General features: G+C 38.7%; 1 protein-coding gene across 2 annotated transcripts; it reads right to left on the bottom strand.

The window, feature by feature from the left end:
• Positions 1-88,041: 88,041 nt before the first annotated feature.
• Positions 88,042-138,931, bottom strand: MOXD1 (monooxygenase DBH like 1). Of its 2 annotated transcripts, none has more exons than XM_027690826.1 (12): positions 138,139-138,459; positions 126,765-126,911; positions 125,196-125,360; positions 124,747-124,830; positions 106,531-106,710; positions 104,188-104,290; positions 100,982-101,148; positions 99,385-99,576; positions 96,647-96,706; positions 94,772-94,914; positions 91,210-91,378; positions 88,042-88,513 (listed from the first exon to the last, which is right to left on the bottom strand). In XM_027690826.1, the coding sequence occupies exons 1-12, from the start codon at positions 138,403-138,405 to the stop codon at positions 88,349-88,351; spliced, it is 1,842 nt and encodes a 613-aa protein (XP_027546627.1). In that variant the 5' UTR covers positions 138,406-138,459; the 3' UTR covers positions 88,042-88,348. The 2 variants fall into 2 exon arrangements, with proteins under 2 accessions (XP_027546627.1, XP_027546634.1); XM_027690833.1 differs by lacking the exon at positions 138,139-138,459 and adding an exon at positions 138,700-138,931 and having other exon boundaries at positions 88,218-88,513.
• Between the last annotated feature and the right edge of the window lie 5,248 nt (positions 138,932-144,179).

The following is a 144,179-nucleotide window of genomic DNA, read 5'->3' as shown; positions in this document are numbered from 1 at the left end:
GGCAAGAGTTAGTCTGAAATCTGAAAAACCCTGAAATGTGTGGGATTTTGGATGTCAGATCCTCAGAATCAATTAGTTAGCTCTACAAATTGTCTCCTCTTGATCTGCAATCCATGTTAATTCAGATGCATACATGCATTGCAACCCCCATACAGTCAAGTCCTCTGCATAGGATAATATGAAGCAGAGCAAAGGCAAAATAGAGTATCAAGTGGAATGAAATGAGGGTCTAGCATGCTTTTTTTTTCTTCTGCCTTTTGGGACAGAAAATTCAAGAATCAGTGAGCAGCTCATAATGTACTGGCAACATGTAAAGTAAATACAGTTACTATTTTTGCAATAAGCAATTAGTGCCATCTCACAGATCAGAGAAATAATGATGGTAATGCAGAACTAGTAACAGCCAAAGCTTCATGTTTAACTTTGATCTTGATAGTTCATGTATTTAATTGCTAAAGTACAAACTGATATTATATTTGCAGCCCAGTAAACTATGGAAAGCATTTTTTTTTGTAGTTTATACAACCTGGAGAAATGAAATCTGAAATTTCTCTAAAGAGGTATGCTATTAGAACAAGTTTTCACCTGGCTGGTTAAACGTTTATGACAGGGCCTGAGGTTTAAGACCTTCTTTTTTTTCTTTTTTTCCAGTATTTATATAATACAGAAAAACAGGAGAACCTTTCAGAGGCAAACAAACTTCATGCCCTGCAGACTTGTTTTTCAAGAGTTTTATGGCTAAACTGCATAGCACTTTTTCATCCCTGCACAACAAACACAAGTCTAAAGAAGATGAGCATGGAAGCAGAGCAATAGCTCAAAGAGAAATGCAGCTCATAGCACTGAATGATTTTTCAGTGTTTAAGCATTGTTCACAATTTAAACTAGTTGAGCATTTTTAGATAGTAAATTAATTCCTTTATCTATTTATTAAGATGCAAAGTAGAAATTAGATAACAGCTAATGCTGCCTAAACAGTGATGATATTTATAGCACTCTGTTTATGTTGATTTATGTTGATATTTGACATAAAATGATGGAGCAAACATACATGGGACAATCATGATCTGCAAAATTATTTGGTGATTGTTTTGAGTAACTTGTTGAAGACCATATTTTATCTGTAGGGGATTATCATACACTGTGTACAGGTAACCATCGCAGTTGGATAGGAGGGACATTAACATAAAATCATGAGCACTGTCAGAACCCCGGTCATCTGGGACTTACTAGAGCTTTTTTTCAGAAATAAAACTTCTTGTAGAAGGTCGCCCAGTTTATGCCTCTGTTTTTGGGGCAGGGTGGAGATGGATATTTTGTTTCATAATCTTTTAGTCTGGTTTCTTGCCTGAAACACTAAGGATTTGGAGATTGTATTGTGTGTGTCTCTGTCTGTCAGATATAACAGTAAAATTACGTTTGAACCCATCAGCTAATTTCAATCAAACTCAGTAGACCTGAAAAGAGAGATGATATACAGGTAGAAGACAGATGAGTGCTCACTGCGGGGAGGCTGCAGTGAGCTAAACACTAGGTAAACATCAAAAAAGGGAGATCTCATGAAAGCATCAGTAAGGTTTGTACCTAATTTTGTATCAGAAACTTTACCTCCTAGTCAAGGGTTCTTTTATGTGTGGGACTAGGACTGCAGAAAACTGAAGGCTGGAGCTTTAATAATGTGAATCACATAGTCCAGAAAAACTTCATTATAGGAGAAAAGCAATATCTCCTCTTGATTTTGTTTTGATATCCTTGGATAGAAAAGGTATACTTGAAAAGTAACATGAAACTTAGTTTGCATTTAATTTCAAGAAAGGTTAGATCCAAATTAAATTGTGGATTTTTCCTCTCAGGAAATGGGGATTTAAGAAAAAAACCCAAACAAACCAAATGAATTATTACAAATAAAATTGCAGTGAGCTACCATCCATCCCCTGACTCCCCTTGTTGTTGCCCAAGCCATTGAGAGCAAGTTTGATCACACAACACTTTCTCAGCTGAACAGCCCTGAGGAATCACACAGGCAGATATTCTACAGCAAAATCCATCAATCAGAGCCTAACATAGTTGCAGTTTCACCTTTTGACCTGTTCAATCCAACAATAAAAAAAAAAACCTATTTCTTTCATGAATCTTTGAAACACATTTTTTAAAGCTGATTCAAAGGGAGTTTTTTGCCTCCAAAACAAAGAAGCATTATGAAGTTAACAAAACTGTTTCCACATCAAGGACAGATCCTCTTGGCACAAAGTCAGCTCCAAAGAAAGTTACTAACCACTGAAACCTGGAGTTTCATATATCTTTTGTATTTTCACATGTGTACATATTACCAGAACTTTTCTGAACAACAAGAAAGCAAGCATATCTGACCTGAATCTTCAACAATTTTTATTTCCAAATACTTATTATGTGAATAATAATAATAATAATAATAATAATAATAATAGGAAATGTGCGAGGAAGAAAAGGAATTATAAGAAGGATTTGGAATTGCTATATAATGACAGCATTATTATTGCTATCATTATTACAATTGCTGTTGTAGTAAAATCTTTCTAAAGGTGACATAAAAAGAGAATTTTATGAACAATTTTACTTAAAAGTGAGCTATTAGATTGATCTCAAGACTAAAGGAGACACTTTCAAAATATAAGCAGAACAGAGCTATGTAAAATGATTAATTTAAATAAATAAAATTTTTTCCCTTTGCAGAGATGGACAAAATAATTTCTGTGTGTCTGTCTATTTACTTACAGATAGACTCTGAGGAGGGAAATCAAAAGAAGAATTGAAGATTGTCTGTTTGGTTTACAAGGAGAAGGGTGTTATAGATAGCCATAGAAAATGTGAGCAGAAAGGGTTTTGGAGGTAAGATAAAAAGGATAGCTTTTAGTTAGACTACACCTGAGTTGACCTTAAGCCATTCAGGATGCAAAGTTTGGGAAAAAATAAGAAAGAAGCTGGAGAAGTAAACAGGAGATTTTTTTAAGCAGACTGTTTACTCAGAGTTGATAAGTAAATTTGTACAAATGGTAACATACAACCAGTGAGCAACAGGGGAGAAGAGGCAAGTAACAAAAGCCTTGGAAGATGAGTATTCACAGATGACCATTGCATATGATGGACAGGCATTCCATTGAGATACAGAAATACCATATGACTGAAGCCAACCATTTAATTTAGGAAGAAGTTGAATTTAAGACCTAGGCTATCAGGCGGTGTGATGAAGCAAGTTCATGCAGTTCAGAGCAAAGGCAGAATATTCTCGATTAACTAATTTGAGAAAATGCAGATGGAATCACTAAAGTTCTTCAAAAAGAAGGAGAATTTAATGTACTTCTTGTTAAGAATATTGAGATTTAAGAGTAAGTAGCTATCCGTTTCAGAGGTATATTTGATAGCTTAATTCACACACCCTTAAAACATATTTGTAGATCATGAATTGAAAGATATTAAAGTAACGAAAAACTCTACTAGTTGTATGTGTAATTATTTTAATAAAGCAATAATTTTCTCTTAAAAAGGAAAAATAAGAACAGTATTAGCATTAAGCATACCTTAAAATTCCATTTTATTGAAGTACCTTTTAAAGTTGATTATTCCGGACTATACTCAAACAGCCTGAATTGTCCTTGAGGTCTCCATGTCTAAGAGAACTAAGCACGCTTTCAAGAATCATTCAAAGAGATTACATGTTAAGCAAAGTAGCAGTTAGAATTAGTTAATAGGAAAAAACAAATACAGATATTTAGCTAAAATACTACATGTATTTATACACTGTAATGAAGAGAAACTTGTTTGTGTGTTCATCTAAGTGCTTTCCTGAATCTAGACCTATGCACATAGTTAGGTATGAAATCAGTGATGAATAAGAACCATATTGCATCAACCACACTCTCCAAAGTACTACTTTAATTAGTGAATGGTCCTGTTTGACCTAACTGGGACTGCTTTGCTTGCATTTTTAAAGCAGTAGATGAGAAAAGCATTTAGGGAATGGCCAGTTTATTAGCACATTATTTATTGCCCATACTGCATCTGTCTTGGGGGGAATAAATTAATGTTTTTAAATCTCTTTTTTAAAAACTAGATTTGAATATCTTAACACTATTTATAAAGCTACACATTTTAGCACGCAGAGCAGTCAGAGGCATCTACTGGGACATGGGCTACTGCTTTGCCAACTTTCTGTGGGCAGTATTTTTTTTACTGCAATGAAGAGAATTCCTTTGAAAAGAACAGGCAAATATATGTGTGTAGTTTACATACTTTTGTAGTTCACATATTTTGTGGCTATAAATATCCAAAGTCCATATCCCACCTTCAGATTCAGATTTGGAAGCAGATCCATCTGCAGAGTACAGCTCTCGTGTGTGGTTGATTCTCTTGTGTGTGAAAATAATTTATTAAAAAATCCAAAACAAAAAAAAACCCACAGAAACCTTAAACCTTGGAATCTGACTTGGCATGACTATTCCTTTCATAATTTTATTTCAGGAGATGATTGGTCTACCTGTCTCTATATAAGGATAAACATGCAAATCTTAGATAGCAGCTGAAAAACTAAAATACGAAGACTTCCTAAAATATGATATTTGGACTGACCAAGCTGAGGGAAAATATATCACTTGGCTTTAAAGACTCCAACATCACAGCAACAGACTATCCTAGATTTCTGGCAGGTTCACTTGTTTGTTTGTACTCTCACAATGACTTTCTCTATATAAAACAAAACAAGCTACTTTTATAACTGAATTTAAGTAGGATGTTGATTATGCTCCTGCAGTACTTCTACAAATGCAGATGAGCTACATGAAGGGCAAGACCTCAGTTCTATTTTTGTATCTAGACAAGATGAGGAGAAAGGGAATTGCTTTTACAAATTAAGAAGTTCAAGATGGTAATTTTCAGCTGACAATGCTATATTGTTCCTTGTCACTTTAAGGCCTACAATTTCAAAGGAATGCTCACCATTTAAAGGGAGAAAGTTTATTCTGACCATTTTTCTTTAGAAAGAGTTAATTGATATCTAAAATGATGATCCAAAGAAAACCTAAGAAGACATGATTTATCTGGTATGGTGGATTGACCTTGGCTGGATGCCAGGTTCCCACCAAGCTGCTGGACAGGGGAGAGAAAATAAGTTGGAAAACAACTTGTATGTTGTATGAAAGGTTGTGCATGCACAAGCAATGGGAAAACCCCCAAAGATTTTATTCTCTACTTCCCATCAAGAAGCAATATCTGGCCACTTTCTGGGAAGTAGGGCTCCAGCACCTGTAGTAGTTGCTCCAGAAGGACAATGTTGTAAATAAAAAATGCCCCCCGTTCCTCTTTCTTTTTACCTTTTTTCTTTTACTGCTGTGGGAAAAATGAACTCCATCTCAGCTAGACCCATTACATCTAGACATTTGTGCAATGATGTGAACATAGGGACTTTTTGTTTGTTTTTCCTTCATTTAGAACAACTAGTTATCCTGCTTTCTGTGACACATCTCCCCCTCTACTCCAGACCAAAATGTATTTTGGTTGGGAAATAGGGATGTGGTCATTTAACGGATCTGGGTGCGGACTCTCTGTCGGTTTTCCCGGAGAGGAGCTCGGCCGCGCTGTCCCCCTCTGGCAGGCGGAGAAAAAGACCAAGCTTCCCCAGGCGTTCCGTGGCAGAAAGACCTTTAATCTAAAACTCCCGCGGTTTATATGGGTTCGGAGGGAGAGGAAGAAGGAGGGCTATGATTGGGTCAAGATACGGGGGGAGGGGAGTGGCTTGAGAGCCCACTGACCAATGGGAGGTACAGGAGGACCAGTAACCGAGACAGGGATTTGAGGAGAGGCAGGCACAACAAGAATCCACAATCGGGGAGGGGAGACCGCGTGGTTCCGAGTGGGGGGGCCGCATGGACCAGGGGAAGTACATAACTCAGGGAAACCCGTACAATAAAAACGCAAGCTGTTGTTTTTCTGCTTCGCTCGGTCCCGGGAAGCTGCCGCTGTAATGAACCTGTTTCTAAAGCTGTTCTTTCCAGGTTTCATAATCCTGCTGTTCACCCACAGTCATTTGTCCAGAGGGTCCCGGGGGTGTCCTGCTGCCAGACCAGACAACAGCAGTAGCTACCAATGGGTTGCTGTGTATCCAGACGTCTTGGACCTGTGCCTGGACTATTGGTGCAAGCTGACTCTACTGACTCCCTGGGCTCACTGTACAAACTCACAGGAGTTAATCTTTGCATCTAGTCTGATGCAACCAAAAATATTCCTGAATGCATATGTTAGCCACCTGCGCAGTGCATGAATACATATATTCTGGTCCAGGATTTCCAAGATGGAAAAGTGGGAGCACTTTCTGTAGCCACACTGAAGTAGTCATTGCTAGGCATGTCTTGAGTCCAAGTTTACCCTTTCCAGTACACAGATAGAACATCAAATTTGCTTTCATTCACGTGGATACATGCGCTCATCCAAACACAGAGCAAAACATTTCATAATTTCAATACTGCAATAACTTCCTATCTTCCTCACAGAAACTTACTGTCAGGAAATAAATTTCTTGATTCTGAGAAAATGATTTATGTAAAAAAAATCCCAACTTTTAAAAATCTGAAATATTGTTTAAGTTGTACTTAATTTTATTTTTGTATTGTTCACTCTCAAGAAGTACTTTTTTGACCCGACATTCAGTTTCCAGGGTACAACTTGCATCTGTTCATTTAATCATGGGAAATAGCTTTCCTTTCCTTTGACAGATAAGTAACATCAGCAGACTGTGTTTAACTGGTCACAGTTGCCACCAACAAATTCCAAACAAACTGTGAAAAAAGGAAATAAGGTGTTTCTTGTTCTCTTGAGATATCTTATACCCTGTTGTGGTATCCTTTTCTGTCATTCGTCTCTAGTTGGGAAAAATATGTATAGATTTCCCCTGAAAAATAGTCTCTGATGGATTAGAAAAATGAATCAGGATTATGTGTTTCACATCTACGGGTTACAGGGAGGTCCCAAATTCATTCCTGAAGTGCAAAATTTAATTAACCACCAAGATGCTGAAAGTATAGTAACACAGTTGCTCCTTACCCAGGAGGAACTGAGTTAAGGTGGAAGAGTAGGTCTGGTGAGAACATTATTAGGGAAAGGCTCAGCTATTTGAGGTATAGTCATGATATATAGTCATGAGGTACCATATGCCTGCTGTTAAACAATGCAGACCATATAAGCACCCATTCAATGATGAGGTTAAAAAAATCACACACCACAACAAAAGCACAGGAAGAGAACTCATTTTTTCCATCCCATGCCTCAAGGGGGGATCTGGTATGCCTAGGTCCAACCTGGCAAGTGTTTAAGTGTTTAAGACCTCCACTAATGGAGATTCCTAACACTTCTCAGATGATCTGTCTCAGTCCCTCATTGCTCTTTCTGTAAGAATATTCAGTGTATCTTCAATATGGACCATCTTGATGCTTTTGAAGTCACAGATTTTTTTTCAGTCTAGCAATGGCATGAAGAATGGAATATCCCTTTCCTCTCTGCAGTAACTTGTAAGTTGTTTGGAGATTTTATCATTTATCCTCTCTATCTTCTGTTCTAGAAGCTGAATGGTTATGAGTTTACATTTTTTTCACCTTCAGCGTTTTTAAAAGATCCTCTCACTGTGGACTTACCTCAGCTAGTCCCCTTGTTAAAGAGTAGGTCAGACTTCCTGACGAAGGTAGTACCGCAGGTTTATAAATTATATGCCACCAGCTAAATGTCCTGCCTCTAATCTTCCTTGCTGTCACTAATTCAGAAAGGTATTATGATACTTTCTTCTCTTCATCAGTTAGCTTAGGTTGGATTTATTGATGGGAAAGAGGCATAGAGCCTCTCTCACATGAATTTACAAGGAGAATAGTCTGGGAATGTCCATGTGCTTCAGCAGCACCTTCAGTGTAAGAAGACCTCTTTCTGCTTCCCAGCTAGATTTTCCCACTTCCCTGCCCAAAGAAGTAATTCAGCTTGTCTTGGAAATAGGCAATAAAGAGGAAAAAGCCCAAGGCTGTACTTGCAATCACAGATTTGATTATGGTTGGAATATGCTAGCAAAAGGGTTCCTTTCTCTCGTAACTATGTCTAGTGTATCATGGAAAACTTGAAGGAAGACCCTTAGGTAGATTGCAAGAGCCCTTAGCTGTGAATTTCAATGAAAACTTCATTCTGGACTTCAGATTATTTATATGTATAACATCCATTGCCTTTCCTAAGACCTGTTTTATCCTAAAGATATTATGTCTTTCAAAAAGGGAAATAAGTTATTTTGAAAGGAAAGCCTTTGGGAAGAGATAGACTCAGAGCTAACACACAACAAAGGCAGTCAAAGACTGCCTAGCCAAATCTGCCTACAGTGTCACTTGCTGCCCTTCAAAAAATATAAAGAAATCTAATGTCTGTTGAACAAAATTGAGCAGATCTGAAACAGAAACAAGATTAATACATAGGATTTGCACCAAGCTAACAAGGGATGGAAAGGGACTTCCGCAAACAGTGATTAGCAGACTCACCTTCTGAAAGAATATTTGTACCTTACACACACTGGAAGAGGAGGTAATTGAAATATAGCCACTACAGTTTCAGAACTCAGCTCAGAATCTACAGCTCAGCACCAGCCTAATCTCTTACTGCTGAAAATAGGTGCCTTTAGACTGAGACTCATGCATATCTGTCCGTAACAAACCCACAGCAGAGTGTACAAAACCAGCATAGACATACCCAGCATCACAAATGCAGTGAGCTGTTTTCAATGTTCATTCATCTTTGCCCCTTCTGTTTCAGCGTCAACTCTCCTTCTACAGCAGATGTATATCTCATTTATACTGAAGCCATTTATTTTGCTGATTCTAAGACCTATTGCCAACAGCAATGTTGTAAACTAAAGAAGTGTTCAAGCAACTTCTAAGGGTTGATTACCGTCATTTTCAATAAATGTTTGCATGTGTGTTTGGCTTCCTGGAGGCCTGAGCACACTGCTCCTCCAAGCACCTTGATGTACACCTAGACTAGCAGAGCAGCATATGCATTTATATAGTGAAACGCTGTTTAGTGAAGAATTGCTAATCCCAAGCAGTGCCATTTGTGCATACCTGTAAACTTTACTGCCAGAGGAGGCCATCAATTCAGTAACATTGTGGCAGCATTTATATCATGGAACTGTATTTACAGTAAATTCAGGAGATCGCTAATTCAAGCTGTGAGATTTTAATTTTATCCAGACCAGAACAGAAAAGGAAACCTTTCAAAACTCTGCCCCTGCTCTTCATTGCTTGGAATAATCAGAATCAGTGTGGCTAATATATAAATCCAATAAGCTCTGTATGTAAATTAGTTCAGTCACACAAAGGGCACTAAATAAAAAATATTTAACAAAGGATTGTCACAATTTATAGCTTAGCAGGCTTAAAGCTATGACAGCAGAATTTCTTGTTTTCTCTAGAATGGGACTGTAGAGTATTACCCAATGAGTACTGCACCCCATTGAGGAATGCTTGCCTGGAAATCTCAGGCAATAAAATGTCATATTTCTTGCCTGATCTATAACAGAAATGAACATTTTAGCTGAGGGTCAAGAGAATGACATGCCATTATTGCAAAAATTTTCTCCTATGGCTACTCTTTATTGTCCCGGTGGGATTCTTCCCAGGATAATGATGGAAAGCTGTTTGCACATGAACTGCTTCCCTTTGAGATCTAGCAGGCTGACAGGAATCATTCCTGCTCTAAAGACCCTGAAGTCAAGTGAGCTGAACTCTTTTGGAATGGGGCTCCAGTGCTCACAGCTTTTCTATTGAAAAATGGCTCTCTATAGGGTGAAAGAATGGAATTTTCATAAAATCTGTTCATCTTAGATAAAGCAAAACTGAACTAGAAAGCAATTCACAAACATGAGGAAAAACCCACAGGCACGAGGTACTCTGTTTTTAAAGGACTGTGAATGAGCAGCTTAATGATATTGGTATAATAGTGAACAGAAAATGCATGCATACGCTATGCAGATCAGAAATGGATGTACCACTTTCAAAAAGCAGTATGTGGACAGTCTAGCAACAATCATCACATGCATAATGTGTAGTGGCTGTAATGCAATTTTGGCCTGTATAAATTGAAATTCAGGATTGAAAAAATAATAATTTGTTGTAAAGAATTTATTAACAAACAAAATCAGGGAGCTTCTCTTCTGTCACAGAGGTATGCTGAAGAGAGGAGTGGTTCACAGACTCCTCGGTGGCTTCCCCCATGCAGAGGCATGCAGGAGGAATGATTGAAAGTTGCAGAGGAAGATGTTACATAGTTGTGTTTTTCTTGTAGAAAGTTTTTGCTACTGGGCTCTAGCGGAGAAGTGCGGAAGGAAGAAGGCTTCCTAAACCTCTTGCTGTGCACCAAACCTTTGCCAGTAAGATGTGCAGGCACCCCTCTCTACTTCAGGTGCCTTGTACTCCACCACCAATGCCTGCAGGACCACGCAGCTATTAGACACACCAGTTGAAAGAGAGGCTGTTGTTGTGCCAGTTCCTTATTCATCCTACTCTGTCCTATAAAAATACCTCTCAAGGCCTCAAAACCATCTGTCTCACTTCTCGACCCTACAGTAACAGCAGTTCCTCCTTTGTCCGTCCTGGCTACATCACTTCACCTAGCAAACACGCTGCACCCACCTTACATCAAGCTGTTGGCTGTTAACAGCCATACTCCCTGAGCTGATGTGTTCCTGATCTCACAACATGAACAAGAAGTCCAGAACTGAGACATCCTTGCTACACGCTCTGGCAGTGAGCAGCCGGGGAGCAGGCTGGCTACAGTGATTAGTAACAGATTTCAAAATGGAAAAACAGAGAAAGAAGTTCAATGATCTCAAATACAATAAAACATTGATATTTTTCTTCAGTGACAAAATCGGTACATCCACATAGAGAATTGCATATCTTGTTATTTCTAATATTTTATATCTCATTGTATCACTATTATCTATTGAATCTCTGATTATTATAAATGTGAAGAAGAATGTATCAGCCCTCTTCTTTAAAATATGTTCTACAGTACAGTGAAAAACACAGAAATTGCCAATGTACTCTATTACCTACAGACACCCTGAGCACTAATCCCCACTAAACCCAACTCTGATAACAGCTGCATGGTGATTTCAGCCTGGAGCGAAGAGGAGTGCTCTGGAAGGGGAGGGAAGCAGGACAGGGGGCTGTACAGCACCCAATGAGCAGTGTTTGGCACAATGGACAATTGTCTTCAGGTGTATCCATTTGTCTCTACCAAACAACATTCCACAGAGCACAAAAGCCTTCAGTGTGGGGACAGCTGAGCATAACAAATGACATACTAGACTTTTCTGAGGTCTTTGATGATTATAAGAGGTCTCTGTTCCACCGTTATTGATTTGGCTGTCTTTGTGCTATTCCTTTAAAATGGACTTAAGTGTGTTACATCATTTCAAGTTCTGGTGCAGGGCTTGTGCTGAAAGGTAGGGAAACAGGAGAAGGAAGAGGGACTGTGAAATAATCCTTAGACTGGTACTTTCTAAAATAGTCTGTTGGTTTGTTGTCTTGCTGGCTGCTGATTTTGTTGTCTCCACTTTTTTTTACAAGGCACACATTTTTACAGAGTGAACGATCTTCATGGTGCTCCAAATAACCACTTATTTTGGTAAAATTTATAACACCAGATTCTACTTTTAGCCAGGAAATGCAAACAAAGCTTGGAGACAGCTTGTTCCCTGACCCCAAATTCATTCCATGTTGCTATAGCATCACCCCCTGAGAAAATGGGACCAGCTCTTTTCCTCTCCTTAGACCTGCTCAATGGGCTTTTGTCAGCGGTTGAATTATAGCATTAAAATTCAAATACTAGGGATTTAATGGAGGATTATTATGACACCCTGGTGCATTCTTTGTGTTGCTCTTGGCAACAAATGCAAGGAATGAGTGAAAGAAATAAAAACGAAGAGCTGTCTTGTTAAAATCATGCTGCTGCTACGACATATTTAGGAGGGAGAAAAATGGTTCCTTAACCTTGACTATTATTATTGTACCAAATGGACTGAAAACTCTTTTCAGCTAGTAAGCACAACTTGCAGTTGAACTCTATTTCAGAGCTGTTATCATTTTCTGAAAACTGGTTTTCTTCTACCTTGTGCACAAAATAAATGGGATCAACAGTTAGAAGGGCATTGCATCCATTTACTACTTTCCCTTGCTCACCAGAAAATAGTAACACTTTGTAACATTCCAGCATCTCAAAAGTGCCAGAGGGGTTATTTTAAAGCAGAAAGTGTAATCTGCCTCTCTCAGAAGACATGCATGATATCTTATGTATACATACTGCATATGCATGACTGCCACATAAATGCTTAAGTTGCTTATGTTTTTTACTAATATCTTTAGATTTGAGGAATGTTTTTTGCAAAAAAGAATCACCTGTTTCATAGAAGACAATAGGATTCGGCATTAGGATTTAAATAGGAATCACATTCTGCACAATATAGCCAGACTGTGTAGTGAAACATCAAAGAATTCATAAAGGGAGCACACTCCTCACTGATCAACAGTTTTCTCTAGAGCAATTGCTCTCAAATTTACCTCTGGGATAATGGCTCTGAACTCTACATAGGTGTATTTCCACTCTTTTTCTTTGTTCTATTTGTATTAAATATGTATAAAAACCAGAAGTATCTGGAATTATGAATATTAGTTTTGAACAATCTAATACAACAGTAGCTTAGAACTTTGGAGAGCAACTTAACATGTCCTCGGCAAAAAATATGAGCACAATATACTTAACATGGTGAAATTCAGATCATGAGCTGAAGCAGAAATATGTAGCCAATTCCTGTTGGGTTGACTGATCAGGTCAGTTATCCTGAACTCCTTTTTTTGGGTAATGAGAACAGACCAGGGCAAGCATATTAAATCTGACCCTGCACACCTCTGATTTTGTTTGGCAGAGAAGACTCTGCTAACAGTAAGCATCTGACTAGTGAGCACAGTTGAGACAGAAATAAGTTGGATAGGGGTTATAGACAAAATGAAGTAAGCTAACTAATGACAACAGCAACAACAACAACAAAATAACCCGATCTCAGACATGTTCACCTTGGCATTTAAATATAAAAACCCCTTTGACTTAGGAAGAACGGGGGAAGGGCTGCTCCAGTATTTTGTTTTCATTAATAGAAACCTTTAAGCATTCCATTAAATTCTCTCTGTAGACTGCAGTGTACCACAAAAAAAACAAAACGTAAAACAAAACAAAAAACCACCAGCCAACCAAACAAAAAAACCCAAATCCACAACGTCATAAAGATAGCTGGATTTTGAGAACTGTACAGAAACAGGAGAAAACTGTTTTTTACACCCCAAAGAAATCACTGGCTGTGGTGATAAGTTCCCAGGGTTTTGTGTGAGCTTGCCTTGCACAGGAAACTGTCTACCTGTTTCAGGAGAGCTCCACTCACAGGGTTTGTCTAGTCCTAGGCTGAGGATCAGAGTAGTAGACATCTTCATGTGATTAAATAATGTGGTCTGTCCTCTTGAGGGCTTCAAATAGGGAACTGATTAAGCCCCAAGTGCTTCAGGAACCATTACAAGTTCAAATTCACTTGAGGCATGCCCATTATGTCTGCACAGCTGTCCAGTGAAATCAGTGGTAGGAATTGCGCCAAAAAATAAGTCAGCTGCTGTGAACTTCAGGAGAAAAGTTACCTTGCCTATTGGAAGGACAAAGAGAGAAGAAGGGCCTCCAAGGATGCTCAGGGCGGGGTAAAAACATCTGAGAGGGGACTTCAAGGAAGTTCAGAAAGTGTGAGGCAAAGTTTTGAACATGCTTTTCCCATGCACGGGATATCTTTTATTTTCACAGTAAAAACATGCCTTCCAAAGTACTTATCTTTATTGCTGTCTTCCAATGACTAGCTAAAAATATGTCAAACGTGTATTAGGTTGAAATGTGTGATAATGTGGCTCAAATAGCACCTGACCTAGCCACCCTGGAAAAATGTTGTAGTGTGTAATAAAAATTACGACTCTGTAGAACAAAAGTAATGACTAGTATAATGCGTGGAAGAAAATATATGCCCACCAGATTCAGCAACCTAAGGAGTGTGGCCTTGTTTTTGTAATTGATCTGTTTGCTCTGGGGGAGATGCCACCTCTTCTAGAGAAAATACCACATCTGAGAATGAGAATGTTTCTGATTTCTATTATGCCCATTTTAGCACCTGGGATCTTTCCTTTGTGTTTCTGTGGAGTACAGTAACCCTCTATTGTCTGCTTCTGGCTTTGCATACTGCAAAATGGGCATGTGCAGTGAAGAGACTTAAACTAAACAAACCACAAACCCCAGCAGTTATCCCATTATCTCATAAATACCTTCCTTGTGTTTCCAGACTGTCAGGAAAGATCTTTTCAGAGCACTGTGTGGCTGGAACACCTGAGAAATTATTTTACACATTCCCACTAAAAGGCTTTAAGATGAGACTGTAGCTTTTCTTACAAATGTTGCTGGTCACACAAACATCAAGAACAGAAAGTAGCTGGCAGGCTCTGGAAAACCATTCTCTTTCTATGCTACACATTATTAAGTTCTGATAAATTCATTGCTAGTATTTTGTTCCTTTTATTTGAACATGATTACTTACTGAATTTTTTAATACCTGTATTTTAAATATGCATTTATTTTATGGAGATGGTAAGTATTTAGAGCCTCTCTACCATCAAGATTACTAAACTAAGACTCTGTGCATCATTTTAGAAGTACCCTTTGCTCTTGAAAAAGTACTGTTGGCTCCTGTCATATCTCAGGTTACTGCACATGGCAAAACTACCACACTGCATTAAGAAACAATGAGGTGAGAATTCCAAATTGTACCAAATCCGTTTTTCTCTGTAATTTTTTTCCTAGCCTTTTATTTCTGGGATTATTCCAGATTTTCACTAGTTCAAACAAATTCTGATTGAGGGCACTAATTATATTACAATTTCCAAAGCAAGGAATATTCCTACCACAGAAGTTAACATTTCCTATCAACAGGAAACAGATCACAATACTGTGGGAAAAACAAAAAGTTCCACATACCTGGCTGACCTCAGAGAAAATCACCTACTGAGAGGGAAAAAATATTATTTTCTTTCAGTAGGAGTCCTTTTTTAATTTCCCATTTACTTTTTTTTTTCTGACAAGGAACCATGGCCACATTGAGTAGCACCAATGGAACAAATGAACAAGTCTATAATAAAAAGGCCTTTATTGATGACAGAACTTTGCTCTTTTTTTGATCTTTCATCTTCAAGAAATACAGTTAGAAGTACTAGTTGTGAACTTCCTTGTCTTTTCTGGACTGGCTTCAGAAAAACTTGGAAGAGAAGCCAAAATGACAAAGCAAATGGAATTATCCTTCAGACAAGTATTAGACTAGAAAAAAACTCTGAAAGTTTCCTGTGTATTAACACAAATATTTTCAATAGCTTTTGGCTATTTTCTGTTCTGTCACTGTCAATGAAGAGAAGAGTAGCCAGCTTCTTGCCTCTTGCTGTCCGGAAGCTCATTCTACTCTAAAAGCTACTTCTTCCCAGCTGCCTTGGTAAGTCCTGAAGACCTCCTTCTTCATGGCTAGGTGTCTAGTGTTATTCTTCTGCAATGCCAGTTGTGAGAAACACATCTGCTTTTCACAAATGAAAGTGTTTACACTGAATTCTTTACTAGTTGTTTTCTACATATTCCACAGGGATTTTAGAAATTTGTTATGAGGACAACTGCAATACAATGCTAGCCACTGGAAATATATTATTTCAATGCTTGTCACTGAACATCTAATATTTAGCATACCTAAATTAAATTAAACACATTAAAAGGTGGTTTTATCCCTCTTTATTGATTGGTGGTTTCAGATTGCACTTAATATTGGAGGGAGATTTTCTGTGACATGTCATAGAAATTCATAAGGATCAAATCCTGTCTCAGTCCACATAATCCATAATGAGAATGCAGACAAGAGGTGGCAGAGGAAGTAGTCACAGAGTGATGATTTGACTTACTGAACTTTGGGAACAGAGTAGTATTTTGGGAACATTTGTATTTGTGTGCTTAGCAGTTTTAAAGTTATCCCCGATTTCCTACTGCTTAAATGACCCATTTTACTTCCCTATAAGATTGTATGAAGTATTTGTCTACAGAGGTCCTGAAATTAGGTCCAAAATTATTTTGCAATTTTTTTCCAGGCAAAAATTATTTTTCCAAAATGAAAACTACCCTTTCAAGAAATAGTTTAATGTTCTAAAAATTACTAAAATTATTAAAGGAAAAATGTAAATAATGTTTAAAATGCCCTGAATTTTATGAAACAAAGAAATATAAAATGGATATGAAAACTAGTTTTCTTGAAAATGGCCTATTGTTGGTCTCTTTTCATTCCAAGTTGTGTAATCTATAGCCCATAATGTTCATCAGTAGAGCTCAGAAACTTGTCAATTCCTTTGATTTTTCTCATCTTTCTCAAAGACAATAGTACAATCTCTGTAGATCTTCATTTTAAAGAAGCCGAGAGTTTCATTTTTCTGTGAAAAATGGCTGAAAAATCGCTGAAAAAAATCTCTCTTTATTATATTAAAATGTAGCATAATTTGATTTTTGTTTCATCACTGCTTCTTTCTCTAAAGGAGCATCTCTTTCTCTAAAATGTTGAAATATATTTGTCAAAAGCAACTTTCTCGTTCTCATGCTTTATGACCATTTTGCGATGCTCTGAGTTTTTCAATGGTTCTAATAAGTTGCGTATTTTCATGTATTTTCCTTTTAATAATCACGTTTCCTTTTTATTTATTTATTTTCAATTTTCCAGCTCTTGCTCCAAGGTCATCTCCAAATTTGGTAGCAAAGTCAATGGGATTCTTCCTGGAAAATGTATTGCTTGCATTTTTGTTCTGTGATTGCATTCACTAAGCCATTAATATCCTGAGACCTTGGGGGTGCAATAAAAGCCTGTTTTCTGTTGCAATAATGTTTCTGTGCAACTCATTTCCTTCTGCTGAATTAAGAATGACTTTATCTGCAAAAGGTTCTCTACTATTTTTATAATTTGGGGCTGATGTAATGGTGGCGATTTAAATAGTTCTGGGCAATGTTTTTCCTTTGTGTAAGCATATGGTCTAATCTACAAACAACATGCACTGGTGATTATCAAAAGGGCTTCTTTTCTGTAGTCTTTTATGTTGTACTAGGCATTAATTTAGTTTGGAATAAAATTAATTCTTTAGCTTGTATCTGAAAGTACTTTCAGGAAGACAACTAGCACTGTTGCACTGGCTGTGCAACTACTCCATATCACTGTTTCTTTGACTTGGTGACAGTCACAATATTTCCATATTTCAAAGCCATTTGTTGTATAGGGTTTCTTTCCCTCCCAGTGTGTCTAATTTATTCCACCCCTTATTTTTTCTTCCTTTAAAAACTGTAAAAACATTCTTCTATTGTCACAGGTCAGGCACTTCTTTTCCTCTGCTCTTAGTTGGCTTTGTCATTTGACCTACAATATGTTAAATGATTTTTCACAAACATTTTTTTTCATTGTTATTACTGGAAGTTTTATTACACTGCTCCTTTGGCTATGAGATCATACCATTAAAAAGAAGATTTTTCCCTTCATCTTTTCTTGCTTTTCAGTTTAATACACTTTCATGTCTGCTAACATTTTCACAATTTATTGGGACTCTTCATATCACCCTGTCATTTCTACTGAACTATGTAATGATTTGCACTTATTAGGGGATATTTCATTGCAGTTTCATGTACTGTGGACATAAAAAATGAGTTTTTTATCAAATTAATGAGACTTTCTTGAGTCCAGTCTGTTCCTCAGTATTAGCTAAGTGTTTACTTGACAGAAAATCTGTTACTTGCTTTACAAAGAACTTACTCTTCTGCTTAGGTAAACCTGGGTTTCTACAGGCAGTATGCTTCTAAATTCCTCAGATGTATCCGTATGTTTTCAGTACATTATGGATTTGGCATTCAGCTTTGTCCTAGTCAAGTTATTCTGGTACGTAAATCCAGACATACTGCACAGAACTCACTTGTTGGTGATACATATCCTTCATTTCAGACCAATGCCAAATATTTCAGGTAAGTCAGCACCTTTGCTCCTCCTGCATCTGTTCTGGTATTGTTCAGTGCTACCTGCTTTGGACAGATCTATGCTATCCTTTACTTATACACAGTAAAGGTCCTTCTGAGGGAGCAAGAGGCTCCAATGGGAAGTTTTAGCAGTAAACAGGATCTCAAAGAAACATGTGCCTAATTTTAGGGTAGTGCCTACTCATTTTGAACTGGAAGCCCGGGTTAGAATGAGCACACTCCCCGTTGTTCCAATTTGCAGTGGGGTGTTACTTAGATTATAGGCAATAGTACTAGTTTTCATTTCCACTGATATGAGTTTTTAGATTAAGAAATACAGTTGTAGGGGTCATTTATTGTTTGTTGTATTCGTTAGGCCTGCACCAATGATCAGGACATTCAAAAGGAAAAATGCTGGTCAAAATCTTATCCTTATTTATATCCACTTCAAATCATTTTCTGGAAGGGATGGCATGGGCACAACTGGTTTTATAAAGTAGTCCCCTGAGAAAACAACAGCAGGGAAATTGGATTTTTCCTGGAATCATACTAAAGCTTTTCTGGAATCAGATTCAGTACTAAGAGTAACTCCAGTTTTTAAATTCTGTTCTTGCCCAGATTGTTTTCAGCCAGACTTCATTATTTTTGGTGAGCTCATTTGAATTTTTACTTTTTTCTTCAATCTGCAGACAGCTGGAACATTAAACATAGATTTCAGCTCTTGTTTTTCTTAAATATTTAGCAAATGTCTGTGCAGTTAGTGAGCTTGTTAATCTAGACTCACGTAAGGGGCAACAGAAGAATTCCTCCTCTACCTGATGTCCAACAACAGGAACATAAAGACTGCCCTAGGAAAACAGAATAAAATTTACAGCAGCAATTTCCAGTGAATGTTCAATAGCAAAGTGCTAAATGCAGTTGTTACAGATAGTTTGCCATTTTTATAATAATTTTTAAAGTGAGTTTTTAATCGTAATTGAAGGTCCCATTCTGCAATCATGACCTTGCTTTACTTATATTATGAGAAACTTCTTAACCAATTTGCTGTCAAATACTGAGTGAAACAGATGAACTTTCAGAATGGGGAATCCCTGGAGCTAGACATGAGGGTAGCTACCAGGGTTTTAACTTTTTTTCTTTCTTTTTTTTTTTGCCTGGGTTTAAGCTGTTCACCTCAGTGATGTCTAGTGTCATTGAGTTCCTCAAGTTAATCAGGATCTCTGAGAACATTTCCTTTTGTTTGACATCTCCTGCCCTTCAATTTCATCAGAACACCATCTTTCTCGTATTATGAAAAAGGCTAAATATAAGAGCTCACATGCTTTCTCTATAACTTCATGTTTTGGAAACAAGTGTCACATCTGCTCAGCACTCTTGCTTTCTTCACTGTTTCATACAAAAGATGCTGGCTCTAACAACTGCTGTCACCAGTTGTGGAATCCTTCCCACATTTTGGCTTCCCCAGAACCGATGAGGGACTTTGTGTGAGAAGGTACTGACAGGTCTCAAAAGGAACCATTTGCAATTTACAGGTCCTTTCCATGTGCTCTTGGCTCTCTCTTGAGCTGTTGATACACACACAGGTTTCTGTGGCTGACTTCAGAGGAATTCTTCTGATCGACAGGAAGGCTAGAATGTTTGTCTGATGACTCATCCTTATACCCGCTTTTCCTGCCCTTGCCTCTTATATTTGAGTGATATCAGATAACACTATTAAAAACAAAGCAAAAGAAAGGGCTCTCAAAACTTATGTCTCTTCATAATAATGGCTTTCTCTCTTAGAGTAATTCCTCGCTAAGAGGTGGATCAGGGCTATTCCATGCTGGCTTTACTACTCCTGCTTCTGTGCTGTGTCCACCTCCTAAAAGTCTTTGCTGTTCTGCTATTGCAAAATCAAAGATAAATCTGACATACAGTGCCTGAACACAAAATGTTTTAAGTCTACATGTTGTAAAATCAATTATGGAAAAAACTACGTGATTGTTTCACCAGGAGAGAAAAAGCAGTTATTCATATGAAGATCTTGATTTGGGGTTCTGAGAATTCCAAATGTCAAAGCACTAATGCCAAGGAAAATGGAAACAGCCTTACTGACAGCTCCACCAAGTAACAATATAAGGTTACAAGTAGTACTTGTGAGTTAATGAGTGATTAACAAGTCATTAGTTTTAATTACTTTTCCAAAAGGACTTCGAAGACTTCAGATGGAATTTCATCTGATTTTGGATAAGTATTGGCAAGTGCCAGTCTGTAAAATTAGTTGGGCAATGGACAGGCAGTTTGGTGAAATTTCTAGTTATTCCATCTGGTCACTTGGAAATCTCAGAACTAGGTTCTATCTTGGTCTTTTTCTGATATCTTAAATGCAGCCTAAATTCAAGGAATTGAACAGGTAATGAAAACCAAAAGGAAGGCAATTCAGAATGCCGCTGAATTTAGATTCTTAATCTTTAAAAAAGACTTTTTCTACACTTAAAAAAATAGATAATTTCAAAATTGTCCTAGATATTAAAGAAAACACTGTTGCTTTTTCTGTGGCTGAGCAAAGAAATAGAGTGCACCTGATTAAAGCCATGAAACAGGTGGAATATCCTCAGATCATTTTTGTTAACAATGTAGATTCAGGAACACAAGAAAATTTTTCATTCCCAAGACTGAAAGTCCAAAAATAGCACCAAAACTACCACCAAACTTGAATTTTGTTGTGAATAGTTCAATAACTGCAAACCATCAACATTTACTAATAAGTTAACAAGACTCTTGCTCTGATTTGTTTTCGGCAGTCAGCAGTTTGAATCCAGGAACACCGTTACAGATAAAGGTAGACCCAGTAGAGCACTGACTATATTCTCAATTTTGGAGCATGGATTAGGCTATGTAGAAAACAAAAATATTAAATGTAGTGTGCTTGATAAATATTGACTCTGTCAGGTTTTAAACCTATGGTGCTAAATAAAATATGCTATTTCTTAGTGACATTTGACTTTCTTAGTGGCACTTGATCCATGAAGTCAACTCCAATAATGTTATAATACATGGAAACAAGAACAAAAAAAACCAAATTAAATGTTCCCTAGTGCCAAATGATTACAATAGGTTTTGACTAATTTTCTTCATTTTACCTCCCCTTGCTATTTGCTACCTAGCAGTCCAAGTCTGTTTTATATGTTATGAATGCCTCTTTTGTTTTTCTTCCTGTAAATTTGGAAAATATTAGGTGTAAACATGCACAGCACTTAAATAATTACAGTAAGAAAGATCTGACTAATAAAACGTTTTCCAAAGGCATGGAAGGACATAATACAACACTATTACTGAAGTACATTTACATAATGTAATCCTTTACAGCGTTTTGGTTAAGATAATGGTTATAAATTTATTCAACTTATATAAACATTAAACATGAATAATCTGATTTTTGGATAACCCTCTGGCATCATATAATCTCCCCCTGCACAGTGCGATATTCAGTAGTCACATTTACAAAGCTAATTTTGTTTTTAGTAATTCTCAAAGACGAGATCTAAAACTGAATACAAAATTAGCCAATGCAGCTCAGCTGAAACATTGTACATACAATTCTAAACTCTATTTTACAAATGCTATCTTGGAAAAAGTACTGCTGAACCCAATGAGGCTGTCTGAGAACTGGGAGAAAAGCCTAACTTACTTCTTTGTGGTAGGCTGATGAATTTTTGCACTTCCATGTTTTACAAGTGTTTTCCTTGCATTTCCATAGATTAGCAAAAAAATGGGATTAATGAGGCATGTCCTTGGTCTTTATTTTCTATGTCTAGATTCGTGGCTATTTTGAGAAGAGTAGCATAAAGCATCCCTTAGCCTGTACCATGACAACACTTGATCTTCTGAAATGGTGCAATAGGGCTAGAGGTAGGTTGAAAATTTGGCTTCCAGTTCCCATAGTGTTACACTGTGATAAATCTGGTATCATGAGGTATGTGTTGTGTGACCACAAAATATTGCAGCCTTCTTTTGGGGATGAGCTGTTGAGCACATCACCCCATTGATTTCCCCTGTGACCATGCAGCTTTGCTCAGGACCACAGGCAAGGTGTAATCTGTCTGAATTAAGTAATTATCTCATATATCCAGTTATGTGATTTTAATCAAACAAATCTTCTGTTATGTGTTGCTTTACACAACATTGCCAAGTTCTGGGAAGTTCATGTTTTGACTATTGACTAGATGCCAACGATGTAAGTGATAAAGTAAAAAGTAGTTTATAAGAAGAGTGCATTATAAACAGAAATTCAGTTGCGACTCAAGTCTTTCCATGTACTTTAGAATTTTATGATTGAGTGGCACCATCTCTAGGTAGATGTCAATAAAAACTGAAAAATCTTGTTGCAAAGTAATGGCTAACACTGCTGACAAAATAATCTGAATGGAAAATACTCTGTAGAACAAGAAAGAAAAAAATTGGTCTTACGAAGCAAAATAATTTAGTTCTTCTTTCAAAAGTTCCACTATTAGGTATTGAGAGCCAGAACTAAAGTTTCGGATTAAATATAAATTAATGGAAAGTAAATTAAATGTATAATAAGCAGAGCAGTAGATGGACTGCAAAGGAAAAGGCTTTCAGTACAGTAATTGACTTAATGATATATGAAATATGAATTGCATTCATGTTAACACAAGAAAATACAAGTTTAAAACCATCAAGCTTATTTCACTTTTTTGAATTGTCTGGGTCTAAATTAATGGTAACAATAGTTAGAATTATATCATATTTTTATTGTTATCTAATTAATTTAAGCTTTCAGAGCGGAGAAATAATAATGTCTATGCCAAGCTTCAGCCTGCTGTGAGTTAAAGTGTCTGAGTTCTTAACTACCTGCAAAAAGAAGGTTTTTAATGGAAATAGCAAATGACCCCTGGCAGTCACAGTGTTAACAAATGCTGCTGTAAGATTAAGCTACATCTCTGGTCCCTGGGCACAGTTTTACAAGTTATATAACAACAACAAGCATGATTACTCAATCCCTTTACCTAACCCTAATTGCATGCTGGACTTGTGACTGCTGTAATAGTTCTCCCTTACCATGTTCAAGGAAGATGTCAGTGACACCACCAAACCCAGATCCCACTGCCTGCACAGACCAATAATGTTCTGCTTACTATTACCACCCACTCTAAGGGACATTATTTTGTTTTTCCTTCTCTCCTTTCCTAGTTGGCAACCAATTTCTGCCCCAAATGATCTACTGCCGGAAAAAATCTGCACAAATAATAGATGCATAAGCTACAGGTACAGTATGTACTGTAATTAATTTCTTGGCATTTGTGTGAGGCAACTATGCAGCTGGAGAAGGAAAGAATAAGACATATTAAAATGTGTGATACAAGAGTACATTTTTTTGTTTGTTTGTTTGTTTGGGTTTCCTGGAAATCATCTGCACAGTAGCAGTAGATCTTGAATGTTTTTGTATACAACATAGTCTTTAATATGCAGAACCTGACAATACCCAGGACAGCATTTTCAAACCTGTCTACCTGTAGTTAGGCAACCGAACATCTGTTTAAAATTGTGTCAATGCTGTGATTTTTCAGAAAGCAAATCATCTGCTAGATCCCTGTTAACATCTGCTTGGTACCACCTTTTGAAGACATCTTACCCTCCTGTCAAAGATACAGGGCAGCTGTATCTCACTGTTTCCATAGTTGGGAAATTATGTAACTACTGATTACTAGTAGTAGCCCTCCAAAGTCCTTGATCTGGCTCAGAGTCCTCTTTTACTAGCCTAATGGGCAAGCAAGTATCAAGAGACAGTTTTCTTCTGAAGAAAAGTAATTGTTTATGTACAGGGAAATCAGGCTCACCCCTTTTAACTCTTCCAGTTCATCTTGTAAAACTTTTCCCTGAGGGCAAAAAGCCACCTGCTACTGGACTGCTCAGTGTGAAGTCAGATCATCAACAGTGCAAAACCAAGAATTCAAGGAGGAACAGTCTCTCTGCCATCCTATGGGCCCATGTTCATCTAAAAGCCACTTCATTCAGTGGAAATGTGACTGCAGGAGAAATTCAGCCCACATAATTTCACATCTTGTCTGCAGAGTCATGTCACTGGCAAGTCAGACTGGATAAGAGATTTAGCTACTTCATGGCATTCAGTATGTCATACAACAGATAGAGATTTCTCAGAAATCTCACTAGCATGGTTTCAGAATGTGAAACATCTGCATGAAAGGCATTGTATACGTTAAGAAGTTAAAAGGTCTCCTAAGCGGTGCACTCTAACAGATTTAGAAAAAACAGTGTTTACTTGCTGTTCAAAAGCTTCTTATCCAAAAGCATTTTGCTTGAAAACACACTTCCTTTCCCTCTCTTCTCAATTTTCCTCCTTCTTAATGTTACCCCTAATTTTGCTATTTCACTCTACATAAATTTGACCACCTCTATTGTTTTCTTTCTCCCTCTTACCGTCTTCTGTATAACTTGCTGTACAAGTGGCAAGACCCCGAAGGAGCAGCTGATATATCTCATGGTGTTTAACTTGTGAGGCAATTCACTAATTTCATTTTTTTCTCTGGTTCTTCTTGCAGGAAAGGGCTTCTTGTTTCTACTCCATACAACAAGCAAGATGTCTCAATAGCACTGTGGTGATAGCTGTGCACTTCTACACTAACCAAAAGGTGACAAAAGAAACACAAAAAGTAGATCTCAGGAAGGTAGGGTTGATTGTAGGGGAGCAATGTGGTAGCTGGGAAAAGCTGGGTCCAAAAAGTATTCTCTGCTTTTTATTCCTAATATCAACATTAGCCCTTCTAATGAATGATCACAAATTTCATCAATGTTTTTTAAAAAAATGTCACAATGCAGAGCTACAAGATCTTCATAGGTGCAGTTGTATCAGTAACCTTACAGCTTGCTCTCAACACTTTCACTATCTTTATGGGATCACTGACATGGGCTGCAAACATTGTAGTCAACTGTGACCTGTGGATTTGCATCAGTAAGCATATTAAAAAGACAGCCTGTATTTGGAACAAGAGGGTCTATACTGTTTCTGCTTCCATGGTCTGCTGGTTGCACAAAGTATTCAGGATTATGCTTGTCTCAGGAGGAAGTTGGAACCAGAAGAACACACTCTGTTCTTGTTAAAGTCTAATAGTGACATAGTGGTATAATTGTATAATATTCTTCTAAAACAGTATAATAGTACTATGATTGTCTAATGACTAAGACAACTATAACCAGCTGAAAGCATAGTAGTGTCCACTTCTTGTGTCTCTAACAATTTTCTGCAGTGGCCGGGCACATTACTGATCTATTTGTTGCTAACACTATTGCCTGCTCACAAGTTGCTTAAGGCAGACTTCTATTTTATCAGCTAGCCCATTATTTAAATTACAAGATGCATTCATAAATTACACAATATATTTCCTTGAAATACATTGCTCTCAGCATTTGCTATTCATAAACCTCCTCCTGGTTAGCTAAATACTACTTCAGTTGCTGCACTGAATAACTTACTTTTAGAAACAAGATGGAACTGGAGTAAGACAGCTTTTGACAAACTCTAACACAAGCTTTTGCGTGGAACTATAGACGTGCCTTAGTTACAAGACTTTCATTCCCTATAACAAGTTACAGAATGCCATTCATGGAGTGGTGATAATTTCCATCAGGCAAAGGTTTATACCACTTGAACTACTCCAACACAAAGCAAAGGCACTAAGCTATTCAGTCAGTCACTGAAAAAAATGCACTCAGTGGAAACATGGAGAGTAACCACAAATTAATCTGTGCTGTATAAAGACTGGGGCCACATGCCTTGCTGCATCACAAGGTCTGGACCCAGCTGAGACCTTAAGGAGCTGCCAAAATACATGTTAGACCCAGAGAATACAGAGAAATCTGGCTTGGTACTAATCAGCGATGGTGAACAAGCCGTAAGTGATGTCTGCCTGGGGACTGCTGATGTAAGTTGGATGCTGCAAAAATCACTGCATCTGACACCAGAGCAACATGTTTGCTCTGCCACTGTCTGGAGGATGTCTTTGCATCACAGAGCTCAGTATGTTAACAAGAGCAGGGGCTAATGGGAAAAGCAGTTGAGTTGGAAGGGGAGAGGGGTTTTGAACCTAAGCTGTCTCCCACCACTGACATTACAATCACTCACAGGTGTCAGTAGTGACAGCCCTCAGATAAGTACAGCAAGATACTTGAATTCTTTGTTCTCATTCAGGCAAACTCCTCCTGGCTCTAAAGCAAGTTTGAGTGGAGACTGGAAAGGTGCCTGGTCTTTTGTTTAAAGCTGTTAGAGCTGGAAATAGCCTATCAGCTTCTTAGGGAACACCATAATATGTCTATGAAGGTTTATCAAAACTACACAGAAGCAAAGGAGCTACAAGAAGATACTTATCCTTTATGAAAGATTAATCATAATGAAATCTTCCAGAGCTTGCTTCTACTGTTGATTTCATGTCTGCTGTTTCTGACTGTGCTGCAAAAGGATTAGTAGACTCCTGTGAGACAGTACCAATCTCCATGTCTATATGCTTCTTCTCAGCAGCATTACTTCATAGCCTAGATATCTACTGTTGACCAGAAGCACTGGCCAGCCCATGACACAAACAGAGTAGTAAGTCAATAGCTGATTGCAGACATCTGCTGTTCTCAGGAGCAGCATTCAGCTCCAGTGTTTGTATTAAAAATCTTTTGTGGCTAGACAGCAGGACCGACTTGCTCAGAGCTTGATTATGGTAACAGTTCCCCAAGGCAATGACATACGACTTGAGAGAGGAAGCAGGTTCTCTGAATTACAAACCATGCTCCCCCTCTTCTCTGCCAAATAACTTGAGTGTCTAATTGCACCTTAAAAAGGGGGTGAGCTGTAACAAAAAACAAACCTACTTATGAATAAGTGCTGATTGTAGCTTACACTGCCTCTGAATTTTTTTTCTGTCCTACTTGCTCTTTTAACCACTGTCCCAGGTAGGAGACTCACCCCAGGACTGGTCCTAAAGGGCACTGGGATTCAGGAGACAGTGGTGTCCTTAGTCCTTCTCTGAAAATTAGAGTCTCATGCTGGCAGGATCCTTAAACAGGTACCACTGTGTCGACCTTGACACCACTGTGTGCCTGGCCCGTGGAGGGGCTGGCCTTTTGAAAGCTGGTATTTCCCTAACACTACATTCTTTCCTAAGCAGCAGCAATATCATACAAGGTTTCCTCAAGACTCCAACAGCTGGCCCAGGAAGTGGTCCAAATTTCTGCTGTAAGTCTAAGTCATGGAAATTTGAATATTTTCACCATTGGCTTATTTTGCTTTTGAAGTGCTGTAAAGAAATTTTACATCTGGTCTCTGTCTTTCTATGCTGGTGCAATTAAAGCTGACAAGCTGTGGCTCAGCACTTTTCTCCTGGTGTTTCTCTAAGGATTTGATATGGTAATATCAGAGAGTGCCATTTACACACAGTAAAACTGGCAGAGATAATCAGTTTTCAAAATATGAATTTACTTTGAAAACCCAAAGTAAAGTGGAAAAGGAAAGAATGGGGTTCTGAAATGTTATCTAAAAGCTCAGGAAAATATGGTTTGATGGCAGTCACCCTTTAAACTTCCATCATCAGTAACACTTTGCATTCTCAGACTGAGAAGTGCTAAAATGGGTCTGAATTATTGAAAATGGCAAAAACATAAGAAAAACTATCTGACATATTTAAACTTTTTCACCACAAGTTTGTTGCATCAAGCTTGGTTTCTGCATACCAAATGTTGGTAGCCTTGCTTGTGTTATTTAGATTTTCATGAATAATGATTTTACCTGCTCAGCATTTATTGTTCAGGGGTGGGATCAGTTCTCTGCATTTTTGTCTCTGACTGTACTGCTGAAAGTTTCTAAACAAATTAATTATTTGTGCTTAAGTACCCTTTTTCACTTACAGACACAGATAAAGAACTGACATTTTTTAAATAGTGACATTAAAAAAAAAAAGATTTGCTGTGTGAATATGGTGAAGGGAGAGAATTACAGACAAATTGAAGGCTGGAATGTGAACAAATATTCTCCAAGTCTGTGTTTGCAGCAATCAGGCATCTCTCCCTACAAGAAGGGCAGTCATTCCAGCATGTAGTAAAAGGCTCTCAGGCTTAATCTTTCAGTATTTCTGTGCCAAACAGGTTCACGTAGTTTGGACAGGTTTTGAATAAGCATCAGTCTTTTGAATACTTATCTAAGACAAACTTCAGTAAACTTTCAACTGCCTCTATTGGAAATAATTAATCCTCTGAGCTAAAGCCAGTGCAGCTGGGTTTACACAATTTTCAGGGAAGGGAGTTATTGCGTAAAAAAAAGTTGTATCAATATATTTTAAAGAAAGAATATAGAATGCCTTATTTAATAGAATAAGTCCCTGGTTTTGAAACTGTGGTCACAACAAACATTAAGTTGTATAGCACTAAATTAGACTAACAGATAACTGTCCACAAAGGAACCTGTCCATTCTGAAATCAGAAATGCAGGCCTCAACTCTTGCTGCACCTTATCTAAAATTATACAACACAGGCAAAATTAATGGTTTTCTGCTTTTTCTTAGAGCCTTTTCTCAGAAGAAATCTCATCTTTCTCAGTGGCTAAAGAGCCAAAGGGAGGCGAACATATCAGCTTTTTGAGAATGCCAGTGCTCCATTTACTTTTTTTCTACTGGTACTAATTGATGGTGAAGGATTTTACCTCAGTCTCTGATTTTACCTTTACTTCTACATTCAGTGCAGCTCTCTTATTTTGCTTCTTTGTCAGAGCAACCTACCTCACTATAGAAGTGGTAGAGAAGTAATTTACTGAGTGCATGAATGAAATTCAGAGCTTAGATGAAGGTGTTTGTGTGGACTGGAGTGCTCCCTCCAAAGAACAAATGTGTTTTCTTGAAGCTTTCCCTTGTTTTCTTTGCTTGTAAAGCCAAGGCAAGGCGTGAAAGCCAAGGAAAGGCATGAGTCAAAACCATGCAGAGCTGTTCAGAAGATATTATGTCTAATTATATAGCAGAAACTGCTTTTCATTCTGCAGTAGAAAGATAGCAAAATCTTCCCTGTATTTCTGATAAAACTGAGTTGTTTCTGTCTTTGATTTTCTTTGAACTGGACCTCAGTTTAGTTTTTCATCCTAAATGCTTTCAAGTCAGGCAAAGGATGGACTTTAACCCCAACGTATCTGGCTAATGCATCTTTTTCACCAGGCTGTGTTTTTCTTCCTTGGACTTGTTTCCATGAAACATACCGATTTAATTATGTGATTGGTTGCTCCCTATTGCATCATTCTATTCTTAGCTGGTGATCATTGTATCTACACTTGTTTGTGACATAAAGACAGACTTCCAAATCTTGTGGCTCAGATATACTTACATAAATGCATGCTCATGCCATTACCTTCCTCCTAAAAAAAATAAATAAAAAATTATCAAATAACATGTCTGGAAAAATGAATAATTTAGAAAAGAAAGCCTCAGCCTTGTGTCTTCTTCCCCTCTGTTGTATATCCTTTCTTCTCTGTCGTCATGAGGTACGTCACTGCCTATCACATTTCATTTTCTTCAGGAGAAATCCCTCTACTGTTTTAATTCACTTTGATTCAGGTAGAACTGAATTTTTAAATTTTTAAAATTTTAAATTTTTTTTCCTTGTTCGGGGCAAGTGAAGGCCCACCTTGATGAAAAGATTTCCTCAAAGTCACACTGTTGGTCAGGGCCAGAACAAAGATCAGAGTTGTCTCAAGTATGGACACACAGATCCTGTTGGGTGAGAAAGAGAGTATCAGCTGGCAGAGGACATCTACTCCCTTGACATCCTTGCCCAAAAATATATCTCCCTTTTTCTCATGTAGGTGTCCTAGGTACTTCCCAGTGACCTCAGGGTGAAGAATTGCGGGCAGAATTACTGAGTCACTCAAACTCACTCCTCTGGGGGCTCACCTCCCACAGTGTCGCTGTTCTCCCTTACCAGGCTCTGCTGCCTCCCATAGGCCAGCTCTTGTGCAATTCCAGACAAGACCATTATCTCTTTCACAGTTTTTTTTCCCAATGATTGAAATCAGAGGTGAGATTTAAAAAAAAAAACAACAACAAACCAAAAAGCATAGCCTTTGAGACTCTTTTGGAATCTGAATGTTCAGTGTTCTTTTAAGATTAGAAGTGCTTGGTTGTTTGGTTGTCAGTTTCTAGTAGTAAAGTTGTGGGGGTTTGTTTGTTTGGGGGGGTTGTTTTGTTTTGGTTTGTTTGCTTGTTTGCTCAAGTACTAACTATTGTATTCAAAACTAGATCTGAATTTCAAAACCAAATGATCGCGGATGTTCATCTGGAGTACAAGGACATTTCTAACACAGAATTATTAACGTGTCTCCATCTATTATGCCTTAGTTATATATGGATTTTTTTACCACAAGACTGCTGAACGCTTCAGTTAGGTGGATAGTTTGATACACTTTGAAAAAGCCCTAAACTTCTAGATATTTATCGTGCCCCAATTCCAAATCTTCCACTCACCTCCTCTTTTATATGGTTTGTTTCCAGTGCTTCAGTGAGTATCTATCTTCAGGATATATTATGAAAAAGGGAAGGTAGGTCACAAAAGTCAAATATAAATCTGGTTTTAGCAAAGACCTTTGATCAAAAGCATAGGCAACATAGAAGGAGATTAATGAAAGTTACCCTTTCCTTAGATTCACCCTTTTGAAACTGCATGGTTTATGCAATGTCCCATATACCCTCCATCTCTGCTATGAGCTAATACGACATTCACATGACAGCAAAGCTCAAATTTAGCCCTTAAAAAGCTACTTGCTGAGGTCTGAGATGACGTGGGGAGAGTAAAACCTCTCTAATGCCTAAATCCTCCTGCTGCTTCAGAACAGTCAGCACCTCATTAACCTCAGTTCTTTATTTGATAGGAAATGTCAGCTCGCCATAGGAAATCTTCTACACTCAGTGGCAGGAGCATCTGTCTCCATCTAGTGTTCATCCCTCTGCATTTGTAACTCAGCTGCCCCTCAGCAGAAATTGCCAAGGGATAAGGGGAAACACCTTGGTCACTGAAACATCATCCTCTCACCCATGAGAAGTCAGATTTACGTGCTTGCTGCAGTCAGAGGTAGCAGATGACATATAAACCTGCATGTGAGCTGCGTGTGAGCACTCACCTCTGCCTTGCCCTAAAAGAGTGGAAAGTGACAAAAAATGGTTGGAAAATCTTGTCTTTTTAACAGTACTCCTCTGCCCATGGCCAAAGTTACATTCAAGCTCTTTCTATTCATTAATGCTGAGGAAGTTTTTAGCATAAGAAATCAGATGTTTATTTAAGGAAAAATGTCATGGTAACATTTATAGGAATACTTTCCACTGTCATTCCCAAAGTACTGGATAAGAGTTACTCAATTCGCCTCACAACATGACTGTGAAGAAGAGAAATGTCACACCCTCTGTGGGTTGTGAAATCAAGATAATTTTCCCCCAAGACCTTCTGGGTAGTTTGAGAGCATTTGAAGTGAAACCAGGGACAGGCTACTACCAAGGCAACCCTTGGCTCCAGAGGCCCTGCTTTTTGATGTACATCTTGCCCAATCATTTATAAGAAGACAAACCTGTGTACAAAGTGCAAGATAACCATTTTGTGCTGGTAGAAACAGAACTTGAAGGGGGTGGTAGGCCACACAGACACTTTTGGGAAGAGAATGAGTCCTTTCAATTTAGAGTCATAGATAATCCTTCAGACTGTCTAGCTGGAATGGGACCCAGCCTGGTGCCACTGCTGAAGAGGTATCACTGAGGCTAAGCTGAACTGTCAGCCACAGAATCAACATCCTGAGAAATCCAGGATGGATACAAACACAAATTCTTAGTTTTAAAATCAGAGGTAGGAGACAGACTCCTCAAGCTCAATCTGTAGCGGAATATATTAAGAGCCTTTGTGGGAGCCATGGTCTTTATAGGTCTTTGTTAGTTCTATAATCACTAGCTGAAGGAAATTAGGCCCTAACTCCATTTCTTAACACTTCTGTATTTTCAGTAAGTGGAACCAATTCCAAAATCTCAGAGAATAATCTGAATGTCAGTGGGATTAACCCAAATGATTCCAGTGAAAGCCAAGAGAGGCAAGCAAGGAAGCCATGGAGTTATAACATGCAGTTAGTACTAGTATCAACTTCCAAATGTTTAGTATTGTCTCTAGGCAAAACAGATTTACAGCAACTGTTAAGATGTTCATGCATTTCCGTTTTTCTGTCTCACATCTGAAGGTCTGCCCAAAACATATTAAGACAGTCAGAGGATGCTGAGGGCTGTAAAACTGTGAGGGACCCACTGCCTTTCATGAACCAGAGAAGAAGGAAGCCCAGAGGACCTCAGCAGAGGAAGGAATTTAACATGAACAGACTGTCTGGTCTGTGGGAACCTATTAGACCTTCAGGAAGCTCCAGAAGTGCCAGGGTATAGGGAAGTGGCACACAGGATTCTCCTGGAAGAGGTGTAGGAGTACAAGAAACTTCAACTTCAGCTTAGAAGCAGCAACAGTGCAAGACTCCAGGAAATAACATTATATCACATTCCTTGTTTTGTTTGAGAACTTGGTCTCTTTTGTTCATACTCTCTTCTCTACTGCTCGCTTCTCCCTTATTCTGAGGAATTGTCTCGATTACAGTCTTCACCACTCAGTTCTTGCTGACCTCCAGTTAATAAGAACAAGACAAAGACCACCCATGATCTGATTCATGAAAATACTGCAAGCACTGCTGATGTTGGAAACATCAATAATTGAAAATACATTAAAACTGTCTGTAGAAAAAGAGGCACCAGCATAACAATATTCGGCATTTCATGTACATTTTATTTTCATATTTAACTTCTCCCATCTGCCTACCTTGCCATTCCTCAGGCTAAAAAAAAGGACTTTTCATTTAGATTTTGAAACAGTCTTTGCTGGATCACTTTCACCATGAACACTCCTAGTTAGCATTACATATGTCAGGAGGTATAGTTTCCCCTGGGTGTTAGGGGTAAAGAAGAGTGTAAACACAAGTTTTACAAAGTTCGAGGACTGAGTTTAAACTTTAAATTAAAATCAGACGAGTTTTTCATACTTCTGAATTTCACAATGACAGTTTCACATGGTATCAATCGTAAACGGGCATACTGCAAATGAAGTTGTTTTGGTTAAGCATCCAAAAGCTTAGATGCATTTACAAGCCTCCCTGGTTTGGAAATAGGGAAACATTTTCATCAGATCTGGATTTCCTGAACATATTCCAGGGATCTTTTGTATCAGCAGCTCAGAAATGGTACAAAAAGTGTCACTGGAGTGTCTCCATATTCATGTAAATCGTTGGCAACAGACAGATACAACATATGATGTATTCTATTCCTATCTAATACTAATATTGATAATACTAATCATTATTAGTATTACTACTGCAACTAGTATTGGTGGTGTGTTTATATATGTATTCCATTTTCAAAATGTTTGAGCTCTGGAGCAAGTCTTTTTACTTTTTTTTTTTTTGCTGAACCACGTTGCACCTTTGTAAGCAATGACAATAATTCTGTTGAGTAGATAAGTACATACCTGTGGGTATACATATAATTTAAAGTGAATGTAGTGCTTGGGAATAGGCATTCAGTTCTTCATATTATTCTTAGGATAGCAAAAGCACTTGCAGTGGCAACGCTTTCTCATACTACCAACATATCTTCAGTCTTCCCTTGTGGAAACATCCCTAGCTATGAGAAGGCAGTCCATTTTCTGTGGCAATTCAACTCTCAGCTTCTTTGCTGAAACTGCTAAGGAAGTTTTTCTGCAGTAAGAGATGACTGATATGGTTTTGGATGTGAACAATGATAACGGCAAAAATGGTAAAAATAGTAGAAGTTAACTTTGAGCAGTTTGGATATCTTACAATGCTTCTTCCTTCAATTGCATCTACATTCAGTGTACTAATTTGACACTGTGCCAATTTATATAGACAATCTTCGAACAGCTTCCATTTGGAATAAAACTAAGCTTGAGTAGCAGGAGTACCATATGACTGCCATGGGTTAACTAGGATTTTAGGACTTTACTAGGGAAATACTAAATTACAAACCTCTCCACAAATCCAACACTTTTCTTAATCAGCATTGATGCCACAAATCACTAATCTGTTTAGTACTTAAGAATGGCACTTATGGCTTTTACTAACTCTTCTGCCCTGTAATGGTAGGTATGAGCCTCTGAGTAAGTTTATGTGTGATATATGAAGGCAAACTGACTCAAGAGCAGCTCATGAAATAATGACTGGAAAAAACAATGATCTATGAGAATTCTGCCCATATCTATGAGAACTGTTAGGACCGCTTTTCCCAGACCACTGAGCCCTGGGCAGCAACAGTTTGAAATGTTGAAACCAAGAGCATTTTTGAGGCAGGTCATTTTAGAAGAATGTCTTGAAACTGCATTTTGTAATTGTGGAGAATAAAGTGGAGAGTTTTGTGGGTGGATTGAGACCGTTGGAATTAGGATGCATCTCACCTAACTTCAGATGTCTTCAAGGAACATATTTATCCTTAAATGGTCATTTATGTTTCCTCTGTCAGCAATGGAGAGAGACAAGTCTGTGTTTAGTCTGTATGAAAGACTTTTTGGTGACACCTATTTTAGGATATGATTCATTACCCTTGTAAATGTCAATCATTCCCCCCTCAATAGTACCTAGACAACTAGATTAGACAGGATAATTAACCTTTAAGCATCTTGACTAAAATTAGGAAAGACAAATTCTTCTTTTCCACCTTTCAGGAGAGGATACTAACTCCTACATCCTGTAGCCCTGAAGGTTGTAATATAGCAGTAATATAGCAGTACAGACTTGCTTCTTGCTAGTATTTGACCCTTGCCCTGGGTTGGTCTAAGGAGGTGAGATGGTAAATAGGCAGGCTGTATCTAACAAAATGATGCTGTGATCTCTTCTAGTCCCAGGAGATGTTACCTGCCTCCTTCTCATTAGAGACCACAGGTCTTAGTTAGCTGCACAATATCCCCATGGAATGAACCTCACAAAATATCAGTGCTTAACAGGGTTGAGACCCCCATCATTGACACTGTAGTTAATGGTATACAAATATTTTGTTCAATTTCATTGTCACTGTATAGTTCCCAAAGACCCATGTATTCTTCCATACTTTAAGTGCAGATCTTCCTATCAATTACAATTACCTGTGTTAACTGTCCGGGCCATACAAGGATTTAACCAAAATATCTGTATAACATGAACAAGGAAGATGAATCCTACAGTCTAGGCAGACATGGTTATGGCCAAAGCAACCACATTATTTTGATCATAGGTGGGGGAACAGCAAGAAATACATTAAAAATAGTGTCTTCTATCTTCACAAGTGTTTTGAGAGACTTGTATCTTCATTCTTTAGATGGACAGGCCATTCAGTCATGGCATTGATACCCTGTGGCACTAACCCAAATCATTGCCTTTTGAAAACTTTGGTATAATTTCAGACAGAGCAGACTACCTTAGGCAGCTTTGAAAGGTGATAAAGAAAAAAAGAAGATCTTTGTCCAAAGCCTCCTTTCTCTTAAGTATAAAGGAATTGCCTGAGATAGGAAAAAAAAAGGGATACATCTCAGTAGTTTTGTAGTCAGTACAGAGAAATAGCCATCCCCTAGAATCTTATCTTAAATGGGTATCTGGCACAAGAAAGATGACTCAAGTTTGGAGATGTCGGTTTGTGCCAGGATGATGAGCCTAAGTGGGATGAAATAACTTATATGAGATGATGTGCCTAGCAAAACTGGGAATCAAACTTGGACTGCCCAAACCCTGACCAAGTGGTGATATCACAAAGACATCCTTTTTGATGAATTAGTATTTGGCTTCAGAAGAGTTGCTGCTATCATCTATATCTAATTAGCTGTGTTTGTTTTAGCACTGAAGGCATGAAGCAGATTTTCTTTTTTATTATTTTCAATATGTCATGCATAATTGATTTTTCAGGCCATTGGAATTAAATATGAACAAACTCAATATTTTAAATAAAACCAAAATGACAAATACCAGTGTCAAATATTTGACAAATTAAAATGATAAATGAAGGTCATGTTAAGTCAAATTCAGTATTTCAAAAGTTTTGTAAAGAAAAAACCTACTCCATATTTAAGCATTTGAATACTTCTAAGCCTCATTTAAGTTCTTAACAAAATTAATTTAAAAAAAACCCCACGGTTTTGGAAGCCTTTTTTTTTCTTTCCTAGCAGGAATGAATTGGCAAAAGAAAGGTAACTGTGCAAAGCTGAGCTGCGGCATCAAATCAACAATTTTTTCAAAGAAGAGATATTCAATGAAGTCTAGCAAAATAGAGCTGGAGAAACTGAAAAATGGCTGTCCCTGAAAAATAGCTGTCCCTAAAAAATGAAATTAAAAATAGTCAACAAATTTTATTTATATTTTTCACTTCAGAATAGTTACTTTTTAGTGGCAAGAATCCACCAAAAATGATACCTACCACCTGTCTGGAGCTGTGCCTGAACCCTTGGGACACCACAAGGGTATGTTCCTACAACAACAAGATGTCACTGTTGTCATTTATTCACTTTCTCACCGTCAGATTTAGATCATAAATGCTCTCTTCTTCATTGTGCAAAAGTAGTACAAAAGCCTATCCCCAAAGGCTGAGTATCTTCTAACTACCTGTGTTAAATCTACATAAGATGAGTGGTATGGTGGCTTTCAAAACTATCTCTGATTCTTGGGACAGGCTCCACCTGTGAGCTGCAAAACAGTAGCTCTAAGGGTGACCAAGGTTGCCTTGTAACAATTCTGGATCTGCCTTATGACAATACACTTGGAAAACAACAGCATCAGTGGAGTCAGCAATTTTCCTGTATTTTTTTTTTCCTTTGAAATAACTTCGGTATCTTTGTGACTATGACAGCAAGTGTTAGTATGATCGCCTCTCCAGAAAAGTGCAAAGACCATATGAGTGAGTGTTTTGGCAGAACATAACTTACAAACTGGAAAAGAAGATTGCATATAATTATCCAGATGTCATCATCCTTAGGAAAACTCTTGGCATCTTTTCACTCAAAATGTTTGCTTCAGCCCAGCCTCCATCATTGATTAGAAAACATTTTGTGATGCCAACAGATTGTTTGTGGGAAGTTTGTAAAGCAAACTATAATTGATGTAAAAAGGGAAAAAAATCCCTTTTAATCAGTTCCTCATGCCAAAGATTAGCAGTGATGTTGACGTGTGCAACATAATCAGTCATAATCAAATCCTAGCTGGAATAGTACCTTAGATGTTGTTAATTGTACTCCTATTAGCCTAAATTTGGTTTACCCATTAAATGCTGATGGAGGAAGCAGAAACATATTCAAGAGATTGTATATTTACCACTAGCAGCCTAATCAAAAGGATGGAAATACATAGCAAGGAGCATACACAGTGGCAGCTTGGAAATGTCCATAGTGGTTTAATTTCTTACTGCATTGTCTGTCACGGAGAGTTTGGCTGATCCTCCCTACTTCTGAGCTTAAAGATTTGAAAATGTAGCTGAAAATAACATCATCTCTACCAGATATTAGAAGTATCCTTCTAGGATTTAATTGTAAATTATGGAAATCCCTACATCATTCTTGTAGTACTTCATTAAACTCTAAAGGCTTTTCCTTAAAAAAGTAGAGACACCCTGATATTTCTCTTGACTTTTCCATTGCCCTGAGATTTAGGTAGTCTGCCAGCAAGTGCAGTTCAGCATTGTTTCAAACTATAGGATTTAACATCTCTTTTGAAGTGAAAATCTGTCTTCCCTGGAACTTCCATCAAACATGAAAGGCCCTCTCTGAGACCTCCCACTGTGGCTAGGAAATATTTTTGCTGAAGTTCTCAGACAATTATTACTCTCCTCACCTCAGTTCACAACACTTCTTTCCCTGTTTTGTTCTATACTACATTTCCTATTTCTTCCCCGTTTTTACCTTCTCTGCGATGTTCTTTCAATGCTCCTTGTCCAAGACTGATGAAATAATATCAAGAGGAAAAAAAAAAGAAAGCTAGATATTTTTTTTAAAAGAAAGAAAAATTGGCAAAAACCCTTTTGAAAAGGTAGCATCTGCAGGGGAGTTGCAATCACTTCAAACGCACGTTTCAACATCTGAGGCTTACACAGTTTAATAGTGTAAGTTCATGATCATACAACTGTTCACCATATACGTTTGCTGTACCTGGGCTCACACTATTAAATCTCCCTCCTTTTTTTCCAGAGAACCCCACAAAAAAGGCCCACAGCTTTTCAAGGAAGGGCAGTCTCAGTGTTTGTGTTTCTCCTCCACAGGTTGGCTGTAGACCAGTGCACATGACTGAGACCTCTGCATGCTGCTGGAGCATAAATAGAATACAAATAATGATGAGACAATGCGTAATCTCAAAAAAATACTTTCACCAGGTGTGGGGTGATGGATGGAGTTAAACCTAGAGGGGTTCAGAATTTTAAGGTAAAATGCAGTTGCAACTCCCTGGATGGACTGAGGTTGACATTCTCCCCAGTACAATAATAAATATCTGCTCAGAGAAACAGAATGGAGTGTGGAATGAAGTGGAGACTACGTGCCCCCTCACCCCCCATTCTAATCCCAGCAGAATGAGAGAACACTGTGTTACTGAGACCATACAGTACCTGTCTGACAAGGGATAATCAAGATGTTCTGCTGCTGAAGCCAATAACCACGTCAAATGTCCTCCTTAGGTGCCAAACCATGACCACCCCCCTCCCCCATTAAATACACCAATCAGAAATAAAAGGTATTTATGACTAGAGCCACTCAAACTCCACCCAAACATAAAGAAAATAGCATAGAAGTAAGTTGGGGATAGGGAGAAAGTCAGAGAAGACCTCCACCGAAACTGCTGGGATCAGTCAACAGGCTGAGTCCATCTTCTCCCTGCCCAGAGGGACACCTTGGGTGAGAAGTATACTCTCTGCATGTCAAATGCTGCTTTTAGGACTAGAGCTTTTGCTTATGCTTACCCCATAGCATATTAGTAGATTGCTTCATATTAGAGCTTGTGCTTGCTTAATATATGTCAGGAGATTGCTTTAAAACATATTTTTGCAGTAAACGCTATCACCGACAACCTTCGAACCTTATTAATCTGTCACAATTTGTATTAATAAAAGTGTTATTTCTTAAACCGCTAAAGTGAGTCCTTGCAGCTGCTGGCAGTGGATAACACCAGTTGGAGGGTCTGCTGAGAGGTCTTGGCTCTATGGAGTTTCCTCTAACAATGGAGGCTGAGGTACACTTCGATCTTGTGAACCTGTTGGTGAAGGGTCTTCTTACGAGACGGTTGCAGACTGTCAGACACCAGGATCTGAACTTTCCTGGGGGGCCAACAAGTAAAATTCTAAACTCTCGCCTTTCACGTGACACTAGGTGTATGTGAACTTAATAATCACTTAGGGAAACATAACAGTAGCTGGTGTTCCTTGAAGGAGGAAAGTTTGCTACCAAAATCCTTTCTCTCACAGGTTAAAAATGCTCATAAACTAGATGAAGATTATATGATAACAAAGATGAAACTGTCACAATACGTAACGTTAAGCTTTGCTTCTACACACTGCCTTCTCATGTTTTAGCTCAAATCCAAAATATAGGGTGACTCTGCATGCCCCTTCTACTGTCAGGTGCTAGCAAGACATATCATCTGCTTCATAAGATTACTGCATAACTAGTATCTCATTTTGAACAAGCTTAGAAATGAAGAGATCATTTCACTGGCCAGATGTGAACACTTATTGTTAAGGAGGTATCATTTGACCATTTCTTCTGGCCTATCAACTGTATTTTGGCCCTGTTTTCCACAGCAGTGATACACATTTTGTATTTCTCCGAGGTTAGAAAACTAAAGCAGCAATGTTTTGCATCATGCCTCTTACTACTGTACTTCTTGCACCAGATCTAGGACAGAACATGTATGAATCAGAGTAAAGGTCCAAATAGCCACTGTCTTTCTTCAAGAGCTGTCAATGCAAATAATAAAGTACAAACATAGAGGAAGAAAATAGAGGTATTTTCCCAGAAAAATCTGCCTCCCTGTGACAGTTTGTGGTCAAGCACCTCTTGAATCAAAAATGATACCTTTTCATATAAATCATCCCTTGATGTGTTTTTCTCCCAGATTAATGCAGAAAACATCTGAGTTTAGAAGGGAAAAGTTCTGTTAAATTTAGTTCCCCACCCCTCTCAAAAATAGTTTGTGGAATTTTTACTTTGGTACTACTGCCTATAGTAGAAATTATACTGTGTATCATGACAAGTACCACTCTAAATAGTGGTTAACAAACTTGAGAACAATTTTTTCTCAGCTTGTTTTTGTGAATATGCTTTTTGGGATTTTTAGATTCAATTTTAAACATCATCTTGCATAAAGGAAGAGGAATCAGCAAGAAAATTATTTGTTAGTACATATCCTTTGTTTTCGAAGAAAAAAGCCTCTATACAGTCATCTTTTGGAAACATGATTGGTTTCAGTTTTGCTCTTGAAATATGGCTTGAGTCTGGTTGCCAAGACACTCTTTCCTGTCACACATTGTACTGGTTCTGCAGCCAGGTGAATGGCTTCTGAGTATTGCTTTCTGTTTACTGCTATTGTGGCAGTGTAAAACAACAAGGTCCAGAGAAGCATAGTTTAGCATAATTCATTCTGTCTCAGCTAGCAATCATTGGCACTTTGGTGCTTTACAACAGGAGTTACCTGCAAACTCTCAAGGCTCTCATGTTAAATCTCTTCCTTTTAGTTGCCAGTTTACAAGATCTTTAAGACTGGTGAAACCATAAATGGGCCAAGAGACTTCTGTGCAATCCAGAATGCTCAAAATTTTCTTGGATTATCTCAGTATTTAGGGATTTATTTATTTATTGTGCTGCATAAATTTAGTCATTTCTGGTAGAGAAATGGCAATGCACAGTAGAGAAACAATAATGTTAGTCTTAAATTTATACCATCCACACTAAGTTACATGTTTTCACTGCTACAGCATGTGATACTTTTTATCCACATAGATCAAAGAACTCCTCAGTTACATGCTCAGCCCTTCATCCCCAAACACACTGATCTGTAGCAAAACTCCAACATGGTTTTAAGATGTCCAGATCTTGGAAAAGAAAGTCCCTGCCTGTCTGCTTACATTTTTTCTTGGTGCAATCATTTTTACTTGCCACCAAAATGTTACTCATGCGCTGCAAGAAAGGGGCTGAATTACCACGTGAATTTCTGATCTGGCTAGCAAGCTGTCATTAGATATTTTGTAGTTCCTCTTTTGTAGTTCTTTCCTCTGCTACCAGCCTATCTATCGGAGATTTACCACAGCCACTGTTAGCCATGGGTCAGTTATTGGTCTATGGAACACTAGGCAGTGTGATCGTATATACAGGTACAAGTGGAAATAGAAAACAAACACAAGAATCCCACCATTTTACCGTGTGTACCGACACATAACTTTAGGAAAAGTCAGTACATACTGTTTTGTTCATCATGGAAAGCAGGATTCAGGAGTTCTTGAGTCATCCACCAAGGAAATGGGATATCATAATTATCTCAGTTACTTCATCTTTTTCTTCTGCTACCACATACTACCTCCTCTCCCGGTTTCACAGACTCACTCTGAGAATAGCAGCTGCTGTCCAAGATGTTAAGAAAGGCTTACTGTCTGTACTTTCTAACTTTATTTTTGTCTCCTGTTTGTTAGTATGGGGGACAGGATTTTGCAGACTTCATCTCTAAAGTGAATGTGACAAATGGGTTTCCCGTCAGTGTCCCAGAAGTGGCTTTTGTGCTATATTTTACACAAAAGCAAAATTTTGAAAGTTAGGATAGATATTTTCAGGAACACAAATAGAGGAGCGAAAATTAGGAGAAAAATTATTAATAAATCCTTTAAAAATCTTTCTTCTACAGAGATCAATGAAACTCAGACTGAAGGAAATAGATGGAAAATTCAATTGTCCTTTAATGAACTAAGATAAAATTTTCTAAAGGGTCTGGGGAAATTGAGCTGACAAGCTCATCCTCTTTATTCAGTTGCTGGAAAGAGACAGATGCATTTGCAGGCATTTAGAGGACTCACATAGATTGCTTTCAGTGTTCCCCCTATTCCCTGTTAAGGAAGTCAGTCTGTTTCCAAAGAGTATCTACCTCTTCCAAAAGAAAATGGAAGGTTACTTCTCACCACTCAACATCCAGCGGTCCAGCTGTACCTGCTCTAAGATAATGCAACACGGTCCCGGCTTTGATGCACTGAATCTCAATTCATTGGTTCTCAAAAGGCAACCAAGAGAGATTTCAAACATAACAAAACAGCTTAAGTGCTTAAGTATTTCTGAAAACCCAAGGAAAAGTTTGGTTACACAACACCTTCTGAAGTTGGTGTGCCAACGGTGGTGGTGGTGGCATGCAATCTTACATGAGATTTTTCTAGCAGTCCTCCAGGATCAGACACTTCCTACACTTTGTCAAATCTGGCTTTTAGGCATTCCTAAAATGCAGGGGGATCATGCAAAAATCTGTGCAATGAGGAACTTGTCATGTGGTGAAAGGAACTCAAATTAGGTCCCTCCCTGAACAAAAACAGATGCAAAAACACAGACAGACCACATCAGTGCTCCATGACCTACATCAAACCTCCCTCCAAAACATCTCCTAAACCAGTCAAGAACCACATCAGAATAAACTTCCTATTGCTGAGATCTGTCAGATCAACAGCTTACAAGCACTGGGGCATGACCCAAAAGTGGGTCACCAGAGGACACCCACTGGGTTTCATCCCAGCAATTGAAAGGGCAATAAATCCCTGTGGTTGCGAAAACCAAGCTGGAATTTTAAGCCCAGTGAGAAGGAGCAATTCTTTCCCTCACCCTGCTGTAGCTGCCCTTATCCTGGATTCCATCTTGTCTTGCCCACAGCAAAGTAGATGACCTGCTCTTCAGTCGCCCTCTCAACTTCCCATTGTTCCTGTTCAGCACTGACAAAATGCCCATATGATACCACAGTATCGTGTCAAACTAATGTTGCCCAAGTGCTGAGGATCAGAGAAATAGCCCTGTTCCATTCCTATGGTTTGTCAGGCAAGCAGCCTCCAGGGCTCCTCACCTTGCAAACTCAGGCATAGCAGTTTCTAGGGTCTCAGTTCATGCTTAAGACAACCAAGCCCACTCAGTCACATGATTATGTTTCCACACATTAATGGTCAACTGCTCCTAAAGTAGGACAATGCTTATATTTGGTATGACATTTATAATGCTTCTATTTTTGTTAAATAGAAGGAGGATGAGAGCAAATGCAGTCACACATATGTACCCAGAGCTTTCCAGGCATCCCTAAGAGCATATGAATTAACAATTTAATGGAAAAACCAGGAGAGTTGCTAAGCCACCAATCAAACTGAGAAGTACAGCATTAGAGGAGACTTTTAAGTTTTACCAATTAGAGCTGACATTTCTCTAATTGATAATGAACTATCATGGCAGTTACATAAGGGCTCTCTCCATGGAACAGATGGGAAATTTTTCTTCCAGACTTTTTGTATAGGAACAACACAAAATTCATCCATTTCTACTTTATAATAGCTATTTGAATAAGTACCAACAAGAAAAATGAAAAAGAATAAAAATAGTAAGAATATTTACTTGCCTGGAGCACTGTTCCCTGTGGCAAGTGCAATGCAAATAGAGAATGAAAAGAGTGTTCCTGCTCCTGTTTATATTCTAAGGAAATGGGCAGACAATAGCACATGAGGAAACAAGACACCAATAGCTGAAGCAGTGTTTCAACACACCAACTGTTATTACGCTTTTCCCTGAATATCATGTTAGAAATCCCAAGGCAAATCCTGCTGTATTACAACTGCTGGCACCCTACTAGATTCCAGTAGGACAGGGATGGTTAACGGTATTTGTGTTAGAAGCGCAGAAAACACTGTTAGTTCCCTAAAGTGAGAATTGTACCTAATTAATACTGCATTAATTTAAAAGAGCATTAATACTGCTCGTTTCTTTACTAAAGATCTTCAGACTCTAGTCTCAAGCACTTCTTAGGTTTTATGGTTTTAACTTACTGTGACATCCCTCAGCAGCTGTAGCACAGATAACACTATCTTAAAGATAACAAGCATGCATGTGCATAATTAATTTCTTTCCTAAATTATCTCTCAGTAGTAAATGTGCTTAAAAATTAATTATTCCTTCTTCTGTGCTTTGCTCAAAAAATCCATACTTTTCTTATCGGGAATCAATAAAAGCTTTTCCAAACATTAAGATAAATAAGTATGCTGGGGCAGTTTTAAAACCTTGCCTTAAAGGAATTTGTAAGTATATACTTTGCTATACTATACTAAGCTTCTCTGTTTCACTACTGAGCTCTGGATGTCTACACTGACACCATATAACTGTGGCTCAAAACCACCCTGCCCCTTGTCTGACATCTATTCTGCTGTGTACACATGCTTGATGTGGTTTTTATGGTGTTTACAAGATATTAATGAGGTCTTGATGTATTTTCTTGCATCAGTGATATAGTAAGCCTGAGATTTATATGAGTGTTTTCATTTGAATTTTTTTTAAGGGAGGGATCTGTTTTGAGTTCCTGTCAGTTGAATGCAAATATATTCATCATTGCTGGGAACAGCTTATGATTTCCTGGGATACTGAGAAAAGCCAGAAAAGCAAATCCAAAGTTTGAAAATATTCTGTCTTTGGAGAATAAATTGAACAAGCATATGATGCTTAGATTATTTTATCTGAAAGGCAATTGCTTTCTCAGAAGAGCTCTAGAGTAATTCACAAGCATAGTGACACATGCAACTCAATGCAATACAGGTCTCTATGGTACTGGCTCACAGAAGGTAGACAACTGTCTTGGTAATTTGCCAGGTGCACCAACTATCTTCCTGCCATGGGACGCACAAATGAAACAAAACAAATTCAGGGGAATCCATTTTCTCACTCTTTGGTAAACCGATTTCAGATCTCCTGTTTTAAGAAATCTGGCTTTTTGGGGTGGTGGTGGTGGTAAAAATAAAACCTCTGTTCCTCACCTTCTAACTCCCTAGAACAAGGAACAGGGGAAAAAAATCACATTCTTGTATTCTCTACACCATTTCATTAGGTACTAGAGAATATTCCTGCACTGTCTTTTAACTGCCTGATTAGACACTTTACATCTGCTCAATGTAGCCACTGCAGATTAATTGGAGCTGATTTAAATTAAAACTACTGTTACATTATGCTCAGTTGAGCAGATTCTAACCAAACTGTACTGACGTTATTTATTTATCTTCAATACCCAACTCTGGTTATATTTGACATGAAGTACTCATGAAGTAGGGTTTAAACTGTAGAAGATTTACTATCATGAATTTAAACCCTAGAGGATGGCAAAACTCTATATTGTACTGACCATGCGTTACCATGCTGTGTCATACTGTACTATCCTAATTCCTTCCACTCCCCAGGACAGGCATTGTACTCAGTAGTATCTCAGAGTTTGGATAAAATTGAGGGGTCCATTGTACCTCTTGGAAACTGCATATAGTTTAACCACATACACTGTTCTATTTTATACACAGGATCTGTCTCACCTTCCTTTAGTTTCAGTGTCAGCTTTCTTATCCCACCTCCCCTTGAATCTGTGCAGCATAACATGGAAGAAAGAACCATAGCCAGACACATGATATACAGTGTACTTTCACAACTATTTGGTGCAAAGCCAGCATGGAGTTGTTGAAATGCATGATAGAAGGCTGTTACTTACTTTATTCCAGTTGCTGTCATAAAAAAAAACAAACAAACATGCTGCTTTAAGTAAATGCTAGTAAAATATCACATTCCTTCCTTCAGTAATAAATTAAACAGTTTCTGTTTAATTTTACGGAATTTGCGAGGATTTGGTTTTTCATAAAGCAGCTGGACGTACAAGTTTTGCAGTTTACAACACCATCTTCACATCTTTTGAAGTAGTGTGTAGTGGTTAATACTTCGTTGGCTGTTTTTATCCTTGCCCACCTCTCGCCACAGAAGCCTACTGGATGGATAATCTCAAAAAGGAGAGAAACAGAAAGTATAGATGTAATACAGTTGATAGAAGTGGAAAGTACTAGGCAGGAGATCAGTGATCTAATGCATATTCACAGAAAGAGGCTCCCTCCATATATTTCAGATATATGCACTAGTTTCTGTGCTGATGCACTGCTGTGGTATTAACTATCCCAAATGCATGAAATCCTGTTTTGTTCTCTCTTTGAAGTTGTGATATGACTTCAAGGGGAAAAGAAAATGCTGGTAGAGCTTTTGTAAGGTTTACTGCAGGATCTGTAAAATTAGTCATTATTAATATTAATTAATAATTACATTTGCATGTACAAAAATATAAAAAAGGACAAGGATCTATTGCAGAAGAAATGCTCACTAGAATATTAGGTTAGATACAGCACTGGTCTTCTGTTATAGGTGTGGAGGTTAGGATAGAAAACAGATTAAGCAAAGATCTATTAATTCCGAGTCCATCGTCCTGAAAAACAAGAGATCAGGCCAAATTGAAATTGATGTCCAGTGACTTCAGTAATTAGATCATAGTCTCATGATGGGAGGCACATCACATAGTAATCTGAGTCTGGGTCAAGAATGAAGAACAGAGATCTCATTAACTGAGATTCTGCAAGTTCTAAATTTTACGAAATCATCTTAATATCACCTCTCACCACTAAGTAGCCAAAATAATACAGTGAAAGTAATCTGTGTTTGTAATACCAGACATGTCTAACATACTGCCTGTGAGCCCTCAGAGCTTATAAAAATACAAGCAAATATTTGTTAATCAGACCCAACTAATTTATTCTTAATCCTTTCCAAGATTTTTTCAATAATAATACTGGTGATTTCTCTGAAAATTTTTTATCACACACAGAACATAATTATTTATAAAGCTATGGGAATGTACATGCAAACATGCTTTGCAAATGTGCAGAAAGTATGGGCAAGGTCATAATTTAACAGGGACTAAATGGAACAAATTCCAATTTTGCAGAATACTAAAGATAATAAAGATAACTCACTGTTCTGTGTAACAAACACAATGCTTCAGTGAATGATATTTTAAGAATTTGTGAGCAACAGACTTAAGGAGTTCAAACATAACCATTCTAGAAAGTCAAAAAACCTTTTCACACTGCTTATCTCTATCTGCTGTCCACATTTGCTTTGCTGGTATGCTTCTAGTCTGATCCTTGTAAAAGTAGATCCACCAAGGAGAAATGTTGCCCAGAGTGGTAGAATCATTTTAACATGAAGGAGGAGTATGGAAACATTTTACAGGAAAAAGGAGTGTATCATACCAGTGCTAATGAGCAAAATGAGAGCAAATTTATGTAAATACAGTCCAAGTTACAAAATTGTATCATTTTTCTCTCTGGAAGCTGCATGAAGAATGAGCTGTAGACCGAATTATGATCTACCTCAGCATCAACCACTTGGTGTGATAGGGAAAGATGTTAGTTATGCAAATCTGTGTAAACTTCAGTCTGCTTTTTATCACAACACTTTATCAAGACATCTTTTACTTAAGGATAGTTTTCTGGCCTATCAGACAGTCTCATATACAAGAAGTTTTACTACGTTTCAGGGAGAAGTGACATCAACAATGACTGTGTGAGACTAAAACCCAGCAATAGCAACAACAAAAAATCAAACTCCACAAGCTGGAAGAGTACCTGTCCAAAGATTATCTGATTTCTTAGACCGGGAATAAGATCACACTAGACTTCCTGCAGAATGTCAATTTGTTTTAAGCATGTTGTTCACTCTTACATAGACTTTTTGTTTAGCAGGCCAGCAATGTCACATCCTCCATGGCAAAGGAAAAAGCAGAGTTCAACCACTGGTTCCTTCCTCTTAGGTGACAAAGGCCCTTGAAGCTAAAATTAAGCATTTCCTTCTTTATTTCCAGACAGCTGAACCTGAACTAAATGAAAGGTAGTCATCTATCTGGAAAAAACAGTAAATTTTAGTTTTGTCAGAATTTTCCTGCTAATGAACGGTATATTGAGCCACTGAGTAAGTATGGAACATTTACAGAAATCTGGAATATTTTTCAGCTCTTCTCCTTGAAACTGGCATCTCCTCAATAACTTCAGGAGGAGAGATGAATTCTCCTCAGGGCTGACTGCTAGAGGATAATATTTTTTCTCCAGTGTTTCAGGTGGTAAATGATCTGTGATAATCCAGGGAGCTTATTCCAGACCCCTCCTGGCACCATCACCCTCTGTAAAACTTCTGGTGGATCTTATGACCACAGTCATATTCTACAAACACTTCGAGCAACTTCAGACCAGCTCTGCCAGGAAATTTATGATGTACCTTATCGGAAATAAATCCTTTTATGTTTGGAGCAGTCTACTTTAGTTGTCAAAATCAGAAGAGTCTGGAAATCAAAAAGAAAAGCAGAACCACAAACAATTATCTTGCCTCTTTCACTAACTGAAACTGCTGAGTGAAGTAATAATTAGGGCTTTATCCTCGGTAGTCAAGTGAGCAGATTGTCAGGTATCCTGTGAAATGTATGCTCTTTTATGAAACCACACTCATGAGATGGGTAGCACTGCTTTTAACTGGTATGTTATGGGCACCTGTACGCCCCTCTGCATGTGGGGCATGGAGGACAGGCACACACTGACCAGCCAGGGCCATAAGTCAACAACAAATCCCTCCCTGGCACACTGAGACCAGTCTCCAGTTAAGCAGACTATCAGTGGGAGGTGAAAAGGTACCTGAGATGTTTAGCTCCCTTTGAAGCCACCCAGGTTCAGGGAAGTGCAAGGTGGATGTGAAAGAATACTCTCTCAATCTGTATCTCAGCATGTGTCAAACTAGAATCTGTTTTTCACCTGCCCATTCAAAATGCAGTGACTGTAAACAAGAAGGAAAGGCCACCTTTCCGTTTACAGCACAGCAGGTTCACATGCCAGGCCTGGCAGGAGAATTTCACCACAAAATGTCCACACTGTCAGCATGGTAGCATACATAAACAACAGATTTTTTGTAGTTTTGAGTTGCCTTTTTAAAAAATTTGTAATTAAATGACCTTTACGAAAGTAAATTTTGTATCATAGAAACTCAAATACAACCATAAATTTCAAACTTAAGTCCTTGAAATCAGCACAGCCACTGATAACAGCAAAAGAAAGAAAAATGTTCCTTCACTTGTGAGAAAAAAAGTCGCAATAAATGTATGTATTTTACATTTACATGAGTATTTTACATTTGAACATACTCACAACCCAGAAAAGTAGCAGTGATAATAATGCTACAGATCATTGCATCATATTCACAATAATGATGTTACTTGGAAACAATTCAATTTTTTGACAAAAGCATATGGCTTCTATGATGTCATTATTCATAAATTAATGTCAAACCTTTGATTCAGCATTGAAAGAGCCATATGTTCAAATATGTCTCTTACACATCCAATGATAATCAAAATGGACATTCACAGTAATAACACGAAGATTTAAATACAACAAATGTCATGAAAAACTGTAAAATCTGGATGTTATCCTATCTGTGTAACTAAACCATCTGAACTTGATGCATTTAAAAAGCTGGTCTGGAAATACCACAGGAACCAATATCCCCATAAAAGAAACAGATTGTGTTATTTATAAATTGTTTACTGCAAGATATCTTTCTCTTACTGCTCGTTCTCTGAACCATGTGCCAATGTTAAATTAACCTATCTTTAACCAATGTGTTCATTACTTCTAAGCAGAGTCACATAAAAATTAAAAGCAACCAATAAGAACAACAGAACAAAGAAATTCCCATAGCTATTACTCTAATATTCAAGATTTATTCTGTATAAAATTATGTTCCATCTTAATTAGAACCTGTTTCCATGATCTTGGACATATCTGACATTCCCATGTATAAAGTTTAGCACATATGTGTAGTGGTTGACCCTGGCTGGACACCAGGTACCTACCAAATCAACTGGAGAGAGGAGAGAAAATATAACGAAGGTTTCATGAGTTGAGATAAGGACCAGAAGAGATCACTTACAGATCACCATCACAGGCCAAACAGACTTGAAGTGGGAATATTAATTAAATTTATTACTAACAAAGTCAGAGCAAGATAATGAGAAGAAAATAAATCTTAAAAACACCTTTCCCCTGTCCCTCCCTCCTTCCCAGTGTCACAGAGAGATGGGGAATGGGGGTTATGATCAGTTCATCATAGGTTTTTCCTGCTACTGTTGAAGAGAGGGGTCCTTCCCCAGCTCCAGCATGGGGTACCTCCCATGGGAGACAGTTCTCTATTAACTTCTCCAATGTGAGTCCATTCCATGGGCAACAGTTCTCTGCAAACTGCTGCAGCATGGGTCACTTTCCATGGAGTGCAGTCTTTCAGGCATGGGCTGCTCCAGTGTGGGTCCCCCAGGGGACACGGATCCCCCAGAGGGCCATGGATCCCCCACAGGGCCATAAGTCCTACCAGCAAACCTGCTCCAGCGTGGGCTCCTCTCTTCATGGGTCAGCAGGTCCCTGCCAGGACCCAACTCCAACATGGGCCTCCCATGGGGTCACAGCTTCTTTCAGGCACCCAACTGGCCCATCATGGGTCTCCTCCATGGGCTGCAGGTGGATCTCTGCATCCATGTGGACCTCAATGGACTGCAGGGGAACCTCAGCTCTGGCTCCTGGAGCACCTCCTCTCCTTCCCTCTCCGCTGACCTTGGCATATGCAGAGTTGTTCACACATTCTCACTCTTCTCTGGCTGTGCAAGAACTGTTTCTCCTTCTTAAATATATTATCACAGAAGCATTACTATCATTCCTGATTGGCTCAGCCATGGCCAGCAACAGGTCTATCCTGGAGCTGCCTTGCATTGGCTCTATCAGACATTGGGGAAGCTTCTGGGAGCTTCTCACAGAAGCCACCCCTGTAATACCTCCACTACCAAGACTTGGCCATACAAACCCACTAAAATGTGTTTATTTTGTAAGTTGCTGTCGAGCTCCTTTTTTTTTTTTTTAGTTTGAAGGAACACCTAAGTTTATGCAAACAAGAAGGAATATCACCATGTGATTTACAGGTGTACTTGGAATTTTCCAATAAGAATTGTCAAATGAGGGGTTTAAAACAAATCCATAAAATAACAGTAAGTACGATATTGTAAACATTACTGAATATGTCCATTCCTGCCACTGGATCACAAAATTGATTAAACAATCCAGAAATTTTCTTTTAAAAAATCCCTAGGGAGTTTAGGTATCACATTGGAAGGGCTTTGCCTGTGTTTTGTATCCCCTGTAAGTCCTCATCTAATGTGGCAGTTTACCTCCAGCATACTCTTTGCCCAGCCATGTGCCTTCACCTGCCCCCCAAGGAAGTCAATCAGCTTCCAACCCCCACTTTGCAAATCAGAACTGTCAGTTATTTGTTGCTAATCAAACACACATTTTCTCATGACAGCAGTTGTTCTAAAAAAACTCAAAAGAGCTCAGGTTGTTCTCAGGCTACAGTTTGGATAGCACTGATGGGAAATTCCCCAAGGGCACGTAGATGTACAATCAGAGAGCAATTGACAGGATGCGTGTGCATTGTATCTGCAAGTATCCCATCAAATTACATGACCCAGACATCAGTATGTGTTAGGAACTTGACTCCATGTACAAACAGAGCAGTTAACTGTGAGACAGAGGATCATAAGCAAACTCACAGGTACCTGTTAGTCAACTTCAAGATCACCAGACATTTTGTGATAATGCTGTGCACCAAGTTAGACTATGCCCAATAAAAGTTCCTGCAGGTGAAACAATAATGGTCTGGGGGATTCAGGCTTACCAGTAAGTTACTGTATGACACACTTTCTTGTAGAAACGTTTTTCACCAAAAAAAAAATGGACCCAAATTCTGACCTCGTTTGATCTGAAAGGTCAGTTGGTCGTCATTTTGTCAGCAGGTCAGGAACCCTTCAGGACAGTTTGTTCTGTTTCTCCCTTGCTGAGCAGGTTGCCTATAGTGGCACATGGATGTTCGTGGGTTATCATACCCCAAACTGAGTCTCCTATCAAATTACAGCCTTTGGTTCACACAGTGAGTGTGCCAGTTCAGTTACATCTCAGTGTATTTTCCATGAAAAAGATGGTATTTAACTTTGGGTCCACCCTGAGAATCCTAACTGGACATAACTAGAAGGGTTGTGTCTTGCCCAGGGTCCTACCACCCTGGAATCATGGGCAGGCTGCAGCCTTCCTCAGGATAGAGTTTCCAGGAATCTCTTTGATGTGATTTACACTCACAGAGGCACATAGTATGAATGCAGAGGTTTAGACCATCTGCAATGTTTGTGCAAGTGGGCCCAAGGATGAAAACTCTCTTTGTTCCCTGCCCTGCTCTACTCCCACACTCAGCTTTCAAATGTGGGTGCTGGACTCTGATGGCACTTTTCAGCACCTACAGTGACATGACTGATGCACTTTAGGATCAAACTGTGTAGCCTGTTTGCCCAACTGAGATACTTCGTGCAGAGCTTCATGTTTAAAAATTCATTAGATGTGAAAAGTTCAAAGCAGTTTCAAATTATCTGCATCTCAAGAAGGAGTCTGCAAGCACATTATAGTTTAATTTCTTTCTATGTCCCATCATTGAAAGCTTCGTAGGTAAGTTTCCTTAGATAGAAAAAGGCAATAACAACTTGATCATTCACTGTATCAAATGTGACATGCACAGCATAATGGTGCTGAACAATCTGAAGACATTATTTTATCTTCACCCAAAGATCAGAACTTTAATTTTTTAATCTCAGTGTTACTAGCCTGAAGTGAGTGGTACTTTGTTTTTCTTCTACAGTAAGGTCAGAGTGCATAGCTGCTACATAAGGTTAAGAATTAACAGCTAAGGCATTTGATGCTCAAAGGAAACAATATTTTTGTGCAAAAATCACAAAGGTCATTGTTTTCACTCTCCAGCTTCCAAATATTTACTCTTAATAATGTCTTCATCACCATAATTTCAGAATTCATATTCTTAACCCTGTCTAAAAGACCTGACTGAAGGCAAAAAGACTGACATTGATTGTTCCCTTCCAGCCTTACCTGGAAACTCACCTATATTGTAGTAAAGCTCTTACTCAATGGCTCTTTCTCTAATTATCAAGTGTTAATTGGCTTTAAATTAACTAAATAAGCTATCATTTTTTCTCAGCATGTAGGGAGGGAGAATTTACACCTTTACTGTACCTTTTTTTTCATGACTGAACACATCTCCTTCTTCTCTCTGTGGCAATAACTTTAGGTACCACTCTGCACTAAGAACTTCCCATGAGGGGAGTGCTGCACCACACCCAGCAATAAGTACCGGGCACTGCACTGGACAAGGCAGAAGGACAGGTGAGCATAGGAAACTTGTGGTTCAAGTTGTCCTGGGTATGAACAGCCTGGAGAAAAGGGTACAAGTGTATATGTGTTCCTGGCGAGATCATGGATATTTGTCTTGAACATATTTGGCTTGAATGTTGATACCAGGTGCCATAGCTACCCCTAAATAAGGTTTGGGCTGTTATTCCTTAGATAGGATGAATCTTAAGACTTTATATCAGTAACTTTTTATTTCCATATGTTTCTCATTCAGTGTGATGTGCATTTTCCAGTTAAAATAAACTTGGCTTTGAGATAACAGTGAAAGATAATCAAGGCAGCTCACTATCCCACAACAAACTCTTCCCTTCCTCTGTGTTAAAATTCTCTGGCTTGGGTCTGATGCCACTCTAAGGTTCCTGCTGCTAAATACTGTTTTCTTCCAGTGTCTTACACTCCTCTTTCACTGATAATAAGGTTGTTTTACTTGTTCTCAAGTAAGGATATTATTGTTCTTCTATCTCTTCCACACATATGCAAAAAATGCCCTCTGCTGCAGGGAGAAAACAGAGAGGAAAAGGACCCTCTCAGGAGGGTCCTGAGAGGAAGTTCATGAATTGGCCCAAACACAGGCAGACCACCCCTCTTCATTTCCTTACACCTAAAGGAGCATGTACAACACTTCTCTTAGAGGGAGTCAACTTAGAAGATTGCAGTGCAGAAGGTCTAAATGGTCTCAGGTCCTAGTAGCAAGCTCTGGAGCATGGACAGGACCTTTGCATTGCACACCCTGACATTGCTGAGGTGTCCAAAGGCCATTGGTTTGCATGGTGGGGCTGTCCTTCTCCCAGAAGCCAGTTTTAACATATTTTTAACACATTTAGCAGAAGTCCTTTCACTTCAAAAGAAACTGATGCTGACCACACCAAAACATCAGTGATTACTGCCAGGCTGCAGAATAATCACAATAAAAACTCATTTGCAAGGTGAACAAGGGTCATGTAATACTCATGAAAAGGTCACCTTGTAAAGTGGCCAAGAATGAGGAATTCTGACCTCTAAGATTGAATGTAGCCCTCTAAACGCATTTGTTTTTGTTAATGCTGAACACAACATAAAATCCTAACAAATGGGTACTGGCTAAGGAAACAAAAAGGTCCCAGGAATGAGGCTGCTGCCTTTCTCCCAAAGAGCCTCCTGTTATCAAGAGAAGTAAGTGGTCTGGAAGAAAATTTGTTGATGTCTGCCTTCCCTGAAGGTACTTCAAACAGTAAACGAACACACAAAATCTCATGTTTATTTTCTTTTAAATATATTTTTGAAAATATTGTGTGATCCAAAATATGTGTTTTTCAATTTTTCATGGCCTGACCATGAGCGATGTACTTTATCCATATTCATAACAGTGTACAAACTTTCTATTCATAGCTCTCTCCACAGCATAAATTTGGGTGGGCATGCTGGAATTTCCTTTTGCGGCATATGGTAATCCTTTACCTGAGGGCTTGCTCCAAATAAATGTTTACATTCCTCTGACAGCTCATTGAAATGTAAAGGAATAAGGTATGTGAGTCTTCCATTAAATAACTGACTGCATTTACATGTTCAGGGGAAGAAGGCACATAGCGTTCCTGCACTGGACTGGCTGCAGGAATATCCAACCTTGTTTCCTCTCATAAATATTTCATAATAGAAAGGATCTTAAAAATATGCCAATTTAAACTGCGGATTGACCCTTCCAACTCCATGCACCATAGCTAGGAGGGACTGAAATAAACACCACAAGTAAGTGGTGCCTGCAGTGGGCAGTCATCTGTGGAAACCACAGCCTCCTCTTTGGTCCTGGGGACCATCGTTTCATTTGGAGGCTATTCCAGGGAGAACTGACTGAAAGGGAGGGTGGTGGGTTGCAAGGGTCACACATCAAAGGCGCAAAGAAAGGTGGAAATGATCTGGAGAAAAACTTCCTAGTCTGGGATCAAGTTTTATTTTATTTCACACCATTCAAGCAAATAATGTTTTTACTGACGTTCATGAAAGAATGTCTCAGCAGCTAGGGATAAGCATGCTGAAGCAGTAAATAGGAGAAATGTCTATACATGGTATATATCTCCAATTACTGAAGTAAACGTGCCACTGTTTGCTTATTAAAGTACCAGGTTTATTTGAGCTTCCGTGATTCCAGGTAGTCACGTGGGGTTTCTTTAACCTTTTAATCATTATTCACATCATCAGGGCTATTTGCTTGGCCACCCTCCTTCAAACTACTACCATACTGGGGCTGGTACGTTACCCAAACATCCCCAAGAGAAAGAACAGCACAGGAAGTCGGGAGTTTGTTATTCCACAGGAATCCAAACCCACAGATTTCTCTAGTCACTCCTGCCCACGTTCCTTGGCAATTTAGCTCTAATAAGATATTCTTCAGCTGTCTTTGATATCCTTTACTGAGGGAACATGCTGTTTAGCCCTGGGAGGAAGGTAAAACACAGAGGCTCTTTCTCCTCTGTTACTCGCGTTCCTGCACAGTGAAATATGTCACTTTTCCCAGTTATGAGTCCCGTGTTTCCCATAAGTGCTCATTGAGAGCATATTTTTTACTATTCCTCTCAATTGCTATCAAGATCACTGTCAGGCCTCTCTAAGTGGGCACGAGGAGATTGTGTTAACTGAGCAGAAATACAACTAGTACTGGAGGCTCACAGTAACCCTCAAAAGCTGAGAAGTGCCTGAGTGACACCTTGTCCAGGACACTCAGTGGCTGATATGTACCGAACAGCTTTGCTTTAAACGAAGGAAAGCTTCATGGATGTTACATCCCGCTCTCAGGAAAAAAATCTACACAGAAAGATTCTGCATTTAGCTGAAAAATTGTCACAGCACAATAGCACAAACATCTGGTTACAAAATCCTGATTCTTAAAAGTGAGCTGGGTCAACCCCCAGACACATAAGGGAAGCTAAGTATATTGTATGTCAAACAGTGACAAAACTAACCACAGATTACAAATTGCAAAGCAGCAAGTCAGATAGTCTCAGTGAGATTAAAGGTGGGCAAAATAAGAACTTTAAACAATCTATGCAAGCTTTAAAATCCTTTTGTGAAGTACTTGGTTTCTCCAAAGCAGCAGTGGTAGCTGTTTGTATCCACGTATTTAGTATAGGTTGGGGTTGACTGTTTAAAGTCTACAAAAAACAAGGAATTTTCTTTTCATTCTTCTTTACCAGAGTGGAAGGCTACTTCACAACTTTTAAATATTTGCAAATTCATCCATGTTTGAAAAAAAGCCCACCTAAAAGAGTGTGTGAGATGTATAAGACCTCAAATTCCTTTAGACTTGTTTATTTTCAGGTTAAGAAAACAAAGCATTTGATTACTATCAGAAAGAGGGCAATATGCTTTTGTGCTGGTTACATCAAATACGGTTCCCCATTGTCTGAAGAACAATTTTCTGTCAAGAAATCATTTTGACTGAGCTTTGGGTAGTAACGGGATTTTACCATTTATAAAGTTCTGTTTATCACCATCAACCCCATTGCAGATTGTGAACCACTTCCATTTGGTAAATCTGTTGGAATTTATAGCTTTCTGTGAAGTCAACAAACTCTCTCACTTTGTATCTCAGAAAAAAACCACAACGACATCTGCAAATCAAAAAGCAATTACTAGAGTAAATAGCCTAGAAACAACACTGATTTGGTATATTTTAGCTTTTATTATATACATTTGAAACCAAATTTTGCTTGCATTCAGGTACTTGGAAATTATTGACAGGAGCACATGACTACTTTGGTGTATAGTTTCACGTGATCCGCTGAGTCCCTTCTGGGAAAAGACAACAGAAGACTGAGTGTCTGGATGTCAGACTACTGGTTATGCATAGGCTGACACCTGTGCAGTATCATCTTTTCTGTAATAGTGTTGTTCATCCTTATCAATATCACTCCATTATCATTTGTGCTTTGTTCCTAGGCTCCTCAGTCAGATGCTATTGGCAAGTATTTAAAAAAAAAAGGGCAAGCAAGTTATATTTTTTATGCATTTTGATATTTTAAAACCTGCACAAGATACAGGTGTTTAGCTGATAAGCGTAATCTAAAAAACATTGAGCTATAAAAAATCCCCCACATTATTCATTCTGAATGAGATTTTGAGTGGTATTTTGGACCCTGAATGGAAGACATATCCACAGAAACAAAGCTGTACATTGAGGTAAGTACAACTTGTGAGATTTCAGTCAATGGGACCTTAAAACACTCAGTTCTTCAGAGATGTGGATGATATGTGTTACATTCATGATGGTATGTGTCACATTAGTATTAGAAGTCAATGAATTGCAGAAACAAGAAAAGAACAAGGTTTATAAGGGTATCCAATTAACTATTGCTGCTGTACACTTTGTTTTATAGAAAGCACATAAGGAAAATAAAGTTTCAAATAATCCATGTGTTTGGATAGAAGGTGACAACTTGCAACTGAATCTATTGAAGCAGTTGGTTCCTGGCTAGATTACAGCTAACCTTCACCAGCCTGTTAAGGGTTGGTGAATGTAGAAGTGGGGAGGTTGAGTTTAGGAAACACCCTTTTGTTGTCTTCTCTTTTCTGTGTCCTTCTGGAGTGTTGTGCCAAATCACAGTACACTGCATCAGTAGTGCTGGTATCAGCTCCCAGAGCATTACTGAATCTCCTCAGAGATGTCACACCTGTGTGCTAACTGACCAGCAAATGAAGAAGCATATTAATGAAAACAGCAACAGAAACTAATCTATATTGCAGTCTGCTTCAAACAATTTCTCATCATGCTTTGTCCTGCTGTTTGCAGACCCTCTTCATGTCTGCTGGATACAGGCAGCAACAGGCCCTCACTCTGCTAGTCAGCTTCCTTGAAGACATACTCACAGAATCACAGAATCACAGAATCACAGAATATGCTGAGTTGGAAGGGACCTCGAGGGTCCTTAGCCCTGCACAGGACCATCCCCAAGAGTCAAAACATGTGTCTGAGGGTATCATACAACTGCTTTTTGAACTCTGTCAGGCTTGGTGCTGTGACCACTTCCCTGGGAAACCTGTTCCAGTGCCCAACCACCCTCTGAGTGAAGAACCTTTTTCTAATAACTAACCTAATATCCAACCTAAACCTCCCCTGACACACCTTCAGGACATTCCCTAGGGTACTGTCACTGGTCGCCACAGAGAAGAGATCAGTGCCTGCCTCTCCTCTTTCACTTGTGAGGAAGTTGTAGACTGCAATGAGGTCTTTCCTCAGTCTCCTCCAGGCTGAACAGAGCAAGTGACCTCAGATGCTCCTCTTATGGCTTCCCCTCAAGGCCCTTCCCCATCTTCGTTGCCCTCCTTTGGACAATCTCTAATAGCTGAATATCTTTCTTATATTGTGGTACCCAAAACTGCACACAATATTCCAGGTGAGGTTGCACCGGTGCTGAGTAGAATGGGACAATCACCTCTCTTGACTGACTGGCAGCAGCAAAAGTTTTGTCAGTTAGACCTAAATACATTCATCCCTCTTTGAGCTGGAGGACTGAGGTCAGGGATAATTAAGACATCATCATATCTCCCATTATGCATTCTACTTTGTAGAAGCTTGTTGTGTGTGACACTTTGCACTCTGACATCAGCAAGTGAAAGAATAATTCATCCTTTGTCTCCTGTATTTATTTTTTACCTCACAGGAATGCAGAAGCTCTTTTCAGAAGACAGTGGGTCATCTGAAGAATCAAGCCCACAAAACTCCAGTAGACCACGTCCAAGAAGACGACCAAGAGCCATCCTCTTGAGATTCAGCCAATTCTCTTGTTCCACAGTCTGAATTACCTCTTCAATATGCTCACAGGGAGAAGAGTTAAATATCAGCCTTGAATGCTGTTTTTCAAAGACAACCTTGTCATTATTCATTTTAAAGTAAACAGCTCTTGCACTGCCCAGTAGGATGAGCTAGGTGTTTCTTGTGCTATCTATAAATTGGTGGGTTTGTCTGTGTTCTCTCATTTCTTTATTTCCTATGGATAAAGGTCAGTAAAAGAAGAAAAAACTTATTTATTGGTATATAGGTTTGTGGCAAAACCAGTTTCCAGCATTTAAATCAGAAAATGACCTTATCACTCACCTTTAGTTCAGCAATATTTGGACATGGTCAGGCCTCTGCTTAATACCTTGAAGACATGGTAAGGTAATGGCCAGTCTTCGCGAACGAAGATCTGGGGAAAGGTCTTTTACCTTTCCAGCCTGCGCAATGGATTTTTTTTTAGGTGAGACACAGCCTGCGCTGAACTGAGCCCACCCTTTAATCCTAAGGTTCATCTGCCGGGGCCAAGCAAGCTTGGACAATGGCAGTGAGGTCCTCAGGACGTAGGTTTGTTTAGAGTGACCTTCTCATAGATGGATGGCCTCACAGGGCTAACGGGTTCCATCTGCCCGGGAGACCGAGGAATCGAACCCGGGTCGCAGCAGTGAGAGTCCTGCATGCTAACCACTAGGCCACCAGGGGTCTCACCTTGAAGACATGATAAGATATAATCTGACAACAACTGTGTTCCACTGGACCTACCATTTTCTTCCTCTTCCCTTCTATTTCTATTTTATTTTTTTCCCATTATTCTTTCTTTTTTCTCTACTAGAAGTTCTGTCCTTGCCTCTCTCTTCAACCATTTTTTAGAAATTCTGCTTTCATGCACTATTCCTTAATCAAGATAGTTCAGCGGAGTAAATCTTTTATCAGGAAGCCAGGAAATGACAGTAACGGCACATTCCTAATAGCCAATTTAAACAGTTAGGAGTTTAAATGGATCATAGATCCTTTTCATAGTTCATCCAGATCCATTCTATGAGCTGGCAAAAAGAGGAACTTCTGCAGACATCATTACTGGTGGTATTAATGATCTCATCTCCTCTGACGTAGGAAACACAGCGGCTAGTGGTCAGGGTGGCTGGGACTAAGGAATGTACTGTATTTTTTAAGCAGAAGACGACCAAATGACAACACAGCCAACGCTGCTAGTTTAGAGGGGGAAAAAAGAAAAATTTTGCTTGTGTTTCTGCACCATCCTAGGAAAAGTACTATTACTATATATGTTATTTTTAAGAGAGCCAAAATATCCTTGTGCTTTGTGACACTTTTCACTGTAAATTCAAAGTGAGTGATAGGAACTATGTAGCAGTGGTTCATGGCCTGAAATATCTGTTTTATACCAAGGCAACCAGCTCTGTTCAAGCTGCTGCTATTCTAGAAACTGTTAGAAGAACCATCAGAGCACATACCCTGACTGCCTTCTTCGTGTAGGTCCATGCTTCTACCAGGACAAACTAGTGCCGTGTTTGATTCATGTCATGTGAAAGAGTGTAAGTGAGGGCAAATTTAAACATAGTATTATACTGAGTTACCATAATAATCTCAGGTCTCTGAATTTTAAGAAGCAATGCATGTCAGATGTGGATCATGGAAAAAAATACAGCGCTGATATAAGATGCAGGAAAAACAATTCTCCAGGTCCTGTTTTTTTCATGCAGAGATTCACTTCATGATGGCAAAGGAGTATTTCAGCTCATCAATTGACTGATTGTTGCAGTATTTGTCGTTGTGGCACTTACTTGTTTTGCTAAAGGAAATGCTTTAGCAGGGAGCGCACACACAGCCTGGTACAAACTGGAGTGTGCCCACATTCCTGACAATGATGGTTTACTTAGCTGTGCAGAGGGAGACTGTTTTCAGCTGGCTGGTTAGAGCGCCCATTTTTTCATGAAAAAGGAGAAACATAATAGTATGAAGAATCATGGACTTGACCTGCCTGATTTCACCATCAGATCTAAATTCTTCCAAAACAAAATACCTCAAAACTTCCAGTGGGCAACAAGATGTGCATATATGCACTGCTGTGGTAGGCTGTGGAGTGGTTTTTCATGGTGACTTTCAGCTATCTCAGTGTACAAACCAGGCACAGTAGCCTTAGGTACTGATGGGTCTCCTGGCTGTGACAGTGGCATAACTTTTTTCTCCATAAACTCTGTTTTATACTACATAAGAGTTTTGTACTTCATGCATTAAACCCCTAAGGGATTGGATGAGGATATTTGCAGGTCATTTTAGGGGATGAGATGGCTATGAGGTGCAGCAGGCTGGGACAGCTCACCTGGAGGGAGAGTGATGGTATAGGTAAGGTTTGTACAGTGAGGAAGAAAGTGGAGAAGGTGAGGGAGAGGGTGTTCACCCAAATACTCCACCAACAGAACAGGACTCAGTTTAAAACAGGTAAAAGTCACTTTACAGAGCAGTCAGTACACTTATAAAACATGCTGACACAGGAGTCATGGTGAGGAGTTAGACAAAACTTCCAGGTTCAAAACAGGATTAGACAAAATAAAGCAAATTAGGTCCAAAAAAGACACCATTGGGAATGGGAAGAGAGGGATGTGCCCTGGTGCATCCCCAGTCTAATAGATATTTTTGTGCATTTGTAGAAAAGTTAATCTCCTTAGGATGTCTTCTTCTGCAGAGCAAGTCGTGGAGGATTCTGTCTCTCCCCGGTGGCTCTTTGGAGAGCTCAAGGAGGCTGATGCATTTAGGTTAAGTTAGCTTCAGTTTACACCTTTCCCCAGATAAAGAAAATTTAAGCTAAGAGTCCAGGATGAAACTAAAAAAGTTATATGATAGAAAAAAAGAAACCAACACTATGACCTATTTTTAGAGCAAAATAAATGCTCAAACTCCAAAACACTCAGTGTCAAATTTTTCTCCCATATCAACCTGACACGAAGCCAAAGTTCAGCCAAAATGGCTCAGCTACATCTTTGTCCCCTTGTGGCAATAGGATTTGAGAAAATTGCATGACTGAGGCAATAATGGCCAGTATCTTGAGCCAGGTGCTGTATACTTTTCCCTGCTGGTGAACAAGAACTAAGGGGATCATAGTTTTTACATTGGTTTCAGGAATGAGATTATAGCCCTTGACTAGGAAATTACTTCCAATATTCATTTTGATCCATTTCTTTGTATTTATTAGGACTAACTGCTTATCTTTGCTCACAGTAACCACAAATTCCATGACGAATGGCAATCCATGTGTAAGCTCTCTGATAGATAACCTCTTACTGGAAACTGTACCATACATAATTATGACTCAATCTGAACAATAACAAAAATTGCTTTGGTGTTGTGATTTGTCAGCTCTACTGTGTAATGTTAACATGTCTTTATAATCCAGGGCAATAACGCAGACCACCTCATTTCGAGTTTTCTTTTCATCATTCTTTGCACCGCAACTGCTAAATTGATTGGCATCCCTCTGCTTCTAAACTGCTTTTTGAGAATTAACTGAACTGTAATTAGCATAATTTATCATCTAGAGAGGAATTGTGTTTCTAGGCTTAGATTATCCCTGGCTTCAAAGTGTGGAAAAGCTACATGTATATAAACATAATATATTAATACGTAATAATATGTATCCATAATATAATGCTGTATTACAGTGATCTATGACACTAACCTCCTTATTCCACCCCTTATCCACTCTGCATGGTTGCGGACTCCCCCCTGTTGATGGTTACTATTAGGTGGAAAAAAATGATAGAAACAGCTTTACTGATGGGACACTCCCTTGTCTGCTGGTCCCATGGGAGATCAAATCTTCACCCTCCCCCTCTGCATAATCTGGTGCTTTGGGCCTCCCCTCCTTCCTAGGAAAGATATTTCATGTGGAAGGATGTTTTCCATATTTATTTTTGTCTTATTCTTACCGAGCTGTGGTGTTCAGAGTAGCCTGTTGACTTTCTGCTTCATACCTTGCTGTGAATCCCAGATTAACACTGGTTGCTTGCTAGTGCTGCGATTTATTGGTACAAGGAATTTCACCAAGTTTACAATTCCGAGAAGTCTGTCTCACATGCTAACAGGGAGTGAAGGAAGAAACTGAGCATGAAATGAAAAACATTCTCTTGACTACCCTAGGTACAAACTGAATTTTCGTTGAAACTCATCACAAAAAAGTCATCCGGGAAGGAACCAGAAGTAAAATTACCCATAGGCCTGGTAAAGCTGTATGTACTAAGTCCTCTTCATATTTTCCAACAATGTACATGGTTTAAAATAATAGTCACCAGAAACCAAGAGAAATATGACTGATGCTGACTTGGTACAAGTGTAAATGAAACAGCACAAAAATTTTAAAATACCTCAAAGATAAACACATCTGTTAGTCTGGTAACCACCTCTCGCTTTACAGTAAAGCTTTGTTTTTCTGTTCCTGTTTTGTTCAGCTTCACCATTCCTAATGGAATCCCAGCTTCCTTTAATTTAATTTTATTTTCTTCAATATAAAACATTTATTTAATGGTTTTCTTTTAATTAATTTTTAGAAATCTAAATGGACCAGTATTGGCATATTCATCAGTCTGCATTCATTTTGCCTGCAGGAATTCCTTGGCCTTAAACACATTTTTTTTTCAGACAGTTTGTTCCCAGAACATAGGAATTCCCAACAACAGCGGACTCAATTAGCAATTACACACAGGCTGTGGACAGGCACCATCTTGGGCTGTAGCTGAACCAGCTGAAGAGGTTGCTGAAGAGGTTACTGAAGCAACACCTCATCCCCATGCACTCATCACCTCCTGTCAGTGGTCTCTATCCAACATCCATCAAAAAGACAATTTTAAGAATTTAAAGAAGACCTCACTGTTACAGCAGCTTACTTTGACTGAAACAAGTTATGGGAAGTCACATGCAGAGTCTGACCAGCAGATCAGAGGGGATGGTAACTTCCAGTACCAGATGGGGAGGAGGCTAGGGCAGTCATCTTTTTTTTGGCACATCTGCAAATGGAAAAGAACATGCATCCATAGACTTGAGCAAACACCAGCCTCAAGAGAGGAGATGAGAAGAACTGCCAGAAGAAATGCCATATGGGCATGTCAATCTGCATGCAGTTTCTGGCAAAACATCTTGGGCTTACAGTGAACTTACTCCACTCAAGGCAACAGGAGCTTTGCCAGTTACATCCGTGGCAGAAATAATTCTGAATTCTGAGGAAAACTTGAAATGTATTAAGTGAAAGGACAGTTTATCACACATTATGAGTGTCAGCTTGCTAAACCACATAGTTAGATCATGTGTCAGAGCCCTGAATTCTTACTTATGCATCTAAAGAAATAGATTGAATTTCATAAGCACTGGGAATCCAGGCATCTCCTGTTGACTTAGTCATTCCAAAGGCAACCATAAGGTACCCAAATTTTGGGAAAATAAAACCATTTATATGGCCAAGGAAGCTACTTATAAGTGCGTTCGTGTTAATCTTTCAGTCTGTACAACTGAATGCAAGGAAATAAAGCCCATTTGGAAGGGCAAATTTTAAATATTGCCTCTCTTATTTAAAAATACTACAAAAGCTGTAAGAATATTCAGATAGACTAGAATCTTAGAGCAGCACAATTATAGTGTTTTGGATGACCGTGGCAAGATCTTAGTATAGTGATGGTTAAAATTCTTCTTGGTACATAATTACTTTTCTACAGAACAGAAACCTGTTATTCCCATCAAATGCAAATTAGTCTCTGATTTCCAAATCTAAAAGGCGTGTCAATCACTCCAGCAGCTGTTATCTTTCAGACACATGTAAGTAGATCTTACAGCTTTTATGTTTAGTCATAAAAGAAATTACTTAAATAACCAACAGCAATCTCTGAATAATACAATGACATTTTGCCTCTTCATTAATTTTACTGTATCTTTCACAGTGTCTTTAGAGGTGAAACTGCCCCACTGTCAGGGACGGAAAATTTTATGATGGTTTTGTGCTCTACGCTCAGAAGTTTCAAGAGAGTGAGGCTGAGAAATTACCCTACAACTTCATGGTTTCTAGATTTGAATGTGCTTGGCAATGGAGACCCAGCTGTGTTTAGCCATATCAGTTACTTTGCCCAAGCTCAGTGTGGAATTGGTGTGGCAGTGCTGTAAAGCGCTGTGGAGCACTGTGTAGAGTGTATGGTGCAACCAGAGCATGCTTCAGTGTAGTGGGGGCTCTTGACCTTGAAAGGAACAGACAGAAAAAGAAACAGGGAATGGGAAGGGTGTAGCTCTGAATAATAGAAGATATAAAAAAAAATAAGTAAACTCTCTGTATGTGCTGCACATACTTAGTCTTCTTCGTGACACCAAAACTATGTACAGTATACCATAGCATGTTCATTTTTACAGGCCAAGTTCTAGATATTACAGTACCTCATTTTCCAACCCTCCTTTTGTAATCTCTTTTCCATATGTTAGGGAAGCCAGTGGTAAAGAAACAGATCTGTGCACAAAGTTCATATATCAAGCACCTGAGCATAATAGGTGGGAAAGGAAGCTGTGAACTGCTTTTATCGCTTCCAGACCAGACAGTGCCTCAAAGTGTCTGGAGAAATGAGGGAGCAGTAAATTGTCTTTCCTCCTTTATGCTGCCTGCAGAGGCCTTGTGGGGAAAGCTGTGCTGGCTGAAATCTGGAAGGTAATAAGATGTTGTGTGCCTTGCCCAGACAGATAGTGTCCTCCTGACATTGGCCAGGTCCTCCTGGCCCCTATCCCCAAAATTTTGTTTTCTCTCGTCTTGTTATATGATGTCATCAGGCAATCAAATCTCACCTGAAAGTTTGTTCAACCCAATATATATTTATTCAATCCAGAATTTAATCTAACTGTGCATTTCTTTGGATTCCCCTTCACCAAGTTTTTTGTACGTGTACACATATATATATGTGTGTGTATATACATATATAAAAATGTATTGTGTGTATATAGGTATGTACTAATACACATCTGCATGCACACACATATAAATGTAACAATCTATCAACCAAAGTGATATGTTATCAGGGACCTGTCATCTCAGGGACTGCTTGCCACTGGAAATACATGAGAGCAGCATGATGTTCTTGCTAGCCTTCCCCCTCATCTCTTCCTCATACCTTGACTCACCATTGCTATCCCCTGTTTCAGCACACTAATGTTGTGCTGGAATACCGCTCAGGTCCTTGCAGACCATGTTTAAAATGGACACTTTTGGAGCAGAATTAAGTGGACTCTTCCTAGCTGAGGAATCTGACCATTCATTTGGTAGTGTTCTCCCTTGCTAGAAAAGGAGGTGTTGTTACATGAGTAGGAGGACAGCGGCCTTTCCACCTTCCAGTGTCTGTGTTTGAAAATTAAACAGCTAGACCGTGCTGAATCCATGAAGTTCAGATGGAGAATGAGGAATTGGAATGGAAAGCCTTGCCACTTTTAAGTGTTTTCTTTTCCAAACAAACTGGCTCAAATCAATTCAGCATCAGTGAATAAGACAATTAAGGCCTGAATGGGAAGTCAGTTATGGACAAATTTAAATCCAAAAATATTGAGGCTTGACCCTATGCCTACAATATTTATGTACATATTTGAATTGGAAGTTGCTTGTTTCAAGCAACTGGTAGGGTTAGCATGAATTAAGTTAGGCAAATGTATTAGTACTTGCTAGGCTGAAGTCTAAGACCTTGATTCAGTAAGTGATCTCCTCAGATGAGGCACAATCATTGGTCATGGTAGGTCCCAACCTAATGTGCCAAAAAGACGCTATCCGAAGGGTGGGGCGAAACATCTGATTTTGTTTCATATTTGCATACATGCACTGGGTATACATATCTGGCTGGTGACTATATCAGTTAACTCTTGGCATCTTCTTAAAACATTATCATTCAAGCATTGAGGCTGGGTTCACAGGTGCAGCAGGTCACAGCAGGTCACAATCTAATTGCTTTGAAAGTGTCTAATTTCCAAATGCAATCCCTCTTGGCATTTACTTGCCCACTTTCAGATCCTGCAAGTGCTTCTATTCTGTAGATTTCTGAACCCCTTTGCAACATATTTCAATCTAGTACGGTCTGCTTTTCTCATCTTATCTGGTGGGTGTTCTTAGAGCACTTCTACTAATGAAGTATCACTACAGTAGAAGTGTTTCCACCTTTTTGCCTCAGACAATATTCACATCCACCCTCCTCACTGAAGCACAAGAAAAGCTCTGAACTTCAGTGTGAGAGGATCAGTCTCAATTCCATCCTCTTCTGAAAGGCCTTTTCATGTCCCTAGCATTTAGAGGTGAACACCATAGGTCCCAGGCAATAGACTGCTTTGATGATTTGAATAATAAACTACAGTGAATAACCACAAGTTCATCAGATCAGAGAGAGAGAATGAACAAATTTACAGACTCTTGGGTTGGGTGTTCCCATGGCCGGGGAAACATCTCAGCTGCTTTAGTTCTTGACTGCTTAACTATGTTGCATGGAGGTTTTACCTCTGGGAGGGGTAAAACAGACTGTCTCAGAACATCTAATACTCACATGATTTAATGGTTATGCAGGACGCAAGAAATGCTCCATCCAGTTCTTAAAGGCAAAGGAAAGGAATTATATTTCACATCCTTTTCTCTTCTGGTTCTGTTTTTGATACACCTGTATTATTGAGGAAAGTTCACAATGGTCATAATCTGTGTGAATTTAGCATTGCACAGGCAGGTAGGGATGGAAGAGAATTCAGAGTAGTGAATTCTGATTTAAAAAACCTCCAGTTACCTGGAGTTTGAAGATTGGGAAGATGTAGAATTTCAGATAATATTTCCTCTGGTTTATTTATGCCCACATTGGCTTTTTTGGATCCAGCTAGTAAGGATTTAGGCCTCTGCATATTGTGAAAGGAGGATGGGATTCTTCCCTTTCAGGCAGTGGAGTTGATTAAGACATCCAAAACAGTAAAGCTGCAGTATAACACTGAAATTCCCATCCTGAGGGAGCAGGCTTCTAGGAGTTTAATTCCCATTGATTCACATCAATCTAGGTGCTTTTTAGAAGTTTAACTCTGCAGCCTTAGGTCACAGTCTCTCCAGGGCAGTGACTAGCTATTTCATCTGGCTGCAGAGCAATATCTGTTCCAAGAGTTTATAGTAATAGCGAATGCCACGGAAATCAGCAACTTACTGTCAATTTAAATATATGAAGTATATACCACCTGGCCTTGAAGCATTTGTTTCTCCTGTCTTTCCCCTCTGCATGTTCCCCTATGCTTCATCTGACAGCAAAAGATTCATCACTATCTCCCTCCACTGGTAAATTTTGGTAATTTCTTTTCCAGAAAGAAAGATATTCAGACATATTACCCATTATCTTATAAAGCTTCTTTCCAGTAGAGGGAAGAGAGTAGAGTGAGAGATTGACAATTTTAAAAGTCAAATATGCATTAGAACATGCATTCATTTCTGAAAAACAATTCTCATTTATTATGTAATTATTTATTTCTATATAATAGAATCACAGGGTTGAGCCAGAGGCTGAATGGTAAGCTCAAGAAACCTTTATTCCAGCCTCCTGCTCACAGCAGGATGTGTGCTCAGATTTGGATGCTCAGGACTGTGTCCACTCAGGTGTGGCAAATGCCTGAGAGGTCCCATTGTCCTCAGCATGAAAGAACTTTTCCTTACACCCAGCCTGAACCTCTCATTTCAACTTGTGCCCCTTGTCCCTCAGCCTCCCACCACGCAGCACAGTTAAGACCCTGGATGCTTCTTCTCAGCCATATGCTCGCAGGTACTGATCTCTTCCCCAGGCTGAACCAACCCTGTTTCTCCACCTTCTTGCACAGGAAGAATGCTCTGTTCCCAACACCTTGGAGGCTCCTACTGAGCTTGTTCCAGTCTGTTCATGTCTTTCCCACAGAGGTCCCAGCTGAAGACGTCACCTACATGCAGTCTGACAAGTGCTGAGCTGAAATATCATGTAATCTAGTATCTGTGCTTCTATTAATATAACAAAATATCAAGCCTGAGAAAGATCTCATTGTCTTTCTTCCATGCTCACATAAGTGGCTAGATTTCTCTCTTTCCAACATTAAGGTGAAGGAAACTTCAGCAGCTAGCTGATGGTCACAGGGGAGAGTCACCTCTCCCCAGCTCTGCCCCTAGGGAGAAGAACTGATATGGCAGCCCTGGCCCTTTATAGGGTGTGAAGCCCTTTCCTTTAAGGGTGTGAAGAGGGGATGGACCAGAGCAGAAACATTCACTAAAGCATATGTCTTTTGCTGAAAAACATGGAAAATATGAATGTAGCTGAGCTGAGAACACAGATCACACAAGTCAAGGTCAGGATTTGCTGTGGTTTCACTGTTTCCCGGTAGAAGTTGCAAGAATTTCCATGCTTTTCTGATCTGAATTTCATTTGGAAAGTATGTAAATGGCTATTTTCATTGCTTGTACAGGCTTAGTCAGAAACTCATGCTGAGGAAGACGGGCATTTTCCAGAATTTTCACCAATAATAAAGCCATCATAGTTCACTCAAGAGATTCTAAAAAAGAAGTTTGACAGCATAGCTGTGGAACAGATTTGTGTGGCAGAGCTACTGGTTTTGACAACTCAGCATGCGTCACTGGCAAGCCTGCATGAGGTAGCAAAAGGTAGGCTATTGGACTCCAAAACATCCTTGTTACTAGCTGTGAATTTTATTGTATATTTTGTTTCGATAGCCTATTCTCCTCATGACTTCTGTAATTTAGTCAGCAACATGGTAATCTAGATAATAATAAACCACCAAGAATAAGATCTTTCAAATGGTGAAGTAGTTGCTAAAAGATAAGAGTATGCAGTTTTTGCAAAAAGATTCAAAAACTGTGCTCAGGTAGAGTTTGTAACTAATTTCAGGGATTAAAATTATATGTTTAACATATGTGTATGTATGCATAATGAAAGAGAGAGAATAAAATTTGAGGGATAATTTATTCACAAATCTAATTTGACAAAAAAAATTTTCAGAAGCACCTCTGAGAATTGCAGGTCTTGGTCATCGTCACTGTCAGTGAGACTGAAGTGTTACTCCAGCTAGTTACTCTAGCAAAAAGTCATCATTCGTGAGATACTCAAACATCATCACATCTCAAAATCTAGATGTGCAAAAGCAGCGAGAGAAGAGAAAGAAACTCCTGCTGAAAGCAGAGCCAAAGCAAGTAATTTTGATGCCCGTGGTGGAGTATAAAGTAGGTTTTCGTCCTACCCCAACCATCAGCAGGCAGCAAGCAGCACACTCAAGGCAGCATCAACATAACTGAAGAATCAGATAAGTTTGGAGGGGGATCTGATTATCTGAAACACATGGGGAATCAAAATTTTCAGATTTCTTTTTGTCAGAAGATGGCTGAAAACTTCATTCCCTGCTCCTTAGTATTTGTATCTTGTGGAGGTTAGGATCCTGTTGAGGGTTATCAGTAAGTCAACCATGCCTGGAGAGAAGCACTTGAGATGGGACAGTATTTAGGCTTTCCCCGATACCAGACACAAGGGCTACCCTGTGGTAATAGGCAAGCCTGGGTGATGGTTCCTCTCCCTTTACCCTCCTAGAATGTTTATTTCCTTGTGGCAAAGGAACAGATCTGTCTCCTGATTGCTCCATATTGTAATTCTCTATCAGGTGATCAAAGACGATGCCTCTGGGGACACAACACTGCAGTGTTCTCAAATCAGGCCAAAAAATAACAGGCAAGACAGAGCCCTGTAACTACTTTTCTACAGGTCCATTGCTCTGGGCTGAATATAAAGCATGTAGTGAACTAGTTGCTGGATTTCTTACTATCCCTTTTTAATGTCTTCAGTCTGATGATGTTAGTCTGTCATTTTTCCTGCTACCTCTTTCTGTGATAGATCAAAGTCCTAGAAAGAGAAATAAGCCAAATCTAAAGGACACCATATTTAAAATTCTTGTGATATGAGGATCTATCTCCTAGTCTTTCACTGTAGAGTCATACTTTTCAGAAGCCTCAACATACCAAAATTACATTATTTTACAGGTGAAGATACATAGATTGAATTCAGGAAGAAGCCAGTATATTAAAACAAAAAAAAAAAAGGACAACACATTAATTAAACAACAAGCCCCCATGTATTGCTCACCCTTAAAAAAAGATTATTTTTACTCTTATTATTTACCTTTAAAAATGGTAAATGTCACATTTTAAACAAATAATAATATGAAACCCTATGTTTATGTTAACAATCTGAAGAATTATGTGAGAAGATGTTTGTTCTAAGTAGAAAACATTTACTAGTAAAATGTTTCTTTCATATATTGCAGAAAGAAAAGGTATAGCTGTCTGAAAGGCAAAAGGCAAAGTGACATTTTCAAGGGAGAAGGTACATACAAAATTTGAGCTGGGACCAATATTTCCTAGTGTTATTGTTTTCCTCTCTGTACATTTCCTGTGATCTGAATTTCTTCTTAATAACATCCCCTAGCAAAATTTCATACGAAGCAACCTAAATTTGATAAAAGTAAAAAATATATTATTCTTAAACAAGAATACAAGGAATTCTTGGCAAGAACACTTGCTCTCTAACTTTTAAATGCTATTAGTGAACATACCTGATCATTTGATATGAGGTAATCTGGGGACATGTTCTTCTGTGATAACCTTTAATGACACATAATAGGTATTACATATGTAACCAAACAACACTAATGGTACATTTTCTTAACTATGTAAAACTTGTTAAATGGGCAAGTGCTCAGTCCATGTGGTTCATTCCTATCTGTATTCCAATCTCTTTTTTCTCCATCACTTCAGTTCCTAAATATTGCTGAATTTTATTGGTTCTGGGCTGAGATCCTGTCTAATGTGTCTGAGTACATTTCAGCACAGTAGGACTCCAACCTTTCAAAAAAATACATTATACTTTATTCAATATACAGTTTATAGTTTATGTGACAGATGATATATTACTTGTATACATTCTAAGGGGTTTTTTTTCCAGAGAAGCAGAGAAAATGAGAAGAGAGTCGAATAAAATCCCATGCTAAACAAGCAGTGAAAGGTCTGTCCAAGTCCTGCCATGGGCGGCTCTGAAACACATTATAGCACATAATGTTCTCTATGACAGGATCCCACAGACATATGAGAGAGCAAATATTTATTTCACAAATTTGGACTCTGTGGTGGAACATAAACATTTTGTATGTAGCCTGTAGTTTGTTATCACAGATCCAATGTTACATTTCTCAGAAATCAATAACCTAGAGTGCACTTTGTACTCAGATCCAGGGTAGGCAAGGAATAATAAGGCTTTGTATTTCGATGATAATCCAGATGCAAGTATAGGTGTATCCCCCAGGAGCCTGGTAGAGAGCCCTGAGTACCTTGACTGCAGGCCAAGCCTGTCGGCATTGTACTGTTTATGGTCTGTTCCTTACATTCACAGCCAGGCCTGGAATCTGCTCTGTCTGGACGGTCCAAGAGAGCTGGGTGTTCTTGGCCAAGGATCGGGTGTTTTTCCACAGCTGGGACAGGAAGGACTCAAGTGGGTACTCATGAACAGAGAAGAATTGGACAGGTTTCTGCTGCTGGGAGGAGGTAACTCCTGGTCGGTGGTAAGCTGTCAACAGAGGAAGAGACATACACACGTGTTTTTTATGGAAGAAAAGACAGGAACTTTGGTAAGGACCACACTCATTTCTCTACTGAAAAGTCTGTGAGACACCACCTGGAGATCTCAACTGGCAAACATGAGGGATTTGTTGTCTCGCATGTTTCCAGAGATATTTCTACACTGGGAGAGAATGCCAAATGCTATCTCTAAAAACATTTGAGATTCACTGGACTGAATTTCATCTAATGCCATATTATCACTAATTAATTTACTCAGTTTTTTTCCAGTAATTATAGGCAGCACTTCTCCACTCACAGGACACCTTTTGAAACATCCCTTTGCAGTGTTGGGTAACTGAAAGCCATTCAGTCTCTGACCACAAGAACTATCTATTTTATAAGCTGAAAAAAAATACCCCTTGGTATTAGAAAAATCCTATCCAACCCACTTTAAACACAAGTGTACATTGGACTTTTCAAAAACATATGGCATGAATTGCATAAACTGACTACCAAAAAATTGACAATTTTTGTTGTTAAATTATTGCACAGGAATAGCTACAAATGGCTCTTTGTGTTACTATACAACATAACAGAAGAACTCTTTGTGATTTTGTTTTCCGCAGATCAAGTTCCCCTAACCTCTTCTGAAGCAGCCATGAACAAATTTTGCAGTTTTTCATGGTTTGTTGTAGCTCTCCGGATCACTGTCTCTGGCTCAGACCTGTTTGTTAGATGTTCTAATTCTTGGCTGCAGTGGTGGCACCTACTGCACAAATTAGGACAAATTTATGAGCTTCTCTAACCTACAGTCTCCAATCCATGATACTAAACATTTCTATTACCTAGAATTGGTCAGGAACAACCCACCCTTTCTCAGTTGCATGACATGAACCTCAGGAGAGGTAAAATAAGGCACTAAAAAACCATTTGTACTAACTTTATAATGCATGTGGGAAAACACCAGAGGGAATATTTGAGGGAAATTGAAGAGTGTTGGTGTTTATGCAGGCATCCAGAGAGGCATTGACTTCACTTCAGGACAAGAACATGGCTCTCTATTCACTTGATTGTGTGCAAAGTCCAAAGAAGGAATTAATGAAACTCTTATCCATTGCTTACACCCCTAGGGCCCTTTGGATTAACAGAGTAAAAAGAATCCCATGCTGTACCTTGATGAGGGAAATGGCACAATGAGATAAAATCTATGAGACAACAGTACTAAAACTTGGATTAATGCCCATTAAGATAAGGATGAGTCAGGAGCTGGCTCCTTAAGGCTCCCAGTGATAAAGGGAGGTAGTAAGCTATAAGAGCATCCAACATTATCGGAGATTTGAGTAACCTTTTGGATGTCCTCTTCCTATTGACTATAGTAGCAATTTGACAGGTTTCTGCAGCTCTTCAGTGTTCACTCTCATCTTTACCACCTTAAATAACTTGTTATTATCAGGAAATTTTGGTACTTCGCTTCCCAGTCGTTTTCCAGAGCATTTCTGGAGATGCTGAGCACAGATGGTGGCAGAATACCATGGATGTCATCTTCCGTTGTGAAAAGCTGGCACAGCTCTTTGAGTATTATAGTCCTTTTTGACCTGTAGAGACACTGAAGCTAAGTACAGAACTGTGGGTCATACCAGCAGTTATACCACTCTGCCAAGAAATAATCATTGATAATGTCTTAAAAATGTGTGTCTCTCTTCATGCCCCTGGATAGGTGGAGTGAGAGAATGATAGGGATTTACGAAGCCATGAAAGGTACAATAGATGTAAATAAGAAATTATATTTAGAGTCTTTAGGTTGCTTTTTAAAGGTTGCATGTGTCAATAAATATTGTGAAACAGAAACAGAATTGTTGTTTCTAAATATATACAAAGGCATAAGAAATTATTCAAAAATCATTATCATTTTTCCTTCCCAGTGGTTTTAAGCACCTAGTCTGGGACAAGTAATGCGTGCCTGTCAGGAGTCCAGAGCATAAAAATTTTCTTCAAGAAAATTAAATAAGTAATCAGTTACTCATGTCATTAGCACATCAGTAGGAAGATTGCCTAAAACAGTCTAATGGAACTTCAGGTAGTCAAAATCTTGAGATAATTTTCTTGCTGTTTTTAATAGTTGTCTTTGTTGTCGTTGTTAATTGTGGGTGCAGCAGATTATCTGTCTTGAAGAGGATCAGAATTTACCTTTTAAATACACTCCTGAGACATAGTATAAGATACTACAAAGGTTTCTTGTCTAGTTTTAAGATTCTTCTTTTCAAAACGTCTATGACTTCTACAGACGTGATCATAAATTAATTTCAATGAAGTTAAATGAAGTGTATTTTCACACACCTTAAAATAAATTACAATACTTGTGATTAAAGGGGATACTTATTTATATGAAGAGAGTGGCTAAAGCTCTAATTTAATATAGGTTTAAATCAATTTAAAAATCACAGACCATCTAGGTAAGCTCAGATGCAGAGAGAATATCTTGAATCAGTCTGCATCCAGGTGAACAAATCCAAGAAACTTAAGGATGTAATGAGTGATTCAGGCTGAATGCTAGTCAGAGACTGTCAGATATCCACTTCTCTCTTTTCTTCATCTCTCAGCTTCCAGCCTGGAGCCTTAGCTGGCAATTCAACCTGTGTGCTGCTGTTCTGCTTACAGTAAGCCAGTCATCCAATACTACATTGTGATATATGGTGAGAGAAACAGCATCCTGCAGATAATGAAGATTATTGATTCCTCAACAACGTGTGTATGTATGTGTACATAGTGAAAAATAGAGTGTAAGTGATATGAAGAAAGAAGAAAAGACAGAAAGAGTGTGAAAAGATAGCATTGGTTATTGATTAATATTTACTATGAGGACAGCCCCTCTACAGAGAAAATATTTTCCCCATCAGACTGCTTTCACATTTTTTTCCAAACTGCAGCCTGAAGAAAACAGGAAAAAAAAACCCTGTATTTTTCCAGATCTCATACCAGGATGCCAGTCTTTTCCTAGGTCATCATATCAGCCTTGCTGATTGTTCAGCCCACTGTGATCTGCGTAAGTTGTTTTAGCAGTTGTGTACCAATAGCAAACATTCGCCTCTTACCTTCCTGTGTCACTGAGCTTCTCTCTTTGCCCAGGAACTCCTGGCCAGCTGCCACAGACAGTAGATTCACCATCTTGACTCGGTCATATTTATTAACTCAGTCTAGATAAACACAGCTGATCAGCAGCACCCAGTGGACCTTACTCAGCTATTTTTCCTGACAAACTCCATAGTCATGGGGTGCACTGTGTTATTGACTTGGAGGGTGACTATCTCCGCAGAGCTCTGAAGAAGAATGCAGTGTCAGAAGGTATGAAGTGTTAAAACACAGGTCTCCAAAACAAGCCCTGCGAGCCTTCACAACACCTAGGAAACAACCTTTTCCAGACTGACTGAAGAAAGCATGAATTAATAGACATGAGCTTAATTAATTCAGTGGTTCCAAAGGAAAATCACACTTCTTGGCTTGCCCAAAGAAAGGAAACGATATGAATTTAAAGAAGGAAAAATATTACAGCCAAAAGTGCATAATTATCTTCAAGGGGAGTGATTAATTGCATGAGAAATACGTAGACTGAAAGTCCATTTATAAATACCTAGTAAACACCTAAAACTTATTCCTAACAAGTTCCCTTGAACATAACTTTTGCCACATTTGTCAGTTTTGCTTTAGTCTTAAAGGTGCAAGAATGTCTTGTATTGAGGCCACAGTTACAGAAAGGATGAGTGCCAGTGACTGATATGGGTACTTGGGAGATCTGCTGCAGGTAATAGAGGTAATTACTGTTCTAATGATGCTTCCCATCTGCAGAGCCTCTGGGGTGGGCAGAGGTACACTAAGCTCACATTTACTAAAGGAAAATATTGAGAATCAGAGAGCCAAAACACTGAGCAAAACAACCTCCTGTTGTCTGGTCTGTCTGCTGTCTAACTCTGCCACTGCACTGAGTTACTTGTCTTGCATTTTTCTTTCTAATGGCACAGCTGGCTAGATGTTTTCCAAAATTGTCTGAGTGGGAATATTAAAGCTCTGCTAAATAAGTCCTGGAAGAGGAGAGTTAGTCTGATGGGTGCTGATTGGTGAGCTACAGATACTACCAGAGATCTGTTGTGGGAGGAAGGAGAAAGGAGTCTTTTCAGTACTGACAGCTGTAGCATAAATCTTTATTAGTTTTATTGAGTTTAGTTAAAATAGCTCTCAGCTGGACTCTGTGGAAGTTAAAGCTACACATTGCCCCTGTTTTTCACCATGAATATGGATTTTGTTCGTATGATCCTCTGATGTCATGAGCTCGATTTTACTTTTGATGCAATGCCCCCTTGCTCTTTCCCTGACTGCCAGCAGTACAGCAACAGATACACGAGGCTGAGGGAGCCTATGTGTCCAGTCACCTATCCAACAGGGTACAGGGCTGAAAACTGAAAAGGAAGATTAATAGAAAACAGTCCAAAAACCCAGTCTGAAAGAGCTGAATAAAGCTACAGAACTGGATAAAAGGGTCCCTCTTACCTTCGGACCTGCTGTCTCAGCTCTGGAGGTAATAACAAGCTGGCTTTGTTTTTGTGATCCAGCCTCTGGTTTGTGGGAGAAGGCTGGCAGCCAGAGGCCCTTGCCCCGTGCCGTCAGGGGAGCTGGGGAACGCTGACTCCAGGACAGCCAGTGGGGAGACAGATTTAGGCGTATTGTGCACACCACAATAAGTCTTCCTTTTCCACTATTTTGTTGTTATTTGGGCAAGCGTGAACCTTTCCAAGAAAGGGATGATACTCACTTCTAATAATCACAATTCAGAAAAATCTTGCCAATTCTTCCACATGTGATAAAAATGTTGAAGAACAGTACGATAATATTGAGTGGTAATATTTTATATTAGCTTCTGAAATATTCATTAATTTGTCTCAGCTACTGCTATATATCTCCATAGGAGATGAGTTAAAAGACAGGTAAAAATCAGCATTGACAAAAAAAGGTGCAAAAGAATAAAAAATATCTTTGTTGAATTATTTATCTTTCCAGCAGGATTATCGTAAAACTGCTTAACAGAATCAGTTACTACTAAGGTCTCCCCATCATTTCCCATTTGAAGGTCTTATTTTCAGTTGTGTATAATGTTTCTGAATGCTTCATTTGGACAAAATTTTCCATGTCTAGTGTCTGATTCAGGCTGCTTTGTTTGTGGAAAAAATCAACCAAAATGATTCATTGGTTTCCAAGTAAGAGGTTATTTAAAAATACATTGTTTTTCACACAGTAAAAATATTCTAGTCCCTTTTCCCTGAAGGTACTGAAGTACTCCTCTCATTTGAAACCTGGAATCGGGCTTGGCATGAAGGCCAAAAGGAGAGGGGTGCTTAGGCAGTACAGGTGGGCCTAGAGCACACTCTGATGTACAGGTAGTAAATCAGTAAGTCCAGTAATCTCTCCTCACTGGGATTCTGCCAGCAGATGTCCAACAAATTTGTTGTTGGGTCATTCATCTTTTTCCTCTCTTCCATATCTGCCACTCTTGTGCAAATGCTATGCAGCTGTCTGCAAGAACCAGGGAGCTTTGGGCTGTATGTTTGCAATGCTCCTTGGCTGACAGAAATTGCAGAGGCTTTTCTCCTCATCCAGGAGAAGCTGAATTGCAGGCATTTGGCTGCTGAATTGTCAACACCTGGGAAGAGCAGTCAACATTTCCATGGGCAGCACCTAGTGTCTTCTCTCTGATTTTCTTGCCACCTTATTTTTAAAGACAAAATTGCAAAAAAAACCCCACTATTTTTGAAGAATATCTCTCAGGTTGCAAAGTCAAGCCTTTTCATCATGTGATGTGGTTTGTACAAGATCTCTGCCTCATCAGTTATAGAGAATAAATAGAGGGAAATAGTGAATTGTGCTAAGAACTGGCTGGCAGTTTTTAAGCAATACAACATCTGCTGATTCAGCATAGGAAAAGGTACATTTTTATGTGTCTGATCTCTTTGCACAGGAGGAGTACAGAGGTGTGGTGCTGGTGGGGAACCCAACAATCTGACAAAGAAATGGGGCACTGCCAGGAGAGTGCTGGCCTGTGTGCTTGTCCGGCCATGCCCTGCACTGCATCAGTGCATCCTGTCCTGGCTTCTCATTCAGCTCCATTTCTAAATATTTTCTGCTGCATGTGTTTATGTGGGGAAGTGTAAGTTTCAGCAGCTGGAACAGGACCATGGGTCACAGGGCCATGTGTCCAGGTACCAGCATCTGGAGCAGGAGGGGGTGTGGGTGTCTGTACAATCATCTGCCAGTATCACACTGGACTAGCCGGTGAGAAGGACAAGGGACCTGCTTGGGAGTTGAGGGGAGAGTCTGTGTGTGTGTGCGTGTGTCTACTTGAACACCAGCAAATGGAGCAGGGCAGTGGGATTTTGTGGCTTGTAAGTCCAGGGGACAGCTATCAGAGGGATTCATGTTATGCATAGGCATATATTTCCCTCTGATGGACCTTCATCATGAACTGGTTGGAAAGGCAATGGAGTTAGGCTGTTTGTGCTGTCTGTTCATGTGTGTCACTGTTGGTGCTGCTTTTTGAGGTCAGCCACATGCATATGTATATTTGCATATATACATACATCATGTTTGTGCACACGTGCCAGATGGGGAAGCACATTCAGTCTTGCCACTGGCTAGACCTGGTGACATGCAGCAGCAGCAGCATCTTCACCTGTTTTGGGGATGTCACATTCAGCAAACCCAAATAGTTATGGTATTTCTAAATGTAGAGTGAATACCCTATGTGCTGATGGGAGGATGAAATGGACAAATAAAATAGATAAAACTGACAAAGGTATTTTAATAGTTCCCATTAGGTGAGAACTGAAATGTGACAGTATTTGAACCCTTGCCTCTCCCACAGCCTATCATTTTTTTTAACACTGACGGATGTTTGGGACACCACTGGTTGCCAGGGAAGCAAGATCAGGACAGCTGAAGCACTCGAGTTATTCTCCCTTAGTGCCACAAGATGGCAGGACCTTCATTTTAAATCTTTCATATTTCTGTTTTATTTATTATTCTTGCCTTTTTTTAAAAATTTCTTTTCCTTTTTTGGGCCGCCTGACACTCTCAGATACTGCTATTTGTTAACCTTAGAAAATGAATATAAACTTTGGTTTTTTAATGATGAGGTTTTGTCTGCCTAGCAGTTTTGCTTTAGCTCTGGAGTGGATTAAACACTTCAGAAAAATCACAGTGCTTTACCACTATAACTTGGTGTACATAAGTGCACCTTTCTGGTTCCATTTTGGTACCATTTATTTAATTTTCCTTCTTGGAGTACGCTGGACACTGCAAATATCTTTATTCAGGTATAAATTACAGATGTAATAGTTTACACATAAAATACCTCAACTTTTGTGCCTGAACAAGACCTTAGTAAAATGACTTATTTCAAGAAGGCAGATGTTGAGGTGTTGTTGGTGTTGCTTTTGCTGTTGTAAAGGGGTTTTTTGAAGTGCACTAATATTGCCTGATTTCAGCTCTTCCCCTCTGACCTCTGCAACTGCACATGATGCTACATCAGTAGGCAGTAAACCAGACGGGGACTGAGGAGGGGGTTTTAATGCATGAGTGTACATTAAGGCCTCCCACCTTCCTGTCCTTCATTATCGGTGAGTTCTCCCCCTTGCCTGGCAGAGTAAACAGCAGGGTTTAAGGCTGGGATAAAAGACTGTTTAACATCATCCTCTCTAGCACCTTGTCAGAAGGCAGAATTTCTTCCATGTTATGAAGTGTCCTTCTTATTGAAAAGCTTAGAACTGATACCACATGCAAATCTCTCAGAGGGCAGCGGAGAGTGCTATTCAATAAGCAGTTATTTTTTCAGTCTGGTTCTCTCTTTTTCAAGTTTTAAAGCAAAATTGAAGAGGAAAGCATGAAAAGGGGGAAAAGAAGTATTTTACTCCTTCTGCTAATATGAAAGAGCCCTCTGTCCTCTGCAAATTAAGTGGTGTACCAAATACAAGCTGGTGTGGGACCCTAAAAAAAGACATGAAGAGCCTTACACCTCATTGTGAGTTTGACAAGTTCATTTCTCCTGCCCAGGTATCTCAGCTGTACATTGCTTCAAGGCTAGTGACTGGGAAGATGAGGGGTAGTTCCACAGCACAGCATGGGGAAGGTGGCAATTACCTGCCACCAAGTCCAGAATTCAACATTCTAGAATTCCTCCTCTGCTGTTGGTCATTCTACAGGCAGAAGCAGCACCCTCAAATATTCATCAGGGTCAAACAAGCAGAATAACTATTTCTTTATGCCAGCCAGAATAAAGTATGTGGCTTATCTTCTTAAGAGACAAAACAAAAATGAAAACCTTGGTGGAAAGAACATGATCTGCAGGGATCTTGTGGTATCAGAGGAATCGGAAAATTCTAGTTAGGGTTGGAATAGGAATAAAGGGAGGGAAGGCCAGAGAAAGGAAATTATAGTAGCAAACCAGCTGGGAACTAAATCCAAATAAATGAAGATAACACCTAGTCAAGCAAGTACTGAAAGAAAACAGGAAAATAAAAGAAAGAAAAAGGAAAGAGAACAGCCCTACTTTTCCTCTTAGTGCAGGATTTGAAAATTGAGAGTTTTCAGTGAAAATTAAACTTTGACAAGGACACTACATAGTTGGAACCATTTTACTGTTCCTATTGGGATTGAGGCTAACTAGTGAATTGAATATGAATTTTTCTCTTATGTGAAATCTTTTCCTCAACTCACAATTTCCAAAATTTCTAAACTTTTGCAATATCACACAAGCACTTAACAAAAACATACAGAGAGACACACTCTAAAAACCCCATGGGTCTGGTTTAAAAAAAACAATCAAACAAACAAACAAAAAGACCCAGAAAAGAACCATTTCTAAGATTGGCAAAGAGATATTAAGCCTTTAACACAGTTAGATTGTTACAGAGTTAAAAGAGGTCCTTTGAAAAGGCATGTTTTATCCTTCTATTTGCAAAGGAAGGTCCTTATCCCGTTACCAGTCTACCTTCTGCCAATACAGCAATGTTCTTCTAAGTGGACAGATTTTGCCGAATCAAAGATTACCTGTCCCAGAGAATAAATTGCCAGGAGTTCAAATAGGAGATGAACAAGAAGTAGAACATTATTTCAGAATCAGAAAATCTTGGCTAATTGTCTTTCCCAGCCTTCCACAATTTTAGTTTGCCTAATTGTCAAAAAAAATCGCTTTAATAATGTCTTCTCCTCTTATGAACCAATACATTCTCTGTACATTTCTGGCAGTCCTCTGTCTCTCTGTGGTATCAATTTTCACAGAATTATCCACCATTGCCCTGTCTGGAGTGGTTTGGAGTGTGTATTTTTTTGACTGGAGGCATACTTCTGGTGATGGCATGGATAGACTACTGAACTTGGGACTTCTAGGCTCAGTTCAATGCATTAAGTATGAAGATAATTGTTCTTTCCATCATGCTTTTTAAAAATACCTACAGATTTTGTATTCAGTGATCATTTCTCTTCTCTCTGTAGCTCACTTCTTCTACACCTCAGCTAAAAAGCACTAACCTTTGGTGGTGTGTTCAGTAGGACACATTTACCTTTAATTTTTTCCCTGCTGTCTGGTTCCTGAGATGCTTTTCTCAACTTTCTGACCTGCTTTTCTATATCTTGCCAACCTTGAAGGACCAACTCCTCTACTGCTGAAGGATGAGGTAGATTCATATACCTCTATAATGGATTTGTGTCACCTTACATCAGCAGCAAATCTAACCTGTCAAGTCTAAAAATGTGTCCAGGTTCAGTATTCCACTTAGAGTCTCCCCAGAGAGGCACAACCTGGGAATAGCTTCACTCAGATTTATTACATGATGCCACAAATAATGGCTAACACCTGAGCAGCTTTTGTGGTTTTCACAGCATAGTGCAGACTTGTAACTTGATGTCTAAAAGACATAGGTATATATAGAAGTTTACTGTATTCCCCAGAAATGCTTTGCAAGTTTTGCACAGGTTATAAATAAGTTTTCAAACTTTATCTCCTTAAATACCTTAAGATATCCTCTGATGACAAACTAGTCATGCAATATTAAGACAACCAGTGAAAAAGAAAAATATTCTGTACAACATACTCTTTTAGACCTAAGAGCACAAATTCGTCATGAAACCAACAGGAGACGCACAGAAATGCTATTTGTCTTGACAAAGTAGGTATTTTTAAACATATTTTCTCTTGTACTGATAATGTGTGCTTAAAGGTATTTGAGATTGTCACATTATTTTTATTCCTTCATAAGGCAGAACTCTTTACAGTATTGTGTCAAGCTGCAAGAACCTTTTATTCTCTACGTCACAGGTTAGAGCAGGGGAAGGAGTCAGCAGCTCAGATTTTGGCAGGTTTCCTTTCAAGAGATTAGAAATTTCTAGTGAAAAAATACTGTCATGTTTCTCAAAAATCACTGCAAACAGGGATAAACAGTTTAAATAATGATTAAATAATGGCAATGTGCTAAGGAAACAGTTGCTCAAGCCTATAAAACTAAAAGGCAGAGTAATTTTTTTTTGCTTTGCCACTATTTTGTAACAGAATTGTTAATCACCAGCAGTGGTTGGCTGGTGGTTAATTAGTGACAGAACTACATTCAGTTCCAAGCTGGTTTCCTGCTTACTAGGCTGGAAGAAGCTGGAAGCATTTACAAGGTGATGCATATGTGACCCATGGGAGGCATCCACAGGAAAGGAGACAACAGCCTCACAAAAGGCAGTTTACTTTGCCAATAACTCTCTGAGTCTCCAGGAGATTATTTACATAATCTGTTCATGCTTTCTGTCTCTCAGAGCTCACCTCAACTCCACAGTGTTAGTTGTCATTGATAATGAAATTGCAGTATGTTGTCTTAGGTCAGACCTGGAGCCCCAGATTCTCTGTTACATGAATTTGTCTCATGCAGAGTAGCAAGCATAAAAAGACATTCACCTAAAGTAAATATTTTGTTAGTATGACCTGGTACAAAACATTCCTTCACATCAAAAACTTTCAGGGAATAGTTGTTCCTTCAGGAAAACCAATATTCTGCCCTGTTCTCCTCTGCTAGAAAGAGCAACTAGAAGCCTCAGCTGGCTAGGCATAGGAAAAAACACTTGGTATCATTTAAGGAGCTCTGGCATATACCAGGTAAAAACAACAGTATGTGGGGATGCATAGCAATTGGGAAAAAAAGGCTGCCTTTTGCACAGTAAGTACAAAAAAACCCCACAACACACATATGCTTTTAACATATGGAGTTTAAAATACAAGGCAAAGGCATAAGGTGAATGAAAAATATGTTCTACTGTACATTCTGTATTTTTCAATGGTTAAAATGTTGGCACATTTCAAGATAGATGGTCAACTCTCTCCCCAAAAGCATGCTCTGCAAGCCAAGAACTGTTGCAATATATATCTATGTCATTAGATATCCATATGCTATCTATGACATAATAAAAGTTGATTCCTGCGCTACAATATGGACATGGTCTTAATAAGTGAAAACATAACAGAAATAGTTTAACTCAAGTAAAACTACCTAGAAGAAATTTAATCTAATAAGTCACGGAGATGAAAGTTTTTACCTGTTGTAGCTAACACAAACCTTGCACTGTTCACCCAGGCCTCTTCCAGTCAAGGGAGCAAGCAAAGCATCACCCAATGATTTTATTTTCAGCAAGTCCTGTTACCAAGCCAGACCTCCCCACTGAAAGGGATTAATCCCAGCACAGTTGCACTCCCACCAGCTGCAACTCTGCCTCTCGCCCTTGTGCTGGTCCACACTTGCACCCAAGCTAGATGTCACTGCAACACAGCCGTGGATGGGCTGATACAGGGTTCAATGATGGGTCTTGTGGACGGGGTATGAGATCAGAGAATGACACCCTCCTCTATAAGGGCAAATTTAGGAGCTACATAAACTCCGATGCTCCGTTCTCAGACGTCCTGTGTTCTTTTTTTATAACACACAGGTAAAATCCCAAATAGTTGCTGATTTAAATAACAAGCATATTTGAGGACAGCCATATGTTTGTTAAATGGAAGCTCCATAATGAACAAATAATAAACCCAAAAGAGATTAAATATTATAAATTGTATAACTATAGACAGTCGGCAGATGACAGGCAGCAGGACCATTATGTGGGGAATCTGATTTAAGCAGAACGGGATTTTTGGCACCTATTCTGGAATGCAACACCTTATCCCACTAAAATACTTATATATTTAGCTTCTCACTTCTCACTTCTTCACATAGAAATTATATAATCATTAAAATACAGTATCATGCTTAGTCATTTTGAGCTCATCATCCCTTAAGTCATAGATTTTACACATCTTCTCCTCTACTGTGGTTTGCTTGATAATAGTATTTTCTATATGTACTTTTAACTGTAACTATTATGAGAGCTTTGGGTAGAAATACAAAACAAGAACATACACTTTACCACAGCACAATAATGAATGAAAACCACAGAAATCTGTGTCTGAGAGCTTTTCACATGCAGTGTGACTATCTCCTTGCTGCATACATTTTTAGTTCAATGACATAGAGTTAGCTTGTGGCATTTCTCACTTTTACCCTTGTTTGAATTCTCAAAAATTTCAGATTCTTCTTTTTGTTTTTTTTTCTTAAGTTTTTTTAATAGTGTAATGTGCTCACATGTTTTGAATCTGTTTATTTGGAAGTCTCCCAGAACTGTATCACCAGTTACTCTTTTTATTTACCTGTGAAGGAAAATTTTCTTTTCCATTCCTCCAGAAGTCATAAAACAGTTGTAGGTTAAACAGAAATATTTAATGTATATGACAGGTCTTCCTGATATACTGCCAGCTATCTCTCACAGACATCCTTTTTGAGCTGTCTTTGCTTTACATCATCTCATGGCATACTGGATGGCAACAACAAGCACCCATCTGCTCACATGTTCTTAAGATGGGTGCCCATAGAAAGGAAATCCCTGTAGATAAGAAACCGCATAAAATCAGAGAACAGCCAGAATGGAAAATAGCCCTAGATCTGTTTTATCTTTGTTGCAAACCAAGTCAGCCTAGAATGGGTGCCAGTAGTAGCAAATGAGACAACACAGTGCACGTGAAAGGGCTCCCCTCTCCAACACAAATGCTCTTTTCTTATTTCATTCCCTGTTATTTTTCCCCTTGCTCTCTGACAGAAAGCTGTTCAAACATTCCCACTTTAGGGATGGGTCTAAGCATAAGAAAGGCCAAGGTTCCTGCTGATTACTTTTACAATAAGAGGCATCCTACAGTCCATGACATCTTAGCTGAGGATGCCCATAGCTTTTTATATTCAGAACAGATCGGTAATCATTCAGAAGACTTTTCTGCCTATAATTTGCCATGACTATGTTTAGGTTTTGTTTTTATTTTTCAATCAGTTTTATTTGGGAACACAAAACAGAAGAACATAGTTCTTCTACTGGCAGGAAGAAGATACGTCAATAGTTACATTTCTTTATTGAATCTTCAGGGGTTTAACCCCAAAAAATCCATATGGTCTTTGGCATACACCTTTTCCTTACTTATCCAGGACCAAAGGGAAGAACAGTAGAACATATCACTGTCCAGAAATATTTAGAGCAAGCAGCTGCCCAACAACGATAAAGAAATTTCCTAGGATTTGGTGGGACTTGTTCCTACTCCAAATGGAGATACATCATTAGGAGGATATAGTAGGCCCTGTGAACCTCTACCTTCATGGTTCATTTTAAACTCCCTTTATGCATAAGTTCTGTAACAAGATTGTTAGAAAATTAATCTAGACTTGATTAATTCTCTCATCTCTACTTGAGGCATTAGCTGCTTCAGTGCCTTTTTCCTGTGTCATATGCATTGTCATTTTGGCTACCCACAGTGGAGCCTTACCAGCTCTGTGATGTTTTCCTTTTCACTTCTCAAATGCAGAGAAGACAGTTTTCAAATCCTCTCCTTATTTTCTTTCTTATGTGATATTTCTTTGCATCAGAACAGCCTAACAGCCTCATTAAAAGGCGTAAATGCACAGATAGGTGGTATCAGTCGTTAATAGCTACTGAACAAAAACAGGCAGAAAACCAGTTTATCTTGGCTCAGTCAGGTTCTTGATCTGCTCTGGGCTCACCACGCTACACAAGAGTGCTCAATGATGTAAAATGTACATGTATGTTACTAAGTCTACAGAGGTTAGTCGTATTGCAGGTGTCACGATGATCAGAGAAGTACTTTTAGCATCCAAATGAACTTATTTTTCTAGCCACACTCCAGTAATGTTTCTGCAACACTGAAAAAATTATATCTTACTGTAACTGTAGTATGTCTACAAAAATGAAGGGTTTTTTTAAATGTTCAATGTCGTTTTCTACTGTGTTGCCTAATTTCATTGGTGAGTAATAAATTGGATCTCTTTTGGGAATCTTCCCCGCCCAACAACATCTGAGTCAAAAAGTTGCCAATTCCCAAATATATAAACAAATAAATAAAAAATTGTACATATGAGGCAGAAAATCAACCTCTTAATCAGCAGTTTGGCTTATTGTTATGCTCAGCATGTGCTAACAATACCTCCCGGCAGGCTTGTACTCTGATTCCCTGTGCATGCCAGAGCCTGACTGTGAGATAGATCTTAATTGCTACTGCCGTCCAGATCAAATCTAGAAAAGGAGTGCCTACTTCTTGCTAAAGTTTTACTCTCTGGAGAAGTAGCTTAAGACAGAATAAAAAGACTGAATTATCAGGGATCAGGAAAAAGAAATGCCAAACAAGCCAAAGAACTCATACAGGATTCACTATGGGGAAATTTGGGGTTCTGCTTGTGTTTTCAGCCCTTTCACACCCATAGTTCCCACTTCTCTCAAGAGCTGAGATGGTTTGCAGTGTGTTGCTCCCAGAAATGTCCTCCCTGAATGAATTCCCTCTGTAGCTTTGCGGCACATGTCAGTCAGATAAACATATGTTCGCAAGACCTGTTCAGTAATTTCATTAACTAGAGATGTCAAGAACTGAGACAAAATAATACAGCACACATCAGGTTGAATGTGGTTAACTAGGTTGCGTTTAGTTTATTAATTTCATTCATATACATAGATGACTTTGAAAGCACCATGTGAAATAGTCAAGATAAAGTATAAGAAAATGGCACAGGAAAAGATTTCTATATGCAATGTGTCAGTGTACCCACTGTGTTTCATACATACTTTACATTGAAAACCAAAAAACCCACAGTTTCCAGAAGATATACACATTTTATTTTGAAATGGCAAGTTTCGTTTATTAATATGTAAAAAAATAAATCTACAATAGGAAGAGTGCAAACACACCAGAAGTTGCATGGCATACAGAACACAAATGAATAAAAATTATTATACAAAGAGCTCAATGTTTCCTATGCTACTGGCTATGATGTGTACCACAAACAACAGGGTGAGGAATAAACTGCAACTTAAACAGGAAGATGAGCTGCATATTACTGGCTCTGTCTTGTATGGTCTCTCTATTTCAGGGGGTAAAGCTGTCATGCCTTGGATCTGCAATTAAAATAACAAAAAATGATCAGAGTTTTGCCACATAGGATTAGAAAACTACATTTTGCTCTTAAGCTAGCTGGAGCTTGCATGAGAATCTATTGGTAGTTTTGTACTGGGGTTGTGACTTTTATTGTGGAGACAAGTTCAGTAAAAATATTGATATATTACATGCCAAATGATCAGCCAGTGTGCAGATCTTATGTTTTCAGCTCAAGTGCAGCTGTGTACACTGGCATCCTCTCCAGTAAAGCAACGTTATACCGTGGTTGGTTGATTTGAGTGACCTTATCTTGCTTTGTAGGACTGTTTGGTTGGTTTGGTTGTTGTTTTCATCCTTCTGGCAGAAAAAATTGGACGTTTACAGTGGTACAGTGCTATAGGGATATAGGATGATATCTGAATACGTTCACTTTATGTACAAGGCTTACACTTCCATGTACAAAGCAGCTAATTGCGTACACAGTATTTCATGGAATCACAGACTGATTGAGGTTGGAAGGGATCTCTGGAGGTCTGGAGGATCTACAGGATCTCTGGTCCTATGTCCCTACTCAAACAAGGTCACATACAGCAGTGTCATGTTTCTATAAACTGAGCGTTTTCCACTTTCCCCTTAGAAGTCAGTGCAATTTTTATTGGGTTGGATATAACTACATGTTTGTTATGGTTTTGACATGAAATTAGAGACATTTGTATGTGCTGCGTGGCTTGCTTTTCCTAAATATACTCCCTACATATTAAAGAAAATAATCTCTGCAAAAGCAAGCTCCTGGGCACAAACACTTATGAAAGTCTGAATGTCCACCTATACAGCATGTGCTTGCTTTGGGTTTTTTTCCATGTTCAATTGTTCTGCACTGTAGAAAAAACCCCAAACACCTAAATATTGACTTAATCTTAGCAAACACAACACAAAACTAAAACTGAACAAGGGACCATTACTATAGAAGGATGAAGGTATTTTCAACTCAGTTCCTCTGCTTCAATTTTTTTCAGTCTTTTAACAACTCACGGACTGTTTGGCCATTCATGTTAAATTTATTCTTGATTTTGTTGTGAATTTTAGTGTAATATCACTAACAAGTGAAGGGAAAGGAAGGAGTCCTAATCTTAGCTTTGATGAATATGCCCTATTCATTTGAAATAGGAAACTATGATTAAAAGGAAGAACTAAGAATACCCAGTTCAGTGAGCTCATTCTTTGACTATGTTTTTTGAGTTGTAAGTATTGCTCCTTCATCCTGTAAGATAAAGAGGAACAGCATTTTCCAGAAAGTATACCATTAAAAAAAAAGAAAAAACAGCTTATTCCTGCTTGATAAAATTTCTGTCATCGTCTTAACTTGTCCTCTGACAAATAACTGGTGAAAGAGTGGATATCCAACTGGTCAGTTGTAATGATCAAGAAGTTTAACCAAAACTGGTGAATAATCACGTGTACTGTCAATAACTACTTTTCACAGGAGGTCTATGATGGGACAAATACTAGAAAAAAAAAACAAAACCTCTTTGATTACTTATAGTACACAGTATTTCTTGGACATCCCATGAGCAGAACAGTCTGATAGATGTTGGAAAAACCTGAGAACACCACTGCAGGAGGGGCAATTTTTCCACCACCTGAAAGGACTGCGTGACATGTTATGAGGCAGCACAGGCTGTTTTCCAGGGTGAGGAGAATGAGGCAAATGTCCTTTCCTAGGAAGTATTTCATTAGTAGTATCTCCTGTCCGCTCTGGTATACTAGACTGAAATCACCATAGGAAATAAGCCAGTACAATCAGACCATCTCCCCTTCAGAGCAGAAAATCTCAAAAAACAAAAGAGCCTTGAACTTGGAGTCTGTAAAGGAGTTCAAACAAAAATATATATTTTTCATCATTCCTTTCAGGGATGATACTACATGCGCTAGACATTCTTTATAAACGCATCAACACTAATGACGACAGCTTTTCCCAGCAGTCCTGGAAAAATACCAGTAGATATTTAGAATAAATACTAACTTACTGGGCAATTATTTTTTATCTTACAGGTTTTTTTCATCAATAGGGAAGGGAAACCTATGGAAGATAACATCTTACAAAGGTGCACAAAGGAAACAGACAATCCAAATATACTTTCTTCGTCTCAGTACTATGGACCATTCTTTGACACAAGACAAACAGAAAAGCAAGAGATATTGGAAGAGTACTCATATAACTCTAGGTTGTCTAGATGCCTGAGTTAAGAAGGTAGATTCTTGAGGCTTCCTTATGCAGTCAACAAGCTTATTCCTAGAAGGTGACTCAGAGAGGAAACCCGATTTAGGGATTTTGAATCACCCATCTCAAGACCCTAACATAAGTCCCTGACCATGAAGGCAGACAAGGAAAAACAGCTTCCTGACTTGGTCACGTAATCTGGACACACGTGGTTACTCTCTGACCAGTCCCAACCACACTGAAAGACTCATTCTTCTATTACTGGTCCCAAGTGCTGATCAAAACTCCAACTTTTCTCTTTAAATGCTTCTAGAACTCAAGTTAGGTGAAAGCATTGATAAAACTTTCTCATCATTTGTTATTGTATGTAAATTTAATATAGCCATGTAAACATTCTGAAGACATATAACCAGCTATTTATTCATATACAATGAAAGAGAGTAAATCACATTTGTTTCATGACATTGTTGCCTCCTTTTCAACACACAGACTTACCGACCATTCTGCATTATCTGTTTTTGAACACCTCACGTTCACAGGTAGTTTAAGAACAAGTTTATTATAGGAGAGACCCTCTGATCTGGACCATTTGAATTTGTTCATTGCATCCATAAAAGATAGGTTTTTATACTGCTTAGGACTCTTGATAATGAAAGGCCAAGTCCTAAAAAAAATAAAAATAATTACAATTATATTTAAAAAACCCCAAAACATAAATACTATCAAGTTGGAACTGATGAGGAAAAGCTTTTGGAGAATCTACTCAGAAAAATAAATGTACTATTACTGTGTATATTATGCATATTATGCATAGCTCACATTCACAGTTAAGTTCTATTCTACTGAAAACTGAAGCAGTTTCATTGATTTTAACAGACTTAGGACTCTTTAGGACTTGCTGCCAGATGCTTTTAGAAATGAAGGACTTCAAGAGTTACATTGCTGTTCTCTGATCTACGAACTGAATACACAGGTAGTATAAAACAGATCTGCTGCTGTAACTTCTCAAAAAAAACAAAACCAAAAAAAAGGCACACCCTCTCTGAGGCTTGGCAGGCCAGGTTGCCAAGAAACATTTGCCATTAGAAAGCTGCTTCCAGATGGTTCTGCCAAGCTCTGGTCATAACTCAGATAATAGGTCAAAACTGAGCCTAACATCACAGGAGTTGCTCTGACATGCATTGGTTGGCAGTAGAGAATAACTGGTTGTGTGGACATTGCCTTTTGGCATGTTCCTACATGCTGGCTGCAAAGGGATTTTTGGCCAGAGGTGGTATAGAGAGACCTGCTGCACTGCTCTATTGCCCACATGTGGAAATTCCCCCATGAACAGATGGGGACAATTCCACTCCCCACCAGCCAAAGGTGTGGAAAGGGAAGGAATGAAATTTCTTGTGTTCCATTTAGTAAAGAAAATTGAAAAATAGTAACAAAGGAAAATTAGGAAAAAATCCAAAACAAAACTAAAGAAAACCTTTTCCATTGTTCCTGCTTTCTCCTTGTTTGACTCTACTGGGATGAATGGAAACAATATGGTGGACAGGTCAAGTTCTTAAAAACATAAAGTCCAATACAGCTAGTGGAAGAACAAAAGTATTCAAAATTTTATCTAAGTAACCTAATTAATATTTTGGTTGAGCATGAGTTATCTTTTCAAAGCACTTTAGATAACTGTCTTATCTTGCAGTAGGCTGTCTCCCACTTGCTTTGGGTAAATTGCCTATGCCAGAGTTCTATGTCCACTATGTTCTTGATGTCCACTTAACCTCTAGGTATCGAGCACATAATTTTAATCAAGCACCTATTTGACACTATTGTGGCCCCATTACTTTCATCTGAGCTCCTCATGATTTAAACCATTGAGGAAAAATGTTTTAAATTGAGCTACGGTGCCTTGCTCCTGCTTCCAGTTTGTCTTCATGTGCAAATCAAGAGAGACTTTAGAGGAGTCAGTGAAGCAATTCTAGTGTTAGACTGACACAAGAGACGAGTATCAGGGCACATATCCTTAGGCTGACAGAGCTTAATGAAACAAGAACTGTGGATTAGGTCATAAATACTAGAGGCATTAATAATCTCCTCTTCTAATTACTATTCCATTTGCGGCAGACAGTCTGCATACTTAGTCTATTCAGAACATCCTTATTTCCCCAGGCCAAATGTGCATTTTTTTCTTAAGTACGGTTATCATGAATGAACACTCAAGAGAGCATACATTTGTTAGAATATTTTCTTTCTAAGCTCAGAAAGACTCTTTTAGCTAGGACTAATTTAGAAACTCTGTTCTCCCTGTATTAAAAGAAGTTGTAAATGGAAATAGTGTGGAAAATTAAGTAGACATTGATTGCACTGTGCGTTCCTTCAAACTCTTCTTTCTTGAATGTAAATTTCAGAACTAAGACCACTAAGCCTGTACATCAAATTATTTTGCAATAATAGTTTTATATTATTTGTTAAGATAAACTGTGTAAGGAAAGACAACTTTTAAAATGTAAATGTGGTGCCACACTATTAGTCTATCCATTTGATTTTAAAATCTTGCTATTACCTTAATTTAGTGCAACTAACAATACAAATTTAATTCACCTTTCACTGCTAATAGTGCATTTTACTCTTTACTGTTTAATTTTTTTTCTGCATTTCATTCATTTGGGAACTTTCCTCTTTTGATTGTTCTCACTGTTTATAATCACTTCCACTCTTGATCTGCTGTCGAGATGCTTTAATTTTAAGCATTACGAAGGACATTTAAAACCTGAACTAAACTCTTGATTGACTTTTATGTATTCAAAGAGATTTAACCTGTCTATACTGGACTTCCTCCTATCTCCTAACAAAATTTAAGTTTTATGTTAGATTCTGGAAATCATTCTTAATGAGTGATATTGTTGTGCAGGTTATCCCCTTGACACTAAAGAACAGAAAATGCAGATCCAACAGCAGACTGGGAAGCATTTTGTTTTCGATGAGAACTGTCATGAAGAAGGAGACTTCTATGAATTTACTGGAGAAACTCCAACACTATATAAAATTCACCGATTATTCACTGTCGTTTACTCCAGCAGTCAGCTGCCAGCTGAATTGCATGGACCTTCATAGTGGTTATTATGGAACCTGAGTTGCCTAAATGGTAATGGCCCCCAAACCCCACCATTCACAGAAGGGCTATTTAACATTTGTGGAGCACTGAAGTTGACAGATCTTACAACAAAATAATATGTTCCTTTTGAGTGGAGGAATGGGCCGATAGTGAGATCTTGTGGGTTATTTTGATTAGGAACAAATGTTGATGAATGAGCTAGGGGTTTTTCTTTCTGATGTGGATTTACAACTCAGAAATGTGTAGTGTTCTGTTTTCCTAAACAGTAGGAGTCCAAGACTTGGGAGAGTGTGTCTTTGCACAAGATTGCAAGCCCCCGTAGCCAACAGTTCACCTAAAAAGCTCTTTGCTTCTTCTTGGCTAGAATTCTAGCACTGGTTTCATGTTTTTCTCTCTACTCACCTTGCACATCAACCTCTGATTCTTCCAAAGCCTTCTTTTACTGGTCCCTGTCATGCTCCTTATCTACCATTTATCTTCTACTATGGAGAATGTAATATTCTCTCAATCCCTTCCCTTCCTTTCTACCTTACAAATTCTTCCACTTTTGTCAGCAGAACTGCTGACAACAAACCTACTCAGGATAATTCAATACTTATGCTCACAAACTCCTTTTTCAAAATTATTTCTCTATATATGAAATGTTGGTATGTTTTAATAAATTGATAGATTTAAAACAATACGTAGTCTACAATCATAGATGGCTGGGGTGAAAAAAAAGCCCTGACATGAACAATATCATTTTTTTAAAAGGAGAAGCTGCTTTCCTATCAAAAGAAAAAAAAAAGGCAGAATAATTTGGCAGGAAAAATACTTATCAACACAGCATATTGATCAAAAGAAAGCAGCATGAGTGACCATGTTGCACTATCAGAAAGAAAAGTTGTCTAAAAATGATTCTATAATCCCATAGACAGAAGTAGAGGTGCTACACATATTCATAAATATTTTGCATACCTGACTGGTCTATAGATTTCCTTAACACCAATGAACTGGAGCTGTTCCATTATATCTGGAATACTTGCACATCGGGTGAGGTTGATTCTTGGGTAATAGAGCAGATATGACAGGCACATTTCATTCCTGGTGCTCAGACCACCCTGAAAATGGGATTTTTCTTTTAATCAAGGTAGCATTGGAATCCCACAGATGAAATCACTGATTAGCATTTATATGCTAATGAAATGTGTATCAGGAGGCCGACTCAGCAAGTTTATCTTGTATGCTAGGTTATTAAGTAACAAGAAGTTATTACATAATTAATTACAAAATATTTAGCAAGCTCAAGCAATAGCTTCTAAGATAAAAAGACATCAGAAAGAACAACTATGAATAAAATAAGACTCGTATTATGTTAAAGAGTACTATCTGAGAAGTTCAGGTTTGTTTTCAGTTGTCTCCAAGGTACTTACATCAACCATGTTTCAGAAAAGGGCCTTGAAGTGGAACAGCAGTAGAAAAAACCTGATAGGCTAATTGATCTGCTTAATAATTAAGTAAGCATTGCCTAGTAAAATGGAGCTTGGGATGGAATATGTATCTCCCTGGACTCTGCTTGTAAGTACTCATGAAGATAAAGAGTAAGAAAGAAAACAATTATTTATGCTAACAGACAATGTTGACTCAAGAAAAAATGAGCGCTAATTATAAAAGAACTAATGAGAGTAACATTTCTAACTAGCAGAAGAAATAGAATCTTAAACACTCTTCCATTGAGTACTGTGGGGCAAACAACTAATTTAGAATTAATCTTGGTAAATATGGAGAAGATTATGAGCTACATAATCCTGTGTGGGTACAGTTCCACAAATCTCACGGAACCACAGGAATGGGAGTGGAGAAGACAAAACACATGAACCAGGGGCCAAGAGCTAGTGTGGTCACCACACAAAAAAACAGGACAAAACCTCAAACCCCTCCATTCTTGCTATTTTGTTTCTTAATATAACTACTGCATGTGCCTACATGCAAGCCATGATTCAAGGAGAAGTATCCCTGAGCTCACTGGATGCCAGGAACAGTTCTTCCCTGCAGAACAGAAACCCCTCAGGTCTAACTTCCCAGAGGTTTGGAACCAGCCCCTCCCCAGGAAGCAAGATCAGACCCAGGTGAAGGCAGCTCCCATAGGCATACTGGATCTGGCATCACTCTACATTTTTGTAGCCAACTGATACAGTCCAGCTCATGTGCCAACAACCACATTTATTTTACCTCCAAAACCAAGTGGCTGCATCACAATGGCCAGTGTCAACCTCTAAAGCTGCACCTGGGAGACCGCACTGACATGTGCCAAACCTGAGCTGGACCCCCTTGATGGGTGGAGAGTCCTCGACTCCTCTTCGCAGTCCAAAGGATCTGCATTCTGCCTGGATTCTACATTAGGCACAAAACTAAACAGTCCAGTAACATCCTGGTCATATCTTAAGTAAAGATCAATACATAAAAACTGGCAATTACAATGTTGGGGAAAAACATGTAGTAAGTCCGTAAAAATAATTCATTAGAATTTGCAGAATTTGCATGTAAATACATGTTGTGATGAAAGCATTCCTTATACTAGCAAAGTCTGACTTTTAAAGATTTTTTATGAGCTGAAGTGCTTATTGTTGTAAACTAGTCATATGAATGCCTTATGCAAGAGATCAGACTATGATCACAATCATTCAGAAGATTTTAAAACCTAAGAATCTATGAAAGGAAAGATAATACATAATTACATGCACAAAGGCTTTAACAAGTAAGTTCACTTTTTTTTAATAGTGTTTTATGAAAAAGGTTTTAGTCTCCAATATTGTCTGTGTACTTATTTTGATCCACTAAAACATTGCTTACCCATGTCATGCGAATTCGGTCCACAGTATTGTAGTGACATTCTGTGATTAAATTATCTCCCTGAAACACAAAATTTAGAAAGTTTATTAACACCAACTTCAGGTAACCACAGATGACAGTGAGCACTTAAGAAATGAACATCACAGCAGTGGATATGACTTTTTCAAAGAAAAGGGTTAGGTAATTGCCATATGCTAAGACCTCGGCACTTAGCATTCATATTATCCCAGATTCTCAGGGATCTCCCATGGATTTAAACAGAGTCTTATTAAGACTGTTGTCTGCATTATTTTTTAAATAGCAGTGAAGGTGCCCAGTTATCATCCAATTTCTGGAAAATTATATACTTGATGTATACAAATGATTCTTGCTCCAAAACTCATCCAGTGCTACTTTGCTCAGGCCAGTTTATCCTGACAACTACAGCAGAAATATTTGGCAAATGAGGAAAAGAAGGTTTTTCCACATCACAAAAACAACTATTTCTCTGCCAAGCCTGGGAGTAGAGGAGTGGCAGGCAAAGACTTCACTACATTGACAGATATGTATGGGAAAAGCTTAATACTTACCTTCTCAAGTGCATACAATTACCTTTTTGGTGTCTTGACAAACTGATCAGCTGTTTGCTAATACCTTTACTCCCTGTACCTAATCAACTACAAATCTCAAAATTACCATGATAACCAAGTGGAAATTCAAGTATTCAAGAACATAGCCAGACACCAAAAACCTGGTATTTTGGTCAACTTCATGTCACAAGGATGTCAAATGTTTGTTTGGTTTGGTTTATTTTTCTTGTATCATCATCTTCCCTTACCACCCATTATACTTCCCTGAAAAAAATCAGATCACCCTTTAAAGGCTTAGATTTTGAAGGCTGTCTCATCACCAGATAAATGCTAGCACAGTCTGTACTCCAGACTGCTGGAAGAAGGTGTGTCAGCCTCACGTCAGCCAAATGGAGATGGAGGTTTCTGAAGCAGCATGAACTGGCATAGCTTCACTACTTCCAGCAGGAATATGCTGGTTCCCACCAGAAAGATCTATGGCTTTCATAGCTTACAGACTGTATAAGGTTCACTAAAAGTGTTCCTTCTGTGATATTTGATCTCTTGTTTCTAAACGGAGAAGAGCGTGTGAGCATGTGAAAAAAGCAATTAAACTGGACTCCACAAGCTAAAAGAAGGATACACTCTTGGAAGAGCTTCTGGAAAGTGAGAATAAGTAGAACTTACTTGAAAAATTATATTATTATTAGTTAATTGATTAGACTGTTACCTGAATTACACCAGATGATGTGTGCAAAGCTGCAGTGGTAGTTCTGCATAAGATAAAAGCAAAGAAAGGCCGGAAAAAAGGCTCTCCACTCAAGGTGGGTTCTTTTTCATGTTGCTGATACTATCAAATACCTTTTTTAGTCTTTCTGTTGTCTACTCCCTTATGTTCTTGAATTGTAAGAGGCCTTCCTCTATAATCTGCATGGATTTTCCTAAAAATATTACAGGCTTTCTCTGCAAACCTGTCATCTTCTGCCAGCCCTCTTCCTAAACCCTTCAACACTTCTTTCCTGAAGGAGGTAACACCAGTTTGTCTTTGAAGTCCCTGTAGAGTACAAGCAGTTTGACTTCAAAGAGTAAATGCGGCACTTGAACATTCAGATTTTGCTGTAGAAATTAAACTAGAAATTTAGCATTTTAGCTTCTTGCCTTTAAAGTACAAATATCAAAGTATCTCAGTGTGGGAGAAGAGACATAAGAGACAAAGGGACTTGAAGAGAAGCCTGGAAGTTTAAAACCATGGGGCTCCTGACCGTACTTGAAGTTCAGTGATTTCACTGGTCTTTTCTGACATTTTAAGTCTGACCAATTCCATTAAGTAACAGTCTTGTTCCTATGCACCAGGACAAGCTTCTCTGCTGGCCAGATCTGGAGCACCCAGAGTGTGCAGCACTAAACTTTCTGTCTTCAGGCCAAAGCCTCAAAAAATATGCTGCCTGGAACTAATAAAAGATGAGTGAAAAATTTTTAAATGAATGACTCACACAAAAAAACCCAAACTCTTTTCATGCGATATCTATGGATAGCTACTGCTTAATAAGATAACTGTAGCTGGAAATTTTCTATAAGTTATGTTACAATATTTTCACAAGTATAAGAGATAGTATGGTTTCTTTTTCAAAAGGGTTGTGTTTACAAGTGAAACCTCATGTGGAAGATAAGCATGGAGCATTCCTTCCAACAACAACAAAAAATATGAAGCAAACAGAAGATATAGCTGATTTGTAGACATGTTTGCAAGGCTGGATATTTGCTGTGCAAAAAAATTGACGATGTGCTACTTGGTTCCACCAGCTCTGTAAAGCCATGCATTGACATTTCCATTATTCGTCTTGCTGGATGCACAAATATGGCACAGCCAGGCACATGTGGGATTTGGTAATCTGCTTTGTTCAAACATTTGTGATAGTAAAGTTCAAATCAAGTAATTGTGGATACCAAACATACTCAAAGAATAGCTTGAATTGATGGACCAAGTCAGTTCTGCAGTGATATGTGTGGACACTCCTGAGATACCGAACTCTTAATGCATTAGTCACTCTGTGATAAGTGGAAAAACTAACAAAACATTCAAAAATTCTGTGATGCAAATTCCGTAGCAAAATTAATCCTACATGTGAGGATTATGTTAGGCATATGATCTCTTAAAGAGTTTAAGGGAAAGAATGAAGAGTGTCGTACTGGCAAGATGGTTCTTTCTTCTTTCAGATACTGAAACTCCTGGAAGTTGAAGTCAAACTCATCATCATAAGCAAGCAGCTTCTGCTCCTCGCCATTATGGAAGTGACGCATCCTGATAGCTCTGCCAGCAAGATGTGCATGAAGAAGCACTGCAAACACTTGAATCCCAGTAGGTCTCTCAGCACCTAGAGCCTGGCCAAGGGAAACCACTATTAGTGTGCCCAAATGCAAGGTAATATCATGTAATGTAATATACAGAGAGAAAATATATTAATTAATGCATTTTACATTCACGCAATTTACTGCAAAATGTAGTCTAGAGCGAAACCAAACCTGTATGTGAAATTAAGGTTTTATACACAAAAAAGGCTAGATTTTTTCTGTAATTATTTTTTACAAAAAAGCCATGGTTTTACTCCTAGTGCATTTTTTTTTTAATGAAGATCAGCTAGACTGCAAATAATTCTCAACAGTTTAGGACTTCCAAGGGAATTATACTATAAAACCTGCACATTATTTTAGTGCTAATGGCTGATACTGGAGAATGTGGATTTTTATTGTGAAAAAAATTTTCTATGTAGTTGTGAATGATGTTGTCATCAATACCGTGCCAAGAGATGTACTTAAAATTGAGAGGCTGTAATTATAATATGCTCTATTTCCCATCTTCAAGTGAACTGGCAGTGAAATACTGTAAGTTCACATCTGAAACTTTTTTCCGGGTCAAAAACATTTGAAAATTAACTTTTCCAAATTGATACAAATCTGACATCACTCCCATTCTAGCTGAGATCTACTGATCTAAACTTCCAGTATGCTCAACTTTGGTTCTTGTTCAGAGCTTAAGGTAGAAATAATTTGTTATCGCAGTACCTTTCAAGAACAGCCTTAGGGTCAGAAACCTCATGATAATAGATTATTCAAGTGTTTTAAGGCTGAAAAATGCTAGGAGAAAATGTAATATTTAACACCTCCAAGAAGAAATCTAAATTCTGTATCTAATTTGGCCTTCATAGTAAACCAAGTTCTTGATTCAACCTTTCCCTATAAAGGACAAAGTATATGAGAATCAACCATGATACATTAATCACAGATCTTAGACAACGCTTCCATTACCTGTAGAGATATTTAAGTTATCTTGATGAAACCAAGTATTTAATAAATGCATAATTGTACTTTGGGCCATACAACAAAACCTGGTCAGGTCTTTAGTTTCTGTGGTTGATCTAAACCTTTCAGGCTTTACCTCGTCATTAGGAGCCTTTTGCACATGCACAGGTCTGAATTAGTCTCAACATTTTTTCTGGGCTAGCTATTCCAAGTTACTAATAGTTTTGCCATGGAAAGCAGTGTATACTTATATATTCAACTCAAAATTAAAACATTGCAAGCACTGTGTCATCCAGTATTACTCATGTAAGTAAAGCAGCCTGAACACTGAGGAGCCTAAAGACCCATTTCAAAAAGACTCAACACTTTGGAGGGCAACATGTACTACCGGATGCCTTTGCTCACATCAATCTTCCCAAGAAGTTAAAGTGACTCTCTAAAACTATTTTTATGAATGAAAACCAATGGATTTAGGCAGGGGTCATACCTCTTCCAGACATTCCAGGGTGCAGTGACCCTCTGACACAAATTCGGGCATGCCTGGTGGGATATTGTGGAAGAGGCTGACCCAAAGACCAGCTTCAATAACTCCAGCATCATATTTCCTTAAAACTGAAGTATAAATTAGCCTCAGACCAGAGTTATCTATCAAGCCTGCAACAAAAGAACACAGTGAGCCATGGCTATAAATCTGTATTTCAAATGCAAAAAAACCAAAACCAAATTGTTTCACATTTTTCATGCTTTGTCCTAAGTTTTCTGCATGAAAATCGAGGAATCAACCTCAATAACCTGGAAATGAGTTCAAACTGTATTCAGGAAGTAATAAATACGGGCAGTCCACAGGACAGTTTTTAAGCACAGTATCTCGTTCTCTTCGGTGTTTAGATGTGAAGGAAAAATATGTACTGTCTGTAGCCCTTGTGTCCCTTCCACTGAGATATCCAACATGGATTTCAGGGAAAAGAAGATAAATCACAGGCAGAAGAAACAATACAAGGAAATAATAAGAACTCAAAAGGTTCCGTGTATGATTTTCATATTAAATATTTAAAGCAAAGCTTCAAACTTTTGTGTTTTATTTTCGTAAAAATTTTCTAGCCGTGTGTTTTCTTCTGCTTATGAATTTTATCTGTTTTTTTGCCTGGAGTCCTAGCATTAAATATATTTTTCCTTTGCTTAGGATTGCCTGTTACATTACAGCATACCTCAAATGACAAAATATACCCCTTTTACAATCTCTCAAACTAAGACAGCATCAACTAAACATGAACATTTGCTTACTAAATCCCAAACCTGTACATAATACCAGTACCTTGAGTGAAGTAGACAAGAGAATTACAGAGTATTTTAATGCTGCACTGTCTCAAGAACTTATCTTGATTTCAAAAATTAGTTTAAAGAACCAAAGCCTGCTGTGAAGAGGATGAGTTTTTAACAGTCAAAATGATATAATCTATTTTGTTCACCCACATACGTTTAGCCGTATGTGTTTGTTTGTGTAACTATTAATAATTTATTCTACCTTCATCATCTAAATGCTTATAATTATTAGTCATTCATGTTAATCGAGATACACACAAAAAAGATTAATTTGTATTTGCACAACTGCTACACTCTGGTAGTTCACTTTGTATTTATGAATAATCACTGAAATAATTTCAAATTTGAAAATTAAATATGCAAAAGGGTATCAAGTATCTCAGAGAAGGTAAGAGGCTTCCTAGTGACCTATATTAGTCTTCTAAAAAACATAACAGACATAGCCGTGCCTGAAGCCAAATTTTACATCAATATGATATTAGCAGTCTATTTTAAGATAAGCATATGGCAGAGGGACAGAGCAGGGACTGTTACCCAGTCACTAAAATATCTAGGATGGAGTACTATACATAATTATTAAGGAACAGAGAATATGAACTATGTATAGCCAATTAAAAGTGGTAATCAACCATTCTGCAATATATGAATCATGGCATTTATGGTGATATATCCTATCCCACAACATCACAACTTTAGTATCTGGGAATCCAAACCCACTCCCTTTCTGGAGCTATTCATAAAATCTCATCAACTTGCATTTTTCCTTTGTGGAATTTCCCCCTCAAACCGATTGCTAACATCTAAATGTCAGACACTTTTATGGTCTGTCAGAGTTCCTGGTAAACAATCTGAAAAGAGGCCATCTTTCAAATGAAAAGTGAAGTTAAGGACTACAAAATCAGAAACATCTACATTAAATTAAAAATGTTTGAACTGCTCCTGATTGGGAGCCAACAGTGACTGCCAATCTGAGTAACTCAGCAAAACATTACCCCAGGTCACAAAGTGAGGGAAACAGTGCAGCCTTTCACCATGAGACCCAAACTGGGGAAACACAGATGACAGAACACAAAAATGAAGGTCACCCAGTGGCGAGTTTGGTGTTGTGTCAGGAGAACTCTTTTGTTCCCACCTGAAGCACTCAGGTCTACACTCTCACAGTCCTGGCAAAATTTTATACTGTGTATTTTGCCAGGGAGGAGGAGATGCATGACCTGGATTACAGGCACCCTTCCCTGCCTATGCTGCCTGAATTTTTCCAGGTCTTTAGGGAGATCCTGTGTTCACCTGGGGGTGTCCCTGCAAGGCAGAATTGTCCACATTGCTTAAAAAGGAAACAAAATATTATTGATTTCCAGCTTTTGTATGTGCCACCTGAACTAAACCAATGCTGTCATACAGCACAGTCAATTAAAACAAAATGATAAATTTAGGGACACAACCAAATCAGACACAATTTCTCTGCATGTGACTTCTCAGGCTTGCAGGTAACATTTGATGGAAAAGCATACAATATCAAGGATGCAAACAAAGTTTATTGTATCCCATGCAAATGTGTATGCTAAAAGGACAGAGTCTGTCACTAAATAAATAAATAAAAAAAGATAGTTAATAACCCACATAGTGGATTTTATTTTAAAACATAGGGATGTAAAGAAAGGCCAGTACACTATGCTGTATCAGATTTTACTCAGTTCATGTATAAAAATCACCAGAATATTCTCAGGTACAGTAGCTTAACAAACTTCTGCTTCAGAAAAAAAATATCTTTCCCAAAGGCAGCTTCAAAGTTCCCCTGATTTTCTGAAGTTCATTGGTTTCTTCCTTCTACTTCTTCTAAATAAAATTTACTTTCAGGAGGAACATTTAAAAAACACTGTTATAAATTTAAAGTTTATCTTATAAGATAAACTGCTTTTACCCAGTGAATGGTCCAGCAATCTGAGTCTGTACTTCAACTTCAGAAACTGCCCACAGTTCAGGTAGATTTAAAAAAAAAAAACAAAACTATAAAAAATTAATAAAAGGATCATCCCCTGTGTTGCTGCCTCACAATTTGAGTGCTATACTTCTTGTTTTCATTCTGATTGGATTTCCCAGCAAACGGAGAGAGAGATAACAAAAAGAATGTAGTGATAAAAGGAGATTTATTCACCTGGTCCACAATTTCTTGTATACCTGAATCTCTCACTGACTTTGGGTTAAACTTTTGAGAGCAGTGAGAAAAACACTGTGAACCAGGGACTACTGATCAGGAAAAAGTAAGCCATGGTTTTGTTTTGCTCTGTTCGCCACGCAATGCAGTGATGAGCACTTGTGTCTAGTACATTTTCCAATGTTGCATGTTTTAAAGAGTGTGAGGCTACAAACCTTCTGTGTATGATGGATTGTCATAATGCACCTCCATAAGAACAAACAGAGGGTCAGATGCTGTGCCAATGGATAAGCCAACATGTGGAGGGTAGGTGAAGCCCTGGAAATCAATACACACATACAGAGTTCAGGTATTTTTGCCACAGTTAAGAGTTAATTTCTCTTTATAAATACAGTGACTTCTTTTTGCAATGATATGATCATATTAATGATAAAATTTACAAAGGTAACTTCTTTTACAGCTTTGTGAACATGACAATTTGATATAATATAGTTATTATATGCTTAGTACACTAAATAATTCTGTCAGTATAAAATAGTAGATCCCATGACAGCTAGAGGACAAAGCTCTGAGCAAACAAGCCTGACCTTACTGCTTTGAGTAAGAGGCTGGACTAGAGACTTCCTGAGGTCCCTTCCAATCTGCATTATCCTGTGATCTTATGATTATTTATTCTGTATTTATTGTTTGAGAAGAAAAGGAAAATTTCATTTTAAATGTATAAACATTGCATCATCAAACACTTAGCCTGACAATAAAACCCTTATGAAGAAGTGAATCAACATTTTAAATGTTCCTAGTTTCTAAGAGCAGCAATTTCCGGGGAACACTGAGGTTGCATGTAATTAACTTGTTTTTCCTGCACAAATCACTGTATTCTAAGTAAAATTATTTGAACAATAAAGATGATCTTCATGGCTGCATTTACATTAGCAAGTCAATATTGCAAAAGAAGTAGTTTCTGTACCTTGCAACAGCTTGTGCTGGACCCACTGCCCCCAAATGATGGACAAGCTCTGGTCAGCCCCCATGGACTGAACCTCATTTATTGCTAGAAGGTGCTGGGTTCACCCCTGCACATTCAGTTTAACTTCATTCCAAAGGGGATTGTGAAAATTCTCAAACCACTCATGATGATAAAAAGAGCTTGGTAAGTGGGAATAACTGGGAGATTTTCTTCAGAAGCTCACTCCTGATTCAAACCGAAATGCCAGTATCTCCTAAATGAACTCTTTTACCAAACTCACTGTAATAGGAATTAATCTGCAACATTTTATAGTATCTAGCTAATATTTTAATATGCAATTTTAGATTCTAACTTTCTGAAATGTGCAATTTGAGATTCCAACTTTCTGATGCCTGATGGACATTAATGAATTAATTGTAATATATAATAAAAAATATTATCACCTTTATTCGATGTAAGGGTAAACTGAAGTTAGTGAAGTGGGTACGAGGCTAAACCTGAATGTATCCCAGATCTGTCAGATTCCTTTCTACCAATCTTTAACATCCTTGCAAAAGCCTCCATAGTGCTTGTTAAATGATAACTTATTTATATGAGTTTTTAATTTCACTTAGATTAAGATACTCAAAAGTACAAATACTAGGTCAGAGCATAGCTAGTGGCAAAAATGCTCAAAGCATACATCAGGGATAATGCTCACAGTAGATTAAATTTCTTTTGGTGAGTCCACGTAACAGCTCTGGTTTCCTCACACTGCAGCACTTGCAGATGGTTTTGGACTGCAGGCTGGCAAATGAAGGCTTCAGAAACTATCATCACCCCAGTCCCTCTCTGTGCCTATACCATCATTTGTGTGGGCACACAGTGAATCAAGGGGGTAAAGGGGTGGAATTCATTTGGCAGTAATGGTGCATTATGTCAGCTGAAAGCATTAACTGGAGCCTAAATTGACATACGAAATAAGTTGAAAACACAGCCTGGGGTGAACATGGCAATCAGAGCCTGTATTTTCTGTAGATATGCCCCCTTTTCCATGAGCAAAGTGGTCCTTGTGCTGGCTCAGCACTGACACAGGATCTCTCCTACACTGCAATGATGTCTTTTGGGGCTGTAGGAAACCTCAGAATGATAGGCCTGAATAGAGCAACAGTGAAATCAGGTCCTGGTGAGGCACGTAATTAAATCTATTTGGAAAGTCCTGTGTCTGTGTCTTTTACAAAGTCACCTCCAGACACTGCTTTCCTTTCTGTTATTCTCCACAGGTAGCTGGTCATTGCTGGAGGCAGTGTATTTTCATATCAGATAGGACAAGCTGATACAGTGAAGATTTCCATGCTCCAAAGCTCCCCTACGGCATCTATACTATTTTAGTTACTTTTGACTTGTCACTCAGGATCACTATTTCATTGCATACATAAAAGGCCAATAAGAGGTTGAGGACTTACTGATGAGGCATTTAGGGATTGTGATTGTGTATCCTTAAAAACAGATAGATTAAGTAATCTCTGACATACTAGGAAGAAACTTCATTATGATACATCCCCTCCTAAAGCCCCATTGATGAACCATGCTAGACAGACATTCATCCTACCTCTCCTCCAATGGCCCAGGCAAAAATGACTGTCTCACATGTGAGAAAAGAGTCTGGCATGTTGGGGTGGTAACATTCATGCCCATAGTCCAGCACACTGTCATTCAAATTGCTGCTGCACTGGTAGAGCAGGATATGGTGCACCAGATTCTCATGGCCTTTCTGGATCAATGGCTCAACCTGTCAAGGTTAAAATGAAAAGGAAAAAAAAAGAAAACATATCTCAATGTTACTATTTTAATGCAGGTATGAAGACAGATGTAAAAATTATCCAATACATTTATTTTAAAAGAGAAGACTTGATGTTATATTGAAGTTACATTGAGATGTAATTTCAGCACTCTGCAAACTCAAGAAATAAAGTTGCCAAAAATTTCATTTTGGCCAAGTGCATTAGTGGGGAACAGAAATAAATTCTACATCTTGACAAAACCTCTGTTACCACCTTTCTTGTTCTCTCTTCTCCCATCCCAGTCTTGTACTGCCACTTGTCTTTCTACCTACCCAATCTTGTTTAGCAACATTCCAGTATGAAGGGGATATAAAGCAGCTAAAAGTCTGAACCAACTTGGTGTCTGAACGAGTCAGAGCTTTTCACTCCTGTTTCTGTCTCTTTTGTAGTATTTCCAATTACAGTTGCCCATAGATTCTGTGTGTCTAGGGTGAGCCTAGAGCTATACCCCACATTCCTCAGCAGCTCAAAATGGACTTTACAATTTTTTTGACATCTACAAGAAATTAGAATTATTTTAAAATCTGCTCAGTTGTAAAGACTTTATTAACATGAAGTCATTCTTGAGAGGTTGGTTGTTTCAGCCTGTTTACAGCAATGATGAGCTGGAGGGCTCTCAGTGGTGCCCAAGTGCCCCCAGTATAATTAGATCACCAAACTTCAGGGTAGGCTGAAATTATTTAATTCTCATATAAGTATTCACTCTCTATTTGGATGGATGATGTTAAATCATCTCTGTCAGAGATGATGTCCCTGGGGCAAACATGAATACTTTTGAAAAAAATTATTTTGCTTTTCAGAAAGATCATATTCCACAAAATATCAGCATATAGAGGACAGTATTAAAATGAAAGTTTTTCCCTTGTCTTTGCTTTCAAAGATTTCATCACATTCTATCATATCTACCTTCAAACTGAATAAAATAAAGATTAATATTTTTATTAGAAAAGTCAAGCTTTGGTAATGCAACTCTTAAGACACAGGGTGCCATGCAGTACTGCCTTTCAATGACTGAACCAACAAATCACTGAATAGTTGCAGTAGGAAGGGACCTTTGGAGGTCATCTAGTCCAACCCCCCTGCCAAGGTAGGGTCACCTAGAGCATCAGGAAAGAGAAGGTTATTTTAAACAGGAAAAGAATGTATATACATTGTAAATTTACATCCATTTTATTTTGTAAGCACATTCATGTCCTAACAGAGGACCAGAACAGAGTAAGCAGGAACAGTTTATTACATTATTAAAATATTGTCAACACAATTTATCCCTCTGCATTTAATTCAAAACCCTAAATCAATTACAAAAGAGGAAGGGCGGTAAGAAGCAGCCAGAGCCTGTGTGTATCAAGACAACCTTTGTAGGTATGAATCCACAAAGTACCATTGAAGTTGAGCTCTTGGGGAGTCCAAATGGTGCTGAGTACCTGCATGTCCATCCAAGAAGTGCACAACCCACTTCACTGGGCTTAGAAATCAATGGAAGGATGCCAATTTAATTGGATGCCCCACAGTTTCGTTCTGGAGGCAAGATTGAAATACTTCATAGGAGATCATCTGAATTGTTCATTGTTCTCATTAATCCTCCCATCATCATGAATTACTGCACTATGGAAGTAAAAGGTATTTTTGAAGGAGATAAGAGTCAGTTTTCCCATTAAATAAGAATTCAATCCCAAATATATCAGACCGAATGACAAAGATTCAGAAATCCATTTCAGCTTGATTTTGGTTCTTCCCTCTACCCCATCATATACCTGCATATTTATCCAAATACTGCAGAAGAAAAATGCCCTTGTAACATGGCAGCTTATACATTAAATAGCAGGATATATGTCAAGAATTCTGAAGTTCCACATAATGTATAGGTTAGTCAAAGAAATGGTTATGAGAATATTATCCCTGTATCTATCAAGAAAAAGGAGTACTTTTGTCCCAACATGTGACAGTTCTGCCTGCTGCTACAAGATCCCAGTGCATGCTGTGCTTACAATCACTACTTCAAAACCAGCTTCATCTCAAAACAATGGGATATCACCAAAATTAGAAACTCACATCCTGTCATCGTTTTTTAGTGTCAGTTACCTAAATAATAACAGCACTTCAAAAAACAGTTTTGTTCAGCTTTCTTAAGTGAAGAAAAGAAAAAGGAAGCTAAAACAAAATAAATCCTTAAACATTCTTCCATTGCATCTTGTAGGATAACTTATATTGTTCAGATGCAGAAATAAATCATGAAGAGCAGCAGTGAAGTTATGCTTTTTACATGTTTTTATTACAATTCGGTTGAAGAGGTCTTTCTCTTTCTGTTTTTAAACAAATTTTTAAAAAGAAAATATTAGGAGTGGTCAAAATTCTATTGAAAAACCTCTTAGGAAAATCTCATTAATCATGAATTATTCAGAAATGTATGGAGATATTTTAATGGTCAGCTCCCTAAGGCTCACATCATTATTTCTCATTGAAATGAGAGAAGAAAGAGGACCAGACCCCTTAGGTACATTGAGCTCCCCTTCTCTGATCCAATGAATAGCTAACTGTATTTATTTACTAGAATAACTTCAGCAGAGAAAAAACCTAAAAACTATGATTTCATACTCTATTGTAGTGATTAACTGGAGTAGGGATTTAAATGTGCCATTCTACATCCCAGGTGAGTGCTGCCTCTCTACACAGCTATTTGTTATTTTGGCTCATAGAATAAGTTGGTTATTTGGGCTGCCTCACACTTCCTCTCTCACTTTCCACAAAGAGCATCTGTACAGATTACTTTGCTCCAAGCTGAAAAGAAATTCCAAAATGTCATTTTTTCTCAAATAAACAAAATTCTTGTTTTCTGGCCAGCCTTACAAATAATAATGAACAACAATGACGTTTGTCAAATTGGGGGCCAAATTCAGAAAATCACTTGTGTTTAGAAGTGCACATAAGCAGTCCCAGGTGTAAAATCAGTTGTTAAAGCAGGTATCTACAATTAAATATCTAGATCAGGGTGGCCTGATTTCCAGAGCACTTGCAGCCTCAGTGAATGACAACACAATTTGCAATTACAATTTGTGCAACTTTTAGAATACTTGCGAAAAGATAATAATTTGATATGGCACATTAGGGCACAGGAGTGAAATACAGAAAAATTGTGATAAAAATAGGAACGGTACATAATAGTCATTAAACTCTGCAGATTTAAGTGAACAGTTAATTTTTAATTGGATTTTTATTTATACATAGCCTTGTTTGCTCTGCTCTCTTAAAATAAGGGACTCTCAAATGACATTTTCAGCCAAGTAATTAAATAATCAGTGATTGAGTAGTTTAGATGGTTGCAGTGAAAATGGGAATCCACCTTTCATTTTCAATAATTATGAAGAAACCTGACTTTGAAACATAGTTCCTTCTCTTGTCCTTGTGAATTCCTATCCACCTCTTGTTAGCCAAGGCAGCCAAGAAAAAAGTCGAAAGGAGACTAAAAAGGAATATGCATGTAACTACCTATTTTTCCCGGTTTACCTCATTCTTTGAGGCTCCTCTGTGGTGTTTTCCCTGTTGCTGATATTCAAGGAAGACCCAGCTGTCAGGGTTCATCTCTTTGCCATGTTGTGAATAAGCCTGCAGAGATACTGCACCACCGGGCACCTCGGTGACTTCTTCCCCTGCAGGCAAAGTGCATTTTCTGCTTGACATTTCCTAACTGCCAGAGGCATGGAGAACAAAAGCCCCATATTCACGCTACATCAAAATGCCCAACATGTTTGGGATTGCAAAACATAAGTGCATGCAACAAGACACATCCTCTCCTGTTTTTCATGAAACCTGTGGTAAGAAGCTCATGGTTTATTATTCATAATGACTTGCTTTCTGCATCCTCCTCTATCTTTTTTCAAAAGCTTGGGAAAAAGGTCTTTCTATCCAATCACACTCGCATATATGAACCTATCTGACTCCCACTAACAGAGGCAAAACGTAATAGAGGTACTACAGTCCTGCACCACTTCAAATCAGAACTTTCAGAGAAGGAGGTATTTAAAATACACCATATTCAAATGTAAATGAAGACACTGCCTTCTGCAACCAAAAGTAGGGGTTTTGGTTATGGTGCTTGGTTGACATGACCTGTGCTCATCGGACAGGTTGAGAAGTTTGACAAAGCTCCTTTCATGGTACTGAATCTCTTAACACTTCTGAAAACACTGACTTTCAAAAAATATAAATTAAAAAATTTTCAAGTCATTATATTGTTAAACCAGATAAGATGTGTGCTGTCTACCTGTTATTTTAACAGAAGCCCTAATCTAGTCAACAGGCTGACATCACATGAACAAAGAGAATGTTTATATCTGCCAGGGCCAGGCTACTCAGCTTCAATTTTTCTTCCTCTCTTTATTTCAGAGTCAATCACAGAATCATAGAATCAACCAGGTTGGAAAAGACCTCCAAGATCATCAAGTCCAACCCTTGATCCAACACCGCCGTGGTTACTAATATCCCTTATCTATTATCCCTTTTATCCTATTATCCCTTTTATCTATTGCACAAACTGAACATGTCATATGTTGTTTCACATTTTTTTTCCTTAAAAAAAAAAATCAAAATTTTAACATAACAGTGGCTTGCATCTCAAGGTGATGAAAAGAAGGGTCAAGATACTAATGTGTCATGTATTAAACGGGATGAAAATTAAAAGACCTCAAGTGGTCCAAGAAGTTAGATTTCCTAAAAGGAAAATAATATCTCCAGAAAACTGGAAGTGTTTCTTGCTTATTCCTGGTTTTCTCCTTTTTCATTTGCTCTGTTTTCTCTGATGTTAACAGCTGTGGTTTGTTCTTCATGCCTGTTTGTGCAGACGATGAAAGTTAGCAAAATATATCCATAGTCTCACTGTAGTGTCCCTATTTAGAAAATATAGCCCACTGAATGTCAGAAAAAAACCAACCTGAATTTATTTTTAGATATGAAAATGACAACAGGTTTTTGATCTTTTTGAAGTGTTGATTCTACACTGAAATGTCAATGAAAAGCATGATTTTTTTTTCTGGCTCAAAAATGTAGCTTCAACTTAATCTTATACTTTAAAGACATGATGGGATTGCATATTGACATATAAATTACTCTGAATAAGGCCACAGCCTTACATCACACCTCCTGTAAGTAGTCAGTGGTGACACAGGGAAGAAAATGTAATTAGTTTTTCTCAAAATGGACACTAAAAATGTGACAGATTTTTGTCCTGCCACTGTTGCATCTAGAAGAGTTTCTAGACTGTGGCTGGTTCATTTATGTATATGAGCTTTCCATGTATCTGATTAACTCAGACCAAAAAGTGATGGCTGTGAAACTGAATACTGGCTGAGTTTAGTTGAGAGAATTTTTGCAGCAGAAGACTAAGTTATAGGCTTTCTATACTCCTCCTCAGGAAGAACTATTATTTTCTTATTGATTACTTTGGACATTGTACTACTGTAAATCTGTACCATGTGCACGTATTGAAAAATTGTCTGACTTGGAAAATTTCTTCAAAGGTTGACACAATTTCTTCTTATTAGGATTCATCAAGATTTTTTCTGATTTTTTTTTCAGAAGAGTAATTGTGAAATGATCAAATATTTATCTAAAACATCTCTTTTAAGGTTTTAGATTTCTCTTCAGAAAAGCAAATACTTAGTTGGCTTTATAAAGTTGGGTCTTTTTCAGCAAAACACCCCTCCATGTATTCCAGAAAAAAACCCTCAGTAATATGGTTTTATTTTCCTATAAATTTTCAGAAAGAAAACCACCAGCCATTTGCTGCCTAACACTTGCACATAACCCAGAAATGTGCTGAGCAAAAACTCAAGAGCTGGAAACATGCCTCTCAGCTGGGGTAGATGTTTAAGTCCATGACTCCAGGGCAGAACAGGGTTTTAACCCTAACAACACAACAACTAGCTCATGTCAATAGAAAATCCTATCTACGCCAGTCTCGCACCTGGGACACTAATCTGCTGGAGACTTTCAGCCTGGAGTTAAGGTATTCCAGGGTCAGTAGAGACCACCCTCCCCATGCCTCCATCCTACCCTGTCTGTCAGAAGACATTAAATTAATACCACAGAATAGACAGAGTTGAAGGAGACAGTTTCAAAGCTCAACTGGCTGCAGTCTAGCATGGACTAACTGCTGTAATGTTTCCTGAGATCAGCAGTATCATTTGCATGTACACAGCTAAGTGCCCATTTCTGTTTTCCTCCCTGTACAATCCAGGTCTTAAATTCAGTCATCACTACTGACAAATTCCTTTAAATCCCTCTCTATTCCAAGTGCTTCTGAGTTTATGCCATGCCCCTTACTTAGAAAGGCGAATATTTTGTTAAGTTAAGAGGCAGAGTAAAGCCACTGCTTCTTGTTGACTCATGGTCATCTGAGGTGATGTAGAACTGATGTACAACAGGAAGTATCACTGCTTGACTTGAATTGTCCTTCAAAGGTAAAAATGTTCACTTGAATTTTTTTCATATATATTTTTCACATCCTCCAGTTGGAGGAAAATATAACCTGTGTAGTTAGTGACAGCTCTTGGTATTTGTATTTTAATAAAAAAAGAGATGTAGATGAGAAAAAGGCATAGGCAACAGCAATATCCCCAACGTTAATCTTATCATGTGATTAGATAAGGTTTCCTTGGAGGATGGAAATTTTCCAGACCAACTTAAGGTATTGAAATTTGTATGATTTGCACTTAATATGTTTGGAGGGTTGGGTTTTTTTCCAAAGTGAGATTCAAATACCAGACATAATCCTAAATTGAAATAACAGTGCTGACTTAATTGATTGATTGATTGGTTTAAGCTATATTACTATTTAAGTTATATTACTGGCATTTCAGTTTAACTGGTTTTGAGTATACTTTAAAACGCAGAACAAAAATCCTAACATCACTGTGGAGGAAAGGTCCTTACCATGTAAATAGAAAATTTTATTCAAAGCAGATATTTCCTGTTCTTGGTGTAAAGAAAGGATTTTTTTACTCAGTAACTGCATTGTTCAATGAAGGCTCTTATTTAAGTTAAGTTTTATTAGTATATGGCATAAAGAAGTAATTAACATACCTCTGTTTAAAGCTGCAGAATATTTATTGGAAAAGAATATGTACTTTCAGGTAAAAGGTAACTGTTGATGTGCTGCTAGCTTGAAGAGGAGGCCATTTATCTAAATTTACACAAATCTGTCTATTCTCATGATGATTCTCTCTAATGATTACACTCTACATCCAGATTTTGCCGGTCAGTGTGCAGAACACCTTAAATATTTTAATTAGGAAAGAGGAATAAAAACCCACAATAAACAATAATCATAAACATTTAAAAATGAGAACTAGAGATGGGTTTGGGGCTTCTTGTTCTCTCTGCCATGAAGTCCATTCTTAAGTTCTTATTCCTGTTAAATCACCTGGAACTCTGCCACTCATAAGGAGTTCCAGCCTTTAAAGACATACAGGAATTTAGACTACATCTAAAAGAAGTATAGCTTAAAAAAATACTCATAAAACATTGTTTCTGCCTGATGTATGTCTGAAGATTTAAGATAACACATTTAGTAATAGTTAAAAAGTATAACCCTGAGGAACAATCTCATAAAAAGCTCAGGTCAAGAAAAAACATGTTTCATTTAATTACACCTCCTGGCAATACACTCATTGCACTCCTAAGCAGCAGCAGCAGCACTGGCAGAGTGGTTGCGGTATTCAGTATGACCACAGTCTCTCAGTACAGTTGACACACTCCAAGTGTGTCAACTCCAATTATTTGTCAATTAATCGTCAATTAATCATCAGCATCATTACTTCCCTGTGAAAATAATATCATAATAAAGTAATATGAAACCAAATATGTTTCAGATCTAAAGCCAAAATGGGTACTCTATAATGAGTTTATATATATTTAAGAGGAACATACAGTTTGAATAGTATAAATAATAAAGTCAGTGAAGGTACTCCCTTTGTGAAATCCTGAAATCACCATTCACGCACAGCAATGTCTACCCATTTCTTGAGATAGCAATGGAGAAGGTTTTAATTCTATTGTACAACTGCAAAACATTCCCCTCAATCATGTAGTTAAATAACATTGCACTTTTCTCCTCCTGCTTGGGAGTGAAAGCACAGCTTTGCCCAAAGACAGAGCATGCGAGAATTTACAACCTGTCCCTTTTTTGTTTTACACACAGAAGTATACTATTAGGAAACACATTTTCTGAAAAGGACATGCTGACTTCTGTGAAGGACTACCAAAAGTGAACAAATGTGAGAAAGACCTTAGGCATCTGGATACTGAGCCTCTAGAAGAATTGTCAACCTGCACACCCTGGCACCTATAGTTTGCTGAAGGGAAAGCATGGGATAAAATAAGCACAGAGCTTATGATTTTGACATGACACAGCCTCCTGTGTCAGTAGAACAGCTCCAAGGAACTATTGCTCATAACCCTCTAAAAATGTATATTTACAGGATTAATATGCTAACATGAGATGGCTTACAAACTAAGTGCAGTTAAGTAATGCTCATATTAACACGATGATTTCCAAATTTTTTCACCCAAAGTAAGGTCCTGGTACCCTTCTGTAGGATTTAACACGCCTCAACACAAGCATGAAATCACACAACACAGGCTATTTTCAGATTACATGGTTCTTTTAAAGTATATATTAAAATTATACCATAGCAATTCTCTAGAAATCGAATCTGTGATTGGCACTTCACAAAACAGAAAGACACAGTTTCAGTTCAAGCAACTTAAGCCATAGCAATGAAAGTGAGGGGATTGAAAAAGGAGAATGAAGAGCATTACATTGTAGTTTATAATAATTTGCTTAGATATTCAGTTTTTCTCAGGATTAGGTGTTTTGGGTTTGGGTGGATTTTTTGTGCATTTCAGTTATATACAAGATGTAAATTATTTCCATGCAGGTATAACATCAGTCTTGGTGTAATGAGTGGTTCATTTGTCATATGTGTGGATTTTGATGTCATATATGTGTAGTGGGTTGACCCTGGCTGGATGCCAGGCACATACCAAAGCCACTCAATCACTCCCCTCCACAAGTCGACAGGGGAGAGAAAATATAGCAAAAACTCATGAGTTGAGATAAGGACCAGGAGAGATCACTCACTGAATACTATCATGGGCAAAACAGGTTCAACTTTGGGATATTAATTGAATTTATTCCTGACAAAATCAGATCAAGATAATGAGAAGTAAAATAAATCTTAAAAACATCTTTACCACATCCCTCCCTCCTTCCCAAGCTCTACCTCCTCCCTCTCAGCAGTGGCACAGGGAGATGGGGAATGGGGGTTATGATCAGTTCATCATGACTTGTTTCTGCCACTGCTTAGGGAGAAGAGTCCTTCTTCTGCTCCACCGTGGGGTCCCTCCCATGGGAGATAGTCCTCTGCCAACTTGTCCAGCAGGAGTCCATCCCACGGGCAACAGTTCTCCATGAACTTCTGCAATGTGGGTCACTCTTCCACGGGGTGCAGTCCTTCAGGCATAGGCTTCTCCAGTGTGGGTCTCCCACAGGGCCACAAGTCCTACCAGAAAAACCTGCTCCAGTGTGGGCTTCTCTCTCCATGGATCTGCAGTTCCCTGCCAGGAGCCTGCTCTAGCACAGGTTTCCCATGGATCCACAGCCCTCTTTTGGGCATCCACCTGCTCTGGTGTGGGTCTCCTCCACAGGCTGCAGGTGGATCTCTGCATCCCCACCGTCCTCCATGGACTGCAGGGGCACAGCTGCTTCACCATGGTCATCACCACAGGCTGTAAGATAATCTCAGCTCCAGTGCCCGGAGCACCTCCTGCCCCTCCTTCTCCACTGACCTTGGTGTCTCCAGAGTTGTTTCTCTCACATATTCTCACTCCTCACTTCACTGGCCATAATTACTTCCGTGCAATAACTTTTTTTTTTCCCTTATTAAGTATGTTATCACAGACATGTTACCATCATTCCTGATTGGCTCAGTCTTAGCCAGCTGCAAGTCTGTCTTAGAGCTGCCTGGCATTGGTTATGCTGGGCATAGAGGAAGTTTTTAGCAGCTTCTCACAGAACCCACCCCTGTAGCCGCCCCGCTACCAAAACCTGGCTGTGCAAACCCAATGTAGTATGCTATGTGTGGACACAGCACAGTAGCATTGTCTGACCACTGTCTGTCTATTTTCCCACTGTTACTAAAGAGAAGTCAATGAATCTATGCTCTAGACACAGCCGCAACTATTGTACATTGCAAGTGGAAGCAGAGGTGGAGAGGGTATAATAACATCATATATAGGGCAATTATATTAGCCCTATAGAAAATTTGCTTAAGATGCTGCTACTGTGTGATTTGTCTGAATTAGAAAGTTGATCTTAAGAAGCAATGCCAAGATGTTAATAGGACCAAGTTAGATTTGTTGTGTGATCCATCCACACAACACCCATCAAGACAGATGTTACTACCTATGAGCCTGCTATTCTGATACTGGCACAAAATATGCTTCAAAATTGCTGATCTTAGGCCCAATCCTACTCTAAAATATTTTATTGCCTGCTGTGATAAGAAGTGTTGATTGTTTGGCTGCAGACAATTTCTAGATACAATTTTCTTGTCTTTTCAGATAAGAAGTCACAGGCTTACACTAAAACAAAGCTAAGGATGAGGAAGAAAAAATAAGAACATAGCACAAGACAAAATGGGGTAATCATTAAGAATCCTCTCCTGAAGATCACACTACGTATCATCTCAGAATTGGGAGGTGAAACTCAGACATCTTCAGTAAAAGATTTCATTTCTCTTTTCCATTCTCAACTTTGATCATATCTTAAGTTAAAGCTCCTGCCATTAAACCCTGTATGTAATTAGAAATGACACACCTGATTTTTATTTAACCAGAAAATCACATAGCACGCATATTTTCCAACCACATGCTGGCATAGTAAATACGTTGCCTTTATGGATAGAGGTTATTTTTATTTAAAAAGCAAAAATTAAAAGAAAATGGGCTAAATTAACTAAGTGTTCAACTTTGCTGACAACAAAAATGAGTAGGTTATTTTTGCATACCAAGTATGAAATAAAAAATGCAGAAATAACTGCATAACTTAAGCATTCTTATCACTGACACATATAAGTGAAATGAAAGAAGACTACCACAAAATAAAATATGTTCCGTAAGAAATATTGTTTGGTGTGATAGTAAAATCTGTGGTCATATGTAATTTAATCTTTGATCACAGAAAGCAATACTATCTCAAACAGTTTTACATATGAAATAATTTAGTAGAATATGAGAGAATAATGTATTTCTGTTATTTCCTGAAACAGCACTTGGGAAACTTTTAATTTCCAGCCTGTTCAGTTACATGAATCTTTAGCACTGCTAAGCCTAATGGGCCAATTCAGGCTTGCACTGAAGAGCCAGCCCTCCAGATCAAAGGGCAGATAGCTTACAAGCTTTGCAACCTAAAATGATTGTTTGGTTGCCAATCTAGTTTACCGAGGCTGCAATTGCCTTGTAGGGGAATGTATGGGAAAATATAGAACATTATATTATGTCAGGCTACATAGTGCAATTTGCTAGAGTTATTACATTTAGCAAAATGTAAAAGTTCAAGCCCAAGAGAGTAACACGCAGTTACTGTCTGGTATCGCTCAAGTTAAAAATCAGTGCCCTCATTTAGGTACGGCAAGATACAAGCTTGCCTTCTGGCTTCCAATCAATCAGTCTCTTAAACTGGAGCCCCTTTGTATCTTCACACTGAGGTCTTTGGTATTACTAAAGCATTCCACTGTCAAAAAGCAAAGTTACCCTTGGCAACAAGTTTTTTGGAGTTTTTACTTCCTTATCAGAGTTTGCCCTGAAACAGAACATGAAGATTAACTAGCAGCTGCTGGTGTGTTATAACACAGGCCTTTCTTTAATTGGAAAGAGGCTCCATCTTTTAAGGAGATCAGTAGTGAAAAACTTTGGTGCTTATATAAAAATATGCCCAATGTAATGCTTCTCAGCTAATGCTAAATAATTCAGTTTTTTCTGATTATACGCATAGCCTGTTTCACTAGTCACATTGAAAGTCTAGTGCCAAAAAAATCACATAGGGTTGTGGTTAAGAAAAGTCCATTTTTTCCAAAAGCAAATTTTTTTTAAAAAAAGTATTATTTTGCAATATTTGCTTCTATCATAATCTCTTCTCTCCCTTGACCTTTCTGGTGGTGTATGTCTTCCCTGATTCATTCATGTAAGAGCTAGTTATCTAACACAAACTGGTTGTCTGGGTTCTCTCATCTGTCAATGGGGAGAGAGAGATTGAACCATGCAGGGGATGCTTGAGCTCATACATTTTAGACACCTTCTCAGGATGATACACAGCTAGTTTTGTCACTATAAAGGTCAATTAAGCAGCTGGCTCAGACCCTTGGATAAGTCAACTTAGATAAGAGGAAGCACATCTCCATGGTTGAAAATTGACTGTCTTTAATATGTTTCCTGAGTATTCATGAGTTGTACTTAACAGATACTGATTTTTGATCACATAGCCTCACCCCTATGATGGGGTTTATACCCCATTTCAGCAGTGCTAAACCTGCTCATTCCATTTTCATAAGCTGGTTCAAATAATGCATATAGAAGGACTACTTTCTACAAGAATCCAAATGTTTAAGACCTTACAAAAAGCAACCTACCATCCTCCTTTCCAATGGTAAAGGTCCTCTAAAACTGGACATCCCATTAAAAAAGCTCTCTTACAGAATCAGAAGTATTTTATGCTCGTGAGCATGGCCACATCACAGCCTTTTTGTTGGTATTTCTCTGACTATACTAGTTTTGAAAAAAACCTAGAAAGTTTGAGACTGAAAGAAAATGAGTAGTTTTTAGAGAAAGGACATGTAGTTACAGCTAAGTGACCCTGCTATCCAATTATACTTTTTATTTTACATAAATTATTTTTCCTACTCTTAAAGGGAAATTCAATATTTGACATATTTTTCACTACAGGATTATTACTAATGAAGCCTAGGGAACTACTTTTTCTAAGGAAAACACAGTGTATTTCAAAGGAATTGAACATTTACAATGTTGAAACTAGCACAGACTTGCTATGCACTGAAGCTGAAAAGCTTCCCACAAATTCATGATGGCACGTTTGGCATGTAGGATAAACATACCATTCCTTCACTAGTATATGCTGTAAATTTTCAGTTTACACACAGAATTAAACAATTTGTCAGGTGGAGTGGGAGACCACAAATCTAGAGGATTCACAGGAAATCTAGAGACAATAGAGGAAACACTATCTTAAAGTTTCTTAATTGCAGTGGAAAAAATAGTCAAGCACATGGGAGACCTGTGGTTAATGTGAAGCCAGAGTTATGAATCTTTAGCAGATGCAGTTATTTTAATAAGCAGTACAATTACATTAAGTAACAAAAGACATGGAGTATTGAAACCTAAGCTAAAGACAGTAATAAAAAAGAGCTGTATCTGTAGAAACACGAGTAGAAAAAGCAGTAAGAACAAGCTCTGAACATAAAGCAAAAACAGTATTTACTGGAACACTGGGAAGTATTTCTCATGAATGTAAAACAAATTTTCTCTTTCTTGCTAATAGTAAATATCTGCATGATGCCACCTCACAATGAGCAAAAAATAAATTCAGTAAATAAACAGAAAAAACCCAATTGTCAGCAAATAGACTTACAACCTATCAAAACAGAAAGATGTGTCAGCACACACATATCCACATGCACTGAAAATCATGAAAATCAGACATCTCAACAGTACAAACATGACAGGATTTTGGAAGTTTCCAGTGTGCTGCCACTGAATAAATTTATTTTTTTTTACCTGAAAAAGTAATAAGAAAGAGACTTTAAAAACAGGTAATTTACAAGAGGGAGGGTGCTGCAGAGACTCCCCTTTTCAGGGTGTGCTTCCCAGGGTTAGCTGTCTCTGCCAGCCCCTCTCCCAACCCTGGCGTTCAGTGTCTCTGCTTGTGTGGGCTTTCCACACCCAGGGAGCTGTCCTCAGCATGGCTTTTTCATGCAGAGGTGGGTGCATGGACATGCCTGTGTCTGCTCTATCAGTGGGTCCCTCTCTCTCTCCCTCTGACAGGTCCTGCTGGAGCGGAGGTCCTTCCCAGGGTGCAGTCAGTGAAACCAGAGAACTTTCTTTTAGGGATGCGATTAAGAGGCACATTCAGGACCAGTCAGAATAATTATATTTACAGAGAACTGCAAAAATCCTAGCAAGACATAGTCTTAAACCCATCTCTGGAAAGTCTGGGCCAAGAAATGGAATGCTTTTTTCTAAGAAAGCTACTTCTGAGAAGGCTCTCAGCAAACTTCTCTATGTGAGAAAAGTAAAAATCCCTTGGGTAGTAAGCCTGAGGCACATACCACAGCCTGAAGCTCAAAGAAGCAAAACAGGCCAATGCACACAAAGCTGCAGGAGGAGTTTGCAGACAGGCAGCCATGTGCTCTCCCATGTGAATAGCAACCAAGGTCCATCACTCCAGGACCACTGCAGACCCATCCTGCAAATAGGTGTTTTGAAGAAAGATGGTTGCCTGCTATTACCTCCAATGAAGTCTTTTTATCTGTTTTGCATATTATTGTTTTCAAAATTTACCTATTTCCCTTGTAATTGCTTCTGATATCAGAAAACACATGGGAGGGAAAATCTGTAGAAGTTTAACAAATTTTCAAACAGCCACAATTCAGCCAGGTAGGCAGCTTGAACTGAGGAGTGATGTACACCATTAGTCACAAAACCAGCTCGGTACCTGGTTTTGGTTGTGACCTGGGTAATTATTATCACTGTTATGCCCAGCTACTGAGAAATTTCTTATTCTGTTTTATTTCCTAGCAGGCATAATATTATTATGAGTTATCTCTCCAGAAGTTCCTGGAGGCATTACAAAAGATCTTGTAACAGAAGGCTTTGTAGGGACATGTAGGAAGACACAATCTCTTCCCTAGGAAAAAAGTTTCAAGAGATGTGAAGCAAAGGAAGATTTGACAGAGAAGTCCTAACCCTGGCTGGGTGCCTCCTTATTGCGGTGAAGCTCTGTTCTCCATTGGTAAATGCAGCACAAGGAGAAATTACTGAATGACTTATTCATGTCCTTAATCTACCTATGAGACAAACACAAGATTACAGTCTTAACTCTTCCACAATTTACATGTCATGGTGCATGCTTGATCAATGAAAATAAGCTGTTTCCCATTACCTGGGATTCCCAGAAAGCAACGTGACTATTATGTAAAGAGAAAGAAAAGACCTAAGGTCCTTCATAATTTACATTTGACTAAATTTGAGATCTCTTATGCTAGTTATTTCTTTGTCTTGTGCTAACAGAAGAAACTACAACACTAGAGTAGATGAAGCCTAGGTCCAAGTGTTATCAGTCGCCCATCTGTTGCACCACTAGATTGTATCTACAAAATATACTTGTAAATACCTTAAATATATTCTGGCTAAAAGCATATAGTCACTCGTTTTAAAAATAATGCAGTCAATAGAAATTAAATAATCCTTTTACATTCAGAATCTGAATTCAGAACCTGGCATTTGTTAACCAGAAACGATTAAAAGTCGTCTCCTCTACCTTTAATGACAGGCCTGATTTTTTTCAGTTTCCTTCACTGAAACATCATGCTTTCCTGATGAAACTGATATTTTTTTAGAAAAAGCACTTTACTATAAAATGCTCAGAGCAATTTTCAAGAAGGAAAGAATGACAGAGAAGAGCTGAACGTATGAAAAAAAATTCCTATCGAGGCTGTTGCACCTACTTGAGACTCTAGATTATCAGCAGATTTACATATCAACACAGCTAAGCACACATTTTTGGTGGCACAGGTTGTCCAACAAGCACTGAGCTGTGCACTTCAGTGCTCCACAAAATCATACAAGAGGACAGAAATGGTCAAAGTCAGTTCACATGTACACTACTGAAGTAGAATAAATCATACCAGAGACAAATTTGTACCATTTCTAAAACTTTTTTTTCTGTCTGTAAAAATGAGATGTGTAGATTTGTGTGAAAACTGTGTTACAGAATAAATCCAGAATCAAAATCTACAAAAGTATTTAACTAACACAGACAGTTTGATCAGGCCAAATAGTTCATCTGTCCTCTCCTTTGTGAAATTCAATCTTTGTTTGCATAGCTAATGTCTTCCCTAGTAGCCATAAGCCCCATCCTTTGTGCATCAGTAGGCTTTAGGAAATGTTTAATCAGTTTGCGAGAGCACATAGATACAATTCCACAGCAATCCTCTATGTGTCATCTAAAAAAGTCACCATATGAAAATATATAAGTTGTGCTCCTGAAAAGAAAGGTTAAGGAAGTGTTCCTACATAGTTCTACTCTCTTTCTGCATTAGTTTTTCTCTCTCTAAACATTTTTTAAGCAGTAACATGAAATTTTCTTTTTTTTTTTGAAGATGGAAAATTACTAAGGATTCTACTCTAATTTTTAATTTTATTTTAAAAAACACTTTTCTGAAAATACTATTTCTAAAATTTTAATATTCTTTATACATTGTAAAAATAAAAAAATATAAAACTATTCTGAAAAATTAGTCAGTGTATTTCTGAGCTAAAATCTTGTTTTAGCTTCAACCAATCACAATTTTTTAAAAACTGAGCAACTGTGTGTGCAGTCAGGCGAAACATTTAGAAAATACACTCCAGAGAACTTTCTAGCAGAACAGCGTGTATTTACACCTTCCACCAAATTTAACATGGAAAGCTTGAATTCTAATCCTACCATTTTAAAGGTCTCACACTTGAAAGCAGAAAATTAGGAATCTTGACATATACACCATAATACAAGCAAAGTCTGCTTTTCATAAAGATCTGTGAAAGTAGCTGTCATAAATTTCAAATGTGATTAAAGATCAAGTACCTGAAAGCAGAAATTTGAGCCTTGCAGTTGTTCATTCTCATAAGTGCAGAAACTCCCAAAATTTCAGAATCATTATAGGTATTTATTAGACTTACACTGGAGATCATGTTATCTGAGTTAAAGTTTCAGTCTTACTGAAAGCACTGGAGAAATATGACTGACAATAATAAAAAAATGGAATATAATTGTATACTTAAAGCACTTAAGGGTTTAAAGAAAAATAAAACTGAGGGCCAGAACTATATCACTGTGCTATCTTAAGACTTTTAGAACAGTAAAAAGTTGTTCTTTTATGAGGTCTTCAATACATTGCTCTTGGGAAGAAATGTGAGCACTATCTTTTGCTCAGCACTCCTAAGCTTTCAATTTCAAAGTGAAAGAAAATTAGAAAATGTGTTATATGAAAACATGTTTATGCTTGTGGGCTTTAAAATCACCTAGGATTCTGCCGAGTCTTGTGTGAATTTTTACACACACATTTTCACTAATTTTTAAATAAACTACAACATCCACCTCTTTTTTCACAATATTGGGCTTTTACATAGCTGAAGATAACGGTGTCTTTGCTTATGTGACATAACGTGCATAACTCCACAATGGCCATCGCAAGAGAGGTGACTGGAATCAAATAAGAACTTGGCCCTTTATTTGAACAAACATCACCATTTAATTATTTTTAATCTAAAATTACTATCTGTTAAAAGCAATTCAATTAATTCCTATATAAAAGTAGAAACCTGATGTAACATGGTTTTTTACTTAGTCTTTGCCAGAAATATTTACAGACAGAAATAATTTTCAACCTCATTTTCTTAAAGGAGAGAGGACAAAGGAGAAGAGAAAAGAACAGAAAGAATGGGGCTCTGTCCTTGTGCATGCAGTTGTCAGGGCACACCTGAATCAGGTCCTGGGCACACATACACATACGCTTGACCCATGTTTGTGAAGACAGAGAAAAGGTCTTATTTTTCCCTCCAGTAAGCAGTAAAAAAAAATTTCAAAGTGCAAGAACTGATTTGAAGTGTAATTGTTATCTGAGTTCCTCTAAATTTGGTCAGTCTGAATCACTCACCTTTGTCACGTGATGCTTTTCATGTTGTATGGGAATCTTAAACATTTGGCACCAATATGTTGTATCCTTGTCTGGTACAGGCACCTGTCTTAATAAAAAGGGCAAGAACACAATATTATCATAGAATCAAAGAATGGTTTGGCTTGGAAGGAACCTTAGAGAACATCTATCCCACCCCATGTCAATCCCCTCACCATGGGCAGGGACATCTTCCACTAAACCAGGTTGCTCAAAGTCCCATCCAGCGTGACTTTGAACACTTGCAGTGATGAGACATGCACAGCTTCTCTGAGCAACCTGTTACACTGCCTCATCAACCTCATAGTGGAGAATTCCTTCCTTATATTTAATCAATATATAGAAGTCACACTACCTGTTGTGTAAGCCCAAACCTTTGGCTACCACTTTATTCCCATCTCCGCATAAACCCAAAACATGGAGTAACTTACGTCTTTGTTTGTCAAGTCAAAGTATGGCAGAGAGGCAGATAAGACTTCTTTCTCAGGATTTAGCAAACGTAGACTCTTTGTGCCACGATTAGATCCATGGTAATTTTGACCCGCTTCTCCCATGTCTTTGTGGTGGTAGGCCCAGATTACCCGCACTGTGCTCTCCTGAAAAAACAAAACAAAACCAAACAAAAAGCCCATAAGGAATAGAAGCAACATCTTCCTTACATAGTTCACATAATTCCTACAATTGTATGACATAGATGTAGCTGTATTTGAACAATGACAATGTATACCAGAGGAGCAGTCATCTACTTACACAATTTTGCCTTTAAAATTAATAATGTATGGGGTTCACTGGAGATACACAGAAGTTAAATCTTTCTCTGAGAAATTTCTTCCCTTATGTTGTGAATTGAAATCATATCTGCAAATGGCAGAACAGATTCATAAGGAGGTATCCAACTAAATACATGATAAATATTTTTCTAGAGATATTACTTATTCGGCCAGCAGTGAGGTTCCCTGCCAAATTTTTTCCAGGCTCAGATCTGTGAAAATGTGAATACCTTCAGTGAAATGACATCTTTACATACTAGGGAAGATAGACATTCAATTACAGGACAGATTTACATCTTAAAAATCATTCTAGAGTCACTGCACAGATCAGTTCTCTGTAAACTATTCTCAGGTTGCAATAACCACGCTTGAGTCAAAGTGCTCTAATAAATCCTGAAGTGTTCCAGAATGTTAAATTATGCTCAGAATTTGGAGCAGGTGTGAAAAACAGAGATCCATTGACTGCCTGGAAAACTGGTGGTTTATACAGCTGTGGTTTGCTTCCTTTGCTTCCTGCATCTTTCAGCGTCTCATGTTGCATTATGTTATGAAAACATAGATAAAGCAAATACTGTTTTACTCTTACACTACAGCTTCCAAAATAAGTACTAAACAAGCCAAAGCACAGAAAGCCTTGCAAATTTGTCTAACTTATCTGTCATTTCCAATACAGAAATCATCAACTTCATGTAATTTTAAATTACGCTTAGGAAATAGCACAGCAGTCCCTAGGGTAACACAAGAATTTGACATGAAAAGTATTTTACCATGGAAAGTTTTAGCATAAAATTCTTTAACTTCTTAATTTTGACTAAAGAAATAAATAGATACTTTAAATATGTCTACCACAAACTTTTTAAAAATCTGTTTCTAAGATCAATTACAAGTTAGTGAAAGTGTTTCTTAATTTGTCATTTCTTGAATGATTGCAACTGTGGCATCTGGGACTTGATGGCCCAGAGATACCTGTTTCAATCCTCTGTACTCTTGTTAGAAATTAAAGAACATAATGCATTAAAGTAGAAGGACAAAGAAAACAGAAATGAAAATATAACAGTTTAATAAAACTAGCACAAGTATTTTACTTGGCTAATTTAAGTTGAGCAAAGTGAATTTCTCTAATTCTGTCTTTTTACTAAAAAGGGATTTTAATAACCAGCTTAATAACTACATATACAATTAACCTGTATCAATTACTTCATCTGTCTACATATAGTCAGAGTCTCTTACCGTTATGCTCTTGTCATTTGTGTCACAAGTGTGCAGATCTCTGCTAAAAGCCAATATTGTATGTGTACTGTTTTCCATGGCATATTCCAGATGGTAATCCTGTTGAGGGTCCTTTTTTAGTACTCTGTTTTCATCTGTAAAATAATCCTGTTATAAAGAAAAGGTGACCCATTATTATTAAAATTTAATATTAAAAATGAAACTCTATGTCTAATACTGAAGCCCCTTGAAACATGTATCAGTTTTGAAGCAAACGATAAATGTGAGGTGGTACTGAACTATTTTTTCATACAAAATCTCCAAGAAAGCAAGTCTCCTTGATAAGCAGCTTGAAGGACATTTGGAGTAACTTTAGCAACAGGTTGCCTGTACATAACTGCAGAAATAAAGGTTGTACCCAACAACAAGAAACCTTATTTATCATAACTGGGATGCCATGAACTTCAGGAGAAACTACAGAGAGAACTAATTTCACTTAATATTTGTAACAACAATACTGTTCCCTCCTTTCACAACTTCTCCTATGCTTTTTATTTCCCCACAAAAACAAACTTTGAATGAACATCGACTGGAACCAGAAACCCTATGGCTTAACTAGGACAGAAAGTGCTGAGTTCATTCAAAATCTGATGCACTGGGATTAGACTGAGGTTTTGGAAGAGGCTAGGGAACTGTTTATAAGAAAGATGCTCTCCATCAAAGGTTCAGCAAAGGCCTGGTACAATGGAGTAGCAGGGCAGCAATGTCAGGTCATTAACCTCCTCACCCCAAATTCCTGCAGCCCAGTGCAGCTGGGACCCAGCCTTCCCTCTCCTCCTTCAGCAGCCACCTGAAAAGGGCTGGCCACTGCCTCAGACGCACCTTCTCTGGTCGCCCTCCTTTGAGTTTTAGGCTGTTTCTGCCTGAGTTGGGGTAGGGAAGGGGGCTTTTAATTAATCAATGTATTTCTCACACCAAACAGGCAGACAGTATTAATTGTGTGGTATCCCTTGCAAAATAATGCAGCACTAGTGATTCTGGCAGGCATTTACTTTTGTAGCTGTTTGGACCTCTATTCGCTTTTGGAGAGACTTCTAGCTTTCCCCTTTTGTTTAAGTTGAGATAACAAAGATGAAAAATTGCAAAATGTTATGTCCAAGCATTTTTATACTAATAAACAATAACTGAAACCTTATTAATTCACTAAGGGATTGTTTAGGAGCTGTAATCTTAAACTTAATCCCACCCTAAAAACCTGTGTGTGTGCAAGAGACCACAGAGTCCTTCTTTTCCTATCACCACTTCTTACAAATACAAATGAATGAGTACATATGTCAAAGAATAGACACCTGGAAAAATAATCACCAAAAAGAGCACCTGGGACCTGAAAGAAAGAGTACTGATGAGTTGTGTTTGTTTAGAGAAATAATTTTGGATTTGTGCTTTTCCAGATGGAAATAATAGACTTGTTCTGGGATGGTTCTTTGAAGATGGGTAATTAATGGGATCAAAACACTCCACTTTAGCCCTGCATCAGAACTTGGAAAGAGGCAGTGCATGTCTGTACACAATATCATTCCTGCTCTGAAAACACTCCTCTGTGGAATCTCTGCTTCTGCTTAAAAATAGTAAGGGCTTGTCAGGACGAGAAATGTAACCTTGTGAACATCAGCTTTTATTGAAGTGTGATATCTTTGCTGAAATGTTACCTTAAATTGGAGGAAGGCACTCATATTAGAAAGAGCACCCACACATTGGAATATTGAGGAATACAAATTCAAGAACAACTTTTCCTCATGTGAACAAATTCAAAGTCTTTGCCTGAACCCTGTGAGAAGGAAAGCTGAGATGTGTGAAGCAAAGCTAGGTGTTCACACTCAAATATTTTGTTGGTGAACTTCACCATTTCTTCACAAGTCTAGAAGACACAGCTGTAACCAGACAAAAACCTCTTCTGATATAGTCCTGAATTCTATGAGCCTCAGGGGAGAACACAAAAATAACTCAAAGAAGTTGTGTAATTAAGGTATTAGCTCTGATGTGCCTTGATAACGTGACTGTCACTTACCTGCACGACAGTCAAAACCAGGTCACATCTCTGGCTCAACACGAGGGGCTCCTTTTGCGGCTGCTGGCGAATTCTTTGGGGAAGGTGGTCCCAAAGCCCAGGCCACAGGAGAGGACCAGGATCCTCCCCACGGGACAAGAGCTGTGTTGGGCACTCGCATTGCTGCCTGCCTTGGTGCTCGCTGCCCACCCCTGCTGTCCACAATGAACAGCACCTCACTGATTTCAGTGGCACACCTGAAATTATTCTGTGGCTAGATGTTAATCTGACAATTAATAATCTTTCTTATGTGAAAATTTCTGTGAAGTAATTAATTCCTTGTCTCTACTTACTTTCTCTGCCTGATACACGCTATGTTCAAACAGGTCTTGAATATCAGGGTGCTGAGAATACCTGGGAAGAAATTTATATAGTGCCTAGGAAGACAGTGTTTATTCCCCAGTTCTTACAATTCCACTGTGTGCAGTAGAAACACCCAAGAGGAATCAACTGCAAGTACACTTGCCAAGACCTATTTAGGAGTTAGCAAACTGCTCCTATTACTATTTTTACTTCCTTTGTTGAAAATTATCCAGCTGTTCATCACAAAAATAAAACCAAATAAAGTAACCAAAAAAAACTAAACAACTCAGACCTTGATTGCTCAACCTCTCACGTGAAAATTGTTTGTTTACCAGTTTTAAAACAAAATAATGCCATATTGCCCAGGAACCATACATATCTCTTTCTGTTCGCAGAGATTTTAAGTCAAACTATGCAGACTTTGCTCAATTTACTCATCAGAGCTTAAAAGCCTTTAAGATTTGTGTTTATATACAAAACATAATGAACAAAAGGAGGCTTTCAAAAATGAAGACACACTGAAAAGATATGATGCCACATCTTTTTCAGTCACAACTTGGAAAAGTAAGAAAATGTTAGTTGTAGATATACCTATGTAGATATATGTCTGTATCTTCCCACATATCTTATGCTTCCTGTCAGGGTAGAAAAATAAAAATAAATTAAAGTCCTGCTCCTATGGTGCAAATGCAATAGAAATCACCATATTTGGACTTCCTACACTCCATTGAAGTCCTTGTGTCTAGTCAAAAGAGAAAGCTGGGTACCTCTGAAGGCCTTTGAAAAGTGACAGTATAGAGAACGGATTCACAAGAGGCCAGAGAGGGTAAGTTGGGTATCTGTGTTTCAGTTGAACTGAGGATATCTAAATATGGTTTGAAACTCTCTCAGGTCCAGACTACTGTAACACAGAAGTCATTTACATTCATAGGTTTCACTTATTTAATTCTTTAGAGAAAGGAGTGTGACTTTTTCATCAACAGCATAACAGTGATTTGATATCTATAACACATGGTCTGAAACACACTTCATATTGGAACCGTTTAGTCTTCCTACCAAGTAGGAAAAGGCTCTAAAATGGTGACATTTTTACACAGATCTGGTTTTCCTACCCTATAGAGTTAGCTGGAAATCCTGTGTCTTTTGTAGGATGGATTACACTGATACAAGTCTCCCCAAACTTCATGGAGTCCCAGCAGAAATTTACAATAATTGTCAATTCCTTAAAACTGAATTTTTGAAACACTCACATGTGTGACTGTGGATAAATCCACAATATGGATGTATGTACTGATTCAGTACTTGAACCCAGATTGTTCCGTTTCTTATATGCACTAAAAAGCATATATCATGTGTTTAATGAAGATAAAGTTTTCAAATTACAAATCACCTTTACAAAAGTATGAGAATTACAGAAAGAAAAGGGTGAAGCAACTATATTTTTCCAGTATGAATATCTTTGATTATTTAAAGAGTGTTTAAAACAAAGTTTCAGAAGTGTTATTGGTCATACTACATGATAACAAGGATGTTTATTTCAGAATATGCTTATGTAAATTGTTTACACATGAAACATTTAAAGTTTTTGTACTCCCTTTAATAATATTGCATAAAATACCATATTAAACTCTGGACTAAGTTGTGCAATCCATCACATAATTAAGTATCTCCTTCCTCATATTACCTAGAAGTTGAAAAAACATATGGAAAATGAAAAATCTTCCTGACAGTATAAGTTATTTTATGTTCCTTTCCAGATGCGAGGCCGATCATGTTATATGTTTTTCAAATTCCATTAGCCTCTCTCCTTCTTAAAAAAAATGTTTTGTGACATATATGGTTTCTGATTCTGCTTCACAAACAGTTAGGGAGAGTAATTTCTTAAGGATGTGAAAAGAGGTTGGTTCCTCCTTCAAGAATGCAAGCACAGCTGAGGAGGGAAGGCTGACCCCAAAAGCCCTACCAGCTGTCATCACGGACTGAAACAGGTGTTTATGGGACTACCTCCCCAGATCTTTACAATGTACAAGATTGTTTTGTTTACAATATCCATTTCCTGTACTAAATTATATATACCTCCTTTCAACCTCAGGGAGCATAAAATAATTCTCAGACTGTTGCCCCATTCAGCAATCGTCTTGTGGGCTTGGCTTGTGAGCAACTCTGCCACTCCAATTTATGCATGCTGCCCTTCTCTAACTGGAAGATTGCTGCTGTTTTGTCAGCAATTTAACACCTAGAAGTTAAAAAAGCAGCAAGTCAGGAATGGGAAATGACAGAAAAACAAGCTATGTTGCAACTCATCCCCACCTATGTTCTGTAGCCAATCCAAATTACCAAACTGATGTCTATGACCAGGACCAATGACAAGTTTGGCAAAAGGAATCACGAAGCTGGAACAAAGATGAAAGTTGGTGCAGGAGAGGATCTTAGTATAAATAGGGTGGATAGCTTAAGAACTTAATGAAACAGTTGTTTGAAATAAACACCGAGCTATGCCTTTCTGGGTTTCCAAAAAAAAACCTGTGGTTAACTCTTTTTTATTGTTGCATTCAATTTAAATGGAATCCTGCTGCTCAAGGTTCCAGCACACACTAGATATTACCACCAAAAAGAAGCTGCTTTTACACTGTATTTGGCAACAAGCAAACAGAACATGAGTTTACAAATAAGCAAACCAAACTTTTTTTCAACCCAAATAAATTTCAGCTTGAGTTTCAGGCAAAGATCTTACTATAGTCTTATGGTAGGGAAAAGCAGAGCCCACCTGCAGAAACCTAACACAAAGCAGGAGTCTGAAAGCGTCACTGCTTAGTGCAAGAACACCTTGAGAGCATTCCAGTTGACTGAGCCGATCTTGGGATTGGACACAAATGAAAAAATAACCATAGAAAAGGTAGAGCAACAGCAATCAAGCAGTTGCAGTATGTTCCTAAAGTAACTGGGATAAGTAAATTCAGATTAGCAAAAAGTGATTCAATCCTTGCTAGGAAGCCTGGATCTAGCTCATGTGGGCAGTTCTGAGAAGCTGTGCACAATTCCTGGTACAATTCCAATTAAACTGGATGAAATACACTAGAGTAAATGTAGGTTGTTTACTTCCTGTGCACTACTAACTTTGATAAGGACAGAAAATTTTTACCTCCAACAAATAATTGTGGGTGTGTCTGCATTTCAAATGCAGACATACACATATACACAATGACAACACATTTTCCACCTGAGTATTTACAGAAACAGATAATGCCTGTGTATGTACATACATTTTCTTTATAAAAAGAGGGTTTGTAATTTTTACACATTAAACACAATCATTTATTTAGAAATATGTCTTTATCTTTCAAACTGTGTCACTTGAATACACTTCAGGGTATTTCTTATATCTAGTTAAATGCTGCCCAGAGTGGCTTTCCAGTAGCCTATAGCTGGCAGTGACACCCCTTTGTTTATGTGACATTCCTGAGAGATAAAAAAATATCTCTTATGCTGCACACAAATGAAAACATTGGAGTGTGGAGACCTGTCTAACCACATAAAGGTGTAAGAAGCACAAGCAGTTAGAGGTTGAAATACAACATCACATATTGGCATGGGTAATTTGACTTTGCAGTGAAGTCACAAGGGTCTGTCCTAGTCTTTACATGGAGAATAAACGTTAGTTTAAGAGTTTATATTCCAGTTATATCAGAAGATACTAAACGAGATTAAAGGCTGTCCTAACACAGACTAGACAAAACATGTATCAAAATGCTTTAAGGGAAAGAAAATCAGTAAGTAGGAGATACTGCATGATACAATCTTACAACTGCACTTTATCGCAAGGAACATTCCTTACACAGGAGCCACATTTAACCAGTACAAGTTTTCTTGGTTTAATTACTTTAATTACTTCAATTACTTCAATTATGAGGAAGATTAAAAACACTTAGGGGATTTTCAAGCACAACTATTAGTGATACTTGTTCCCAAAATTTCTGTATGTGCCTTAGAAAATCTCCCCTCTTCCCTCTCCTGCTTCTGTGATCCTTGTTAGTATTGGGAATCAAATTATTCTTCCATTATTTTAAGCCTTTACATCACTCATGGTGGCTACAATTCCATATTTTTGGGGAGCTGTAGGAAAATTTCATTTTCTTGGTGTTTCCAAAATCCAAAAGAGAAGAAAAAAAAGATAAAAGAAAAAAACCAACAAAACAAAAAACCAAACAAACAAAAACACAAAAAACCACCTCCAAAAACAAACAAAAAAAATACTTGCAAAAAAGTCCTCCCCAAAGCCTGCAAACAGCTTCAGAATTCTTCCCATCTTTTGTTCACCAACTGTTTCTTCCTTGTCCTAACTATTGTACCTCTGAAAGGGAACTACAAAGCATCCAGCCAGTGGAGATGTACACTGGAGTGTCTCTTTATGCCTCACATTGAAGACAAGAGGGAGATATTAGTCATCTGGAGATTTTGCCCCAATGCCCAAAGGCATGAAATACCTCCAACAAAACACCGACTGAGATATGTCAGTGTGGCACTTGCTTTGCATCTCTTGGTGCCTTTCAAGTTGTTTTCTAAACACTTCTTTTGTTGCTGTTGGCATGAGTGCACTTAAAAGCAGCATATCGCTAAGTACTGAAAATGCTCACTGTTTTCTGTCCTTCAAAATCTCTTCCAAGTACTTCCCTGTGAGCAATTAAGCTAACTCTATGGGATACATTTGATAACAGATATTCTTTAGTTTGGGTGACAGTTAACAAGCAAGGCTCTAATGAATAATAAAGTACTTTTTAGTGACACACAGTCCCTATTCACCCTGAGTAGGGACTATTTTTGTGTAAGTTCAACAGAAGATTCTAACAATGCAACCCTCTTGTATAACTTGCACAAAATAGGCATTCATCAAGGAGGATTACTCTCCCCAAAATGGGGCTCTCAGCAGCTACGTGCTGTGGGTGGGGATGCACAATTCCAGACAGGGGTGGAGACCAAGGAAAAAGCATGGGTCTAGTCTGAAAATGCATGCTGTGTCAATTCAGAAGCACAAAGAGATGCATTAGGAAAAAAAAAGAAAGAGAAAAAAAAAGAAGAAAAAAAAAGATGAAAGAAAATTAGATGCAAAAGCTGAGGCTGCCCCAAGAACTTGTAACTTTTACAAAGAGTAACACATGATGCAAGTGACCATGGCAATATTTCGAGGTAATATTTTGCTAAGTATGAACTCTCCTAAGTCCACCTCCTTCCTATACAGACAAAGAAAGCTTTCCAATATCAACCCCCATTGGTGTCTTGTTCTCAAACATGCTCACCAAAACTCACACAATCTGGCACCACAGGGCTCTCAGTAATGTGTGAGAATAATTTGTTCACTGATCTCCTTCTTTTTCTTCTGCTTGGTGGAGGTGCCTCTCTCACAACAATACACTAAAGTTATGCATGTATGCATACATATATCCATGCTATGTCCTCTAAATCCTCCCAAAATATGCTTAGCTTCCCATTTCAAATACCTTCTGAAATGTTATTATAGTAAATGTATAATTCTCAGATCATTCAAATGCTTTTCAAAAAACTACTCTGGTACACCATGAAGGTTTGTTCTTCTTCTCTTATGACATTGTAACACTTTTCATCTTGATATAATTAAAGAAAACTAAACCTCAGATTTCCAAATAATTTTAGCCTTTCCTTATGTCAGGCACACTTTCAGATTAAATACAGCTCAAACACAGAAAAGCAAATCAAAACAAATAGCTCATTACATTCAAGTTCAGGATACGCCTGAAAAATGAGAAAAGTAAAACCTAATCTTGGATATCCAGGACTTTGAGACACCGATTTTTTCAAGGCAAACACTGCTTGCTGATGGTGGGAATAGCATTTACTTGCTCTATGTGGGCAATGAATAAATGCTAGAGGAAACAGCATTCTCTTTCTTCTCTGAAAACTATCTGAAAGTTTTCCTCTACTTCAATAGCTGGATATTCCACACACTAAGGATTATCTGCTTTTACCCTTACTGACAGCTGTAGTCTAACTACATTTACATGTTTGTTCCCAGAAGAGAACTCTCACCTCCAAGAACACTTTCTATTTTTAAGAAGGAGAGAGAATTTAAGGGGGGGGAAGAGGCAAAACTGACCCAAGAGACTAGCAATTTCAATGCCCACTTGAAAGGCTATAAAGGTGTTTCAGAACATCATCTGAACATCAGGCCACTAACAAACATCTCAAAACTTTCAAAGAAACCAAAAAATGACCCTTCTAAGAGTTTAGACCACGATGCACATTTTCCAACTGATGGTCATGGAATAAAAACATATTTCTAAAACCAAAAAGAAAAGTAAGTTCATTCATTATAGGGCGTACATATTTCATGGAGTGCAGCTAGGCATAAAACCACATACTTTCAAGGGTGCTATCTATGAAAAAATCTTTTTCAGTAGTAAATAATGTAAATTATGATGATATACAATTAACACAGAATGTATTTTTAAAATATCAACTGTATTTGTATGTCCAGTAAAGGTAAGAATTGGATATTATTGAAATGGCATCCTAGAACAAGTTATTTGTTTTATAGCAATCCCTGCTGCCTGATCAGGAAAAGCCTTTGGACAAATTTGGGGGGCCGTCTTGGGGCCATCTTTGTTTCCGGCATTTCCTTGTTGATGCAAGTATGGAAATATATGGAAATATTTTAACTGAGCAACTTTTTAAAAAACCTCAGTCCAGTTTAAAAGGAAACTGTGCTGACTGGAATTGAAGAAGGAATGGGGATGGAAAAGGCCTCATATTGCAAGCAAGCATAACAAGAGTATTTCACAGAAGAAATACTTGAGTTGCATCTCAAAAGTGCAACAAAATAACTCATAGCACTTAGCATAGCAGTTTGTGTGCTAAATTAGTGTTTCAGGAAAAATATCAGTAGTTCTGTATCAGCAGGCATTACAGTCTGTTTCTATTTGTCATGGAATGTCAGTGAATAAAATGTGTGGAAGAATGGAGTTTGTATGGGCCCACTCCTAAAGGATGACAAAAACCCGTGAAGAGTGCTGGAAAGAGCCACAAAAGTGCTTTGATTGCTGGGGAAAATGTCCAGTGATGCTAAAGAGCTCAATCTATTTATTTTATGAAAAAAGAAAATTGAGCAGTGACTTGATTGCCTTGATTGTAGCATATAAATAACTTTATGGAGGTGGGATGCAGGGGGAGTACATTTTTTAACATAGCAGAGAAGATACACAGCTGAAACTTAAACCCAGACAAACTAATACTGGAAATCAGGAACAACACAGACTCATCATTGCCATAAACTATCAAGTGAAGCGATGGATCCTCTACCATTGGATATGTCTACTCTAGTTTTGAATGCCTTTCTGAAAGGATTGCTTTGCTCTAACTGGATCTGTGAACTAATCAAGCAAGAAGTTTGGGTTTCTTTTAATTGTGTATCTTCTGAAGTGTAAGGCTCCAGAGAGCATTACATCCTGTGAGCGAAGAGCTCACTCTTTAATGAGCAGAATAGGTTTTATTTTTATTACTATTAGTGTTTTTTTTAGGCTCAGGTTTTCAGAAAAATTATCTTTATTTTGAAATATGGAGAAAACAATATTTTGAAAATCATTGATCTGAACTTAGAGAAGACAATATTTGCCTAAACTTCATACAGTAAACTAAGAGGGGAAAAAAAAAGAAAGGCTCCCTTTTTCTGGAAAAGTATAGATTTTATAAAATCTTGACAAATAGTAGGGAAAGCATACTATGCATTTAGCTTTCTTATGGTAAAATGCTAATAAAAATCCATAATCTTAGAGTAAAAGCTCCTAAAATTTAAGCAGCAGCTTCAAAGATCAAAAAGCTCTGACAATGAAGACAGACAACTTCTCCTAGACCATGCTCTAACAACTGAGTTCTAAAAACTCTGCTCTCAAATTGCCTGTGAAGATTTTATTTAAGCAACAGGGGGTGACGATGTCATTCCAGGCCTGATTCCCCTTTCACTGACCTATGGGACAAGCTGTCCCTGCTCCCCTGGCCCCAGGGCATCTCCTCCAGACCGTATCTCAGGTTGATGAGAGGGGACCAGAGGTGTGGGTCCCTTCCTCTCTCATGGCTTCTACCCCACCAGCCACCAGTGCCTTTTCGAAGGGATGATTCATTGGAAGCACCAGAAGAGCCTCTGTTTCGCACTCCTGTTTCCAAATGTAGCCCTGACAACATCTAGACTACTACAGAAACATACCAAGCAAATTATGCCAATACAGCTGGGCCCTTCTGAGGTTGCTTTACCAGACCAAGGACATGTATCAGAAGTCCCTGTGGTTACTCTGCAAGTTCCTTCAGACAAAACACCTCCAGGTGAGGAGAGGAGGAACAGCAGAGAAAGGAGCATCAGCGGCTGTGCCCCAGCAGACGGGGGCGTCATCAAGCTTGGAAGCTGGTGGGATCTTGCTCTCATACCAGTAGAATTAGAAAGACCAAGCTCAGTCGGCATCAGGACGGCCAAACTCCGTCAGTTGTTGGCAGGGTGAGGGGAAAGGTGGCGCACCTCCTTGGGAGAGACTGCCATCCCTCCCCTCTCCTCCGCGGGTCTAGGCTTAGCTGGCAGGCAGGGAGAGCGCCCAAGGAGGGATAAAAGGGTTGTTGCATTTTCTGGATAAAAAGGAAAGAAACCTGACACCTTTAAATAAAAACATTGTAGAATTTTAGAGGGAAGGTTGGCAGGGAGGAGATCGAAAAGGAGTATCTCCTCCAGGGGAAATGAACGCCGAACAATAGGGGTGACCAAAAAGCTCGAGGGAAGAAGTAAAGAGGTATGGAGATGCGGGGCGAGGAAGCTGAGAAAGAAAAGAGGGGCAGGGAAAGAGGGGCATCCGGAGAGAGAAGCAGCGAGGGGGAAGGTGGGCGAACAAAGAGGACCCGGCAAGCGGAGTGGGAGCGGGGTGCCAGCAGCGCTGGTCCCGGGCCGGCGGACGAGATAAAGGAGCCGGGCCTTACCTGCAGGTAGGGCTGGCCCCTCTCCACGCCCCCCACCACGATGTCGGCTGAGGCCATGCTGCCGCTGGCCGAGAACCCGAAGCCCACGTAGCCGTGGGTGCGCACCTCCAGACGGAACGCGAGGGCGCTGCCGCGGCGGCCCCAGCGGAGGCGGTAGGCGCCCGCGCCGTCCAGCACCGCGCTGTGCGGGTAGCTCCGCAGCGACGGCCCGGCACCGGCACACAGCAGCCCGCACAGCACCAGCGCCCAGGGGCGCAGCCGCCGCATCCTCTCGCCGCGCACCAGCGGCCTCTGCGTGTGTCCGGGCGGGCGTGTTCGGTGTGCGGTGTCTGTGTGTGCGGTGTGTGTGTGTGTGCGTGTGTGTGTGTGAGCTCAGAGAAGGGGCCGGGTGCCCCGGTCACTCCGCCCCCGCTGCGGGCGGCACCGCGCCGGCCCCGTCGGGGCAGCGCGCCCTCGGCAGCTGCTTTTGTTCGCTCCCCGCCTCGGCCCGGCGCTGCGGCCGCCCCCGGCTCCCCCGCGTCCCCGTCGGGAACAGGACGGACCCCGCCGCGCTCGGAGCACCTGCCGTGCACTCGCCGCGGGGGCTTCCCGGGGAAATGCTCGGAGTCGGCATTAGCGAGCGAAAATCTTTCTCCTGACCGGAGAAGCGGAGTGAAGACGGCGGACGGAAGACCCCCGCCCGCCCTCCGGCAGCTCTAACTCCAGTGGAAGAATTCTGAGGGAGAAAGTCCGGAGGCAAACGGGCGCTTCCCCTCTCTCGGCCGCTTCTTCACTCAGTGCGAGCGCACAGTGAGGCAGACGGAGTGATGCAGGAGATCCCCCGTCGGTAGAGTTCGCTTCATGAGTGGAAAACGAGGACCCCCGATTTGCACTGAGACGGCTACAAAAGCATAGCTCAAAAGCCCACTCGTGTCCCTTGACACCCCCGCAACCGTCCCCGGGGCCACCAACACTCGGCCATGCTGCTCCCGACACACCCGCAGCAGACGCTGCCCCCCTTTTCTCGGCACACAACCACTGCTATTGCCGGGGGAGAGCAACGAACAGAAAGATGGGTTTGGAGGGGTGTTCCCAGCCCTCTGCAAATCTGGATGGAAACAAAAAGTAGCATAACATCCAAAACGGGAAAGTTAGAGTCGACAAGAAGTCATAATGGGCCTTGAAAGCTCCAAGCAATACAAAATCAATTTCAAAAGAAAATTACACTGTTTGAATTGTGTTTTCTTCACATTTAAATGAAAAAGTAAGAGTCTGGTACTCAACAAAAATTAAATATTAGTTTTATAAAAGCCAATTAAACTAGTATATAAGGGGAATTAGTAATGCTTCTTTTTTTGGCTTTTGCATGAAAACATTTCACAAAATCGCTTGAGCTTCCAGAATATCACCACCTCCTCTCATGTGAGGGATATATCAAATGACAAAACATCTTCTAGAAAAGCAAGTGCTTAAAAAAGGATAAGCAGCAAAACTTACTTTTACTTAAAGCGTCATAAGAAATGACAGAAAACAATAATTAAATACTGGTGAAATGAAAGCAATCTTCAAAGGGAATAGATTATTTTGACCTGTCTTCTAATTACAGCAAGAACTTCAAATGTACAACCTCAGATGACTGACAAAACAGAAAATGGTGAGATTTTCATACAATCATAGAATCAACCAGATTGGAAAAGACCTCTGAGATCATCAAGTCCAACCCTTAATCCAACACCGCCGGTTACTAGATCATGGCACTAAGTGCCACATCCTGTTTCATCTTAAAAACCTCCAGGGATGGAGAATGCACCACTTCCCTGGGCAGCCCATTCCAATGTCTGATTACTCTCTCTGTAAAAAAATTCTTCCTAATATCCAACCTAAACTTCCCTCGGCAGAGCTTAAGATTGTGCCCTGTTGTCCTGCTGCTGGTTGCCTGGGAGAAGAGACCGATGCCCACCTGGCTACAACCTCCTTTCAGGTAGTTGTAGAGAGTGATGAGGTCTCCCCTGAGCCTCCTCTTCTCCAGGCTGAACAACCCCAGCTCCCTCAGCCTCTCCTCATGAGACTTGTGTTCAAGTCCCTTCACCAGCCTCGTTGTTCTTCTCTGGACCTGCTCCAGCACCTCAATGTCCTTCCTGAACTGAGGGACCCAGAGCTGGACACAGTACTCCAGGTGTGGCCTCACCAGCGCTGAGTACAGGGGAAGAATCACTTCCCTGGATCTGTTGGCCACACTGTTCCTGATCCAGGCCAGGATGCCATTGGCTTTCTTGGCCACCTGAGCACACTGTTGGTTCATGTTCAGCTTCCTGTCAATCCAAACTCCCAGGTCCCTCTCTGCCTGGCTGCTCTCCAGCCACTCTGTGCCCCCAGTCTGTAGCGCTGCATGGGGTTGTTGTGGCCCAAGTGGAGGACCTGGCACTTGGCCTTGTTGAACCTCATCCCGTTGGAATCAGACTATCTCTCCAGCTTGTCCAGGTCCCTCTGCAGAGCCCTCCTGCCTTCCAGCAGATTAACACTTACCCCCCACCTTGGTATCATCTGCAAATTTGCTGATGGTGGACTCAATCCCCTCACCTAAATCATCAATAAAGATATTAAACAGAACTGGGCCCAACACTGATCTCTGGGGGACACCACTAGTGACTGGCCACCAACTGGATGCAGCACCATTCACCACCACTCTCTGGACTCGGCCCTCCAGCCAGTTCCTAATCCAGCAGAGAGTGCCCTGTCCAAGCTGTGGGCTGCCAGTTTTTTCAGGAGTACGCTATGGGAGACTGTGTCAAAGGCTTTGCTGAAGTCCGGACAGCCTTCCCCTCATCCACCAGGCAGGTCACCTGATCATAAAAGGAGATCAGGTTGGTCAGACAGGATCTGCTGTTCCTAAATCCAGGCTGGTTGTGTCTGATTTGTCCATCCTGTAGCTGTTGTATGATTGCACTTAGGATGATCTGCTCCATAACCTTGCCAGGAACTGAGGTCAGGATGATATTTATCTTAGAGAAAAAAAACTCAAATTGGGAACAACGGTTTTGTCTGAACCTACTCAATTAAGGTGAGAGAACAAAGCATAATGCTTATTTTATTAATGTTTATTGAAGCTGCACTTGGGAGAGTAGAAATATAGCCATGTAAATGTATCAGAAGTTTTGTATTGGTCTTTAAAGTTTTATTCCCCTCTTATTCTTCTCTGCCACCCCTCTTTCCCAAATACTTGAAAATTATTTTTACATTGTAAAGTGAAAAATGCCTACAATTTAACTGATCACTGCAAACAGAGTAACTGTATGAAGGCTTTCAGAAGTCTTTAATTCTCTTTCTTTCTATGCATTTTTTGTCCTTTTGAATTTTTCTTTTCTATTGCCGGAGGTAGTACAGAATAAGACACGGTTGTTTTTCCTTTCAGATAGGCATACTGAGGAGATGAAAATTCTTTTTATGAAGTAATATATATTAATCAGTGAAGCTGGAAGCAAAGTTTGGGAACAGTGAATACAGAGGTGAACCATTCTGTTCTTGAAGAAGACTGATTGGCTCCAGTGAGGATAGTTTTGGAGCTCTGCTGTGCTACCTACAACCTACATTTTAAATGTTTTGTTAATCTCAAACTAGTATGAATAAAGACTAGTATGCTTTCAGCTATTCTTATCATGATTCTAGACTCATGTTGGTTGATATTTTAAATTAGTTGCTTGAGGACAGAAAAATAAAATCAATGTTAGAAAAAAAAATATTTTCCCAGCCCTGTGCTTGGGGCAGCAGCAGAATGATTTAGCTTTCTTTTCCTCGTCGGCAGGTTGGTTTCAGCAGACATTGCCAAATTTCCAAATACCTTGACTCAAGTTCATAAAAACTTTTTAATTCCCTTGGGAGAGAAAATTGGAGGGCAAGAGTTTTATTAGACCAGTTGGAAAAGCCAACGGGCTTTACAGCAAAGAGTTCCTTATTTCTCTTGCTTGTGGTGGTTGTCTTTTCCCCTCTTTTACGAGTACCTCTGCAGAAGAAGGCACTTAGCCATAGTCAGTCAAGAAGTGTAATGCCGGGAGCTGATTCACAGCAAGTCCCACAAGGGGATACCTCAGCAATGGCATTTTTATACAGTCATATGTCCTCAGGTGTGGGGAAGAATTCGTTCCCTTTCATTTGAATTTAATCTAATCTCAAGTTTTTTACTTTTCCCTGAGTGTATTTGTTCTGGTGTTGATGTTCCCCAAAGAGAAACAGTTTTTAACACATGTACCTCTAAGGATAAGTACTACTTTAAAATGGTTACTTATGCTTCATGTATATGTTCGCTAAGTTAGTACACACATAATCACAATTCTACTTGTCTCTTCATCTGTCACAGAAGACATACAGAGTTCAAATGCTTTTTAGCATTAGATATTAGATACATATATAGAGACATATAATATTTAGATAATAGGAAGAAATTATTTACTGTGAGGTGCTAAAGCACTGGAGCAGATTGCTCAGAGAAGGGATGGATGTCCCATCCCTGGAAGTGTTCAAGACCTGGTTGGATGGGGCCCTAAACAACCTGGTCTAATGGAAAGTGTCCCTGCCCACGACAGCGGGGTTGGAACTAGATGATCTTTAAGGTCCTTCCCTGCCCAAACCATTCTATGATTCTGTGATCTTTTCTGTTTGCTCCCCAGCTCCTATCAACTCCTGGGAGCAGGCTCAATAGGGTAGCACCAGGAAGGAAAATGCATCTCTTGTTTCTGAGAACTTCTTACCATTTCTAAACCTGGGTATACCCCACAGTACTGAAACCTGCCATATTTAGTTTATGTACAGGGGTTATGGTTGTAAAGTGTAGGCCTGAACAAATGAGAAAATTATTATAAACAATGAGTACGAAAGCAGCATGTAGTTTGGGGAGAACTCTCTAACTTCAAATGCACAAAACCATAAATATCAAATTTAGAGTTGTATAAAATGACTTTTTCAAAACAAATGAGGATTCTGAGGTTTCTGGCTTTAGGAGGTCTATGGTACATCTCTAAATTGATTTCTCATAGTCTCATTAACAATGTCATCCCAAAGATTTTAGTGATTACAAAAAACACCGGTCTGGATTAAACAGTGTAAAATAATTCCTCTTCCAGTACTTCTTCATCTAAAAAGTACCTCCTATATTCTTCCTCTCATATAGCCAGATGAATCCATCTATTTGGAGCAGAGGCAGAGTGCAGGAAGCCAGCCAACCCTGGAAGAATCCTAGTGCCAGGTGGACTTTCACCACAATAACACCATTGAAAAAATGGAGTCAAAATGCTTCTCTCAGCTGTGTCTTGGCAATTTCAAACATGAGTAGAAATCTGGACAGCCAATTTAACAGATTTTTTTACTGACAAGATCGTAGAGAGATTACTATAGATTTTATTGCTTAATTAAATATTGTCATTTGCTATCTCCACATAATACTAAATTTCTGAGAGACAGAATATATGCTACTAGGTTAATAATGATTTACTATTGACATCTCTTTTACTAAAAAGTAGTAAATGATGCAGGTTGTCAAATAATTGTCATATTGAAAACAGACATGTTGATTTTAAATTTTTTCCTTAAGACAGGCTGACTAAAATCAAAGTGAAAGTCTTTATTTAAGTAATGCACTTCCCAGATGACAATTAACCTCCTGAGACCACCTAAACCAAACACTGACTCATGGGCCGGAATCACCTCTTACCTATATCAGACCTAGGAGATGTCTGTCTAGCCTCCCCATTGCAATGTCCATCACTGTCAGTTTTTTTCTCTTCTCCTCTCTCGCTTTTCCTTTGGATAGAACCAACTCTGATTCATCACCATTCGTCCTGTTAGAAAGCTCTGTTAGGTGGCTGATCTTGGAAGAGGCAGTTCAGGCCCATAACTGCTGTTCTGCACCTTATATATTTCTTTGACTGTGTGGAAGACAACACAGCTGCTCTTGGAGGGGAGGAAGGCACTTCCTGGTCCCTATCCTTCACTGCCTTGTTGTCTGTCTTGATCCAGTTCAGAAACCAGTTGGTGGATATAGGTTTTTAACCTGTATGACTTCTGTAAGA

Source organism: Neopelma chrysocephalum, unplaced genomic scaffold (assembly GCF_003984885.1).
Source record: "Neopelma chrysocephalum unplaced genomic scaffold, ASM398488v2 Primary Assembly neopelma1_23, whole genome shotgun sequence".
Lineage (NCBI taxonomy): Eukaryota > Metazoa > Chordata > Aves > Passeriformes > Pipridae > Neopelma > Neopelma chrysocephalum.
Note: the sequence above shows the minus strand (reverse complement) of the source record. Positions and strands in the feature narration are given on the sequence as shown.

What these genes read in the sequence shown, in the direction of transcription:
- MOXD1 (XM_027690826.1), bottom strand. Translation starts at nt 138,405, where the DNA reads ATGCGGCGGCTGCGCCCCTGGGCGCTGGTGCTGTGCGGGCTGCTGTGT. An exon ending in TTGACTTGACAAACAAAGAC is followed by an intron (nt 124,831 to 125,195) that starts GTAAGTTACTCC and finishes TTATTAAGACAG; the next exon opens with GTGCCTGTACCAGACAAGGA. An exon ending in CCCTGGAATGTCTGGAAGAG is followed by an intron (nt 99,577 to 100,981) that starts GTATGACCCCTG and finishes TCCCTTGGCCAG; the next exon opens with GCTCTAGGTGCTGAGAGACC.